The following is a 144,179-nucleotide window of genomic DNA, read 5'->3' as shown; positions in this document are numbered from 1 at the left end:
ACTAGCCGAGCTTGAGTCGAGAAGGGTGCGGTTCTTGTAGTTGCTATTTTTTATTGTGGCGTTATATATTTCTTTGCTATTTGAAGAGGACCTACAATTTGAATTTTTTTGTCAAAAATAGAACATGAACTTTGATTCAATATGCAATATGCAATATGCAATGTTATATACGGACTTTAATTTTGAACAATTTTACATATGACATTATGATTTAACTCAAATTTCACAAATCATTAACATCATTATTGATATAACGTTATTTAATGTGTACATATTACATACTCAAATAATTATACTTATCTAAAATATAAAAATCTAATATAAAAGAATTGATTTATTCATTTATTTAAATGTATACAGTTGAATTAAATCGAATTATATGTACATATTTGAGTCAAAATCAAAATTTAATGTATATATTTGTACAAAATCAAAGTTCATGTATCAAATTGTACATTGAATTAAAATTTATGAATGGTTTTGATATTTATCCCTATTATTAATCATTATAATGATTTAATTTAATGATGACAATTTAGCTTGTGGATTCGGATATTCATGGATATTGAATGTTAAAATTATTATTTATTGAGATTTAGAATGAATACATATAAACTCCCTCAAATATCTATTATCCAAATATGTAATTTTAATACATATTCGGGTTCAGACAACTAATTAGAAAATAATTTTTGTTCCTAACTGTTGACACCATTTTTTTGATAAAACGGGGTCGACTTGGATTTTGAAAAAAAGAATGAAAACGGGAGTCGCCACCAATCCTTTTTTGATGAGGTGTGATCGGGTCACCTCGAAAAGTGGTTGTTTTTAATAAATGATTTAATTTTTATTAAAACAACGATTTTGGTCTACGAAATTTAGAAAACGGGTTCGGGAGTCAGTTACGCACGAGGAAGGATTAGCACCCTCGATAAGCCCAAAATTGGTACCTAGTTGATTAATTAGTGTCTTAGTGTCGAAAATTGAAAACCTTGAAGAGTTTTAAAAATACGATCCTTAAAAGAAACTCTGATAACGTGAATTGAAATATAAGATTCTCTTGTTCCGAAGGAATATCACATCCAGCACGTTAGGACATGATACTCTAAACCATCGAAACCAAGATCACCTTATAGTTTAATGAAACCATACTTTGAAGCTTTAAGAGGATATTTGGCTATTTAGTCGAACGAGAAATCGAAACCCAGCACGTTAGGGCACGTTTCCTCGATTTTCCAAACGCGAAGTATTGCCATATTTTAAAAGTTTAAAAGAATATTTGGCTATTTGGTCAAATGAGAAGTCGAAACCCAACACGTTAGGGCACGTTTCCTCGATTTTCCAAATGCGAAATATTGCCTTATTTTAAAAGTTTAAAAAGGATATTTGGCTATTTGGTCAAGCGAGAAATCGAAACCCAGCACGTTAGGGCACGTTTTCTTGATTTTCCAAACGCGAAATATTGCCTTATTTAGAAAAACTTTCCTTTTGATGTTTGGTGTTAATGCATGACAAAACAATAACGAATACGACAAGGTAAGCAAAGTAATGTGAGTAGCAACAATACAATAGGCAAAATGAAATGACGAGACGATTACATAAACAACGCAAACGAATAAATAAATAGAACTAACATTTTAGAAAAGTAAAAGTATACATGAATAAATAAACAAACACCAAATAACAATGATGACAATAAACACAATTATGTAACAATGTGTATGCATGTATAATTTTAAGCCATGAAAATAAGAAATGCATATAAATTATAGAGTATGAAAACATATATAAATATATACACATATAAAAAAATCATAAGTATTATAAAATAAAATGTAAGTATGTGTATATTTAAATCAAATAATACAAATAATAAGAAAGATATTAGGTAAATAATAAATATATATATATATACATATATATAACTTAAAATAAATAATAGAGGAACTCCCATTTTCTTTAAAAAAAATTAATTAAATGAACTAAAGGATGAAATTAAAATCAAACCAAAATCCGGGGGCCAAACTGTAAATAAATAAAACAGGTGACTAGGGGGCTGAAATAAAATGCGCTGAGGACACGGGGGACCGATTGTGCAATACTCCCCGTCTCATATACACATTGCTTTGCGCGGGACCGAATTGGAAAAGGGGCGAAATTCTATGGCCGAAATTAAAAGAAATAAAAGGCTGCATTAAATGGCGCTGCAAAATTGGAGAGACCAAAGGCGCAAATTACCCATTAGGGCAAGAATGCGCTGGTCACTCTCCTTCAAACGACGCCGTTTTACTTAGTGCATTTAAGCAGAGTTTTCATTCTAGCCTCTGTTTCTTTTTCCTTTTTTAGTTTCAAAACATTTCCCCTCTTCTTCCAAACGTCCCATCCTTGGGTTCAGTGGCCTCCGGCGTGCCACCATCGCGGCCACAGAGACCCGTGGCCGGCGATGGAGAAGAGACCTCTAACCTCGGCTTTGGAACACCCCCGAAGGCTAAGCCCTCAATCCCGAAAAAGAAAAAAAAAGAATAACCTCGGCGCCACTTTGGATCTGGCGGCCGCGACGAAGGAGAACCCTTCGCGGGCACGATTACGGCGCTTCCCCGGTAAGTCCCCTCTTCCCTTTTTTATTTTCTTTTACCAAAAGTTTTTTTTAGAACAGATTTGTAAAAACGAAAAAAATAAATATAATAAAATAAATGAATGAATCGAAGAAACAAAAAAGGAGAAAACAACAACCTTTTTTCTTTTTTATTTCTAACCTCTGTTAGGCGTTTTTTACAAAGAAAATCGAAGAAGAATACAAGGATGATATTCTAGGCCTTTATAGCCGAGATTACAACTCTCCATCTCTATTGTTTTTGTTTTTTTGCGATTTGTTTTCTTCTATCTGCTGTGTGTTTATTGCTCTTTGCAGGTGGTGTCAGAGCATGCGGATGAGGCGATAGGCGAGCCGCAGCAGTGGCCAAGGGCGTGCGGGGAGGCTGAGCGGTGCACATGGGCAGTAGGGGTTGCTAGGTTTTCTCTGCTGAAATGTTTTAGGTTGCTTGGGCTAGGTTTTTGTAATTTTTGGGCCTGCTAGGTTTGGGCTTGTAGTTTTTGGGTTTAAATTTGCTGAGAATGGACTGCTTTTGTTTTTATTATGTGGGCAATTTTGTTGGTATGGGCCCGGGGAAAAATGACCTATTACAGCTGCCCCTCTTTGCTCATTGTCGTGTAACGAGAATAAAGCAAAGACTTCAAAATGACCAATTTTGACCGGTCTTGCCTAGTCTTGACTTCTTCGGTGCTTCTCTTCAAGTAGCCTCATTTCAATCTACTGTGTCTTGTCGCTTTGATCCACTTCACAGCATCTTCAGAGAGATATGACTTCAATCTACTCTGCTGCAACTCCATGGGGATGAGATTTGTGGTTTTAGTCTGCTCTTCAATCTATTCCACTGTTGTCCAGGGAAGTAGAACTACTAGCTTCAATGTACTCTACTGTAATCTCCGAGAGGTAAAATCCGCCATCTTCGATCTGCTCCACTATTGCTTAGGGAGATAATATCTGTAATCTTCAATCTATTCCACTGTTGCCCAGGGAAGTAGAATTTCTGGCTTCAATGTACTCTATTGTAATCTTAGAGAGGTAAAATCCGCCATCTTCGATCTGCTCCACTATTGCTTAGGGAGATAATATCTATAATCTTCAATCTATTCCACTGTTGCCCAGGGAAGTAGAATTTCTGGCTTCAATGTACTCCACTGTAACCACAGGGAGGTAAAATCTGCCATCTTTAATCTTCAATCTATTCCACTGCCAACCAGGGAGATAGAATTATTGGCTTCAATGTACTCCACTGTAGTCACAGGGAGGTAAAATCTGCCATCTTCAATATTCAATCTATTCCACTGCCAACCAGGGAGATAGAATTATTGGCTTCAATGTACTCCACTGTAGTCACAGGGAGGTAAAATCTGTCATATTCAATCTTCAATCTATTCCACTGCCAACCAGGGAGATAGAATTATCGGCTTCAATGTACTCCACTGTAGTCACAGGGAGGTAAAATCTGCCATATTCAATATTCAATCTATTCCACTGCCAACCAGGGAGATAGAATTATTGGCTTCAATGTACTCCACTGTAGTCACAGGGAGGTAAAATCCGCCATCTTCAATATTCAATCTATTCCACTACCAACCAGGGAGATAGAATTATCGGCTTCAATGTACTCCACTGTAGTCACAGGGAGGTAAAATCTGCCATCTTCGATCTGCTTCGCCGTCAGTATAGGAAGGCAAGATCTGCTATCTTTAGTCTGCTCCACTGTCAGTACAGGAAGGCAAGACTGGTGTCTTCGATCCGCTTCACTGCCAGTGTAAGAAGGCAAGATCTGTAGCTTCATTGATCTGTTCTCTAGGGAACATGACCTGTATGTTCTATTTTATGAACCTAATTATGCCTAGTGATTAGGATGACATGATCAGAATGAATCAAATACTCATAACTAGACGCGTATGAACGACATTTGAATGAATGCAAAATGTCATGAAAATGATTCCTTAATGCTTAGGTTATCATCACGCAAAAGCTTATTAAGGTTATATCACTGACGTGCTATAACCCCTTCTTGCTCGACTGGCATATCCAAAGCAACACTTAATTTGATTGCCCCCCTTACTGTGAACGTCAAAGTTCAATCCATTGGAACATAAAATTCGAGCCATCTTCTCCCAGCCGAGTATAAGACCTGGCTCTTTCTCAATCCTCTCACACTGCCATTTAGGGATACAGGATCTGAATCTCTTTGGTCTCCTACACCATTCGCAGGGTGTCATACCAAATGCTCACGCACAAAATGAGGAATTTCTTTTCTGAGGAAACCTCTTCCTATTGCCTAGTGGTTATTGCTTTTATTGAAGCCTTATTACCTATACGACATCTTGTCATTTTGCTCAATCAATGTTTTTGACAACAAAATCCAAAAGGAAAATCTTAATTTAGACTCTTCCTTCTTAGTTTTCCATCCTTTAAATTTGGTGCGTTCTAAACAATAGTCCTGTTTCAGGTTTCTGTATTATTTAGAAACTTTTTAGAGTAATATGCAAAACTTCCCTTGTAAAAGATTTATTAGTCCATTAATCACTATTCCAATGCAACATGCTTGCAAAAAGATCATAACAATGGATAAAAGTAAAATTGATTTGGAAGCATAGCTCGAAATGAATAAATTATCAAGGATAGTAAGAATAAAAGGGGGAATTAATTGGGAACACGTATCTTCAAAAAGAATGAAGTATTCCAAGAATCAATAAAAAAAATCAATACAAATAGTATGAAGGTTAGGTGCCCCAGATATAGCAGCTTGAACTTCTCCGTACAAACTTTCTGAAGACCTTTCTGAGTTTGACATGTGTTTAGGATACAAGACTTTGTCGATGCCCCAAGATGTTGCCTACCCTTTCCTGTTGATTCAGGTATAGCAAGATCATCACATGCCCCGATCTAATTAAAATTTGAGCTGCTCTGATCACCTCATGCCCCAATTTGATCCAAAATTTGAGTCGCCCTTTTCGGGTTTTCAATTCAAACCCTTTTGGTCTCAAGGCGCCTCTTGCGAGTTTTCACCTTGGCCTCTCCTTTTTCTTTTTCACTCATTTTCTTTTCTTTTCTTTTCATTAATAATTTTTTTCAAGTGAAGTATTTGTTCCTTGAATCAAGATTCTCAAGATTAGGCAAGTTCTTGCCATCCATCTTGGTCAATACCAACGCTCTCCCAGATAAGGCCTTCCACATAAGGTCCTTCAGGCTTGGCATCCACTTTCTTCTGAAGTCCCCTTTGTATGGGAAGGATCTTCTTTGATATCAGGTCCCCCTCGTGGAATTCTCTGAGCAAACCTTGTTTTGGTGAACTCATATCATTCGTTTTTGGTACATTTGATCATGATGGATACTTTAAACATTCATTTTCAATTAGGATTGGATCCAAAAACTCAAAGAGAAGGAAATCTCGACCTTAATAGGTGAAATCGTGATAAGCCCAGATAGAGGGCGTTGCCCCGACAGAGTTTTTTTTTTGCCATCATCTTTTTTGGCGATATTGTGTTAATCTTGAACAGACTGCAAACTTCTGATATCGTGCTCTTGTTCAAATTTAGTGCATTGCCAGATATGATCCTTTTCGTGATTTTTCTAAAAATTTGCTGTCGACTTTGTGACATTGGCATATGAAGCAGCTTCTTCCCGTGAAGATAAACTGATGACCGCCAGACTCTTTTGGCGAGATCGACCCAACAACCTTCATGCCCCACATAGGGAGAAGTCATGGATTTCATTAATTCTTTGTAAGGTAGGATCTGTTTTCCATATGGTTCTACCATCCTCAATAAGTCTGAAAATAGGCTACAATCCATGTCATCTTCGAAGTCATGAGATCCCCCTAGACACATATCTCACTCAAAAGGAGATTCTGAGTCTATAGCAGCGTCACTCATGTCATTGATATATGGGAACCTATTGTAGGTACAAGAGAATATACAAAGAATGTTTGAATTTAAGAATAATCATCTGCATAGTATGATTATGAATGAATGATTTGGAAGAAAGAATGAAAGATTAAAAATAATTATTCATAAAGAAATAAAGAATATTGGCTCAAAAATGATCGCAAAGGTGCATTTCAATAAAATAACGACATTCAGACATGAGCCTATTTCACAAAAGAGTTCTTATTGCTTTAGGCTAAAAGCAACAAGTTTGTTCTGAATATTACTCTAAATAGGCTCTAAATACTACAGAGACTTCTTTTACAGTCTGATTTATTTAGAACACTTCCAAATTTATAAGGGCAGACATCTAACAATGTCCCTTCTTCAGTTGTGTCTTCATGCATGTCATTGATGTGAACACTTCCCAACATCTCTTCATACATCGCATTCACCTTATTGTCAATCATGATTGGGTAGCAGATTTTCTGTAGTAGATGAGTCACCCAACTTGACAATACCCATGTTGATGAGTTTTTCAACTAGCTTTTTGAAGGTGATGCAATTCTCTATTGAGTGCCTCGTAATTCCTGCATGGTAGTCACATTGTGTGTTCGCATCATACCACTTTGGATACGGAGGTTGTGGGGGTTTTGAGTAGGAAGGGGAAACAACATGCACATCGAATAAATTTTGATACAGCTCTTTATATGACATCGGAATTGGTGTGAACTGGAGCTTCTCAGTACCTGGTTTCACTCCAGGTTCTTGTCTCAATGAGCCTTGTTGGTTAGCGACCATTTTTCTTGGCTGATTCACTGTAATTAGTTTTGAATAACCCTTGTTATATGTACTCGTGTTGTTCACCTCATTGTCTTTGTGCTTTGGGGTTGATCTCTTGATACATTCTCCCGCATCTATCTTCCCACTTCTTATTGTATTTTCAATCATTTCACCAGACATCACTACATCTGAGAAGCTCATGGTAGCACTTCCTAACATGTGGTTGATGAATGGGGCCTTCAACGTATTGATAAAAAGCATGGTGACCTCTTTTTCCAAAAGGGGTGGCTGGACTTGCGTTGCCACCTCCCTCCATCGTTGGGCGTATTGCCTGAAACTCTCGTTTTGTTTCTTTTCCATGTTCTGTAACGTAATTCGATCAGGTGTTATGTCTGTCACATGACTATATTGCTTCATAAAAGCCTGCGCCAAGTCTCTCCATGAACTAACTTTAGCACGACTCAGCTGGTTGTACCACTTGGCTGCAGATCCAATCAAACTGTCCTGGAAGCAGTGGATTAATAGTTGATCATTGTTGACGTATCCTGTCATTCTTCGACAGAACATAGTTATATGAGCTTCAGGACAACTAGTCCCGTTGTACTTTTCAAACTCCGGCATCTTGAATTTTGGAGGGAGCACTAAATCAGGAACCAAACTTAAATCTTTGGCGTCAACTCCACATTGGTAGTCGGTGTTCTCCATAGCTCTAAATTTTTCTTCTAGCCATCTACACCGATCCTCGAGTTGTTTTGGCAAGTCCATTCTTACTTTTTCCATTTCTGCCATGTCATCGAGATCAGGGACCACAGGGTTGGTAGGGTTGTTCCCAGGATTAGAACCCGAGCCTACTTGGAAGTGCATTGGTGCCGAGGCGCCGACCCGATATTGAGGTCCAATATTCGCAGGTGCTATTTGGGGCACATATCTAGCTGTGCCTGAGTGCTTGTTGGGGTAAAACCTGGAGGATAAACAGGGTCCTCCTGATCAACTCCCGAATTAATTGCAGGGCTCTTTCCTTTATCGGCCAATAATTGTGCTAGTTGGTTCATAATTCTTTGGGATTCCAGCGCGTCTTGTTGGATTTTGTCCAATTGTTCTTGCATCTTGTCTTACATATCTTTTTGCATTTGTTCTAACCTTTCTAACCTCTGATCCATTGCTTTTGTTTGACGTCGGGTACCGTAGTGATATTTGGTTGGATTTTTGTTGGTTTCCAGGGTAACTGAAATAATTTTACAAAATTAGGGTCACTTCGTGAAAATCTAACGCATATGATGCAATGCAATGCAAATGAATGAAATGAATGCAAAAAGAGACGTTGATTCTTGGTTCAATTCTATTAGAACAACTTGACTAGAAAACAAATCTCTTTACATAAAGCGGATATATATACGGCTTTGCCGTCATAGGCGGGGACATTCGATCCTCTTTTATCTCTTTTTTCTTCATCCGGGCCGCGACTCGTTACTCACTCATCTTCGTGATTCTCGTTGGCTTCTCTTTACGAAAGTTCAGCGGCTCTCGAATAATCTTTGTCATATTTGGACAACTGTATTATTATCCACTTTATCAAGGAACCCATTTCCTTATGACAAGCTCTCTATTTAACAACCGAACGTGAATCAACACCTATTTCTTATGATGAAAATGCAATTCGATTATAACCAAAACAAAAGAAAATAGGTTAGTACAAAGCAACAGCAAGCAAGAATAAATAGAACACCTATTCAGGTGACCACTAGGGGTTTGAAGTGATTCTACCTAGGGTAGGCTCTTAGGGCTCACTATATGCCGTTTGGTTCTAAAGTAAGGGTACCCGAACCAGCAGATTCCTCGATCCTCGCCCATTATAGGCTCATACGGACCGAGTTCGGTTCAGGGGAATATATTTCCCTATGGCCATGCGGAGATGAAAATCTCACGAAGACATAGGTACGGATGTATCCCGAAAGTGATCCACTATCCCATGCGGAGGTGAAAACCTCACGAAGGCGTAGTTTCTCACTCCCACTTAAGAGGGTGTGACCAACGGTCATGCAAATGCAATGTGTAAAGATATAAAAAAATGTAAAATATCAGACATGATAAAAGCTCAAACTCAAAAACAGATGAAATGTAATGAAATGATCATATATTAAAAATCAAAATTTCAATTTTCGACAAAAAAGATAAAAATTAATCAATTTAAGGCTTGACTCTCTTATGTGTCCCCAGCGGAGTCGCCAAGCTGTTGATACCATTTTTTTGATAAAACGGGGTCGACTTGGATTTTGAAAAAAAGAATGAAAACGGGAGTCGCCACCAATCCTTTTTTGATGAGGTGTGATCGGGTCACCTCGAAAAGTGGTTGTTTTTAATAAATGATTTAATTTTTATTAAAACAACGATTTTGGTCTACGAAATTCAGAAAACGAGTTCGGGAGTCGGTTACGCACGAGGAAGGATTAGCACCCTCGATACGCCCAAAATTGGTACCTAGTTGATTAATTAGTGTCTTAGTGTCAAAAATTGAAAACCTTGAAGAGTTTTAAAAATACGATCCTTAAAAGAAACTATGATAACGTGAATTGAAATATAAGATTCTCTTGTTCCGAAGGAATATCACATCTAGCACGTTAGGACACGATACTCTAAACCATCGAAACCAAGATCACCTTATAGTTTAATGAAACCATACTTTGAAGTTTTAAGAGGATATTTGGCTATTTAGTCGAACGAGAAATCGAAACCCAGCACGCTAGGGAACGTTTCCTCGATTTTCCAAACGCGAAGTATTGCCATATTTTAAAATTTTAAAAAGAATATTTGGCTATTTGGTCAAACGAGAAGTCGAAACCCAACACGTTAGGGCACGTTTCCTCAATTTTTCGAACGCGAAATATTGCCTTATTTTAAAAGTTTAAAAAGGATATTTGGCTATTTGGTCAAGCGAGAAATCGAAACCCAGCATGTTAGGGCACGTTTTCTTGATTTTCCAAATGCGAAATATTGCCTTATTTAGAAAAAAAACTTTCCTTTTGATGTTTGGTGTTAATGCATGACAAAACAATAACGAATACGACAAGGTAAGCAAAGTAATGTGAGTAACAACAATACAATAGGCAAAATGAAATGACGAGGCGATTACATAAACAGCGCAAACGAATAAATAAATAGAACTAACATTTTAGAAAAGTAAAAGTGTACATGAATAAATAAACAAACACCAAATAACAATGATGACAATAAACACAATTATGTAACAATGTGTATGCATGTATAATTTTAAGCCATGAAAATAAGAAATGCATATAAATTATAGAGTATGAAAACATATATAAATATATACACATATAAAAAAAATCATAAGTATTATAAAATAAAATGTAAGTATGTGTATATTTAAATCAAATAATACAAATAATAAGAAATATATTAGGTAAATAATAAATATATATATATACATATATATAACTTAAAATAAATAATAGTGGAACTCCCCTTTTCTTTAAAAAAAATTAATTAAATGAACTAAAGGATGAAATTAAAATCAAACCAAAATCCGAGGGCCAAACTGTGAATAAATAAAACAGGTGACTAGGGGGCTGAAATAAAATGCGCTGAGGACATGGGGGACCGATTATGCAATACTCCCCGTCCCATATACACATTGCTTTGCGCGGGACCGAATTGGAAAAGGGGCGAAATTCTATGGCCGAAATTAAAAGAAATAAAAGGCTGCATTAAATGGCGCTGCAAAATTGGAGGGACCAAAGGCGCAAATTACCCATTAGGGCAAGAATGCGCTGGTCACTCTCCTTCAAACGACGCCGTTTTACTTAGTGCATTTAAGCAGAGTTTTCATTCTAGCCTCTGTTTCTTTTTCCTTTTTTACTTTCAAAACCTTTCCCCTCTTCTTCCAAACGTCCCACCCTTGGGTTCAGTGGCCTCTGGCGCGCCACCGTCGCGGCCACAGAGACCCGTGGCCGGCGATGGAGAAGAGACCTCTAACCTCGGCTTTGGAACACCCCCGAAGGCTAAGCCCTCAATCCCGAAAAAGAAAAAAAATAATAACCTCGGCGCCCTTTGGATCTGGCGGCCGCGACGAAGGAGAACCCTTCGCGGGCACGATTACGGCGCTTCCCCGGTAAGTCCCCTCTTCCCTTTTTTATTTTCTTTTACTAAAAGTTTTTTTTTTAGAACAGATTTGTAAAAAATAAAAAAATAAATATAATAAAATAAATGAATGAATCGAAGAAACAAAAAAGGAGAAAACAACAACCTTTTTTCTTTTTTATTTCTAATCTCTGTTAGGCGTTTTTTACAAAGAAAATCGAAGAAGAATACAAGGATGATATTCTAGGCCTTCATAGCCGAGATTACAACTCTCCATCTCTATTGTTTTTGTTTTTTTGCGATTTGTTTTCTTCTATCTGCTGTGTGTTTATTGCTCTTTGCAGGTGGTGTCAGAGCATGCGGATGAGGCGATAAGCGAGCAGCGTTGGCTAAGGGCGTCTTGGGGGGTGAAGCGCACATGGGCGATGAAATTGCTAGGTTTTCTCTGCTGAAATGTTTTAGGTTGCTTGGGCTAGGTTTTTGTAATTTTTGGGCCTGCTAGGTTTGGGCATGTAGTTTTTGGGTTTAAATTTGCTGAGAATGGACTGCTTTTGTTTTTATTATGTGGGTAATTTTGTTGGTATGGGCCCGGGCAAAAATGGCCTATTACACGAAAAATTATATATAAATTAATGTTTTTTATTTTCCAGAAAGAAAAGAAAACTTCACTCAACACCAATGCAGTATTACAACAAAATCGAAACAAGAAATAAAAGAACATACACAAAATTACGAAGAACAAAACAAAGAAAGAGAGAACAAAGTAGAAACTTAATAACTCCAAAAATATGAAAAAATAACAAGAAAACAAATCTAAGGAGGTACAAGAAAATCATCTCTGCTGAGAATATTCACAAAAGATGGCAGCTTAATAATTTAGTTTTCAGTACACATCCTCTTTTTTGATTGGTTAGCAACCTAATCTGTCGCGCTTGTCTTCTAATCCACTACATCTTAACCTATGGAAATTTTTAATGAAACCTCACATCCGATTTAATCGTCGAATTCAAATATATGATGTCACATTATGTCATATTCAAATCAGTCATCAAAATAATTCATATGTATGCATTTATACACTCATTGATTTCATTTCATCAATTTTACAGGGTTATATGAGTTAATTTCAGAGTTAAGACTTGAATCCAAACTCAAATGTCAAATTTTAAGTTTATGTCTTGAGATAAGTCATAATTTATTTTAGAATTTTTAGCTTTGAAGTTAGCATGTCTCGAGACAATACATGTTGTGTCTCGAGGCAATGTCTTTTATGTAGTCTTGAGACCAACCTCTCCTGTTTTCCTAATTTTGCTTCGATATTTGAATGTCTCGAGACAAGGGGTTCATGTTGTCTCGAGACCTGGAGCAAGGAAAAATCTATTTAGCTTCAATATTCTTTTGTCTCAAGACCTCTAGCTCTTGAATGCAAACATTAAATGAAATTTATTCTAGCGGTCTTGAAACATGTTCTTTTCACCTCGAGATGCAATCACCAAATGGTCAAAATCTTACACTTTTAAGTGTCCAAAACCTTAACCAAATGAACCTAAACATACCTAAAATGTACCATAAAACATATTCATCCAGTTAACTTATCTAAACATGTTCAAACATTTCCAAATCATAGCCTTCAATACATCATTACTAAACCAACCAATTTGCACATTTAAACTCATATAATCAAGCATAATAAACTAGTAATCAAAAGATAAAATTCAACCAATATAACATTATAGGTCACTTACCAAAAGTGTTAAAACTAACTTAGGTAACTAGCCAACCAACCTAGGTACATGCCATATGACTTCAAAACATATATATACATACAAAATAGGATCGTAATGGCTTCCGAGCTGAGCTTGAGAGTTGGGTACTTGACCGCAAAACCTTTATACCTTTTATTTGAACTTGTACATAGAAACAAGCAAATCCATACGCTGAGTAAAGTATACTTAGTGGTGCTAACATAACTCAAATTCAATTATGAACATAACTAAATTTAAATAACATAAGTAACATAATAACTCAAGTTAACCATCTAACCAATTCACGTTAATATCAAAGATATGTATATATTGATAGTTTATTTAACATTAGTATCTTATTTCCATTAAATAAACGTTCAATATATAATTTTTATGATATAATCCCTATTAACCAAATCGGATGCAAGAATTAGTACTTGGATCAATCCACCATCACGCCAAATATGCACCGAAATGCTAGTTAGGTATAAATGTATCGATCTCACCCACCACACTAGACTATGCTCATACTCCCATGGTATTTAAGTTGGTGATACATTCTCGACCCCCTATGTACGCGCATATGTCATGGGTCGCACAAATAATCCCACAAACAAGGCACACTCTGATGTTCCCTCTTGTTCATTGGGGGTCATTCGACCGACAGGACTGGCCCATTGCTTGGAAGAGACTCAAGGCCCATCTACTTGGGTCCTGGCTAAATTTGTAAACATTATATTTTACTAGGGTAATTATTGTAAATCCTAAAGGATAAACATGTATAGAATTTGAATCCCTTAGGACTCTCTTATTGTAGATGAGAATTAATGTAACAGTCCGTTTTTCGGTGGTGCCAGAAATGGTGATTTTGGAACCCCATATTTCGATGATTGAGTCAATAAATATTACTTACTAATATTTATGAGTCTATTATAGTGATATATTGAGTTTTGGTTCGGTAATTTTATTGAATGATTAGTAATTAAGGTACAAGGACTAAATCGTAAAAACTATAAAAGTTGATCACTATGGAATTTTAGTTGATAAAAGGCTTAATGAATGATTCACTAAGGATTTGTATGGAAAATAAGCCATTACAAATCATAGTGGACGGTAGGTGACCTTAAAATGGGTGAAAAATGTTTAATTTTATATTTTATTTAGTTAGAATAATAATGAAAAAAATATTAAAACATAAAGTAAAAGAAAGAAAACAGTTCATTCATCTTATTCACCCCAAAAGTCGAGGATGAAAGAGACCTAGCTTCCGTCCAAACTTTGCTTTTCAATTGATCGAGATTTACTACAATCGGAAGATATACGTGGAAAAAAAATTTGTTGAATAGTCCCTAATGCTTTATCCATTGTTGTTTTGCCAGGTAAGTTTATATGATATTTATGATTTTATGTTTCGGTTAAATTGTATCCAAATGCGTAAATAAGTTCAATTGAAGGTTTGGATTATTTATAAATTGGTACTTAAGTTATAATTGGACTAAATTGTGAGAGGATATTATTGAACTTAAATGTTGAGATAGTCCCAATGAACTTAGTAAAAATTTCGTACATATGGTTACAGGTTAATTTCCAATGATTCTGAGATCCAACATTTGTTGCGGACTCAAAGATACATGTGACACGAGTTTAGGTCGGATGAGTAACCTGATGTCTATTTATGGGTTTAGCTCGGACGGGTGACCTTACATGCATATACAACTCTAGCCAGACTATTTATTGTACCGGTAAATGTTTAACCTAGATGGGTAACCTGACACTAATGTATGTGATTAGCTCGGAAGAGCATCATATGTGATTTGCACTTGTGGATTGAGTTTTTTTACGATGTTTCATCGGGTAATATAAAAGATATGAAATGTGAAAATTAAAATATCGATATTGGCAAGTGATGAATTGAAAACAGGGGCCACACAGCCGTGTGACAAATCCCAGGCCGTATGGCCAACCGTGTGATAGGTCGTGTTGTAACGACCCAATAGTTAAGGTGTCGAAAAATAAAGTTTGGGATCCCATTTTCGTAAAATAAACCCGTAAATATTTTTATCTAATATTTACGAGGTTAGTTTAGTAGTGAATTAGATTTTGGTTAAGTGAATTTGTATGAATTGGAAGTTGTTAAGGCGTAGGGATCAAATTGCATAGGTATTAAGAATTGAATTATAGATTAAAAATTAATTGAGGGACTAAAGTAGTAATTATACAATTACTTAAGTATAGTGGACAAAATTAATATGTATGTTATATATATGTTATAATAATAAAAACAAAATAAAAGAAATAAGAAAAATAGTGGAAAGGAATGAAATGTTAACATGCAAACAAATTAGAAAAGAAAGAAAAGAAATGAAAGAGAGAAAGGAGAGACCGACGACACCCTAGGGACTTATAAGTTTCAACTTCAATTGGTTAGTTAATTTAGTCTTTTTTCTTGTAAAATTTATGTTTTAGAATCTCGATACTTAGAGCTTCTGGACCCATATTGTAATTTTTAGTATTGCTTAATATTTTAAATGTTATTATTTTTGAATAGTTTAAATACTAGAGGTTAAATTGAAAGATTTTAAATGTTATTTTTGAATAGTTTAAATACTTGAAGTCTGAACAATTTCCTTTTCAAGCTTTTCCGGGCAATCTCTGAGATAGTGTTCAAGGGAACCACATCTAAATCAGACTCCACTTCTCATACGACACTCCCCGAAATGCAATTTATTACAATGTTTGCATCTGAGTTTGGGATTTCTGATATTCCCTACACTTGCTATAGGTGGGGTCGGAGATCTCGGATTAGAACGTTGCATACTTCGGTCTCTTCCAGAGTACCCCACAGATGTGGTAGAACGATCATGATATTTCTTTGATTTCTTTGAAGCGGACGATTGTGACTTTCCCATAAATCTTTTATTGGAAATCTGAGCTTCCATATCTACTTGTCTCTTTTCTTTACTTAATTCTTTGGCTTTCTGTTCCTGATCAATCAGTACCACAAATTCTTTTAGTTTCAAAATCCAACCAATAGCTTGATATCTTCATTAAATCTCTCTTCAAAATGTTTACACATAGCAACTTCAGTCGGGATACATTCTCTGGCGTATTTGCTTAATCTGACAAATTTTCGCTTGTACTTAGATACAGTCATATTCTCCTGTTTGAGTTCTAAAATTTTTTTCCTTTTTTGATCAAGGAATCTCTAGATAATATATTTCTTTTTGAATTCTATTTGGAAAAATTCCCATGTAACTCTCTCCCTCGGTACAACAGAAACCAGAGTATTCCACCACTAATAAGCCGAATCTTTTAGCAAAGATACAACACATTTCAAACATTCGGCAGGTGTGTAAGATAATTCATCTAGAACCCTGATAGTATTTTCTAACCAAAATTCAGCCCTTTTTGGATCATCTTCGGTAATAGCTCTAAAATCTTTTGCCCTATATTTCTGAATTTTATCTACTAGAGGCTTACCAGTTCTAATAGATTCAGCACCTTGTGGCATATCAGGAACCGATTGAGAAATAGGAGGGGGAGGATATTTTACAACAAGATTTGTTCTTAGAGTGAACCATTCATTTATCATTTGAAAGAAGGCTTCTTTAGCCTCCTCACCTCGACCCTCAGATACAGGCCTTCTACTACTAGATGCTACTCTTTATACTGAAGCTTGAGCATTACTCTCAGCTTCCTCAGATTCAGCTCGGTTGGACGACATTACCATATGAAAAACATGTTTAAAATAGTCAGGAGATATCACACTATCACAAATTATATAATGGCATGTATAGCTAAACTCGTATTTGATACGTTAGTCTGAGAATCGACTAAACTGTCGCTCTGATACATATAAATGTAACACCCCTAACCCATATTCATCGCCAGAACAGGGTTACGGAGCATTACCGGAGTTTATACATCAAATATAATTAAATCATATTATTTACTATTTATATCCAAAATCTAACCTATTCAATCATAATGTCCCTTATACGGCCCATCAAGACCCAATTTATGCATTAGAAACAAGTCGGGACTAGATTCGGGAACACAGAGAATTTTTCACAAAATTTTAAAAATTTTCTTAGGTGTAGGGGACACATTCCCGTGTGGCCAGCCACACGGCCAAGTGACACTCTTGTGACCCAGGCCGTGTGGGCATTTGATGTGAGGCACACGGCCATGTCTCAGCCCGTGTAACTCTCTGACTTGGGTCACACAGCCAGCCACACGCCTGTGTGCTAGGCCGTGTGTCACACACGGCTGAGACACACGCCTGTGTCTCTGCCCATGTGGACAAAAAATAGGTCATTTTCAGGCCACTTTTCTCACCCAATTTGCCTTTCACCTACAACACCATTTAAAGACGTTCACAAGCCAATTCATAACCCTCTAATCAGTCCAATACCAAGTTTTATGCATGACATATTATCTCATATGTGCAAGTGTTTAAACTTACCAAAAATACATTTATGCTTATAAGCATACTTTATCAATTATGCTAATTCAAAACCATTCATCAATAGGTTTGTATACTTCCCATCATCTCACCATTTTATCACACATCAAACTTGATAAGGCTTTATATAATTACATCAAAATATGCCTTACACTAGCCATTCCAATGGCTAGTTACAACCAAAATATTTCATCATTATGCCTAACTTAGCTTATACATGCCATTATACCAAAACTTAGCTTGTTTTATATACTGAGGAGTCCGAGGGATAGTGTGATGTGTCTCCGACCAAATTCCAACATTCACAAACTTCCGAGTACTATAAAACAGATAAAATAAAACAAAGTAAGCATTTAATGCTTAGTAAGTTCGTATAACTAGAAATTTAACCTACCATTCATTTTCATTAAAGTAAACATACAAAATGCATCCAAGAAATTCGACTAATAGCCTAAACAACCAACTTCATCAAACATGTTAGTCATTGTAATTCACACAATTGTCAAGAAAAGTGAATGAACTCATCATATAATAACTTTTATATTCATATACTTTTCTTATCATATTTACATACAACATGTACATTTTCGTAACAAATCATCTTAAGTTCAGTTTGGCCCATGTCGGACCTTTGCCCGTTGAATTTATTTGAAATATCGATGGACACACATGTAGTACACTTAAAGGGTACAAAACTGCCATCCGTCAATTCATATTCAGTGATACTCATTAGAGTACATAATCAGGAAGCACTCACTCGAGCCATATAACAAGAAGCTCATGTGAGCCATGTAACAGAAAGCTTATCCGGGATATAACAGGAAACTCATAAGAGTTTGAAACAAAAAGCTCATGTGAGCTTAACAGGTAACTCCGAAGAGCTATTATCAAGAAGCTCCAGATAGCCATATATCAGGAAGTTCAACCGAGCCATATCAGGAAGCTCATTAAGAGCCATATATCGGGACACTCATAAAGAGCTGCGGTATGTCCGCAATATATGCAGGATCCATATCGATCATATAACAAGACTCTCACAAAGAGCTGCGGTATGTCTGCAACATATGCATGATCAATACCGATCAAGATGCTCGCAAAAACCATATACCGGGAAGCTCAAGAGGGCTTATAATAGGATGCTCTTTCGAGCTATGGTGTGTCCGCAGCATATGCAGGACCACAACCAATACGGAAAATCATGTATCCATCGAATTTCATTTATTCAAATGGGACTTATTACTTCTCGGGCATTATTGAACATATGATCAATTTCATACATAAGACATTTATACAGTTCATATATACAACATTCAATTCAAATATATTAATATACATAATTTAGTTACACGAACTTACCTCCTCACTTGCTCGTATATGATTTTCTACTAATCCGACACTTTTTCTTTTTCTCGATCTAACTCCTTATTTGATCTTTCCGGATCTATATAAATGAATTTAACACATTTTATAATCAATTCAATCCAACTTACATCTTAGGAAAAATTACCATTTTACCCCTATACTTTTAATTAATTCTAATTTCGTCCCTGGGCTCGGAAATGAAATTCATGCAATTTAATCCTTATTCCAAGCCTAGCCAATTTTTTCATATAAAAATAACAGTCCATGTATTTCACAAAAATCAAAAATTATCCATGAATTTTGCATATTTTCAATTTAGTCCCTAAATCACAATTTCATAAAATTTCCTTTACAAAAGTTGTTTATCTATCAACAACCTTTCATTTTCTATCATAAATTTCAAAATTTCAGCATACTCATCCATGAAAAAATTTTAATACTTTGGTAACTTTGCAAATTGATCCCCAAAATAAATAGATTAGGTTATTACGATATCGAAATGTAAAAATTACTAAAAACGAAACATGATTACTTACCTAATTAAGCTTGCTTGAAGTTCTCTCTCTTTGATAGGGTTTCCATAGAAAATTTTGAGAAAGATGATGATATAAAGATATTTTGTCTTTTAATTTAATTATCATCTTTTATTTTTTCACTTTCTAATTTAGTCATTTTCTTTTCTTACATTTCCATGGGTGAATCATCATAAATATCTACTAACTTCTCTTAATGGTCTATCTTATAAGGACCTCAAAATTTGAATTCCATAGCTATTTACTCCTCTAGCTACTAGAATTCAACTTTTGCATTTCATGTAATTTGGTCCTTTTATCAATTAAACATGTAATCGGTAAAATTTTCTTAACAAAATTTTCATACGCCATTCCTATCATAATGCACACCATGTAATACTATTAAAATAATTTTTCTTTCTGAATCAGATTTATGGTCCCGAAACCACTGTTTTGACTTTACTGAAAACGAGTTGTTACATGGTAAGCATTTGAGGTGAGTACTTTGGTAATTTGAGATTGAATTGAAGTCATAATTGATTGAAGTGGATTGAATTGGTATATTATGATGCATTGATTTATGAATATTGAATTGAATATATGTTTATGTGTGCATATTTGAGAATTGGACATTTGATGTAATTTAAAGTGAAATGGAACCCTATTAACTATTTTGGGCTAAACCGGATAAAGATAGCATGCCATACGATAGGAAGAGTTCTAGGATTTCTTCGACCTCGAGTCGATGAGGCATCGGGTGCCAATTTGCTTTGGTTTACTCGATGAGACACTAGGTGTCAATTTATATAGTGCTGGGCATAGTTATTACTTCGGATTTATCCGATGAGGCACTGGGTGCCAAACTGGTGTGTTGTTTGGATCCGTGTATCCGTCCGAGTCTGGGTCGTGTTAATAGGGGTAATTAAATAATAAAGCTATGTAATTGATATTGAGATGGAAACGTATGTGAAATGGAAATGAAAAAGAGGATTGGAAAATGAATGTGAATTATGTTGTGATCATAAATGAAATATATGAGTAATGCACTCATGAATTGAAAATGGGGTTGGATTGTGCCATTATATAAGTGAATTGTTAAGTGATCTATGAAAAGCTATTTATATTGCAAGTGATGTGAATTGGAAATATATGTTAAGAACAAATTAAGTATGAATACTTGTAAAAGTTGAACATATCAAGAAATAATGTGGTAATATACATGAAATAGAAATGGTGATATCTTGTGATTGCATATTTATATAGTAGCACGATTGTATAATTTAAATTGAGTATTCATGTATTATATTCTGTCTTTAAATGTTTGGATTATAAAAAAATCACCGAGTTTTACTTAGCGTGCGGTTTTGTTTTCCGTGCGTAGGTTAGGTACTTCATTTTGTATCGTTAACTCATCATCCAACAACAATCCTGAGCTTAAATGTGGCGGTGTTTATTTTTGTAATGGCATGTACCTAGGAAGTCTTTGGTTGTTAATGGATTTGTTAGTGTAATGTTGTTTGGCTTAATGTGAAATGTTGGCCACTTGTATATATAGTTATAGTTTATGTAACACCCCAAACCCGACCTAGACATTATGGCTGAATCTGGGAGTGTTACGAAGAAGGGTTTTAAATCACATTTTTTAAGTTAAAACGTATCGTATTATTTGTTCACCAAACGGAGTCTTAATATTCGAAAAAAATTTGTGTTTATAACCTTATTTGAAACCATTTTAAGTTATCAAGAATTTGCAGCGGAAGTTTGAAAATCGCTTTATTCGAAAACCAAGCTCGTGTTTCCAAAAACCATTTGTTTGCATAAAGTGTTTTTGTCAACGTTGTGGAAAAGAAAAAAAAGCAAAATTTAAATCCAAAAGTTAAAACCAAACAGTCCAGAGAGTCCCAAAAGTTACAAACTCTCAAGAAAATTCAGAATTTAAAATAAAATCATTATTACTAATAAAAACTGTTTTCCGATGAGTGGTCACCGCTAAGTTTCCATTGTACTGACCCGCCTATGCTTGAGGATTACTTGAACAGAACAAACAAACAGATGTGAGTTTTCGTAAACTCAGTGTGTTACCCAACAGAGATAGTTATGCAATTATACACAGAATTCTCATATGCTGAACAGATTCAAATACGGACTTAAGTCCTTAACATAAACAAATGCCAGAATCAGATAATCAAATCAGAGATACAGAATCCTACCCCCATCCTCTACACACCATCTCTATTATCCCATCACACCATGTGGGGTATAAAACACCCACCCAACCCTACACACCATATAGTGTCTATATAACACATAACAGAATAATATGTAGCCAAGCTACTAGAATATAGACGAAAGGTCACCGTACATATCACTTCCTCCACATATACAAATCCCACCCCAAATTCAGATACTGAATACAAATCATATATATAGCAGAATTAACATGTCTCGCATGCTCATCTACAAATATCATACATGCTTATACAATCAATCAAACATACATATCAATTATAACTCAAATCAGTCTATCAGAGTAACAGATCTCATACAACAGGGTTTGGTTACCCTTTACCCTACGGAAGACCCACAGTCGATTGGAACGACGCATGCGACCCTAGGGAAAATTTCAGAATTTTGGGCTCACATGCTCGTGTGGCCCACACGACCTAGCCCAAAACCTACACGCCCACATGGAATGCTTGTGCGGCCTACATGCCCAATTCGGCCTAGCCCCGTGTGGCCTACACGGCCACACTCTTGCCATCACACGATCGTGTCTCGCACACGGCCAGCCACACGGTTGGGGCACACTCCCGTGTGGCGTCGATAGGCCACTATTTTGGCTTTCACCGAACATCATTTTCTCGTGTTTTCGTTACACACTTGGTTCTTTTTTGATGCTACAGCAATCCTGAGACCACCAGAACCACCGATAAGAACAACCCAAATTGCGATTTATGCTGTTGGAGCAAAATCCGTAGGTTCATCGACTACTCCTAATTACATGTAAAACATAAAAATTATGGATTGCAACGGGGAGAATACAAAAGAGATGAACAAATTTGAAGGAGAAACGACAAAAATGAAAAATGTAGAGAAGGGGAAAAGAGGAAAACATCAGACAAATGAGGAAAGCAGAATTGACGTCAGAAAATATTTGAGAAGAGAGAGAAATTAAAATTAAAAAAATAAAATTTTTTAAATCCCCACTCCATCCACTAACAACCTTATCCCCAAAAAATCCTACCCACTAACCACAACCAACCACCACAGACTTCTAACTCCACCCAAACTCTCTCAGACAACCGAAACAAAAATATCATCCGCGCTCACAAGGATTTGAACACGAGACCACAGGGTAAGCTAACACCTTACCACTCAAACTAGCAGGCTCATTTTGATATAAGTTTACTAAAATTAAAATATAACCCAACCCACCAAATATAAGACTAGAATCAAAATGACAGAATTTTCCAAAAAGTGGGACTTGAACCCAAAACCTCAAACACACACCCATATCACTTAACCACTGAAGCAGATACTCATTTATGTCAGAACTCACAAAAAAAAGTTAAATTATTCAGGGCATTACAGTTTAGGCAATGTTGGTATGGTAACTTAGTCTCATGTTTTGGTATATTCATAGTTTAAAAAGTTTGGTAACTTAAAGAGATGAACGTTAGTTTAATTGTGGAAAATATGGTATGATTTGAAGTTTGAATGGTTGATTTCTTTTCTTGCATAATTGATGATGTAAAATGTGGTACCAATGAGGTTACATTGGTTAGGCACCTCAAATGGTTGTTTTGTCATGTTTTCAGTATGTTTAATCATGTTTTGGATAGGTTAAATGGTTGGTATTTGAGTTGTTTAATGCCCAAGCCAGTAAGAAATGGTAAACTTGAGTTTTAAGGTACATTTAGGTGTACACAGCCTGAGACACGGTCTATCATACGGCCGTGTGTCACACACGGGCGTGTTCCATGGACGTGTGGAATAATTGCATAAAAGTAGTGCTATACATAGAATGACACACAACCAGGGACACGACTGTGTTGTCCAATTTAGAAAGTTACACGGGTAGAGACACGGGCTAGGTCATGGCCGTGTGTCTCCATTTCGAAAGTCACACGGCCTGGCCACATGATTGTGTGTCCCCTATTTTTCGGCATTTTGAATTTTACCTTAAACTTCTAAAATTGTTTCAAATTAGCTCCTATTAGTTCTAAAATAATTTTTAGGGACTTGTAAACTCGTATTTAGTACTGTCTGCATAATTTTGACTGTGACTTGAATGAAATAACTTGAATTTAAATTATGATTGATTCAGTTGTAATGCTCATAACCCTAATCCATTGATGAAGAGGGTTAACGGTGTTACACGTGTAGGTTTCGAAATAATTTCACACAGCCGAGTCGCAAGCCATGTGTCAGACCGTGTAACAATCAAAATACCCTCACATGATCGTGTCGCAAGCCGTGTGCCAGACCGTGTACATATTCAAATTAAAAACACACGGCCATGTGGCTATTCCACATGCTCGTGTGGCTACTCTACACGCCTGTGCTACCAAACCGTGTAACCTACTGATGCTATGTGATTTAGGGTCACACAGCTGTGTGACAGACCATGTAGAAACTGCACCTAAAAACAAAAAAGATACACGATTGTGTGGGTAGGCTGTGTGCAACACACGACCAAGTGACAGCCCGTGTCCCAGGCCATGTGTGCCTTAAATAGCTTCAAAAACAAGTAAAAACATAAACAATTTCTTAGGGACCAAGACAAACCAAATACACATGTTTACAAGCCTCCAAAACACATTCAAATATACCCAAAACATACCAAATCATTCAACTTAGGTGCCTAACCAATGTGCCCTCATTGACACCACTATTCAAATATCCAATCAAGTTACATTTCAAGGTTTACATGATCACATTTTATCACATGCAAAATTTACCATTCATCCACAACATTCAAATCCATTTCACTATAGGATAGTCCTTCACTACTAGCACAGAGCTATCTGACCAAAATCACGTACTTATGAACCTTTTACAAACTAAACATTAAAAACCTATTCACATGTATTAAAATCCATCCAAAGACAAAGATCATTCAAGTTTAACAAACTCCAAAAGTAACTAGTAACCAACCTATTTACAAATCACTTATTACATGCTATATAACCAAAAGTGAACATTCAAAAACTACCAAAAGATTTCTGGATAGTGTGATTTCTTTGAGTTGATCTGATCGCTCGATTTCCATGAAATGCTGTCTATAAGGAAATAAGATAAATAACACGAGTAAGCTTTTATAGAGATTAGTAAATTCGACAGTTAAAAATAATAAAGCTTACTGAAATAGCATAAAAATTTAATAACAAGATTAATAGTTAATGTTTTCTATCAACCATAATCCATAACATGTGAGTTTATACACAAATTAGTACGAGATACATTTGAATATAATTATACGAAATCATTTAATATCAAGTCACAAGGCTATCAGGAATTCAAGAATAATTTTTCGACAAATTCAATAATAAGTTATTTAACACTAGAAACGCTGCCCGATGAATGATATACGAATATGAGTACACAATTATCCATCCAAAACATGCCAAATGCTCAAACGAGCTAATCCAACCGAAGATACGCCTTGGCACCAAGTGCCTAGCCCTTAGGCTAACATCCCTCCGAAAACACGCCTGAGCACTGAGTGCGAGGCCCGAAGGCTTTACATCCACCTCGATAACATGCCAGAATCACTATAATATATCATGATAGTTCTCAACAAATGTTGAACCTCAGTATACTCAGTGTATAAACAAAAGTCAGGTATCAAGTGTATAAAAAAAAGTCAGGTATCATCACCTCATCACACATCAATCCCGTACAGTGCACATTATAAACTATTGGCATACCAATCATACTTTATCCTACGTTCATCTGGCTCAAGTGATATCATTGCTAAACAATTCTCCAACAATTTACTTCTTTAATTCACTCTAATTTAACATCAAACATTCAACTAAACATTCAACAACCAGTTTCTCATTCAATTACATTTTAAAATAAAATAAATAAATTAAACCAAACGAACTTACCAGGGCTAAAATGCAGTAATGGAAAAAGTTCAGGGACTATTCCGTAACTTTCCCTTTTCCTTAGGTATCTACTTGTTCTTGATCTATAATATAATTTATTTCAATTATTAGCCTCAATTTCATATACTATTCAATTTAATACATATAACTTCTTATTTACAATTTTGCACATTTTCCCCAAACATTTACATTTTATTAAATTTAATTTCTAAACCTGAAAATTACGAAATTAACCTTATTTAAACACACCCCATGCCAGTCGAATTTCTAGGGTCTGAAAACAATCCTCTGCTTAACATAATTTTACAATAATATCTTGAGATTTTATCATTTAAACAATTTAATCCTTTAAAATTAAAATCAACAAAAACTACTTTACAAAATAGTTCTATTTAACAATCAAGTTTAACAATCTATCATAAAGTTCCACAAACTCATACTCATCCATGGCATAATCCAAAATATTTAACAATTTTACAAATTAACCCCCGGGTTAGTTAGATTAAGCTAAAGCGATTACAAAAACATAAAAATTACTAAAAATAAAACTAAAAATCACTTACATGCATAGACAACTAGTGTCGAATATTCAAGCTACAACCATGGCTTTTCTCATCCCCAAATTTTGGCAAAGAAAAAAAGAAAGATGATGATTTGTTTGTTTCTTTTAAGTTTTTTAATGTTTAATTGTCTAATTACTAATTTAGCCTTTAATTAAACATCCATATTAGCTAAAAATCTAGCCTTAACCGTCCACTACAATTAGAATAGGTATATTTACCATTTCAAAATATTTATTTTTACCCAAAAATTATTTAAAACCATAAATTAATTTTTCTAAAAATATTTTTATTTTTCGGAATATGATTTAACAATTTTTTAGATGAAATTAATCTAACTAATTAAGAATACAAATCACTAATTAGCCCGATTAATTCCCAATTTTCAATCGAATCCCGGTAAACTTACCTGAAACTACTAGATCTATTTTCGGGGCCTTACAAAGAAAGATTAGGAGAAGGGAACTAGAAAAATAAATTTTGGTGATTTTTCGAAGCGAGACTAGTGCACTCATTTTCTTCTCTGCTTGTTCTGTTGATCCAAGGCCTTCATGAACACTTGATTGTTGCTACTCCAAGAGGCGTGCAAACTCTTTTTCAGGAGGGGAAATCGGCAAGGGAAGAAAGAATTTGGAAAGCAACTAGAAGGGGAAAGAAAAAGAAAGATGAGAGAAAAGATGTGAGAGAGAGATGTGTGAAATGAGGGATGAAAAATGAGAAAGTGAAGGGGGATTTTTATATTGGGACATGACAACTAGAATTAGCTAAAAGTCGTAGCCAATCCCCCTTCCCATGGCCGGCCATGGTAGATGGAAGGAATGGTTGACTGAAATTTGCTATTTTAGCTTATGGCTAAAAATAGAATGCATAAAAAGGGAAAGGGTTTGAATGGCATTTAGGAGAAGCTCAAGGGATGATTTGCAAGTGTAAAAATAAGTTTATTGGGTCAACTATATGGTACGGTTTGGGTTGCTCTTTTGGGCTTGTCCATCCTCCCTCTTTACTTGCTCAATTCAGGTATTTTGTTCGGATTTGTGGTCCTGAAACCACTCTGTCCGATTAGGGTCAAAATTGGGCTGTTTCACTTTATGTTAAAATATATGTATGTTATATTGTGATTAAGGAATAATATGTTTAAGTTGTTATTTAAGTGGATATTAAATAAGGGATAATAAGATTATATTGTGATGTGAATGTTAAATAATCTTATAATGTTTGTATTTGTACCGAAATGTCTGGTAATGATCTGTAATCTCCGGTAATGCTCTGTAACCCGGTTCTGGCAAGGGATACGGGTTGGGGGTGTTACAACCGAAGTTCATTGTTAAGTTGGTCTAATGATGGTGGGGCTAGTATGCAATTTTTAATGCTTTGATTGAGGCAATGCATCTTTGGTTTGTTTTTGAATTTTTCTAATGTTGTAGTTCCTTTTAGTTTGTCTTTCACCTTTTTTGAGATTATTCTACCAATATGATATTTGTGCATCATTTTCTAGTGTCTTATTTATTATTTATAATATGTGTCTTGTCTTTGTATTTTTTTATGGTTTAGGATAGCATTTTTTAGTACATGATAGTACTTTCCTAACAAAAATATATTAGTACACCACTCACTTTAATAATATGATTTGAAGTAAGAAAAATTGAGAGATTTTTTTAAATAAATTGATTTTGAATTATTATTTAATGAATAAAATAGTTTTATTTAAATTTAATTAAAATATATGAATAAAAATATTTTTTAAAATAATTTAATATTTCTTAAAGAGTAAAAAGAATTCTAAAATGAAATTTAAACAAATAAAATATTGAGATAAACATTAAAACTACATATGTACTTTGATTTAATGTGCAATTGTCACGGGCCACGGTTCAAAGCCCGTGAACAAAGCACAAGGAGCGTCCCATAAAAGTCTACATATTAAATGGGGCTCATTTGACCTACTTGAACTGACTCGATTCGAAGAACAAGTGGCGAAACTCACCTACTTGAAGCCTTTGTGGCCGAACGAAGCACTTATGGTAAATTAGGACTACCTTGGTAAATAGAGAAAGTAATCTTAGAAGATTTGCAATCGGATAAGATTTGATTTTGTAATCTTGGGGATTATATAAATCCCTTAATTGTAAATAGGTTTCGATCTCGTCTGTTGATGTAACTCAATCTATATCGTTAGTTTTGAGGGAGTTCAACTATAAATAGAGAGTCTCCTCCTCATTTGTAATCATCCATTGTATTTTATTCTTTGAGCTAAATAATATATTGAAAGTATTTACTCAAACACCTTGTGTGAATTAATTTTTTGTGGCTATTTTACTCTTTCAAGCTTCTTTTGCCTTTGAAATTGCTTTCGCTATATTTTGGTGCCTTAAAGAAATTCTGCAAGAATCCTCACTTTGCGAGAGTTAGGTTGATTTAGGCGCATTTGAAGCGAAGGAATCGCCAAAGGCCATACAGATTGAGAGATAAAAGGTTTAGCCCTGTGAAAGTTGGTATCTCAGCTAAGGTTGTGAAGGCACCGTTCGAGATGTCGAAAGAATTTGTTGATCAAATAAAGCCAATGGAAACCCGTAAAAGGGCTAGGAAAATAAGTCGATCGAGGGGCATGCTATTGGCTTTTGAAAGTCAAGTGGTCAATATCGAGGACCCTATGGGGGACATGAGGGAGATGCTCAAGTTTGTTAAGGGGCGCACGGATGAGTTCGAATCAATAAGGAAGCAACTCAAGGACTTTGTGTTGGAGTCTCTTGATTCCAATGTGGAAAATATGTAAACGGTGCTTAGTTCCACTATGGGTAAGCTGACAGAAACGAAAGATGTAAGGAGGAAATAATGGATATGACAAGGGCTTTGAGCACAAGAATTAAGGAGCTCAAGGGAGAGCTCACTGTGTGTCGAGCTGCCGTGAGTAGATGAATATTGGGTGCAACACTTAACCACGAGATAGATGTCTCGAAGCCGAAAGAGTTTATAAGGACAAGTTTCACAAGTGATATGGACAACTTTTGTGGGGAATGGAGTAATATTTTCGTGTCAAGGGCATCATGGATGATGCTACTAAGGTAAACATTGTTGTTATATATTTCACTAATGTTGCTTTATTATGATGGCGTTGTAGGTCCATGGATGAGAGACGTGGTGGAATCGCCATTGGAACTTGGGTAGAGTTCCAAAAGGAATTGAAGGCACAAATTTACCTAGAGTATGCCGAGGATGAGGCTCGAGCAAAGTTGCTGATTATGCCTCGATGTGCGTGCACCAGAATTGAGAATCAACACTACAACAATCAATAATATAGTGGTATCTGTAAGTGTGACAGGTCATTTGTAATATTGAACATTCAAGTATTCCAATGATCGAACCCACAAGAGTCAATCGTCAAGTAAATTTCTAGACTAATGACATGCGAATAAAGGAATCTAATTAACTACTCGCTAAATACTATAGTACGACAGGTCATTCAAGAGTTTGATTATACTAATTAATTACCTAAAACTAGCAAATAACTAAATTGTAAAGGAAATAAACTACACAACTATCAAGTACAAGCAAATACGATAACAAAGAGTGATTGGTTGATTTCCATGTGGTTGGTTAACTTTTGAATTAGGGATCTAAATTGTTATTACTCCTAAATTGACTTTGTTTTACCTCTCAGCCTCAACTTTACAAATTTTGACAAACTAGTCTAATTTATCTCTTGACCTCACCAACTAACCTGGGACTTATCAAATCGATGCCCGATAAGATCTCCTCTCAGTCTCACTTATCTTGATTTTCCCTTAGGGTATCAATCTTAAGTTTTTAAGTCTATTTGATTTAGTCCAGTTTTTCAATTTAGTCTCTAAACCCAAAAATCAATTACTTAATATTTCCATCAATGAACCCTTAAATATTTAACTACTCATGCTTGTATTAAAACCCATTAACAACAAGAAATTAAGCAAAAACTTTATTAACTTAAACCCTAAGAAAATTGATAAAAATCCAAGCTTTCTTACCAAAGCTTGGATTGTACAACAATGGAAGCAAGAATAATAAGCAAGAACATAAAAGAGATGATTTTTAACAGAAGAAAGTAAAGAAAGCTGAAAAGTAAGATTAAAATGTAACCACAAGAAAGTTTGAAGGTCTACTAAGCAATTAAAACCTCTCTACAGTAATAACTAACTTAACTACTAGCTATGAACTAAGAAACACTAGAAAAATAAACTAGAAAAATAAAATCCTATGTTATGGAGAAAACTAAACCCTAAAAGATGAAGAGAGAATGAAAAGACTAGCTAAAAACTAATAAAAAATGTCCAAGTCTTTATGAGGTGTTTTCTCTAAGCTAAATTTGGCTTCTTTTAGTGGTGTTTCTAACCCATCTTTTATATCCTAAATGCCCCTAAACGTGTTTCTTTGATTGGTGTAGGAGTTGGACAAGGTCTGGCCCTACGGTAATTTTTTGTCTGGCTTGTTAGGGATATTGTGATGCCTATGCTCTGGTATTATGATATCCTCGTCAGTTTTGACTTGGGGGACCCCTTGGGAGTTGGATATCACAGTACTCATGCTTGGATATCGCGATATCACTATTAAGAGCCTCAATCATCTTTAATTCAGCACTGGTCTAGGTATCATGACTTTCATGCTTCGATATTGTGATACCCTTTTTATAGGTGATGTTTTCGCTCATGTTCGGGCATCTGATGACTCTCTACAACACTCAACCACCATTAGCTACTTGATGGTACATTTTTCCATTTTGGGTATCAAAAGGAATTGAAAACAAATATATTCACTTATTAACACCAACAAAAATTAAGTAGAAACATAACAGAAACACGTAAATTGCTTAAAAACAAGCTCTTTAAATGTAATGGGGAGCCTAATTTGACATATCAAATTACAACAGATCAGATGCACCGGCTTACGCAATGAGGCACAGTTAGGGAGTTTATGCTAGAGTTTAATGAAATCATGCTCCATATTTTTTATTTAAGCGAGAATGAGGCATTTTTCTCTTTCATGAATGGGTTGAAGCCATGGGCAAAGCAAGAGTTGCAATGCTGAGGACTCCAAAAACTTACAAAAGCCATGATAGTAGTGGAGTCCTTAATTGAAATTGTTTCAAGTAAAGACATGTTTGAGTCTTCCAAGCCCAATAAGACGGATAATGGTAGGAAAGATGAAGAAAGACATTGCGAGTATGGCAACGGTGGCAGTGGTAAACCATAAAATGGTGTAACACCCTCTACCCGACTCAAATCACCGAGTTCGAATGTTGGATGTTACAACATACAAACACTTAGCATAATTTTTAAACAATCTGCGTATAATCCTTTTTCAACATACTTTATATTATTTTAATAAAGGTTTTTTGAAGAACAGAAATATAAAAAAAAACATTCAATGAATACAACAAACTCTTAAATAATATATGACATTACAACACAAAAATTTGTTAAAGACAAACTTTTCAAGGCGTGTTATATTATACGCCCAACTCCTAAGATGTCATATGTATGCATAATAATCTAGCTTGTCGTTTCCCTGGTGCATCCCTGGCTTGGTCTCTCTTAGCGTACTTATTCTCACAACAGGGCTTGAAACATAAACAAACACTTTGTAAGTTCACTCAAACTTAGTAAGTTTTAATATAGAATACCTCGAACCCTTTTCAGTTAAACTCCTCATCTTAAAAATTTTAAACTACATCTTTGTCTTTGGTGGATTCTTCATAACAGCAGATATATACCTATACGCTAACATCTATACTTTCACTCATTGGCTAACTCCAAATCTTACCAGATGATACATATATTATTCCTTCTTAAGATAACAAAAGTATCTCTAAGAAAAATATCTATAGAAGGCCTACCATTGACAAAATCTCCTTCAAACAGACATAGAATACTTTTTCCCAGGATGCGTACTCACAAACACTTCTCTTGGCGGTAAAAAGAACTAACGTATCTCTTAAGGTGAATTCCATACTGATCTTAATTCTGGAGGATTCTCATACTAATTCTGGTAGTTATCAGATCACCAATCAAATTATATCTTGAATCAACCCCAAATCATAACTTATATTGGTAATGAAATGTTCCAAATCATCTAGAAGAATCCCAAATGGCTACGTAACATGACATGAGAACGCCCAACTTAGTAAATGGCTTAGGTTTTGGATAGCCTCTGAGCGAGACATAAAAATCATTTAGATATGGCAGATACCAGATAACTCAGATTTCTTTCTTACATAGCGTAGACAAACTCAGTCCAATGCACACTTAGACTTTTCATAATTACGAATACGCCAATTTTCGATACTAACGAATTACTATGGTGGATACATCTTTCAGATAATACTACTAAAGGCTCGTTCATAAGTTTAATTAGATCATATTCAAATTCCAGATCACAACACTGAAGCATTCTACTAGACATTGCCACTAGGACGTTACAAAATAACTAACATAAAAATCACAAAATAAGCCACACAGGCTTCATCGAATATGCCATAAAGGCCTTACAGAACATGCTACTAAGGCATCACAAAGAATTAAGTGTTTACTGTCCCATCAGACTTCATTAAAAGGTGACATGGGATTTCTCTCACATGGTCTTATACTTAACTTCATGTCGTGATTTTCCATCTAATCCATATTTTACACGAGTCATCACCATAAATATTCTCATTATCATATTATGCCATAGGTCTTAGCCACATTGACTTACACATCCTCATGTCATGATCAGTCAGTCCAGTCTTTATCTTACTAGAAGCATCACTATGAGTGTTTCCGTTGCTATATAATGTCATGAGTCTCTACCATATAAACTAACACATATCTTCATATCCTGATCTGCTAGCCTGGTTAGCAATATAACTACCCTATAAAAGGCGTTAGAAAGAGATGTTTAACTTACCTAGATTTTTTCACATACCTAACTAATCCTTACTTTCTCATATTGGATTTCATATGTTTACTTACCATTTAACTTATAATTCAAACAATACCTCACACATATCATCCTTACAGATGCAAAATCTTTACAATACTTCACATTCACACTTACCAGTTATCCAAGATGTTATCATCATATATATCTATACTCGAACAGTTCACATGTAGGAGCCAAGATAGAGACTCACCTCATACTCACCTATATTGTAGCTTGAAGTTCTAAATTCGAACACCCTTCTCGAACCAGTAGTAGCAACTGCTTAAAGAACTTGAAACCATCATTAAAACCTATTTACAGACAAATTGCTAACATCTCAATTACAGACGAACCCCATGTAGGGCATCTTATTCATAGTTCACTCTTTCAAAAATTTAACATGTAGAGCTATCAGACTTACTAGGAGGTGGAACATCCATTAATTAACTCAAAAACCTTAGCTTCCAGCTTAATAAATAAGAGAGTACATTTAAGTATAAGAAAAAGAACCAGAGAGTAATATTAAAGGAAGAAAAACCATCCGGACGAACCCTTCTCACCATATATATATACCCAGGTCCCCTTAGTGGAACTTGACAACTGTCGATTGTATCCAGAATTTTTCCTAATAAATGGCCTACAAAATGTGGAAGAAATATAAATGAGAATCTTGTACAAGTGCTACTCGACCAGTCAATTTTAGTTGGCTCCTAACCAGATTATGTTAAAAAACCCAATTAGCATAGTGCTCAGGCAAACTGCGCGTATTTGACGATAATTCTCACCAAGCTTACTTCTTCACTCATCATATTCTTTTCATAAATAGTAGAATAACCTAATATAAAATCTTTAATCACTTCTACAATAGATACTTTACGCCAAACTCTAATCCGCCAGAAGTGCAACCCCTTAAACCTGGCCTAAACGTTATGGCCGAATCTCGAAAATCACATTTTCCATATTGATGGCACAAAAAAATCATTTATCTATTTTCTCTTAAAAATCGTCATTGCTAAAAACTTCCTTGTTGAGAAAACTGAATTTTGTTTGAAATTGTTTAGCTTTAGAAAACTCAAGTTTTGATTTTTTTTTCAGAAAGTTTCATACTTCAATTAAAACATCACAGTGGATAATTTGCATATCTAAAACTTGCTAGTCATTTTCATAACGTATATTTAATCTATATCACATAAAATATCAATTTTGTAAACAAATAGTGTTGAGTTTTGAAAACAAAGTATTGAATTTTGAAAACAACCTTGTTGGGCCTTGTTTGACGTAGTTATGAAAAATCCATCATAAATTGTCAATTTCACAATCTTTTAAATGATAATTTTAAAACCAAAATCATGCAGAAAAATCCAAAATCAAAATAATCCAAAGTCCAAAAGAAAATCCCAAGCAAAACTCTACAGTAATAAAAACACATTCCTAAAATATCGAGTTCCACAAGAATATATTTTTCTGAAAATGATCGAGAGCACCTCCGTAAGCCGAGCTCGTCCTAACCTCGATTATTGTCTGAAATGTCAGAAATAAGAAGGGGTGAGCTTTAAAAGCCTAGTGCGAGATCAATACAAATATAATCACATACATATTAAAATATCAATATCATCATATCAATATTATAATTATCACAAGTTCTAATACTGATACTTATGCATGAACATGTCGATGCATACTTTAAAAATGATGCAAATTTTATAAAATTTCCTACCCATCTCCACTACACATCGATAAGAGTTCCCTAGAATTCGTTCATCCAATATCACACCAATAATTGTGGACTAGCCACCAGATAATGCAATCGTGCCGCCAGAATCAGAATAGTGTGGTCGAACCACCAAATATTGCAGGTATACTTCCAGATACAGAATAATATAGGCATGCCACCAGAAAATGCAGATTTACTACCAGATATTTCCTCCATGCATTTTTTCCACCCCATGCATGTGATATGGCATGTAGATCAGATTTTTCAGTAGCATGTTTTACATGCGAACCAGATTATCAAAATATGGCATGCTTAACATGTGAATCAGATCCTATATATTTTCATAATGGCATGCTTATCATGCAAATCAAAATTTGAAAATAGGGCATGCTCAACATGCAAATCCATAGATCAGAATGATAACACAATATTTTTCACACATATCAGAATATCGATAGTCATATTATATTAGCCATAAATCACATGACATGAGAAATGGAAATAACATATTAACACCTATTACAGAATCACTCAATCAACAGATCAACACCACAGATCTTGGAGTTTCGGGATTAACTTACTTGTTATCCTAATTTATCAATTTTTTACCGATCTTTATGAGTACGTTCTTATTCACACATACTTATATTTCAGGAATCATATAACAAAAAATATCACATTTAAAATATCACTATTATTTATTATTTAATCAATATTATTAATTATTATCAAGAATGAGTCCCCACACCTTAAACCGTAGATCCGATTTCCGCAATCCTATTATAGGAGATTTCACTTGGATCTAAGCTGGTAGTTTAATCCTTAAATCAAGACTTTGATTAGTTGTCTTCGTTATCAAACTAAGAATCTCTTTGATCGACGTCTTTTGGTCCTTCAAGTTGATACAAAATCACATTAATTCTTATGTTAAACCAATAATAAAATAACTTGATGATATTATCACCCTATACCATTCGGCTAAACCATGATACTTCTAAAATGAAGAGTTTTACAAATCAAACAACCTTACTTACACTTTAATTAATATGAGATGATCGAACAATCGAGAATGGAATGAGATCAATGTTTGGGTGGTCAGCGATGACGGTAGTTTGACGACGGCGACTCGACGGTGGTCTGGCTATGGAGGAACGACTATTCGACAGTGGTGAAAAAATATTAAAAGGAGGAGGTTTTGGTCACTATAATTGGAAGAAAGGATAAATACGAAAAAGAAGAGAAAATAGGTGGAGGAGGAGGAAACTAGCGGTGGTTCGCGGCGGCTCACGACGGTGGAAGGGAGGAAGAGTGAAAAGGAGAGGTGTCTACGGTGGTTAGGAGGTATTTAATGGTGGTGGAAGGCTCAATTGTGGTGTTTGGAGAAGAAAAGTTAAAAAGAGGTGGTGGTGGTGGTTCTGTGTTGATTTGAGAGAAAAAAAAGATGAAAAAAATTTAAAAAAATGGAGATTAGGGTGCAAATGAGGGTGGTGAATGACATAAAGGGTGTTTGTAGCTTGGTCAACCATGACCAGGTTCATTGTATGATAATCTTATGGCAAGAGAGGAGGTTTTGGCAAGGGAATGAAATAATGAGTGAAAAAGGGGATGTGTTTCACAACATAAGGCAAGTTTAACTTGCTTTTGAAGGAAAGGAATCCTCCACATAAGTTAACAAGGGGGTAGACGGTTGGCATTTATTGTGCACATGGAAGTTATGCCAAAAATAGAAAATTGAAACAATGGAGCAAGAGGATTCGAATTAGGAACCTCTAGAATAGTTAAGAATCTTCTTACCACTAAGCCACAACACTTCCTTATTCTTAAACTTGTGCAAATAAAAAAATAAAAAAATATGGGATGAAAATTGTTAAGATTTTGAAACAAATTTGCGCCAAATAGAAATTAACGAGACCAAAGGGATTCAAACTCAGATCTTCAAGGACAACTCCATCACTACTCAATCACTATAATTGATATTTATTTATTAACAAATGAACAAAAGATTATCTAAATAAAAATTCGGTCGTGACCGCTCTCGATTCATCAACCCAATTTCTACTAACCCAATTTTTGAGATGTGACAAAAAGACTATTAATTGGTAGACTACACTACGCCAAAGCAGATAGCTTCACATCTACACGCCTTCTAATCGGATTCGCCAGATTTGAGGTGTGACAAATGAGAAGTGGAGAACCAATAACAACCCAAAGGAGAAAGAGGGCGAGATAAAATGCTTCATTTGTGACGATTCATATATAGTGAGGAACTGTCCGAAGAGATTTGTGCTTTCTACTATCAAAGGGGATGATGAGCTGGAAGAAGAGGCCATGAGTCTTGGTTCGACCGTGAGGGTTGTTGAAGCCAAAAAGGCTAAGGAGAGTGAGAAGAAGCCAGTGAAGTGATTCTTATGTTGTGGGTTGCATATGATGTAAGACTGTCCAATACAATCCAACATATTCGAGATTAATAAATAGAATAAAGTGGAGCCTAAGGAGGAAAGGATATGTGAGCTTGGAACAATGATACTCAATTTTGCTAAAGCGATAAGGGAGCACAGGCAGAAAATATTGATGTTTGTGGACATTTACATCACAGGCCGAAGAAGGAGTTCTCTTGTTTAGATAGGGGCATCAAACCTATTCATATCAGAGAAAACAATGGGTAAATTTAGTCTCCAAGTTAGCAAATTGTCCAAGACGATCAAGATGGTAAATTCTAAAGAGGTTCCAATTGTGGGAATAGCACAAAGAGTTGAGTTACAAATCAACAAGTGGAAGGGCAAGTAAGATTTCAAGGTAATTCATCTAAATGACTACGATTTTGTGCTTAGCTTGAACTTCCTTGAACTAATGCATGTTGTCTTGGTTCCTTTTGCCGACTACATTTATATCCTAGATAATCAACATCAATGTTGTGTTATGTCAATAAATTGAGACATAAGGGTTGAGAACAATGTGTTGTCGACAATCTAGCTAGCCGAAGATGTTTCGTATGGGAGGAATATTGACTCTGTATATCGGAATATTAAGGAAGCCCCTATGGAAATGCTTATTGGGCAAAAAACTGATATGAAGCCTATTGAGTCATCCACGAAGCTACCATCTATGAGAGAGGTGGGTTGTGCATCAGACTTTGGGGGTAAATTGGTGATACAAACTAGGTAGCTGCGACGAATAAATGCTACAAGAGAGGTACGTATCAAACACTTTGATATTGTTTTTCATTCTGACTTGTTGGCTTTGCAAAGACATAAGGGACCTTTCAAATTTCTGAAGCATGTAAGCTGAGGGGCTTACAAACCAGAGTTAGCAAGAATACTCAAGGCTAACCCGATGTTCAATGTGGGTATGTGGAAGCCTGTTAGTTTGGATTAAGAGGATCCCGATCGAGGTAAGTCAGAATGGGGTGAGTAAGAGACGGGCTCTTGCGAATGAGATATACCAAAGAGGAGAGAAACGTTTCGAGTTAGGTGAATATGGAAGTTGAGGCAAAAGTTCTGAGGGGTGAAACTACCTAATAGTGAAACTAGTCTGGAAAGGACCAAGACATCGAGAAAGTTTGAAGGTGAGACAAACTAGTGTTAGTCTGGGGACGCACTGAGGGCGCTGCAAGAATTGGTGGGGGAGAATGTCATAAGCCGCAGTTAAAAGCCCGTGACCAAAGCATAAAGCACGTCCCATAACATATTAAATAAGGCTTATTTAACCCACTTGAATTGGCCCGATTCGAAAAACAAGTGACAGAGTCCATCTACTTGAAACCTTTGTGGCCCAATGAAGCACTTATTATAAATTAGGACCTTGGTAAATAGGGAAAATAATTTTAGAAGATTTGTAATATGATAAGATTTGATTTTATAATATTGGGGATTATGTAAACCCCTTAATTGTAGATACTTTTCGATCTCGTCCATCAACGTAACTTAATCTATAGCGCCGATTTTGAGAGAGAGAGCTTCCCCCTCATTTGTAATCATCCATTGTATTATATTCTTTGAGTTAAAGGAGATATTGAGAGCATTTAGTCAAACACCTTGTGTGCATTACTTTTTTTTTGGTTATTCTACTCTTTCGAGTTTCTTTTGTCTTTGAAATTGCTTCCGTTATATTGTGCCTTAGCGAAATTCTGCGATAATCCTCACTTTACGAGAGTTAGGCTGACTTGGGCGCATTTGAAGTGAAAGAATCGCCTAAGGACGTAGGAATTGCGAGATGAAAGGTCTAGCCCTGTGACACAATGCTATACATGTAAAATATTACATATACAAATAATTATATTGATCTAATATGCAAATAAATATATATTTATTTCTTTAAATGTGTACAATTGAATAAAAATCAAATTTTAATATATACATTTAAATTACAACTAAAATTTTATGTACAGAATTATACTAAATCAAAATTCATTATCAAATTTTACATTAAAACAAAATTTATGTATTACTAAAATATTTTATTAAGCAAACCTATAAACACTTTTCTTTTTCTTCCCGTATAAAAATTGCTAAGCAAACCTATGAACATTTTTCTTTTTCTTCCCGTGTAAAAATTGCACCTTAAAGAAAGTAAGCAGGAAAGAAAAACGCATTTCCTTAGGTGTAATGTACGAGACCGGTCAACGAGCATTCAAAGCCAGATGCTTTCTCTTCCCTGGACATGTTTTTCTTGCATGCATTCATTATAAATGACGACAGATACCCTTTCCTTATCCAACTTTTTCATCACCAAATTTTCAACTATTTCTTCTTCTCTATGTATTTTATTAATTTTCTATCCTAACCGATTTTTTTCCAAAGAAATCAAAGAGTGATTTTCTTTTTCTTTTTTTTTAATGACTTCCAGTTTGGCTAATGAAGTGATTGATGATCCTGGCCCTGATTTGATCAGCAAGCTTCCTGACTCACTCTTGAGAGAGATTATATCACATTTACCAGTGGATGATGTTGTAAGAACAAGCGTTTTATCAAGGCGGTGGAGCGGTTTATGGAGGTATGTTCCTCGTCTCGATTTTGATCCCAAAAGAATGATGAAACCGAGCAAACAACTGCTCTATCAACAACAACTCATCTCTCAGCGACTTGGAATCGATACCTCGGATGCTGATTTGAAGAAGGAGATTTTCCATGCTGTTTTGATGATTGACAAGGTATTGTCTTCTCACAAAAGCTACTTGGTTGGCTGCAAAATCGTTCATTTCCCTGATAGCTGCAGATATGGTCAGCTTCAGAGATGGATTGAGCATCTTATATCACAGAAAAAGGTTCAAGAACTGTCTTTCACTTGTGAAGATTCTCTTGATCCCCATCAAAATCTTGTGGGAAGATCTAATGATTTGAAACTGATGAGTTTACCGTCTGGGATTTTCTCTTGTGCTTCTTTGCATGCGCTTGAGTTGTGTCATTACAAGCTTGAAACTGATGTCCCTTTTCACCATTGCCATAACCTGAAAACCGTGAAACTCAAATGGCTGTACCTTTCAACCCAAACCCTTGATGGAATCGTTTCCAGTTGTGTCTTTTTGGAGCATTTCAGCCTTCGTTTCAGCGGCGGGTTCGACCGGGTTCGGCTTGTTAGTGACAAGGTCAAAGCCGTGGAGCTGCAGTCCTTGAGGGTGAAAGAGATTCACTTATCAACCAAATCCCTCGAGGTTTTGGTCCTGGAAACTATAAAATGTCGACCCAAAAATTTGCTTATCAATGCCTCAAAGCTTAGAGTGTTTCGTGCATACCGCAATCCCATACTTGAGAATCCAGACAAATTGCTCAGATATAAAGACGATATGGCTTTGAAAGTTGCAGAAATTCTAGAACATTGCAGTGGTCTATTGGTAACAATTTTCATCTCTCTCTGTGTATTTGTATGTATATGCTTGGATCATATGATAAACTGTTTGGTTGTGTTCAGAGACCTGAAAATGATGAAGGTGATGACCATGCAATGGACAACTCAAGTTTGTTCAATCAGTACTTATGGAAGCTATTACTTGATTTGGACTTGAACAGCATAAGGGAAGTTTTGATACTTTCTTTCATTTTACGAGTATGCACTAATCTAAAGCATCTTGAAATCAATATACAGGTAAGTGAATGTATGTATATATGTTTATATATATGCCATTGCCAAAGCACTACAACAGTGAATAATGTTTTATCCTTCATTTGTTTGTATTTTTCTAGTGATCATATGAAATTTGCAACTAAATATACTATGATTGGATGCGAATATTTCATGAAATACTGTGATAATTCAAATGTTAAATGTCATTGATTTTTGAATAAAAGTAACAGAATTTAATGTTTCATAAAATGTTCATAATTTTTTTAAATTGTTATTTTATGTCCAAACATCAATAAAATTCAAGAAATTGAAATATTATTGTTTTCTTCATAATATCTGTGACATTTTTAACAACAATTATATAGCTGCATCAGATATATATATAATTTGGACAGTATCTAGAATGAAATTAAACTATATAAAGGTTGCATACATTAGCGATGACTATATCTCATCCATTGTTGTTAAAGATAGTCCCATTTTCTAACTTTTTTCCCGCATCAAATAAGTGTAGGATACAACTCTAGATCAAAGCTTATGCAAATTCAGTGGAATATTGCATTCCAAATCAGAAGAGAATGCCACTCGGACTTGCTCATTGCCGTATCCGGAATCGATGCTGTGGGATAAAAGGGAGCTTTGCGACTGTATAACGCGCACCATAACCGAAGTAACGGTAAAGGGATTCAAAGGGAAGGAGAGAGAGATGGAATTTGTGAGGCATCTCATAACAAAGGCCACTGTGATGGAGAGAATCAACATATGGTGCAGTGATAGGTGTTCAAGACAAGGAGCTGAGGCAGCCTATGGGTTACTGTCATTGCCAAGGTCATCCATTCATGTTTCAATTGTCCTAAAGCCAGGGCCTGAGTTTCAATTGGCTGTCGGCAACGCAAGTTTCCAGACATGGCTCTTAACCCTCAACTAGTTTCATGTTTTTCGTTCTTATTAGGATCTGCAGTTATATTTCCCCTTAAGTGTGCTGTTAGACCTTAAGAGCATGTTTGAAATATATATATGTTTTATTTCATCAAATATGTTGCTTCTAGAGAAGATTAAAAGTGTTTTCAATTTTTTTTTTAGGTATTTTTATCTACCTTTTATTGTATATGTTGAGGTTCGTGATTGTCTTTCTTAACAATGTTGTCTTAAAGGTTTAAACTTAGTGTTTCCTCTTGGGAATGCAATGTGCTTTACTATATAGTCAACCATTTTTATATCAATCACCTTCTATTAGAGGTGGCATACAGGCGAGCTTGGATCGAGCTTTCTTCGAATTCGGATTTTCTCAGATTTGAATTAGCTCGGGTTCAAATTTTCCCAGGCTCAGATTTTTTCGAGCTTAAGTTTTTTTGGACTTGAATTTTTTCAGGCTTGAGCATTTTCGAAATTAGACTTTTTTTAGATTCGAGTTCGAATAAAGGCAAGTGAGAATGATAAATTCAAATAATTTTGAAATTTTAAAGTTATAAATATTTTAATTTTGAATGTAATAATTCATTTTATTTTTAAATCATGACAACGCAATTCAGGTTTACCTTATAAAAAATATAAATTATATATATTTAATAAAAAATTATATAAAATAATTAAATTACTAATTGCATCTAATTTTATCATTAATATGATATGTATATAAATTGAGAGAAAATATGTTTTATTGTTTATTATTATATTATATTGACAATTGAGTAGTTATATTTCTTATTAAATTTATAAATCTAATACTCACATTCTAAAATACTTAATCCAAAACTCGATATATTATACTAAGTTCAAACTCAAATAATATACCTATTATTATCCAAAGTCAAAATAAAATAATTATAACCTAAACTCATGTTAAAAAAGAATTAAAATTTTAATAATATTTTATGTATTACTAGTTATAGGGATGTGTTGTAATATACTAAATTACACATAACAATTGACACTATATCTTTTATTATAATCTATAACACAATAAAAGTTAAATATATATATATATGTATGTATTGATAGTTTTAGTAATAGTTATATACTATAGGAGGATCCATTTACACATGTGTAAATCTAAAATAGTTTTGCACCCTTTCATATATGTTTGTACGATTAATATTTTAACGATCCAACCGTCATATTTTATATTTCATTCATATAGATCATGCATGTCAAATTTGATATAAATTAAAATTTTCTATTTATATTAATATATATAGAGAGAATTTTAAATCAATATGATAGAGATATCGGATCGGTTCGAAAATTTACATGCATGACAAGAAAAATATATCGATAAATTCAACGGTTGAATTGTTAAAATATTAATGGTACAAATAGATACTAAAGGGTGTAAAACTACTTTAGTTTTAAGCTAGGATAAGTGGATCCTCTCCATAAACTATATTATTATGTTATGTAATAGTACATCATCTATTATAGTTAACAATTAAAATTGACTTAACTGATCAAATTGAGTCAATTCAAACAATTTGGTTCATAAATTGATTGTGATTTTAGACCAATTAATAGTTATATATATATATATATATTATTAATAGTTTTAAAATATATTACTATGTAACACAATATCACATTTTGTAATAGTAATACATAATATATTACGGAGAGAGATTCATTTACAAAGTGTAAAAATTAATGTAGTTTTACACACTTCCGTAACTATTTATATGATTAATATTTTAACGATCCAACATTTTAATTTAATTATGGATGAATAATAATAAAAATTTAACCTAAATTTATTTGATTTCCCTTAAACGAGTGGAAGCATTGATAATAAGAATTTATGTTAATTTGAGAGAATTAATTAATGTTGATGTGTCAATAAGATAAATGTGACACTTGTTAAAAAATTAATTCATCTAGAACTCAAACTTACCTTATTTGGTTAAAACTTAATTATAGAATATATATTAGTTTGCATATCGTGCAATCCACGGATCAATTGTAAACATCTATTAAAATATATAAAACTATATCTTTAAAGCATTTACATAAAATTGTAACATTTGTTTAAAAACTAAAACATATTAAATTAAATAATATGTTTAAATAAATTTTAAATAGAATCCTATGTGATGGCCTAATGGTTAAGAGTGTTCACCACCCTAGGTGTGGCCTGGGTTTGAATCGTGCTAATCGCATTTGTTATTCGGTCTTTGCCCAGTTATTATAATTCATCAAAAAAAATTTAAGGGAAAATGATTGCACGTGGTTGTTAAGTCATGAATTAATTGCAAATATTTCAGTTGTTTAAAATAATTTGCAAATATTTTAAGAGAATTTAATAGATATTTGCAAACTCTAGGAAATTGTAATGGGTGTTTGGCAAACAGAGTTTTAGGTTTTTTAAATTGATTTGGATATAAATGGAGGATTGAATAATCAAACCATCTAATTGTAGTATTTGGTGAGCTTGTTGAGCTAAAACCTCAAAAAAAAAAAAGTTGACATAGCTGATTAGGAATGAGATATGTGAAATGACATATCTGACCATACTTGCTCAAAAATTATTTCCTTTGGCACATGTATTTATTTCTTAAATATTTATGTACTCTTAATTTATTTTCAATTTACTTGTGTAAAATGATTTCTTATACAACTTTATATTAATTGAAATATGCTACTTGACAAATTTGTTCAGAGTGTGACATAATTATCACTAAGAATATAGTTTACAATTATATCGATACACTATTAATATTTATCAATTTCCACAATGTTAATATTTGTAAATAAGGAACTTATGAAATTTGTTTATTTAAATTTTCAAAATATTCACTAATTAATTTCTATAATGGATGTTTAATTATTTGGTAATAGTGTTTTATTTCAATAATTTTACCTAATAAAAACTAAAGTATTTAACAAATAAATACTTAGCAATAAAATGTGTCATGATCTTATTTGTGATTTTACACATATCATTTTCAGTTATCAGCTTTAAAGAAACAGTTAATAGAATTAGTTGGTCAAACCAGCCACTGCAATTAGCAATTAGCAATTAGCAATCAACTATCAACTATCAACCAATTGTCAAACAGGACCAATATCCAAATACGTAAAATTTCAAATGCTGCACTATGTTTATACGTTTAATAAGTAAATTTGATACTAACAAAAAAATTCATTATTGTATATGATGTATAAAAGATGAAATAAAGTATTATTTTAAATTATTTTTTTTCGATACAATATTAAAAGTAGGGGATGAGATAACACGATTTAGGACCAGTTCTTTATTGCTTTTGAGAAGTGCTTTTGAGAAATTTGAGTGTTTGTCATTGCTGTCAAAAAGTACTTTTGATGAATAAAATGTCCATTTTAGACATGAGATTATAAAGTAACAAATATGTATTTAAATAATGTTCAAATTAGTTAATATTATGATATTTTAGCAAAAATATAAAAAATAATTTATTATAACTTATTGTTAGTATTTTAATATATAATATTAATTTTAAATATTTCTAAGTAATTAATATTAATTATTTATAAAATTTAATTATAATATATAAAATATATTTAAATATTTAAATATAAAAATTAAATATTTGTAATTAGATATTGACACGATTGTATTATTATAAAATTATTTTTATTTTTAATTAATGCTTTTAAGACATTTGTATTATTTTATTTTAAAATGTATTTGAATATATAACTCATATTATATACTAACATAACATAGAAAACATAAACCTAAAGAATTAAAATATTACATATATTTGGATTAAAGTTTTAAAAGGGATAATATTTATATACCAAATATAAATACTAAAATTTGTCAATAGCATTTACAATTTATAATGAATTCATTAAACTAGATGCTACATTTGATAAGCATATGAAAATTATTTGGTTATATTCAATAAATGATTTGGTTAATACAATACTTATATTTGATAAGCATATGAAAATGATTTGGTTAATACAATACTTATATTTGATAAGCATATGAAAATGAAAGTCGAGACTGTCTGATGAAGAACGCAAAAAAGAATATTTCATGGAAAGAAGATTGTTACGATAAATTCTTCAATTCCAATCATTTAAATAACGGGTCTCAGGAACCAAGCAATATGCCAAATTAGTGGACAGTCCACATCATTAACATTGCATACTGTTTTAAGATGAACAAGAATGGAACTAAAGTGTCTACCGAGGAGTAACATACTGCTATTTTTGTAAATAAAGTACAGAAAGTGTATAAATAGATGGTTGAATAATACACATCCAGAAAAGATCATTGCCAATAAGCCACTAACAAAGTAGCCTCATAAACAAAGAAATAGTTCTTAGGTTCTGCCTAAATTTCATGATAATGACATAAAACTACATCAAAGATCAGAGTCGAACTTTGTTCATAAGAACATAAAATAAATCATTGGCAAGAAACAATTTTGCAGCATGTCATATGTGTTGAGCATCCAAAGGAAATAAGAAATTGTCAGTCAGTGGCTCTCATCTTAGTCACCAGCATAGTAGTGTCGCCTCACTATGGCATCCTTAACCCCCATATGACATGTATACAAACAGCCACCCCTAGAAAGGCAATTCCACTTCATATGCAGCGAAATAAAACTACCCTGCTTCATACTTTTTCCTCATTTAGCAAGAAAGTTTCTTTATGGATTATGACCAAACATAACTCCAAAGGAATAGACAGTTTACAAGATCATGCTTCAGCACAAGATAAGAAAAAAGAAAAAAGAAGCACAAAATAAAAACAAGAAAACACACGTACAAACATGCACATACCAACATAACGTAAAGAGTCACTCCACAAGACCATACATCTGCCATCTGAAAAGAAATCCAATCCTAAATACAGTCAAAAACTGCAAGTGTGAAAACCTCTCTGCTTTGGAAAGACTTGATAAAACTCTGGCTGCAGTTTATCTTTACTGTGATAAAATATTCCACATGGTACTGCTTCTATGGTCACTATAATGAAAACATCACCATAAAGCAAAACTAGCTGTAACAATGACTGTTGCGGATTTCCAACTATTGTTAAAGATGATTGATCATTTACAAATCATATAATCACTCATAACATGTGCCAAGAAACATCAGGTAATCTTTAGAACAGCATGTAAAGCCATCAATTACTCTAGCACACAAGATCTTTTATCATACATTTTCAGGATTAATGTAAAAGTATCGTGTCTACTAGTTTGAGGAATTGAGATGCGCACTGAGGGAATCAGTTGATAAGTGGAAGATAGTGATCGGGCATCATCCCATCAGAAGCATCGGGCACCATGGTCAAACCAAGGAGCTCATCACCCTCATTCTACCTATACTTGAGGTGAACTACCTCTACCTAATTAAGGTATAATTTGTTGTCAAAGCTAGGTTCTAGATCACTCCGCTCTATATATTATCCACACAAAATATGACCAGTTATTTCCTGCACTTGTGATTGTTCCAATGCCCAAGGAAAATAAAACAGAGGTTATGCAAAAGTTAACTTCCCTTTTTTTTTCACGTAGAGCAGGTTTTCCCTCAATGTAGAGGCCTTATAAGTTGCCTAGGTACTCCCCAGATCGCGAGTACTGATAGATATTGGGTCTATCCATCGGCCTTCTCTAATAGGGCACTCAACCATCCCATGGTCAAGTGCGCAAGAAAAAAACTAAAGCAAAAACTAAAGCTGATATACTTGAATGCTTTTCATATAAATTTAAAAAAAAAAAACAAGATGAAACAAAAAACAGATCACATCGAATCCATTAAAGAATTTCCTATAAAATTTAAGCTTGCCAAAGCTATAAAATATCTAACAAAGAAAATTAAAGTAAAGAATCAGAAAACAAGATGCCATGTTCAACCGATTCAACTCAACCGCAATTAAAAACCGCTAAAGCAATAGATTACCATGACAAGTATATGCAAACGATCTTCTCTCTACAACTCATCCGAGCCACAATCGAGTCGATGAAAGTCTGACTCGATAAGTCAGATTGGAACCAAAAACAACTGAACTGGAAACTCAATAGTTGTAATGAGAAAATTTTTGAATTGAAGAAACTAAAAACACAAAATTATGACGATAAACAATAAGAAAACAAAGCTTTCTTCTCACGATTTTTCCCTTTTTTATTTAACTAATCAAATGAAAAATAAAAATTCAGAACATTTCTACCCTCTAAGAACATTTTGAGGCTATTATTTTCTAGTCTCAAGAACCAATACAGAGAAAATACTAAACAAAAAATGGACAGGTGGCAAAAACCGTAGATCAAACCGCAAATGAAGAAATCTGAAACAGATCAGTTACGTTGGGGGAAGAAAATATATGTACCTCCTGCTCCGATAAAGTGCAAGTCAGCTGCAATATCCGTTCGTCCAGGTTCCAATACGAGTTCGAACCCACAGAAAACCACGGCGATAATCGACAGAGAGAAATGAAGGAATGAAGGAGGAGAGTGGGGGATTACTGGAAAATCGACAATCTCAGGGAAATTTTCTAACAGAAATGAAGGAATGAAGGAGGAGAGACTGGGCGTGAAAGTGCAAAGGAGAAAGTTTGTGGGAGAAGACGACAAGTTAATTTGGTCAATTTTCAGCCAAAAGAGGAGAAATTTTTAGCTTCTCATCTGGAGAGAAGTGCTTTTCTGATGGTGAAATAATCTGGAGAGAAGGAGGCTGTTCTTCATTCCTTTTAAGGGAAAAGGACTTTTTCAATGAAAAGTCCTTCTAAAACGGGCAGAAGAACGAGGCCTTAAACAAATGCCAAAAAGGTATCTAATAAAAGCTTTAATTATGGCTTCATTTGAATCAATAATATTTTAAATAATGTTATAATTTTGTACTATTGTTTGTATATTAAATAATAAACTCAATATGCAATAGATTAGAAAAAGGTATTTAGAATTTGTAAAACGTATTAGGTGATGAGTAAAGTATTTAATTAAAAGTGTAATGGTAGGTCTGTGAAAAGTATTTAAATAACATGCAGGATATAATAATATTCTATCTAGTTAAAATAGAATTATACAATATTGTAATAAGACCTAAGTTCTAAGTTGAGTAAAATATCGTCAGCTTTATACCTAATTTGTACTTTTGATCAATAATATGATAGATGTGTTTAAGATAGTTAAAACATGAGAGATTTATTTTGTTAAATTTCTGAACATGTTTAAAATTTGGAATTAATTATGAGGTAAATCATGTGGCATAACGAGGACTGTAAAGGGAAAGAGGAAGCCTAGAATATCTACCATACCAATGTTGGTTCAAATGAGCAATTGTCATGGCAAGTTGTATCCATTAACACATAACGGTTACTTCAATTACTTGGCTCATACTATCCCCAAAGATTGATTGCGTTCTTTCTATTCTACCCTTAAACTTATTAGCTCTTTCAAAACTAGTCAACCATTTCCTTGGTCCATTGGGTTGGACTTGTAGCCTTCCCATCCTACCTTAAACATTCTGTCCGCTGATCTCATAACCCATCCAAGGATTATCTCGCTACATTAGCACAAGGGCTCTCACCTCCAGATCCCACTCCCATCATACTGCTTTTGCAAAGGGGCAGCTGAGAAAAAGACGCTTAAGAATTTCCAAGTCATTCTACCATACCTAGCAACCTATGTCAATATTAGTTGCACATCCGAATCGAAATGTTTAAATAATTTATACTATTTTTTATTTAATACATAATTAATTTTAATCTTTTATGATATAATAAATATTTTATATTTAAAATGGTGAAAATAATTTAAAAAGTTTTGAAAATTTATTTTTTAGTAATATTTATGAAAAAAACCTTTAAAATATCATGAAATAATATTCAAAAGATATAAAACAACACATTTTGTCAGAATATGTCTAAATATCCAAAACAAAAATTAATATGAAAAAAATCAAAAACTGAATCAATTATGATAAACAATTAAAAAAATTTAAAAATCTAATCGCAAGGACAAAGTCAAAATAAATTTTAAGGAATCGAAATTAAATTGTAATTTTACGATAGTAAAAATAGAATTTTATCATTTTAATTTTCTATATCTCTATAATTTTAAAGGATTAAATCAATTTTTATTAATTTTGAGAGCAAAATATAATTTTACCTTTACTAAATGAAAATTTTTCTATTTTAGAGGAGTCGGGACCTACTAACCTGAACCGAATCAAAATGCTTCCTCCATTCCCTTAGTTCCACAATATTATTACTAATCTCGTCTTTCTCTAGAGCAACTTGATAACCCAATTTTATCGTGTATTCTCCTATGTTTCCATCGTTCAATCTTTCCTCCCTAATAAGAAAAAAGTCTATCCCAAAACTCATAATCTTGTGCTTGCAAATCCTCTCTATTTTTCATGATTGTCACACCCATGAATTCCTTAACCTTAACCAAATTACACCCACCTTCCTCAGCCCCAATGTTCCTTCCTCCTACCTGTAAAAGTGTATCCTCACCACCCTAAATTTGTCTCTCAGACTCTTTCTTAGAAGATTTTTAGGGTTTTTTTACAAAAATATTATAAAAAAATAAAAATTTACCAAAACATTATCCCTTTTTTTTATTTACCAAAATATTTTTTTTTTAAATTACCAAAATATACCAAAAAAAACAAAAAAAAAGCTGAAAAAGCCTGCAAAAGGCTGCACCAAACCAGGGTCAGGCCAATGGCATTGGCGGCACCAAATGTGCCAAAGCCATTGGCGGCACCAATGCCTTATTTAGGCAGTCGACCGGTGCTGGGGGGGAGAAGGAGAGGGAAAGAAAGAAAGAAAGAAAGGAAGGAGAGGAAAGAAAGAAAAAGAAGGAAAGAAAAGGAAAGGAGGAAAAAGAAAGAAAGAAGAAGAAGAGGAAAGGAGAAGAAAAAAGAAAGAAAAAGAAGGAAAGAAAAGGAAAGGAGAAGAGAAAAAAAAAAAGGAAGAAAAAGAGAGAAGGAAGGAAAAAAAAGGAAAAAAATGTAATTTTTTTTTATAAATTTAATTTTTTTGTAATATTTATTTGTTAAAAATTTATGTTATGTAAATTATACGTATTTTAATATTTTATTTAGCATATATATTTTGATGTTATGTACATTATACGTATTTATGTTGATTAGGATTTTTTTATGAATTTTACTTAGGAAGTTGAAATTAGTTATTTTAGGAAAATAGCATTAAAAGTAAAATGATAAAGAAATATATTTAAGAAAACATTAAATACTAAAAAGAAAAAACGGAATTCTATATTCATCGAAAATAATAAAATGCAAAAAAATTATATATGTAATAAATCTCAAACATAATGCATTGAAATAATGTAAAATGAAAAATTAAAATGACGATATTTTTAAAATAATAAAATGCGGATAAAAAATACGAACAAATGGTCAAGTAAGAGTGTATTAGTAAATTTTAAAAAATTCAGAAATAATCAATACAAATAATTGAAACAAAATGTACAGAAATAATATAAAAAATAAAAACGAAAATAATATATTTTTATTCAAAGTAATAAAATGGGGAAAATAATAATACGAGCAAAGGCGAGAAAAATGTTTTTTTGGGGTTTTACCAAAATATTACAAAAAATAAAAAATACCGAAATATTATAAACTTTTTTTATTTACCAAAAATACGAACAAATGGCGGAAGTAAGAGTGTAGTAATACTAACTTTTTAAAAAATTAAGAAATAATTAATATAAAATATTTCAAAAAAAGTATGAAATAATATAAAATAATAAAATACGAAAATAATATATCTTTTATTGAAAGTAATAAAATCGAGAAAATAATATGAGCAAATGGCAGGGGTAAGGGTTATTTTCTTACACAAAATTAATTTAAATAACACACAAATTTAATAAATTTCAAACATTATGCACTGAAATAATGTAAAATTATAAAATTAGAAATTATGATATTTTTTAAAGGAATAAAATGCGGAGAAAAAATACGAATAAATGGCTCGATTTTTTTACTAACTTTTTTTTCAACTTGCAGGCATCGCAATGGCTCGATTGATTGGAAACGATGAACACATATCTGCTGCGGCTAATAACGCGGTATGATTTATTATTTGTTAATCACGAGTTCCATTTATTTAAAAATGATATACGCAGTATATACAAATAAATTATGTTATCGTAATAATTTTTCTGTAATTTAACACTATCAGGACTCGTTCCGAGTATTAAGGGGCCGTGTGAGTGTTTTAAAGAAAGCTCCGTATGCACGATTGATGCCGTACTTGGAGCTAGCAGATTTGGGTCAGTAGCATTGATCCGGTCCTCTGACTTGCGCTTTGATATATTATCTGCGCTAGTGGAACGGTGGCGCCCGGAGACCCACACTTTTCATTTTTCGTGCGGGGAGTGCACGATGACCTTGGAGGATGTTGTATTGCAGCTTGGGCTTCCAATTGACGGAAGTCCCGTAACGGGAGTATCTGCATTTACGGATCCGGCTGCACTTTGTTATCAGCTCCTAGGAGACTCGCCAGAGGACGGTGAGTCGTATTTTTCCGGCATAAAATTTACATGGCTGAAAGCTAAAATTGGACAATTATCAGCGGATGCCAGTGAAAGTGAGTTGATGTGCACTGCTCGAGCGTACATCATGCATATGATAGGGGTAGTACTCATGCCTGATGCAAACGGCGATAGTGTGCATTTGATGTACTTGCCCCTACTAGCTGATTTGTCCACTACTAGATTGTATAGCTGGGGTTCCGCCGTTCTAGCAATGCTGTACCGGGAGCTTTGTCGGGCGACAAAGCCGAAAGTCCACGACATCGGCAAATGCCTCATACTGCTGCAGTCCTAGGCGCTTTATCGGCTGCCGTTTTTGGCATCCGTTAGTCACCAACCGTATGTGTATCCACTACCACTCAGGTGATAAAATATAAATGTCATTATTTTGTAGTCATAATATATTGACTAATGTTACCAACCCTAAACCCTATATTATTTTTTGTAGGTGGACTGTTCGTCCAGGCATCGGGAAGTCGTATGATGTCCTGATATACCGCATTACGATTGAACAGCATGCCCGGGAAGGGGTAAGCTGCTATTCTAATATTCATTACATCTATTCTATTTTTATATCTTACTCATACGTTATGGCTCTAACTCGGTACAATGTTATCATGCAGTTTATATGGATGCCATACCGTGGGCCGGAAATCACAAACGTTGTACCCTCGTCCTCATACGTTGATTCCCACATATGGTGCACTAACGCACCAATTATCAATTTCAACGTAGTCGAGTGGTATCACGGAGATAGGGTGCTATGACAGTTTGGCTGCATCCAACCTATCCCGGATCCGCCGTGCCAGCTGGGGGAAGTTCACGGCATGCGTAAAAGAGGAAAATTTCAATTGGATTGGGGAATTAAGCACCAGAAATTTGTGGCACTGTGGAACCATCAATCACGCCGAATACCTCAGATGGTTGTGGCTACCGACCCGCAACCATCATTAGAGTATATACGATGGTACTATAGTTGCGGGAAGCCATATTTACTTGGAGGCCAGTCGACTATAATCCCCCCGTACGTGCAGCAACTTGGGGGATCGGACGCAGCGGACCTAATGGATCTGGATCTGGTGGCGATGTACGCTCCGCAACCAGCAGAGCCTGAGCAGGAGCCCCAGCCAGATCCCGAACAATCCACAGATTCACATGGCTATCGTTCAGATTTGGCGGGTGAATTTGCCTATGACTTTGAACTGTTCGGATCCCACCCGCCGCAGTACGGCATGTCTGGCCCGTCCAACCCGTATCCACAGCATCATGGCACTTATTCCGAATCAAGTTCATCGGCGGCGAATGATGATTTTTCCTCTATGTTTGCCACACCCCCAATGATGATTTTTCCTCTATATTTGTCACACCCCCACCTGCGCCGAATGATGATATTGGTCGTCGCTAAGAACGTGATCCTCGACCTCCAAATAGGTATACCCCTAGGACAACACCATCCAACCATCAATTTTAGAGGTTTAATGCACTTTTTGTATAAATTTAATTTTTCTAATTTAATATTTGCTTACTTTTGAAATTTTTTGTATAAATTTAATTATTCTATTTTTTCATTATATTAAAATTGAATCCAATTATAAATGCATCTACTGTCGATATTAAAGTTGAATTCCAAAAGCGCACATGGTATTTTATAACTTAATTTGGATACAATTTGGATACAATTTAAGCATAAGCATAAGCATAAGCATAAGCCAAATAATGAAAATTATATCAAATGAATTATACTTTTTATAACAATATATATAAAAATTTGTCAGCATTAGGTCAATTCCAACCCGATCTGGACGACTGTCCAACATTAAAGTTTCGGTTAGGGCATTTATTCCGACTATGACCACTTAACCTACATATTCCACAACGCTTTCTGTCAGATTTCTCCCTAATGTCCATCTCATTATGGATTCTGCTTGACTGCGGACGACCCATTGGATTCCTCCGTAACCCTCTGTCTGGGAGAAGCTCGAAAGTCATCGGCGGCACCTCCCACGTAGATAGGTCAGGCAGGACGGGGAACTCATTCTCCCAGACACGCAATATGTGCTCCAGCGCGTACACATCATCGACATATTATTCAGCATCAAAGTTCACTTTAGCACACGCTGCCACGACATGCGCGCAGGGATAATGATGTGTTTTGAACCTCCTGCACTCGCACCGTCTGTTTCGGAGATCAACTTCGTAGGACCTAATTGGTATACCAGGTCGACGATTAATGGTCTTAGTAACTCGAAACGTTTCCAGTCGTCGTGAATATATTTCCACGTTCATTGACCTCGCCAACTGACGGTTTGCGACCATTGCATCCCTGACATGTTCGACAAACACGTGTCCCGCCTCCATCTGGTCGACTTGCTGCTGACCAATCCTTGGCATCAAAGTAGCCAGCCTGTAGAAAGTAGCAGAAAATACCGATGCAATCGGAAGATGACGTGTTTTTAACAAGACAGCGTTGATCCCCTCGACTAAGTTTGTGGTCATATGGCCATAACGAAAGCCCTCGTCAAAACTTTGAGCCCACTACCACGGCTCCATTGTGCCCAACCATTGTCGGAAAGATGTGTTTGTCTGCCCCTCCATGTCACTTTCAAGTCGGATCATTCTTTGCCGAAAAATATGTGGCTCTAACTCGTACGCTGCATACGTATTAAGGAAAAATAAGTCGATAACATCAAACATTACAACTTATATTGAAATTATAAGGTTATCATATACCCATTGGCACGACTTGTCACTTTCACTCTGCATTCTTATAATCTTTGTGAAAGTTAGCTGCAATGTGACGGATACAGTAAACGGATCTCCATGGCACACCGGAACGCCTAATAGCTGCAATTAAACCCTTCCCTCTATCGGAGATGATGCAAATGTTATCGTTCCTAATAACATACCTCTGCAGATTTGTGAAGAAGAATTCCCAAGACTCCATGTTCTCTTTATCTACGATAGCAAATACTATCGGGAGCACGTTTCTGTTACCGTCTTGAGTAACTGTAATAAGTAGGATCTGTGTATATTTTCCATACAGCTAGGTCCCATCCACCTGCACAAGTGGCTTGCAGTGGGGAAATGCCAGCACACATGGATCGAACGTCCAGAACATCCGATGGAAAATCTTTTTTGTCGGCTGTAACTGGTCATCCAGGCCGTAATATGGCCTTGTATGCAACTCAATCACAGTCCTCGGTATGTACTCCCGCATAGTAGCTATCCAACCTTGAAGCTCGTTATACAACGAATCGTAATCCCCATACAGTTGCTTCATCGCCATCTGTTTAGCTATCCATGTCTTCCGATATGAGAGTTGATACTGGAATCGTGCTTGCATTTCATCAATCAGTACCGAAACTTTAATGGTCGGCATGTCCTTAACCATTGGCATGATACACGTACAGATAGTTTTCGAATCAAGTTTTCCATGATCTTCTGTCATACGTGTTGATGTGCATGTATGAAGACTAACAAATTTTCGTATCTCCCACATCTGAGAACTTCTAATGAATGCAGCTCGTACTCACCAATTACAGCCTTCCGCTGCCTTCCAACACTCCCCAACATATATTGTCGGAGTAAACACAGAGACTTTATAATCCACCGATATCTTCATGCTGTACCGTTTAATGGCATATATGCACTCTTCTTTACACCTGAATCTCTGGCCTATAAATAACTCCTCATCATTAGATGTTACGGCCAGCCCGTGAGAATGAACTATTTCAAGGTACTCCGGAAACTCAGCTACATGCGCTGCGTCGGGGTCTATGAGCGACATGTGTGGCCCAGGATTATTGTGTACCAAAATATGTCGCATTTGCTCCCCGACCGAAGAAGCGTTAATGCCTTCATCGTTGTTGACATCTTCATCGTCAATATCATCAGGTACATCGTCCACATCGGAATCACCGTCACTATCGACCTCTTCATCCCAATGATCGCCACCACATTCTTCTTCACCAGCACATTCTTCTTCACCACCAACCATATCAACATCGGGTGTAAAATTCAGGTCAATACCCATCCCACCCATAGTCGATTCACTATCAATGTATGATATTGGAGCCACCATCCACGGTTCTTCAGCTCCGTGTCCTTCATCAGATGCATTGACATCTTCATTTTGCTCCATACCGACTAACTCAGCAAATAAGTGAATCGGTGCATTCTTCTCACTCTCATTCCCACAGTACAGATCGACCATTGTCTCCATGTCTTCGTCGTCTACAAGTTCCATTTCGACGAATTTGACCGGATTTGTCGAAACTGGAAATTTGTAGAAAAATTTTGATATCTTTCTCCCACAACGTCTAAGAATTTTTGCATTAATCCTTGCATTCATTTCATCGAAAAATACATTTCTATTAAATTTCATTGCTACTTGTTGCCGACGTTCAAATACACATCCAACACTTGTTGTCAAGATGACTCCATCGAAATAAACGCATACAAGAAACTTAGCATCCATCTTCAATATTTAATCTGTCAAAAAATAAACAAAATCTCATCAAAATTCTCGAACGGTAAATAAATTACTTTAAAAAATTTAATGTTTCAATATGCAATTTTGTACATGAAAACAGTTTAACCACTAATCCTAATAACTAACACAATAATAATATTAATAATTTTATACTCAAAATAATACACACTAAAATTAATAATTAAGGTTTTACTAAAATAGAATAATAATACTAGTTTTTACTAACTAGTTTATTTTGGTAAATAAAAATAATAACTAACCATAATAATACTAGTTTTTACTAACAATAATACTACTAAGTTACATCTTAATACATTAATAACATCTTAATACTAACAACAACAACAACAACAACAACAACAACAACAACAATAATAATAATAATACTAACTAAAACTATCAATTTGAGTTTTATTAATCTTAATAACTAAACTAAAACAAAAAATATTACAAAATATACAAAACAATAACAACAATATAATCAATTATTTTTAAAAAAAATACCTTCTTTTTCTCTCTTTTTCTCTTCTTTTCCACAGCACCTCTTCTTCTTCTTCTTTTTCTTCTGATTTTTCTCCCTTCAGCTGGATAGAGCTCGTATTTATAATACGAGTAGTGCCGCCAATCAGTATGGCACCATTGGTGCCGCCAATGGCATTGGCCTGACCTAGTTTTTTCAGCTTTTTGCAGGCTTTTGTAGGTTTTTTTTTTGTTATATTTTCGTAAATAAAAAAAAGTAATATTTTGGTAAATAAAAAAAAGTTATAATATTTTGGTAAATTTTTATTTTTTTATAATATTTTTGTAAAAAACCCAGATTTTTACCAGTCAACGTGTTTTTTCATACCCAAGAGTCAGTATTTCCCGCCTCGGTCTTCAGGAGGCATTCCATATTATAGTAAAATCCAACTCTTTCATAGTGATGCGCCACGCCTGTTTTGCCAAGAGACCATGTTGAAATGACCCATTTTCCTAAGTTCAAATTAAAGCCCGCACAAAAAGCTTCATAAAAGTCAACTTATGAGATGAGATTTATTTGATCTGTTTGAAGTGATTCGATGTATGATCTTCATAAAAAAAAATTTATCTTCTTGAAATTTTAGTAATTCAGTAAAATATTATAGTAAAATTAAAATTACCGAAATAAATAATATAAATCCTAAAAGAATAAAATTGTATATAATTTAAATAGTGATATAACTCTATTAGTTTTGAAAGAACTCAACGATAAATAAAAATATGTGTCATTTATATTCACTCAATTGTAATTTTTCATAATAATTGAAAATATTTGATGTAAATGAATTTTATTCTATCGTAATTTCTTTTGTCTTTTAAATTTACTCCTCTTTGTTTCAGTGCTTTCAAAATTTTCCATAAAAATACTAACTTAAACAAGAAAAGATTTGAACCTAATAAAACCAGTTGACTAAGCTTTTGAAGAAATTTCTAACGTTACGACCAATTGCAATTTCAAAAAAAAAAATCATTTTTCTGAGACACTGTTAATACCAAATTCAAAACATTTGAAGTGCCACGATTTTCCTTTCTTCAATTAAAATCTTACCATCAACTGCAGACAGAAGGGGATACCAGTTTTATCTTATTTTAAAATTGAATTAATGCATGTAGAGTGTCGAAATCTTTATCTGATCAACCAAAAAGAACCATCTTTGAATCTCTGTCGTCCCACACACCCCCATCAATGAATTAAAACAAATTTAGGGCAGTTAACCTGAATTTGAACATGAGAAAAATAACGCATGCAAAATCCTTGAGGCTGCCCCACAAAACTAAATCTAGGCCGGGTGAAATTGAGCTCTCTCATGTTTAATTTATTTAGCAAAGCAAGAACTCATTTGGAACGGCCTCGTTTTGGAAAAGGGAATGTTTGAGGAATGTATGATAATTACCATTTGAGTTAAAATTTGCAAAGATCACAAAACGAGCTTCCAAAATATGAAATGAATAGGAAGGAATTAGGGTTTACTTGATGCCTGCAACGCAACGAGAGAGCCACTTCAACTTGAAAAACCCTACTCCCTTCCTTCTTTGTGATTTATAGGCATGTCGCTTCCCAATTTTGCCCTTTATTGCAACCCCATGTTCAGGCCCGGTCCTATAATACAAAACCCCATGGATTCTTTATAAATTTAAACTTGTGTTTCAAGAATTTATTTAACATTTACTATTAAATTTGCTGTTGAATTAATATAACATTTTCACTTCATAATTATATAACGAAAATTAAAACTATTATAAATTTAATTTTATGTGATCTAAAATTAAATAATATATAAAGATAAATATAATATAAATATTAAAAATGGGTTTGACTAAAAAACAAATAATACATAAACATATGATTAGTTACCATCAATCAAATTATTATAATTTCGTCTCTTTTTAAAATGGATAAATTAACCCTTATACATTAGAACAAAAGAAAATTAATCTTTTCTCGTTAAAAATTTCATAAAACTGATAATAACCAATAGAAATGAATGAAAATTTTAACAAAATGATTAATTTGCTCTTTGATCTAAGATATATAGATTAAATAAAGATAATAAAACACAATCCAACTTTTAGTACAAAAACCCTATGATATTTTACTGTTACTGCATTGTATTTATTAAATAAATAAGTTCTGTATTTATTAAAGATATCACATTTTGTATTCTGTCCAAATTAGGTCTGTGATATAGTAATCAAATCAATTGAGGTGTTCAAAGATATTGAATCTTTTATTTGGTAGATAAAATTGAAGGTCCTTCAACATGGTTGTAGGTTTTTATGTGATCCCCGTCTAAAAAGAAAGCAATGAAAAAGAATGTTGTATGTCAAATGTTGATCCATTTATGGATATTTTGTTTGGGATGATCTTTGGTATTCATCAATAAACCCCAATAACTAGGACCAATACCATAAGCCTCCATAAGTAGGAAGTAGCCAAATTTTGGCTTTCAATGGTCTTTTTCTTTTCTTTTGGAACAGAGGGGTAACTTCATTAAGATTAAAAAGTGATACAGGCACTACAGCCCCAATAAAGCCACCCAACAAGAGCCGCAAACAGACCCATGCCAAAGCAGAGCCCCAGGCAGCTCTATGTAAACAAGCAAGGCTGCCACCATCCCTTCAAATGCGAGAACAGGAGAGGAATCAAGCCCGGAGCAAGGGCACCAGCTATGAGGGCAAAGGCCCTGCAGCATTGATTCCCGTTTTTCTGTAGACCTCTGCTCTCGCTAGACAGGAGCCAAAAACTTGCAACAAAACCAGGGCAGGGCAGGGCAGGGCAATGCAACCACAAAGCAGAAAATCAAAAGGCAAAGAAAACCGAGACCACAGCTCTCCAGCAACCACAGCCCAAAGCGCAGAAAGACAAACCTGGAGACCTAACCATCGGAAACCAACTAACCTAGCAGCAACCTTCAGCCCCTGAGTGCAACCACAGTGGCATCAAACATCAGAGGGAAGATGATCTCTCCCTTCGTGCGGATTTGGCAAGAGAATAAAAACCACTCCCACAAGTGGAAGGTAGAAAAATGTCCCCATCAAGCAGAATCAGCCAAGACTGATGGCAAAAGTCCAACCAAGGCCAAACATGCAGGAAAGCAGGGGGGACGGGGGTTCATATTATTCCAAGAAAAGCAAGGAAAAACAGAGGGAAAATGGAAAAAGGAACCGGAACAAAAAAGATTAAGGGTGAGGATGTTAGGCTGAGGAGAGCCGGTCGCACAAGGCAAAGGCCTAGGGTTTTCTTGAGTTTTAGAGAGAGGCAGAAGATATTTTTTTTCTTGAGTTTCCGAAAACATAAGTGGACTGGCTTTCAACACTTCTGAAAAAGGGGAAAAACTTTGCATCAATACTATGCAGTTCCCCTAGCTAAGGAAGAAAACCACAGTACGATATTCATTCTTTGGTACAAAACAAACCACAGTTGGGAATAGGGGAAGGGTTAAGAATTAAAAAACAAAAACAAAAAAAATTGTACATCATTTAAAACTAGCACCAGAAAAGACCATTCTCGAACATTATCACAAGTCTTAAAAGCACTAATAGCGAACTATATACCTTGAATGTATTGTCTCATTAACCCAATAAACCAAAGCTGTTAGGCGGCCATACCTAACAAATAGAAAGATACAAAACAAATAGAAAGATTAGGTAAGTACTGCAAATCATAATCCATTTGAGCGGAAACTTTAAGTGAAGACATGTCAAATATACCAAAATTCATGTCTGTGTTCAAAGATCATGCAAGTTGATCCAACATAACCTTAATATATTGCTTACATACCCAGTTTCTAAACCCCTACACATACAAGACCATCAAGTCTTACTTATAAATGACAAGCATGCACCTTACTTTTATTTCTTTCTTTCAGTAATTTGGTAAAGTTTATAAGTGAAAGGTCTAACATCATGTGAATCAAATGATGTTTCTATGGAGACAAGTTGTGCCCTGATATCTAAAGATAGACGAAGCTTAACAGCATCTTTTCAAACCAAAACTACCAAGAAAGCCCACTTTTTTACTATTTTAATTGGAACCTAATTTGCTTGTTTGAGACATTAACACCAAAAGGTTGCATCATGATCCGCCAAACTAGTTCAAGCCCCAACCACAAAAATCTTAAATCATTAAAAACCGGTTAAGCACATAAATAAGACAAGTGAAACTAATTTAGTTGAGCCAGATAAGCATAGTCTTGGCTTTTTAAGCACTAAATTCACTGAAATAATGGTTTTATGACATGCAAGAACTAAAACAGGGTCAAAAGGGATTACCGGCAAAAGGATAAATGAAAAATGCCAAAGAACCCATACACCAAATCACTCTATGTTTAACATGTCCCATATTATTAATTCCAACAAATATACTTCAATTCATTCTTGTGAACAAATCCAAAGGCAATAGAGTTAGCAGTGCTTACCCTCATAAACACTTTCCCTTCAATAAGCCCATAAGGAAGAGGACCAAAATGCCGTGAATCACGTGAAACATACAAGTTATCCCCTTGAATCCAAACATGCCCCTTTGGAACCTATCCATTTAAACCAAAAGCAAAATAACAGAAAAATGATCATTCAAGAATCTAATGCTATGTTATGTGTCACAACTCGACCCAGCCCACAGGCCATGAGCATATTATGAGAGCATAAGCCGGAATTGTCTTCTTTGGGCTTAGAGGTTCCTCAAAGTTGTGCCACCCTAGGTGCACCTCCAGAGATTTGAACCTACGCCACAACACAGACAAACATGAGTGCACTATTCCATTCTGATAAAAGTGCACTCATATGAGTGCTGTGATGAGGGTTTGAATCTCTAGAAGCACACATGAGGAGAGCAAAACCTTGAGGGACCTGTGCGACTCAAAAAGGGGGATTCTAGCTTATGCTCTCACGACAAGGCACATGCTCAGCGGGTTGGGTCTGGTGGTGACTATATGTTTCTGCAAAGACCCAAGCTTTTACTTTTCTTTTTCCAATCTACCGAAACCTCCATGCAATTGTTGCTTTTACTACTTTCTTTTTGTTAACTATTTTAGCTTCACAAAATAACAAATTTCAACATACGTGTTCCATATCAAAAGAAATTCGAATTTTGTTCCTAGTTGTAAAATTATAAAAATCCAATCGCAAAAACAACCCAGAGCTTACATGTTCATTATTTAGCTATATCTAAGCTATTAAAACTACAATACTCAACAAGATGAAAAAACATAAATGAATACTTCTTTTCAGAACACGGAAGACCCAATTAAAAGGAGAAGGGTACCACAAGAGAACGGGAGCTGAAGCTCCGAGTGGGGTCTAACGATAAAGTAACTCTATCACCTTCCATGGCTACAATGCGCTTAGTTAGGGTCCTATTAGGGTCGAGCGGCGACCGAACCAAGACCAAATCACCCGAACCCAGTTTGCCTATCCGATGAGACAAGTGTTCCACAAGTACGACGTCGCCGGTTATGTTTAACGTTGGGAGCATACTAGGACCCAGAACCTGCATCAATTCAATTAATTCCTCAAAAAAAAAAAAGAAAAAGAAAGAAAGAAAGAAAGAAAGAAAGAAGAGGGAAAGTTTGATTAAGTTACAGACATGGTTGGATGATACTACGTAGGCGTCGGTGACGTGTAGCAAGCAAAGGAATTTAACGATAATGGAAGCTCGATCTATGGCTTCTTTCGCTATGCTTCTCCATTGTCTCATTTTTTTTTTTTTTCCCTCTTCTTTTAGGGGTTTGTTGGGTTTAAGCTCGTTCGGTAAATTAATATAACATCAGTATTTAGAACTTATTTACATGTTTGACTCAAAAGTTTTGGTTTTTCCCCAAATTAATGGTTTTTATTCACACTTTTTCAAATAAACGTCAAACACAAATACTTTAAGAAGAAAAAGAGAAACCCCTGTAGTATAGGTTTTCCTTGTATACATAATGGAAGTTTATTAGCTTAATATTGATGACCACAAAAACTTTATTGTTCATCAATTTAATTTAACAGAGAAATTATTTTTTCTCAGACAAATGTATAATTTGAAGACATTGATACTAGGAGCTCAAGTCAAAGCTCAAAGCCTTGTATGAATATACAACCAGTGACAAGGAACCAATTAATATCCTAAGAAAGCTGTTCTATATGGGTACAGGCTTCAACTTCATGCCATGTTTATCTGTCATGTATCATGCTGTTTGTTTTGGATTAGTTAAACTAATCAATCCTTTCTAGATTAAACATCACCATATCTTCAAGCCCTAACCGAAAATCACTTTGAGGAAGACATTGGAGACTCTTGATTGCAATATCAGCTTTCTCTTTTGCCAACTCTTGTGCCCTTTCGATTCCCCCGCATTGCTTTACTAGTTCGATTGCTTCGTCAAGGGAACCAGTCTCACAGAACTCAGATTCAATGATCTCTCTAAGTTTTGGCTCCTTTTCAAGTGCGAAAATTACAGGTGCTGTGAGGTTGCCTTTTGCTAGATCACTACCAGCTGGTTTTCCCAGCTGCTCTGCTGATTGTGTAAAATCCAATATGTCATCAACAACTTGGAATGATAGGCCAAGATTCTTTCCATATTCATACATTTGCTCTGTTACACTACGATCAGCTCCACTGAAAATGGCGGCTCCCTTGGTACTAGCTGCAATCAATGAAGCTGTTTTGTAATAACTCTTTAGCAAATAGTCCTCAAGTTTGACATCACAGTCAAACAAACTCGATGCCTGCTTAATCTCACCACTCGCAAAATCCTTAATAACCTGCAATATCATTAATGAGGATACACTTTGAGACTAGTTAAAGTGAAATATCAATAGTTTGAGAACTATCTCCATAGCCACAGCACGTTTCGAATCTCCACAGGTGGTACTTTTTAGTCAATACTTGGGTTTACATCCAAACGAGATGGTAAATGTTAGGCCTAGGTCCTACATACCTGGCTAATGAGCTTAATGACTTCAAGGTTTTCAAGATTTGCAAGGTACCATGATGACTGAGCAAACATGAAGTCCCCAGCCAGTATGGCTACTCTTGTGCCGTACAGTTGGTGAACCGTCTCTCTTCCTGCAATTAAATTAACATACGGTTCCAAATTAGCAGTCTCCCAAATCACGAAAGACTAGGAGAAAAAAAGATATCGAAGAAATTCAAGCTCTTCCCATGAGATCAAAGCTTCTATTATTACTATTACCATTACTATTGAATGTTAAAACCGAGCAGTCAGAATCATTCGATGGAATGGTAGGTGCAGTGGTTCCTGTCCCTAACATGCACAGGCTAGAAATTTGGCTACAGTTTCACTCTTAAACACTACCACAACTACCAATTTGCTATATATGTACAAAGAACATGGACGCCCCACATTTACACATGCACTTATTGTATATACTGAAATAGAAACCGTGTCTAGTGCCCTTATACATGTGTATAGAAGGCTGCAACCATAACCTCAATTATCCCTATCCCAAAGAAAATGTACTTCTTGCCGACTATTTAACGGTTAATAATTAATAAAGAATCTCCCGCTCGTAAACTACTGCAAAAGCATAGTATTTTCCTTTTTAAGAAAGCCGGAGATTTCCATTCTTAAAACTTCTCTTTTCCCTTTTTCTGTTGTAGAAGCTTACCCTCAACAATGGTATAGAGTTGGCCTAGAGTAACTGGCACACCAAGATGATCCATTGACCAGAACGATCAGTGCGGTGATTAGACCAAAAGCATAGACTACCTATTTCTTAATGCACTTGAATGGAAGAACTATTATCTCTTTAGATTTGAGATGGTTTCTTCTTAAGAACAACACATCGAACACATGAAAAAAGATGTTAATTTACGGGCTAACCTCTTCGCAGATCACTTTCATCTAATACATCATCATGTATCAAGCTTGCAGTATGAATCATCTCAATGATCTCCGCTAAACGCCGATGCTTTGTAGTAAGGTCCCTGGAAAAAAAAGATATACAAAATGGAGATTAGTCTAACACTATAACGAAAATGTGTTTAATATGTTAAGAGAGTTCTGAATCGTTACTTCAATCCGACTAACTCTAACGTAGCTCTTGAAACTAAGAACACCAGGGCCGGTCTCATTCTCTTACCACCAGCACCAAAGATCTGCTCAGCTGCAGACATTAGAACAGGGTTCTCTGCACCAACAATCTAGCAGATCATCATCATCAGATACATAACTAACATCAAGATCTTCAAAGAACTAAACAAATCAAAAAGTCAAATCTTCCAAGTTAAGCAGACAAATTGAAACAGCTATGCATAATCCATCAAGCAAACCTAAGATTTCAATAAGCAAAGAAGCAACATATCTATTAGTTAATTCATCTGGCCTCATTAGATGAACCAAAACGTGCAAAACCTTATTAGTGACCATAGAACTTGAACAAAATCATCCCCAACATGCAGAAAACCCGATATATGACAACAGAACTATAAGGGACATGTAAGAATTAAAGTTTCAATGAGCACTTACTGACTGGAGATTTTGATTTAGAGTCTGGAGGTCATCGGCTACAACTTCGAACAAGTTTGCCAGTGAAATGGGACTTTTAGCCTCTTTCTTCAAATCCAACACAGGCGCAGTACGTTGACCAACTCCTACATTGATGTCAAAGTGGACAAAAATCTATTATTCCAATTACTGAACTCAAATCTGTAATAACAAAATCTAATAACCAAAACATAAGATGAAAATTAAACTATTCTTTCCTATTAAACATGGCACCAATAACCAAAAGAATAATTTCAAGTATATGAATTCCAATAGTAACAATAAAATAGTATAGAACCTCAACCAAGTAATGAGATACAGACAGATTAAAGATACTATGCCAAAGCAATTTTTAAAAACTAACAACAAATATACAGTGTGATAAATTTGATAGAACCGAGTATAAAATTGAATTTGAATAACTTACCACCAAAAACAATATTAAAACTTGAAAGATGTTTAGGTAGCAAAAATATTACCATTAAGAAGAGCCTCTGAAGTATTTGTGGAGAACACACGAGTTCTACTAATGTTTTGCCTGCAACAAACCATTCTTCTAGCTCCATAGACTTTAGTGGCAAATGTTTTTCCATGATTCTTCACTGCGTACCTTTCAATTGAAGAATTAGAAGAGGAGCCAACAGCAACCAAATCAAGCACTCTTGTTCCAAAATCAAGATTGTGGCATGTCATTGACATCATTCTTAATACGAACACCCAACCAAGAACCAAAAAAAAAAAAAAAAGAAGAAGAGCAAAAATGCCAAGTTTTACTCTTTTTAACAAAAACCCAGAAATAAAAATTCAATCTTTAGTCAATTTCCCATAAAAGAATCACTAAACTGAAGAAAACAGGCTGAAAGAAAAACTGGGTATTCGACAAGAAACTGTAAAAACGACTTCAAAAGAGCGCAAAAGGATGTCTTCAAACTTAAAAAGCTTCCATTTCTATTACAAGAAAAAAAGAAAACAATGTCCTCCCAAGTTTAAGAAGGTTCAGAAATTTTGGGTGGATGAAAAGATCCCACATAGGACTTGTTGTAGTTTTGTCCTGAGCTGCTTATCAGTTCAATGAAAGAGTTTGAGAGGCTATTGACGTTTTTTCGCTACAAAATGAAAAAAGCGAGATTTGTTCAAATACATGTAAGAAGGAAATTTTATGGAAATTAAAGAAGGGCCGTAGGATATATTATCTTTGGGTCAGAATCAATCAAGAGGCCCTTGCAAATTGGCAGTTTTTGATCGAAACATGAGCCATGTAATACCTTCTTTATATCTTCTTACAATTGAGTGATCAATATAGAATGGCACGTGTTTGATTCTTTCTCATCCAAATAATTAGTTGATGATTTTATCATTAAACTCTCATTATCCATTAACATTAGATTAATCATCTGTTCACCGCCCTAGATGTAGCCTGTATTCGAATGCGCTAATTGTGTTTATTATTTAAATTTTATTTTATTAATATAATTCAAAAAAAATGAAGTTTTAACTTTTAAGTTCTTAAATACAATTAATTATAGTTATTCACACCTAGTATTTTCTGGTTTAAATATTAAAAAACCTCTTATAAACTCTATTTAAAAATTGTAATCCCTAGCAATCAATTCAACCTTTGAAATATAGTTTTTTTTGGTTGAAATTCTTAAGAGCTCGTTAAAAGATGATGTGGAGGCTAATATGACAGTTGACGTGAAAAAAATAATAGTGTGATGGATGGCGCAACATTTGATTTGGAAGATTTAATTGATTTTTTAATTATTTTAAGAGGGGTTAATTTATTTATAGAACTTATATAAAATATTTTTAAAAAATTATAGAAAATTATATTATGTTTATTAAAATGATAAAATTTATAAAAGACAGAGCAACATCCTAAAATGGAGTTTTTTATTCCACTAATAAATAATTATGTGTAATATTTGACACCAATTTAATTGAATCTCTTTCATTATTTATCTATAATTTTGATATCACAAGTTTTAAGAAGGTTGAATCAAAATGTTGTTGCCCTCAATTAAATTCTCTATATTTTTTAAAAATAATTTATTAAATATTTATTTTATTTTTATCTGTACCTATATAAAATAAGTGTGCTTATCTATTATATGAGTTATATTACAATAAAACATAAATACGTAATATTATAAAATTATTAAAATTTTAAATATTGATAAAGAAATAAAAAGTGCCATATGTTTATATTTCAATACATTATCTAGGATAGTTTATAGATTCAATTAATTGCAATGTTTTATTCTTGATCTATATAAATTATACACATTTAATTTTAAATAAATTATGAATATTAGAAAAAGACAACATCGGAATTGAAATAATAAAAGCTATTGGAATAATTAAAAAATAAGATATTATATCTGGTCAGATTTGGATCTCAGGAAATAATCATATCTATAAAAAGACAACCACATGTGAGAGAGAAATAAATATTTGATTATTTTAACTTTAATTTTGTAAATCAATATGTTACGTGTAGACTTTGTTTGATTTAAAAGGTACATATATAATTTTATTTATGAAGAATATAATTTTTAATAAATTTTAACATAGAAAATGAATTATACTTTTAACAATTATAAATTTTAACATCTCTTTTAATTATATTCTTTATAAGTTAATAGTGCAGTTTCTGTTTGCATCGTAAAACACCTGCATGAATAAAAATTTCAAAAAAAAAAAACAATATGCATCCAAACCAACAACAATATAGAACACAATTAAACTAACTTAAAATTAATACATAATATTAGCTTCATCATCTAGTTCCAAGCTACAACATTTAACTTTAGCAGCATATCTATTGTTAGTTCCATAACCTATCTATCCATCAAAAGATCATTACATATTAGTTATTTATAGGAGTCCAATTACCAAAATACAACACAAATTGTTATTTAACTTACTTGAAATTTTAGACCATTAATTTCCCTCTTATACTAAGATTTTATTATTATGGGATATTATCTTTTAGAAATATATAATATATTGCATATTATTGTATATCTTTTAGGCATATATTTAGGAATATATTATATATCTTTTCAATTTCTACGTGACTACTGTTGTATAAATATATTATTTCTATCAATAAGATTGAAAATGATTACCCTATTCCTCTCATGGTATTTGAGCTTGGTATTTAATACAAGTTTTTTCATTGTTCTCAATTGTTGGCGACAATTCTATTCTCCACCACCACCACCTAAAATTGAACCTGATTCTTCATTTTTCTTGGGTCCTCAAGATCAACCTGGTGATTTTATTACTCCTTTTCAATTAAAGCTCAACCATTTCGATGATTGGGCTTCTGTTATTCGCATTGCTCTATCTTTTCGGCGCAAATTTGGATTTCTTAATAGTACTATTACAAATCTTGTTCCCCCTTGTTCAAAGGATGATTAGGTTACCATTCATTGTATGCTTGTGTTCTGGATTCTCAATATTATTGATCCAGAGGTAAGATCGATGCTTCCCAATTATGATAATGCGAAAATTTTGTAGGATGATTTACATGAACGTTTTTCTGTTGTCAATGACCTATGTATTCAACAATTAAAAGCATATATTAATCATTGTAAGCAAACCAAGACCATGTGTGCTGCTATTTATTTCAGTAAATTAAAGGTTTTGTGGGATGAGTTGGATATTGCAAGTGTGGAAAGTGTTTATGTAACTTAGGGAAGGCGTATGAACAACATTGTAAGCATGGTCAACTTCATCAATTTCTTCTTGGTCTCTATTTTGATTCTTATGCTTAGATTAGGTCTACATTACTTTTCCAAGATCCTTTGCCTTCTTTGAATCGACATTCCAACAGATTACATAAGAGGAATGCGTTCGCGGCATTACACAGGTCAAGGAAGAGAAGCCCAAAATTTTGGGCTATACAGTACGCACGGAGGGACGTGATAATGGTTAGGTTGATTGTGTTGATAAGTCGACCTTGTTGTACACTCATTTCCATCACAAAAAGCATGAGGTTGCTACCTGTTTTGAATTACATGGCTGCCCGAAATGGTGGCTAGAGAAATATGGGAAGCTAGAGATGTAAAGTGTTGGTCGTGGTGGCAAGATAGGTGTTGTATCTTCCACGCAACAAGTTTCTCATGGTAAAGGCAGCGTGTGAGCCAATGTTACTGCCGTAGATAAAAACTATGGACCAACGCTAGATCAGAACACAGTAAGGGCAGCATAATCATTAGGGGGCGACACTTCTTGCTTTTACCACTAAGTAATGGCAATCTCTTCTGGCGGTGTTCAATAATACACAACCCACTACCAATCAGTTGAATGGTAAGTCCAAGAATAATTGAATCATTGATATGGGGTGTTCAAATCATGTTATGTATGATCTTATGTGTTTGATGAATGTTAGAGAAGTTGTAGCATGTTCCGTAGGACTCCTTGATGGCCAAACAGTGGTGACTACCCAAGAAGGAATGGTTAGATTGACAAGAAAAATTCACTTAAAACATGTTCTTTATGTTCTTAAATTAAACTACAATTTAATTTCGATTTTAAAGTTGAATGATGATATGAATTATTTTGAAATTGTATAATTCATCTTACTTGACTGCCTTTGATCTATTATGAGCAACTTGAAAACAAAAGATTTCGTAATCGACTATACAAAGCCTTACACATAAATATCTCCTACTTATGAGACATCACAGATGTAACATCAGAATGTAGTTAAACATTCAACCTCTTGGCGAATTATCCCTGTGAACTCTATCATCATTAGCTGCCTATGCAGTATTATGTAAAGTTATCTTATTGAGAGGAAATCTTTGTGTATTCTTACTTGCAGACCTATGAGAGAAAACCCTTAGATGATTCTCATATCAGCCTTTGCTTCAATTAAATATAGATAATTCAAATAAGGTTAATCTTGGTGGATAGTTTCAGTTACGGATAAATAAGGAAAACTCTTTTTTAGATTAATAAGAAGATCAACTCATCTTAATCAAATCGACAACTCTAGCAGATCATTGTATCTTGTCTCTGTTTCACATCAACAGATATCCCACTCATAATGGTCCACTTTTAGCAACAGATATCAAGTTGGCGAATTCATAAAAATGAATCCCCTATTTGTGGAATTATACATATGAAAAAGTCATGTCAGACTGTCATATCTTTCACTTATGGATTCACATAAATAGAAACCTCGCTCATAAAGTTATATTACAATAGAACGATCTCTTTCTTGGTGGACTCATGCAAGCGAATCCCTTCGTTGCAAAATTCTATTTATAAGATAGTCCTGACGGACTTCCACTTATTTCATAACTTTCATATGTCATGGCCATGGACTTCCATTTCACATATGAGGCTTAAAGCCTTAAACTCCTAGAGCCTCATAAATTGAATTGATAGAACCCACATTGGGTTATCATATTCATTTGCGCATATATCTCCATACAAACCAATCGAACTTTCGCAAAGCCGAAAACCATGCATAAACAGTTTCTGTACTACCTGCCTAAACCTTCGCAAAGCTAGATAACACGTGTCACTAAATGCACAACATGGCATTTCTTTATCTTTCATCCGCCGAAATAACTCTCCACATTCCGTATACCATATACATGCATTTCATACACAGACATTCAACCCTACTGTTCATGCACGACACACATTACGCCAACATTTCATACATTTTCAAAACAACACAATAGACTTCACGATACATCAACATTCAATTACAAAATAATTCATCCAACATAACCAGCAAATACCATGCCAAACATCTCATTTATACCATATAGATAAACTTACAACCAACCATATACTTTCATATCTACACACAACATGCATCTCAATGTATCATCATTCAGCCACAAAATTCATCATCTTAAGATAGAAGTTACAAAAACAACAAACAATGAAAAAACATAAATATCCATTTAAGGCTTGATTTTTGGAACTCACCTAGAGGTTAACACTAAAACCATCAACTTAGCTTCCTTTGTTATCCGAGCCTCCAACTAATAAAACATAACAATCATTTTAGAATTTTCAACGAAGATATTTCATTATCATAACAACCACAACTTGTTGCATGCAAAGACCATTTAAAAGGTTATTTGTAATCCTTTACGGACGAATCTTAATATTTCATTCCTTCAACTAGACCAATGAAGAAGATGAAGAAAGAACAGAGAAAATGAAGAAAGTGCACCGAAGAATAACATCTCTCCCTTACATACTACTCATGCATTTCTTACACTGATTCCAAACTCAACAACCAAGTGTACATGTCCATAATAATTATGTCTCCCACTAACATTATTTCTAGTTTAAACTCAACGAAACCAAGGTTGAAATCCAACCTTTTACCAACCACTTTGCCAATTTATCTTAATTTCACTAAAGATCGCTTAATTTGTAAGCTTTTCAAATTAGTCCCAGAATTCACCTTTCCAACTTAACTTTGACATTTCGGGTTGTGACAAAAATGCCTAGTCGATTTAGATTTTTGAAATTTTGTCTTACGGCATATAAGTTGTACTAACTTATAGCAATTTCAGTTGTGGTGGACGATAGGGTAATTAAACGAAATTTGGAGTTGCTGGTTGTAGAATATTTAGAACATGTAATCATATACTAGGAATGGAATTATATAGTTAGATAGTGGATGAAAGAATGATGAAAACTTAAAATTTTATATTGAAAATTTTGAAGATAGTGGGAGAATGGAATGAAGGGTATAAAAAGAGAGAACCGACTGGGGAGGTGAATGCATTCATTTTCATCTTTCATTTTTCTTCTGGGTTTACTTTTAAATAAAAAGGAAGGGAAGGAGGAGAACGGTTACATGTTGGTGAAACCTATAGATTTAACCTGTTTCAAGGATAAATTCTTAAGCCGAAAAAGAGGACAAAGGACCTAGTGGCAAAAAGAAGCACAAACTGGTGTAATCAGCTTCGGCTTGAGGAAACTTTTCTGGTGAGTTCCTAAATCCAAACTCTTAGTTGTTATCCATCGTGTTGCTCTATTATGATGTTTGAATACAACATTGGTGATGCATGTTGTGCATTGTTGTGAGAACTTGGGGTATGAATGCAAATTTTAGTTGCGTACTAAAAAGTGCGAGTTCGATTAGTTGTGTGCGGTGAAATTTTTTTGAAAGTTATGTTTCTTGTTGAATAGTACTTCTAATGAGTGAATTGAATGTTCAATTGCATGCAAACTATTTTAGACGTAGAATTAATTATAAGTTACTCTTCTGTTGGTAAACTAGAGTTATTAATGAATGCTTGTGAGTGTTTGAAATTGACATGTCTTTCTATGTTATGAAATATTGGTGTTGTGGCAGGATGTTAAATGAACGAGGTATTGGTGTTGTAACAGAATGTTAAATGAATGAAGTGTTGGCATTGTGGTGGGATGTTAAATGAATAAGGTATTGGTGTTGTCGCGGGATGTTAAATTAATGAGGTATTGGTATTGTGTCGAGATGTTAAATGTACGAGGTATTGGCCTTGTGGCGGAATGTTAAATGAATGAGGTATTGGTGTTGTGGCGAGATGTTAATTGAATGAGGTGTGTGGAATGTGATATGTGTGAGTAATATATATATGTGAAATGTTGATATAAACGAGCTACTTGCACGTGTGGAATGTTGATATGTATGAGCTGACTATAAGAGTGAGGCATTAAACGCGCAAGCGGTGAATACGCTATCAGTATGTACTAGCTAAGATGGAAGGTCAGTCAGACTATCCGTCGAGTGATTGAATGGGGGATCGTCCGCAAAATGTCTGACCATTGGGACTAATTGCCATGATAATGTTTCCCAGGACTTCTAACAAGATTTCCATTCGCTTTCTGTGCAAGGCTTTACGAGTTTTAATGAGAAACAAGCAGTATTAAGGTATGAGCCGTATTAACAACAAGTTGTTCACACTGTGGGTTCAAAATGTGGGGTATACAATGGAAGTTTTGTATTACGAGATGTAATTTGCCATCACTTGTTTGAACGATTAACTTCCCGAGAGCATGACGCATTATTTGGGGCTGCATAGAGCTTCTACGAGGCAGTTTCTTTGCTTCCTTATCCTCGTGCTAATGGAAGAACTATGATTATGATGTAGTAATTTATCGTAATGCAATAAATTTATAAGTCAGGCATAGAACTCACTAAGTTCATATTGAACTTACCTAATTTCTTTTTCTAGCATTGTAGGTTTGTCACGAAATATTAGAAGGGATGGAGCTAGATTGCGGCCTTAGTTGTAAGCCTCTTATTTGTATTTTGTAACATGTACATATTGGGGTAGTCCATAGGCTAGTAAACTAAGAGACTGGTTTTGCTATATTTAGCCAAAAACTCTTTTAAACTCAAGAAAATATGTATGGTTGGATTAAATATACATTTTGTAAACTTTTAAGTACGTGCTAAAAACGAAATAAGTTTCCAACTCACTCTATTGCACATTCTAGTAAGTTGAATGTTTCAAAATTGTTTAAGTAATCAGTGGTAACATCATCTTGTACAGGTCCGCGACCGGACTAGGTAATGGGTGTTACAGGCACAATTTTGGCTTTGGGGGATCTTGGTGTCGCAACATCCCCTGGTCGGTATTGTGACATCACTAGTATGGCTCCAATTTCCTCACTTTAACACATTTAGGGCTATTATGAACTTGGAGGTTTGGCATCGCGACATCACACCCTTAGTGTCGCGACTCTCTCAACAGTCATGCAACACCCTATACTTGGCCCAGCTTGAGTAACAGGACGCTACATCAAACATCAAACTCATACCTATTCACATAGTCTCCAAGACATGCAACCATCTTCACTTTCAAATATTTAGAGAAGTAATGAGTCTTAAACACCTTAGACAACACTTAAAACAACTTAACATACCTTAATCAACATTAGAAATAATTTAAAAACATGCTTAGGGGCCATTTGATAAAATTATAAAGAACCCAGGTAGGTATCGATACACCATCATAGGTATCGATATTTTGGAAGATAAGTATAGATACTAGTAAGAAAATCGATACCAAACTAGCATACTGTCAAATTTTAAACGAAAGCATTTTATCGATACATGGGCAAAGGTATCGATATTTTCACCCCAACTATCGATACTTGTGATTGGGTATCGATACCAATTTAAGTTAACTGACTTCACAAAGATACAATTCAACTCCGAGGAATCGATATTTATGTCCCGAGCATTGATACCTCTTCTCATATTTGCAAAAACACAAAAAAACAGAGTATTATACATGCTCAACATATCTCTATTCTAACATGCATTAATTATCACAGAATCAAGCATCAAATTTACCCAAACCACACTCCAATGCAACATCTTTACCTTGTCAATCCAAATAATGTTGATAATAATTAAAAATAATAATAATTACTAAGCAAAAATTTTAGAAGTTCATAATCATACTAAACCAACAAGAACATAATAATAACTAGCCAAAGATCTAACCACATTACCTTTATTTCCACAATTCAGCGATGAATAATAATATCACCTACATAAATACTAAAGCCTAACTTGGATCACTTCCTTGGAACCGCACTGCTCACACTACAAACGCTAAATATCTGCAATGGCTAAAAAGAGTTAGTAAGCTTAAACAAGCTGAGTGAATGTCGAAATTGTTGGAAAAACAAGTTTGGAAAACGCAACGGAAAATTATTCTAGGGAAAAACCAGATTTTTTTATTTCTTTTCAAAAACATGATCTTGGTTGTGATATCTAAAGTAATAAACACTTAATCAAAATTGTACCTTTTCAATTCATTTAGGATGGACACTTCGACTAAGTAGTCTTCTCCGCTATCCTCAAGGTCACATCTACTGAGTGTGGGCTCGCTTCGAATCAAAAATATTTTCACAAAAATTACCAGTGGGCTAATTTTGCAATTTCTCAAAACTTTTGGGTCAAATTGTAAATCAGAATAATATCTCTAGAAATTTTCTAGAATAGTCTCTTCAGAGAAATTTCTCTTTACAATTTTCTCTTGAATTTAAGTGTGTATAAATAATGACCCAAGACTCTCTTTATATAGGGAGAGTTTAGAGAGTTTAACTATGATTAAACTTAATCACTTTAATATTAAATTAATATAATATTTATCAAGATAAATATTATATTAAATTTAATATTAAATCTTATTAAAATAATAGAATGTTTATCTATAAGATAAACATTAAATTTAATTTAATACTAAGATAATCACTTTAATATTAAATTAATAAATTACTATTTAGATAAGTATTAAATTTAATTTAATACTAAATTATTAAAATAATATTATTTTTGGAATAATTAATCTAAAATAAATTTCTCTGGTGAAATTCTAGTAGAAATGTAACTCTAACACTGCTCAACCACCAACGACCAACTGCTGCAGGTCACCGGGACAACGTCGTAACCACTAGCATCGTAGTGTCCGGTGCTGCAGGTGCGACACCCTTATGGCACCCTGAGTCGATTAGGCTACTGCCGGTTTGGTCTGGGTTAGTGACGACCCGGTCGGTCTGGTCTAGCCACCGGTTGAACCGTCGACCTGGTTTCACATACCGAATCTGATTCGACCAGTTTTTGGGTCTTGGTTTAGGTTTTGGGCTCCTAGGCCCAATTTATGATCTGAGGTCCAGTTTTCAAGTTCAATTACCCATTGGGCCAATTGTCTGACTTGAAAATTAACTTCCAAAAATATCATATTAATTTTAATTGAGTTGATTAATTTAATTTTACTAAAAATTAATTTTTTAAGAAAATTCTTTAATCAAATTCTCTAGTTGAACAATTTTTACGACCACTTAATTTAATTCCACATTGAATAAATCGACATAATAAATTATTCCCAAAGTCGTGGAATTTTCTTTTGATTCAAATGTAGTCCAATCGAGCTTTTCTTGAGCTAGCAGAGGGACCAATCAGACATATACAATTAGGCTCTAGTGATTGCGTTTATGTCCAGAAGCATCGTTCCGATAATTCGCAATTACTTAATCATGGAGTCAGTCTACAAAAAGTACCATGATTGAAAACTCATTATTGTATACTCTTTATGAAAGTAATTCATCCAACTGCTTTGTCCAATGACCTCGTCATGTGTGTGTTATCCTCATATGATATCCTTGATTCATTTGAGTTAAATTCGTTCACTCAATACAATCCTATTTTATCTCATTGTCACCATTGTGTCTTCTTAATGATTAATATGATCACTGTCAACAAATGATTGTGATAAATTGCTCATTCGAGAACAAGCAACCTGTGATCACGTTCAATATTTATCAATCCACACAATGTCAATGAGAGAATATCATTAACTCTTTAATTGAGCTATGAATTCTATTGTTGCTAGTAAAGCCATGTCATACACACGTCATGTACCCAACATACCGGCTATGGGCTCAATCATCTTTACAGCATAAGTATCCACTTATATCAAAGCACATAAGTTGCATATGCATGGTCAATGACTAACTCAGGATTTAGGTAAATCACACCATGAACGTCACAAGTGAATTAATTTACAAACGGATTTATAATTAATTCATCTTGGGTCTAGTCCAATGTATCATTCTACCAATGAATACATCTATATCTCTACTCGTAAAGTCAATTGCTTCTATAGTCAAGACTAGCTATCTCCCCAATTGGAATTGTAGACGACATAATAATCCTTCTCAATATTTGAATCAAATGTTCACTTTGATTCTTTTACGGGATTACAGACTCATTTAGATTATTAAATTAAGTAAGTCATCTTTCTCGCAATGTAAACGTTCTTTACAATACCACTTATCTTCAGTTTGAACTTTAGACAATCAATGAACTAATATTTGATTTTCACAATTTCACTATGCATGCAAAATATAAAAGGAAAAAACACAAAAGATATAATAGTGAAATGTGAAATTAACTTTATTTATTTATTCATCATTCAAATAAATAGAAAAAAGTTACATGTCTACTACAATATGGGCACATTTCACAATAGGAATAACCACAAAGTATACACAACATCAAAGGTTAAACAAGAGCATACTACAACACATTCACAACCATATTCTAACCAAGTCAAAATAATATATTCACGCTTAATCATAAAACTAGCATATACTCTCACATGTAATTACACTCAACTCGTATATATAATTCATTTAACGATAATTCGTCCAGACAAAACAACATATTCATGCTTTAATGACCCACAAGTCTAGCTTATATATTCACATGTATTTACACATAAAATTTTCATGTATTAATCAATTAATGATAATTTGGCAACTTGAAAACATGAAACATAAAATTGGGCTCTATCACCACACATTAGATACACGGATCTCCATCACACAAATGACTCAAAGAGTCTAGCATATCTCATAAGTGTAGCATAAAGCTAAACATTCTCCAACATACCAACATATCCCAGTGAATGGAGCTTGGCTCAACATTCCCTTATCCCTCCAATCTGTCCCAAGGCCTCAATGCCCAAATCACAAAAACACAAGGGTGAGTGTTCATAATCGTATGGCATACCAACTATATCCAACGGTTTCACGAGATCACAAGGCTAAAGTATCCGCAAATACACACATTTAATTACTATTCTAATGCACTTAATCTTCGTTCATAAACATCAATTCACATCACAATTTGTACACATAGCATAATTATCAGATTCACATTTAATTGAACTTTAAGTGCCACAATTATGCTCATTAAGCCATCACATATCCTCGTTCACATATGAATGCATTAAAAATCAATTTATCACATACCACATACCAATATTCACTTACTTTACCTGTCACATCAGCATCATATTCCACAATTCAACACATATGTACTTACCGTTTTCTGCACATTTTCACTGTACATTTATTTCGCTAACACAACATCATCACTGTCAATCGGTATGTTTAATATGCCTACAACTAACACATTCACAAGAGCTATCACAATATATATCACATGTCATATTATCACAACTTAATACTCTATCCACTTCATACAATTACATACTTTACAAATTAAATGAGGGGTATAAGAAAGCTTACACTCAAAACTTAGGATAGGGGTTTAAGCTATTTCTAAGCTCTTGATTAACACTATGAATCGTGTCTACAAGCAACAATTCCAAACACTCACCGTTCGCGCTTTCGCCTAGTTGCCAAAAGCCTAAACTAGTTTTTCCTTACTTTTCGTCTTACTTGAAGAAGGTATTAACAATTCCAGAGCTTCACCAAAGTAAATCACACAATAATCACAATTAAATTACAACTATAAACACACCCTAGCAATAAAAAATACAGGTCTAAGGTTTCTTCCTCTTGGAACTGAAATTTTTTATTAGCAACCTCGAAAATCAAATACCTTAATCTCTACTCATTCACATTGCCTAAAATAAATTCCAATCATCTAATTACTTATCTAAGAATGATTCTCAATCTTCAAACTACACAAAACCACATAGATTCATGGTTCTAAAATTTTAACGTACAATGACCATTTTTCATGAAAACTCAATGAAACTTTAGAACTTTTTAATGAAACTTTAAGGAAAGTTTAGAAACCTTCTAATCATATAAAAACAAGTTGAAAAATACTTTAAAATATCATTTTCATTCAAAATCCTGAATTCCACCATTAACGACCCAAATTTTGACATCAATTCAAAAATTTTGATTCAATAGATTAAAACTAAATTTAAAAGGCTAGATATCATCATAAAATAATAAGAAAACAAAACATTACCTTAGTTGGAAGAAAAACGAACGTTTGGTGCAAATCCAAGAAAACCTACAAGTTGAACAATGGTAAAATCAATGGTGCTTTTTATGCTTTCATTGAAATTCTAGGGAGGTTTTAATGCTAGCAACATGATACAAAACAAGGGATTAGAGATTTTGAAGATCGATATTAGAGGATGAAAGTTTGGGATTTTTCCTTCCTAATAAGTGGCATAAGAAAAAGATGAAGAATGTTTCTTTCTTTTTTTAAACATCAAAAGTATAGTAAAAAGGGGGGGGGGAAATATGTTGATTTTAAAACTTGGTATATTTGCTTTAAAACTACTCCTAAACTAACCCTTTTTACAAAACAACTCTCTTTTCAAAATTGAAGGTCTTTTCTACATTATTTTCATAAATTGATTTAATTTCCTAAAAGCTATAGTCAAATATATTTTCGGGTTGCCATACTTCAAAATTTTAAAACTCATTTTTAGCTATTATTTCAAAATTACCCTCGAAACTTCTAGACCCAATTTTGGGATGTGACAAGTCAACTCCTGGTAGATTTCTCGTTGAAGTTTTGTACCCTCGAGGTAAAGGGACTTGGTGCCATGACTTCCTTAACATCATTATTGCGACACCCATGTTTAATGTTGTTTTCCTCAAGGTCAAGCCATTGTCATCTTCTTATACCAACTCAAACATCTTGTTAGGTTCCCCATGACACCATTTTTCCAATTTGAGTCTCAAAAGGAGTATAACCAAGCAAAAACATTTATTAATAGTGAAAACTAAAAATATAAAAAATATAAAAAAAAAGACACCTAAATTGCTTGTACATAAGCTCCTAAAGTGTTTTGGAGAGCCTAATTTGACATATCAAATTACAGCAAATCAGTAACCAAATTTAGTAAAATTTGTACAAATCACTTGCAAATAGACAATTCATTCGTAAAGAACAAGATATAGTAATAATAGTGAAGAGAACTCAAATGCATGATACAAACATAACTCATGTTTTCACTTCAAAACTTAAATCAAGATTTGAAAGCTAAAACCTAAAATCAAGCACTTTTTAAGAACTCATCTTTTCATTTCATGATACAAACCAGTATCACAACAACAACAAACTTGAAGAATCACATCATCCATTCTTTTCTCTTTCTTTCTCCACAATCCTAATTTTCTTTAACAAACCTACAACAACTTTCCTTGCAGGAGGTGACATTGAAGGATCAAACTAAGAGAATAAACGAGATGAAGTTCGAAAACCATACGAATACTCTTAAATTTTGCATCCAAAAAATATTCTCTCAGAATTCTCATTTGATCATGACTGTTTCGTTTCTTCTCTTCGTCAATACCCAACTTCTTGATTAGGGTTTAATGTATGGAAAAAAAAAAGAAGACAATAAAAAAGATATCTCAAATGTCAGGTTTCTAGGTGTTTTCTTAAAAAAAAAAAACTTAATTAGATTTCTTAAAATACACATTAAATTATCAAAATATATACTTTGTGACATGAAATGAAATTCCTTTTTGACATGGAAAATAATGAGTGTGCCTATTTTATCGTATCAAAGTTCCATATGGTGTTTTATCAAAAAGAAAAAGAGTTCCATTTGGTGACTAAAGTAATTTAATGGAGTCACTAAATATTAAATTTGATTTGATGAATGTGATTAAAATAATAATTGCCTAAAATTTGGATGAATATTGGGGTGATTTACCCTTTTTTAGGAAAGTTTATCCTAATTTTAATATCTCAACTTTTAACATTATAAACTAAAATATTTCAATTTTAGCATTTTAACTAAAGCTTTATTTGTTTTTACATTAATTTTTATAAATATATTTGTTATATAAATTTTTTCACCTTATATCATAATCTAATATCATTAGATATCTAAACTTGACAATTCTCTTATCCTTGAAGTGAAAAGATATTTAAATTTACGCATCAAATTGTTATAACAACAATAATGTTAAACTAAAATCAAGACTCGTCAACATAAGACTCGAATCTTAACATTTATAAATTTTTTAACTTTTATGATTTTTTAAGAAAAGGAGTTTGGGATTTGGAAATAACAAAACAACACCATGGTAGTAAAAAGGTTTTTCTTTTGCCTTTTCAAATCTAAAATTTGCTTAGTTGAATAGTTTTCTTTTAAAAAAAGAAGTCATAAGAAAAGAAAAAGCAATAAATATTATAAGGAAAGAAAAAAAAAACAGCAGGATTTTCTATACATTTGGTTCTCAAAGATTTACAAGCTGGCGAGTTGTAGATAAGCTTGCAATCAGATTAATGTTTTTTTAACCCCATTTGATAACAGCAGTTAATATTAAATAAACCAGATTAATGAAAGGAGTTTTGAAAGACCTTCGGTTTATAGTTGGTTTGTGAAACAACATGTTTGTTAATATAGTTTGGATTTTTCAATCCTATACCTGCAGAACCTCGTTTAGAGAATAATTTTATTCATCAATTGTCCGGATCACTATTAACTTAAACCTAATCTATCTTGAAATAAGGAAGTAATTACAGCCCAGTGCTAACCCCAATTGTACAAATTACTCTCCTTACAATATCTTGCATTACATAATATCTCTTCATAACAAATCCCTAAACGAGAAATGTCTAAAACAACTCCGCCTGGCTCACCAAAAATGTTGATTAATAGTTTATTTATAGACTTTTTCAAGTGCTTTGATAGATCATTAATTATCTTTAATATTTATCTTATAAAAATCTTCCTAATATAAATTCCTAATACTGCAAAATACTCCAAAATACAACTCAATCATTATCTAAAAAACTCATGACCTCATCACAAAGATGGATTGAAACATTTAAGGGAACTAATCAAACCAATATGCCACAATTTTGTAGAACATAAACATCCAACGTCAAAAAGGTCGAAATCTTCCACACGACTCAAGCAAAAACCTCGTTCTCGTCCTAATACAACATGGAAGGAGCAGGTCAAACCCCACAAGTTACATTCCAATATTTCAGGTACTTAAAAAAAAATTAAAATGTTATAATTAATTAATAATTTAAAGCTGCAAGATTCCTTTTCCCAAAGGAATTAACCATATTCATACAGTTGCTTGAATCAGCAGTTGCACACACATCAAAACACCTTAGATTTTAGAACATTTAACGTATCCACATGGAAATCCACTAAACCCTTAAGTGACCTTCAAGTTTTGTATTCTGTTTTTACTATATCTAATACTTATTTAATCTAAAAAAGATGAACTGACTGAATCGTATTCATTGGCTTATGATTTATCTTTTCACTGGTACTGTGATTGGACATAGGGTCAGTTATGACAGGACCAGAGCCTCTGAAATCGTAAAAGGTATAAAGGTTCAAGCTTTTTTTCAATTTGTTAAAATAGTAAAAACCCAGATAGAATTCAACTGCATTCATGAAAACTGTGCAAAGAAAGTAGAGAGGAGTGGAACTGTGGAAGTTGAAAAAAGCAACTTTGTTTACTTTGTAATGTGAATTGAGAACGAGACTGAAGTAGCTGAAATGAAGGACAAGAGCAGGAAATTGAAAGAGAGAGCTGCAACTTTAGCCATTGAAATCTTTACTTAAATGGGTATGAAATAATGGCTTTTTGTGAAATGAAAAGCTAAACTATGAACATTAGCAGTTTGGGTGTGGTTTGATAGAGGAAAGCAAAGAAAAGCTGAGGCCTTATAAGGGAGGGGTTACTTTGTTTGAATGAAGATATCTTAATTTGCTTAGATTAGTTTAATTCATATATAATCTTTTTTAAGTGATGATATTAGATAAATTTAATATTCCAGTCCTAACATGATTTCCTTTATAGTAAAGAAGTTAGAAAATCCAACAAGGATCTATTGCGGAAAGTGGATGAAGAAAAGGACGAATTGTGAGGGCCTACTGCTTTCATGGTTTTTTTAATTCTAATTCGTTCCTTCTTAAATGCAATTTTCATTTGAATTTTTTTTCCTTAGGTGGAGTTTTCATTATTGTAATTTTTTCTTTGAGTAAATTAAAGATAAAGACCAAATTTTACCCTTTTTTTTTAACTTGTTAACAATCTGCTTTCAATCTAAGGTTAATTTTATTTAGTAAATAATCTTCTATTCATGTTAAGATTCAAGCTTAGAGTTGATAATTGATCGGATCCAGTTTTAGTTAAGTAAACAAGTAAAAGCCTAAAGACAAACAACCATAGACTTCAGTTCCCTTCAACATTCTCCCTTTTTCTCATCGTCCTGAAACTACAGATTTCAGCTTGCAAAATAAAATTAAAAGTTCAGAAAATGGTTGGATTGGGATCCATTTCCACACCAATGTGCACCACTTCACCATTACCTTCTAAACCCAATCCCAGAAATAATTTTCCAGGAAAACTTTCACACCCACTTCTTGGATTTCACAAAGTTCATTCTTTGTCTCTGTCAACTCATTTCTCCCCTCAGAAGAACAAATTAACTCAAACCCATTTCACTTTGAAAGCTTCTTCAGGTAATTTCTCAATATCTGTTTTCCCCCCTTTTAATTATAGCTGCATGTTGTTTGTTGTTATTTTTATGTTTACTGAGTGTGAAAGTTTTCAATTTTCTGATTGAGACAAAATGGAGTAGAAATTTGCATCCAAACATGCAGATGGCTAAAATGGACTGATTATGGGTTAAGATGTAATTGCATGGTTAATATGGAATTGGAATTTGCATCCAAACACAAGTGATATTGAATATAACAGGCATAAATGGAATGGAGGGCATATATGATGAGCACGATGCTACAGTGGCTGTATATGAATTATTACTTTGTATATCTAATTTTGTAATTTGTTGATATGCTTGTTAGATAAACTACAATGACTGGTTTCTCCATGTAACTCTAGAATATATGATAACATATATTATTTCAAAATAAGGTCTCTCATTTTATCAATGTGCAAACAGTAGGAACTGCAGATTACACTGAGGAACCCGCAACCAAAGTGAAATTTCGGACATCCTTAAGTGTGCCTGATTGCTCAACCTCATTGTCTTTGCTTGGAACAGGTCAGTTGCTACAATATCTGTGAATAAGTACTAGTCTTACAAACATAGTATTACTCCTTTGTGTGCTATTAATATGGAGTTCCTTATAAATCGCTTAGTTGCCTAATGATTTCAGGGTACAGGGAGAAAGTTTTTGCCATCATTGGTGTTAAGGTTTATGCAGCGGGACTATATGTCAATCCATCCATCTTAAGTAAATTGGATGCCTGGAAGGGACGGTCGGCTGCTCAGATTCAAGATGACATGCCCTTGTTTAAGTCCTTTTTTGAGGGTAATAATGATATGTTATTTGAGTCTTTAATATTTAGTCTATGTTACTTGAACAGAGGTGAATTGCCAGTTGACATTCTTTTTAAGTGCAGATCCTATGGAGAAATCGTTGCAGATTGTCCTGGTGAGAGATGTTGACGGTAAAACATTCTGGGATGCTTTGGATGAAGCCATCTCCCCTAGAATCAAGGCACCAACTCCGGTTGATGAATCTGCCCTTTCCACATTTCGTGGTATTTTCCAAGGACGACCACTTAATAAAGGAACTTCCATCTTTTTGACTTGGCCCCATCCTTCCAAAATGCTTGTGAGTGTTGACTTAAATAGACATTGAACATTCATTCTTCACATGGTTTTAATCCATTTATCGTTCTCTTTGTGTTTCAGGTTGCTGTCTCATCAGATGGATTGCCAACTAGTAATGATGCTACAATTGAGTCACCAAACGTAGGTTCTGCACTTTTTGATGTATTTTTTGGAGATGCTCCAGTTTCTCCTTCGTTAAAAACATCAGTTGCCACTGGGCTGGCTACCATTCTCAAGTAAATACAATGAATTAGTTTCCTCAAGTTTCCTACTTTAATGAATAAAAGTCAGATTTTGTTTAGTTCCACTGAACTTGTAAACACACATATACATTTTTCATGGTTATTGAATAAACAAAGAGTATCATGATGAACATGTTGCCTGTACAGCAGTTTATCTTGATGATTAGACCAAGAGCAACATTAAGAATCAGTTACAGCTTGTCTGACTTTATCTGCTCCAACATCTTAACAACCTCGGCCATTGTAGGCCTCTTGGAGGGATCTGTTTCAAGACACATCAATGCTATATTGAATGTTTTGTTAACCTCATCCACAGGACATGAAACTAAGCTATTGTCAACTACATATTCTTCCCTCCTTTCTTCAACAACTCCCTTTACCTGTTCAAATATTAGCACAATGATTGTAAAGTGATGGATAGCTAAAATTGAAATATGTTGATGTAACCTTACCCATGTAACAAGCTTTGTTCCCTCTTCAAGAAATGCTTCATCCGTTGCTTTCTTTCCTGTTAAAAGCTCCAGCAAAACAACTCCAAAGCTGTAAACATCGCCCTTTGCTGTTGCTCTTCCTGTATCGAAATATTCTACAGACGAGCACCGAGTTTAATCATCCATCTGTTTCACAGAAGAGGAGAAGAATGACTGCAATTTTGTTCATTATACCTGGGGCCAAATATCCGAAGGTCCCTGCAACAAGTGTTGAAACATGAGTCTTGTCTGGTTCCATCAATGTTGCGAGCCCGAAATCTGAGACTCGTGGCTCCATGTTCTGGTCGAGTAATATATTGCTCGACTTGATATCTCTATGGATTATATGAGGGATACAATCATGGTGAAGGTATGCCACTCCTCTTGCAGCACCTACTGCTATTTTATATCTTGTTGGCCAATCCAAAATCTTGCTTTCCCTTGCTTTTCCTACATCACAGTTTAATCTATCATCCAATAACCCTTGAAAATAGCTGGAGCAAAGTTAATTTAGATATGAATGCTGAAAACTTGAAGAAACAATGTGGTGCATACCATGAAGAAAAGCATCTAAGCTTCCATTAGGCATTAGCTCATATAGAAGAAGATTGTAGTAAGGGGTGGTGCAGTATCCAAGAAGGTTTACTATGTTGCGGTGCTTGATATCCCCCATTGCTTCCAATTCTCTCTCAAATCCTGTGTCTCTATCTGGAGGTCCTCTATTTAGCTTTTTCACAGCGAAGGCCATGGTTTCATTTATTGTTAACCTGTAAACCGTACCATATCCTCCAGCACCAATTATGTCTTTGTTGCTCAATTTCAATGTCTTCTTTAAGAAAACATCAGATGTTAGAGACTGCAGTAATGGAGACCTGAACATCACCATTTTCCCACCTGCATTAAGGATTTGATATTTAAACCCCGTGATGTTGTTTCTTCAGAAGAAGTAAAATTATAAGAAGATTCAAATTTTAATTAGAAAGTTAAATACGTGAGAAACCATCCTCATAGATCATATTCTTTCTTTTCCATCGCTTATAAAGGAGAACTGTCAGAATTATCTTTGAAATGATAAAGGCAATGGAGCCTATGGTGATGTAAAATGCTAAGCCAAGATCATTTGCCATTTTTATGGCTGCAAAAGCAAGGTGAAAAATTAGTCAAAACTTGAAAATTATACTTTGGCTTGGAATGCCAACGTGTAGAAAAAAGCTAAGAAACAGGAAAAAGAAAAAGAAGAAATGGAAAAATGGAAATATACCAATTAGCTAGGATGGACAGACTTTTTGAAGCTCACAACTTTGATTTTAAAACCGGCATGGATACCCAAAAGCAGCTGCTGGGAGAAGAACAGAACTCTTTACAAGATTCTAGAAAGAACAGAACTCTTTACAAGATTCTAGAAAAGAAAAAATGGAGAATCAATGGAAAACTCGGAGGAGTTTTTAAGACTGAAAATTTCAGTTCAACTCTAACATCTCCCAATTATTAGGACCTACAACCTAGCTCAAGCTGGCTATCAACTTTCTAACAAAAAATCTTACACAGTAGCTTTCAAGTATTGTTCCCAAAGCTCTATCTATCTTCAGTCTCAACCTATCTTTTCAAAGACAATAAAAAACTTGCTAAAAGAACAGGACATCCGAACATTTGGGCATTAAAAGTGTCAATAAGCCAAGCATATAGACTATTAATAACAGGGGTAAAGGAGGAATTTTCTCGGACATAATTAAATTGCATATTTTTATGATATTTTACTAAATTTTGAGGGTTAAAAGTACATTTTTATCATAATATATTTTTAAAAGAAATATTAGTAGTAAAAATCAGCATGAGTTGAAATGACAGAGTATTTCCTAGTAACTGATTATTACTGATATATTTAAATCCTTTTGAAGCTTGAAAACACTCTCACTGAAAATAAGTTGGACCTGGAAACGAAAGCAACTATTAAGTAAACAGCCAGCATGGATCGAAAACCAAAATGGAGTGGTGTTTTGTTGATTCTACGTTTTCACACGTATTGTTGACTGGAATCTTTATACAATTCCTAATAATATATGATGTAGATAGAGTTTACATGAGAAACCCACCAAATCATTTTAAATTTTGGTGCATGTCAACAACTCCTTCAGTTAAGACTGTTTTCTTCTGAAGTTTGAGGAGCCACGTCATATGTATATCGGAGACATGAACGTTCCTATATCCATGCATGCATGATTCATGTGTTTAAAGAGATATTTTGCCTAGTTTCGTTTCCACGTACAAAATTTTGAATCATTACAATCTTCCCTTTGGAAAAAGTGAAAGTCGATTTTGTCTTTCTTGAGCATTTAAACTAAGTTAAATTCTCACTCATGATCAAAATGTGTTTTCTTAGAAAGTATCTAAGAGTTGTGCAATAGGGTTTGATATATCCATATCAACATCTGGAATCATAGTTACTGGGGGTTATTAGGTCTTAAAATATTTTAGATGTATAAATCAAATATATTAATACAAAACATAGATTTGATGTTGTTTCCCTGATTGCGGGAAGCTGATGATTAAGTAAAATACTTTATATTGTGGACTGAAATTGAAAGAATGGTTAAGTTGATCATGTGAAAGGAGTATCCAGCTGGGGTTGGGGATTTCCTAAATTAAGCCTAAGCCAATCGGAGTTTGGATAAATCAAAAGTATATAGATGTACAGCTGTGAGCACAAATACTGGGCACTTTTTGTTGAATCTTGTGATATCCATGAAAATCCTCCATTCACATTTCACAAGGATTACCTCATTACTATATTAGAAGCTAAATCAATTTAAATTTTTAAAGATAATTTCTTTTTCTAAATTTAATTAGTGAGAAAAACTTATTGTGTTTGATATGTTTTTTAAAATGGAAATTCATTCGTTCATTTCATGAATGAGATGGTACAATTTGGAGAAAAAAACTACAAATATCCATCATAAGTAGTGAAGAACAAACTCCATCAACACCACAAAGGTTTTAACCTCAGCATCAATAAAATATTATAACACGTTGACAATTGGCTCTGTCATATCTCAAGCACGATATATCTGGAATGACTGTAAGTACTTAAAACGATAAGAAAATCAACCCCAAATGATCTAAAGCGGTGAGCAAAAATGGGCTAAAGAATTGAGCATCTACCAAATTAGAGAAGAAACAAGATTACATGCATAAGCAAGACTAAAAAAATGCTTCAAGAGCAAACAATATAGAAAAGACTTATTAAAGAATAAAAAACAAACAGAAAGACATATATGTGTCTTAAAGGTTCAAACTTGTGCCCCATTAAAAATACAATATGCATTACCATTGCATCAAACACATAATTGTTGATAATTTGTATTCTAATTAAATACATATTAAATATTTAAAATTTATTTTAAATTTAATATATAACTTTTATTTAAAATAAATAGGATAAAGTATGTGTATGTTAACAACAATATAATTTGTATTAATCCTTAACAAATATCACTAAAAATTGTGTTCCTTAATTTCAAAATTTACAATCACATTCCAATTACAGTATAGAATGAGTCAACCTAATGATTTTGGAATTAGATGACCATCAATTTCGGCAATTAATTCGAGGGTGAATGACTCAATGTTGTCTGTACTGCTCGTGGGGTTTTATAAAGAAAGCAGGTGGCAATCAATCTTTGGAGATCATCACTGTTTGTGTCTATGATATGGTACTCCATGGGATGAATTGTTGTAGTGTGAACTTCAGTGGTTTGGTTTTATGGAATCAGCAAAATAAGAAGACAAATATAGCATACTTACTTTTTTTAACAAATTTCACATTTAATTGGATGATATACAGAATGACTGAATTTCTTTTTACTAAGATTTTGCTTCCTCCATATATTTTCATTAACCTAATTATTGCACTGATTACTAATTAGTCAATGATTCCTACATTATATTACATTTACTAAACAATGTTTTTATGGAGAAAACATGTTTTAATATTTAAATATGTTAATTTTACGTGAAAAAATTTGAAACTTAGGTTTAAAAGTCTATTTTCGATTACATTAACTAAATTAAAATAAATTATAGTGAAAACTATTTTATATATACATATATCAAATCAAAACTATTTTAATGAAATGTGATATATATATATGTATGTATGTATGTAACATATGTATATAGTACATGGTAATATTAGCAAGTCCACATGTAAATTGTAATATTAACAAGTTTCCAAAAATTAAGAAAAAATAAAATATGTTTTTAAAGATGTTTATATGGAGGAGTAAATTGAAAATAAAATATCAAGCATTGATTACATCAAACTTTAATATATAATATTTTAAGTCTTTATTGTAACAACATTAACTTATATAGAAAAATAAGATTTTAATTATTTTTTATAAAAATTTAAATCATTTTTAAATCAAGGATTTAACTAAAAATTATACGAAGTGAAGAAAAACGAAGACTTGGAAAAACATGGCTCAAGTTTCATCCAGCTCAGCAGACTTGTTCAATCTACCAAAAAGACAAATTATACGATGAATTTATTAGCTAAACATCTAAGCTAATTATCAAGGAAACAATGTCACAAGTAGTAAAATCTACTCACAGCTGTGACATTGATGACATGGTTTACAGCTAGCTTGTTATTTTGTTCAGCTGGCTGGTCCGGTCCACTTAGGAGGAAGCCGATCAGATGCCGTGGGAGGCACGCTACACACATTGATGTTAATTGGATATAACCGGTATTCGATATCCAAGTCGTTGAAAATCTTAACCATCTCTTCGATCAAGAGGGCTCTTCTTGTGAACCTCTCTCCCATGTCTTGATGATTCATTCGGTGTGTGAGCCATATTGCTATCCTCACTCTGTTTAACTCTTCAAGTTCCTTGAAAATAATCATTGGATCAGGGTACCAGTGGTCACTCTTGTGCTCGATGTAACTGCAGCAAGAAGTGATCAAGTCAATCAGACATGTTCCAAGTATTGTCATGACCAGAAAACTATATATTGCCATAAATCAACAACAAAAACTCTTGTAAATGAAGGCAAAGCAGGGAAGGACAGTTGTATCATTTTCAACTCACCTCATTATTCTCTGCTTCATTAGACCAATCTTTTCTGCAGGAGTTTTCACATGGATGCAAAATTCAACGGCATCACCCATATCTGGGCTACGGTGGTAGTTATGGATGGCCTTGGTAGCCAGGACACTGTTCGGGATTATGACCTTCTGGTTGTCATATCTTAGGAAAACAGTAGTCAAGATGTTCATTTCCTCCACTACCATCTGAAATTCATTGAATCCAATGATTTAAAAAGGAATTTACAAACAGGGTCTACATTATCTTAAAGATGAAAAGAAAAGGCCAAACCCTGTGCTTATAGAGGTACCTGAACTCCATCAATTTCACACCTGTCACCCACATCGAATGGGTGCATAACAAATAAGAATATAATAGCTTCAAATACAGTCTTGCAGGTGTTCCCAAATACGAATGCAACTAGAAGCAGTTGAGAGCTAATAAAAACAAGAACTTTGCTGGAGGCAATTTCAAGTATGAGAAGCCAAATAACCACTATGATGATGCCAACCAAAATGTCCACCATCCGATGAAGTCTGTTCACAGCTGTTTTGGTATCATTCAGTGTAAAGGCAAGTGCCCTTCGTTCTCTAAAAGCATTGACCTAAGAGATTGAAGTACAACACACAATAGCAAGTGTTAAACTTGTAAACGCAACTTCTATTTTAGTGATGTAGTTAGAAAGAAAAAAGGGGGATGGGTGCCTTGCTTTAGCCTGTAATAAAAAAAATACTAACAAAGGATTTTAAAACTATAAGGTTTTTTTTCCTGGGATTTAAATGCAATAAATCCAGCACAGCAAGTTCTGGTTCCACAAAAAGAATTAGTTAAATCCATAGAAGATTGCACTACTTTTTAAACAGCAATCCGATACGAACATTCACTCAATAGAAGCTCAACCCAGATACCATGTGAGATAATTGACCACACATCTTATTATCTTCTTAAATTTAGTACACTAAGTTTCTTCACATGTTTCGTTACTACAAGGATAAATATGTGACAATAACCTAATATTGGTTAAATATTTAAAGAGCAATGAACTTCAATAAGGTTTGGACCTAATCAGACGTCTTCCGTGTTGTTTAAAATATAACATTGAGAATATGCTGTCAACGGACTATATATGCAAAAGAGAATATACTAGAAGTAAATTATGCAGCAATGCATGGGTTGCCAATGCTTACCACCCAATTCTTGAGGGCTTTCTTGCTAATTCTCCTGCTTTCAGATGCTCCTTCAAAGAGACTCATAGTCTTCAAAGCCTCATCTTCTGGGAGAAACCGTTCAATGTCCTCCAAGTATATGTACCTGAGAACAATTATTAGCAATAAGAAAACAAAAGCTTCAAAACAAAAACAATCAACCAGCCGATAAAGAAAAATGAAATTTAACATTGACAAAGAATTTAAATGCACAAATACACATATAACATATTGCATAGCAATAGGACTGATGGCATACTTGGAACCTGGCTTGGCAACATTCTGGAAGATTTTCCTTGCCGCAACTTTAGCCTCATATTCACTTCTAATCTGTGTTGCAGACTCATCTTCTTGAGTTGAATCTTGTATCTGCTCATCTAAAGTGGAAAGAGCTCCATGGCGGATGATATTCATCAACCTTTTCATATTCCAAGCAGAGACATTTTTAGGATTCAATTTGTGCAAGTGCTCAATAGTTATCCCCTTATCATCCTTCTCTCCCTTCTCAACAGAAAGCACTCGTGATATCATAGGGCTTTTTGCTCGAGGACTTTTCTGAATCGGTCCACTCCCTATTGGCCTCTTATATTGAGGTGATGAAAGGGTTGATGTCTTGAGGCCAGGAGGAATTTTAGCACCAGCTTTCTGTAGGTTTGCAACTTCGTTTGCAAGTCTCTCTTCCTCTTCCTCAGCCCTTCGAATCTCAACCAAAGGTGGACCGGAAAGAGTCTCGATTACATATTGATTGAACAATGACTCCTGGATTCTATCAAAATAAGTACTGACATGGAAAGAAGATGCCAGTACCTTCACCAAGAGGGTCTTCACTAGCCACAACATCACACCCACAACAAGGCAAATCATAATTTTAGTTACAAACCTAAGGACATCACTCTTAGTCTCCCTCTGAACCTTCTTACCAAATAAGTAATGCCAAGCAATCAAAACCAACCCCAGCCACAAACAATTCTGAACAGCTTTCCTCACTCCATATACAAAATACAATACCCTTTTCCTCAAAAGAAAATTCCTCTCTATAAAAAACACTATTATCCTTATAATCCACCCTGAAACCAATCTACCACATATTAAAACTAAAACCAAAACTTCCCATGTCCACAGCATAAGATCCCACAAACGTTTCTTTCTTAAATAAGGAATTGTAAGACTACAAACTAAAGCAGCAATTATCAAAATCAAACTTAACCATTGAAGCAAAACCAAAAAACTCAACTTATCTATCTTATACTCATCAGGCAAATCCTCATCAAGCAATGAGTCATCCTCTTCTTCCTCCATGCTTTTCCCAAGAATCCCAGATCGCATTACTTGTCCAGACTTCCCAACTCCGGTTTTCCCGGACTTCGGTTCCCCCCTTTCCGATGTAGGGGGGTCCATCAACCTGGATTTTGTCTTGTTTGCTAACAAACTTGACTTCCTTTGGGTAGAACCACCTTCACTCCTTTTGAATGAAGAATTTGAACTACACTTTACAACCCCATCAGTCTCTTCTTTCCCTGTCGACGCTGGCCCTTTGCTTTGTCTTCTTCTTACAGGGCTGTTCTCAAAGGACACTCTGGAAAGAGCAGCTGCTGAAGGTGAAGGTGTTTCAGCAACTGTAGGGAGTAAAATGCCGTCATGGGTTTGCTTTTGCTGAAGTTCATCCATTTCCAAATCCATATCCAACGAAATCTCTCCTGAAGCTTTTTGTTTATGCAAAAACTGACCGATCAGCTTTGATGGTGGATCATCCATGGGGACTTGTTCGCTTTGCATGAATTCAAAATCTTCACTTTCCTTATTACTAACACCTCCACTACTGCCAGCATCATTCGAGTTGGCATTCTCTTTTTTCCAGTTAATGTTGATTTTCTCACCATCTTTCCAAAAATCATAGCTTGGCTCACCCCAAATCTTACCTCCATCGCCGGCAGTTGCTCCACCGGAAGGAGTAGAAATACTACCGTCGTGGCTTCTGTCATCAATTTTCAAAATGAATTCTTTCCTGTCAGAGGAATCAACTGCCATGATTTTGCTAATCTTAGACCAATATAACCAGACAAAGAGTCATACAATGTGAACCAAGGAATTTTTTAATTTAAAAGAAAAAGGTTTAGGAGGAATTTCAATGATGAAGATAGTTAAGAGTAAAAAAGATGCTTACTTTTTCTTGGGGTGGTGGAAAAGATGAGAGGAAGGCAACGTTTGGTTGGCTCCTAAGGAAAGTGCAAGAAAATCAATTTAGTACTTGCTGACGCGTGTAATGAGGATGTGGACGAGTGGCAAAGGTTAGAAATTGTTTAAAGCTTTGAACACAGAGACACGAATGAAAGAAAAAGAGAGTTGACAGAGGAAGACCAGACCAGACCAGGTGGCACAGCCAAAGGTTTCGTTTACATGCTCTTAATAATACTTTAATATGTTTTCAGGGTTTAAACTATTCACTCAAATTACCCCTAATTTTTATCTAATTTTAATTAATTAATTACTATATCCCCGTTGCTTCATTTGTTTCTTCTACACGAAGCATCTAGATTTCTTGAGAAAAAAAACGGAAGTATCTAGATTTTGGAGTTGGTAGCTAAAGTCTTCGCTTTTCCTTTTTCTATTTTGGGAATGAAATGGTTTTCACATCATTTTGTCGTCATAAATAATGATGGATTCTTTCTACCAAACTTCTGGTAATGTACTTATCAATGGAACATTGGAAATGAGAAGCTTTTCAATATGGGAAAGCTAAGTAGAGTTCATCATGGAGAATTGACAAAGCTGGGGTGATCCTACTTGGATGCATCAGCAATTTGGAATGGAAGCCTCAAACTTCTGCTATAGCCCACTACCAATAGGTTTTTCCTCTTGGTTTGAAATGGTGGAGCATTGTTTCGGAGAGGACAAAACCTTCATCTCAAACTCATCGCCTGGAGTTGCTGGGAGTGCTTCTGTTTTCAAAGGATTGGATGCTGGGACAGCTTTGGGAACAAGCTAGGCCTAAACACCAATGAATTCAGGGCCCAAGATGGCTCTGTCAACTTGCGATCTGATGACAATCAAACAAAGCATAGAATGGAGCAACTTACTCGTTAATACGGATGTGACAACCAGAGCTACGAGCAAGAAAGTAAAGCATTGTGGGCATAGTTAGAGCCTCTTAAGGGAACTTCATCAATGGAGCCAATGCACCCATCTGCATCAGTGGCCGAAGTGCAAGATTTGAGGCTTGGTTCCAAAATTATAGAGTCAAGGTAAGCAAGCAGTGATTGTTGAATTTGATAATTTAAATCTAATTAATGTACTTAATGAAAGTGTGTAGCCCTTTGGAGGTTGGTGCAATCATTTTCTCCCATGTAAAAATTCGATTCGTTTCGAAATAATAAAAAAAAATTTAAATTTTAAATTATTCGAATAAAATTAATGAATTAATCAAATCAACTCGATTTCTTTTTTTAAATTTTTCAAATTTGAATAAACCAAATAATAAACCCTCTACTTCTCTTCCCAAACTTCCCCTTAAACCCTTTTACTTTCCCTTAACAATCTTACTTCTCCAAACTCAACCTTTTTCCCAAAAAAATTTACTTTTCCAAACTCTTATAACTTTTTTCCTTCTATTTTTTCTCGAAAACTTTTACTTCCTCGAAACCTCCAAAAATTTTCCTTTTGCTTTCCGAGAAACTTTTACTTCCCAAACCTCAATTTTTTTTTAAATTTATGTCTACTATTTATATTATTAAATTAAATTTTACATTTTATATTGAATTGTTTAATTATGTTGAATCTTTATCAATTTATGTTAAAATTAAATTATTGATAATGCCATAAAATATTTGTGTTAAAATTTTCAATTAGTATCAATTTCATATTTTATTTTTAAAATAATTTTATTAAAAATCACATTTTTACATTTAATGTATAATTTTAATTTCAAAATACAAGTTGATAAGAATCAAAAGATAATTGAAGCAACTAAGCAAGGAAAGAAGCTAACCCGTATATAAAATATTACTAAATAAATTATGAGGTGATGAAAGTTAATAACAAATTTGATTACGATGGGTAAATTTGGTTATGGTGGGTGACAATGGCTATAAGGAACCAAAGTCATTTTTTTAATTTAACTTAAACAAATATATTTGATTCGATTTGAATTCCATCTCACTCGACTTGATTCGAGAAAATTTTAAATCGATTTAGAATGATAAAATAAAGTTCGTCAACTCGATTAACTCAAAATTTTTTATTCGATTCGATCGAACGTCCACCCCTACCATCTTCTATATCTACTTGTACCAATGTCAATTTTCAAAGAATGGTATGAAGTTGGCCAAAACAACATTGAATTTGCGTAAATGAAATAACTTTTATGCATGTTTTATGGTTTATGAAGATTAATCATTTCGAGATTCAAGACTTCAACAATTTTATTTTTAAAATTAAAATTTATTCACTTTATAAAAGTACACCAAATACTTTAAAAGTTGTATTTTAAATTGGCTTGTTTCAAATCCTTTATATAATTCTCATCGTGAGGCTTGATATACTTATAGTTCCTCTCAAACTCTTACATAGGAGAATAACACGGTTTAGTGCACTTGAATCCAAATCCTCTTATATTACTAATAATACCGATGCCAATCAAACTAAAAATCACTCAGGTGTATATTTCATCTTTTAAACATTTGTAGTTTAATAAATCATTTATCTAAAAACTAGTTTGCAATGAAAGGGCATTAATATCCATTAGAATAAACTGAATAATAAAATACAAAATCTCACACTTCCGTCACAATCTAACTGGATTACGGCCAGTCCAACCCCGCGTAAATTTAAAGCATACCCGTTATATCGTATATTCTCAAAAATATAATAATAATAAAAGCATATCGTTAATATACGACGAAAGTATTGTCCTAAACTCTTACGTGGTGTCATATTAGTGGCTGTGACATTCCTAACTGATGTCAAGCAATGTCCAACTTTGATAGCTCCCGTTCATACGGCAGGTTATTTAAAATTTTCAATTAATTGGGTTTTTTTCTCTTTTAAATGGCATTAAATATTTGAGGGAAATGTGAGGTGATAGTTGAAAATTTTATAAGATTTTTGGTGTAACCACAGATGACATTGGTTGGAAAATTGTCAATACTAATAAAAGAACCCCAACTTCTGGCTATACCAAGACACCGGGCATGACATTAACATGATACCCATTCCCTTCCACTTTCAACCTTGACCTAGACTATGTAGAAAACCACTTAGCGCCCCATGATGGAATCATGTTTCTGAGCTACATAATCTCATAATAGAGAAACAGCTGAGGCCTAAATCATTCTTCGCTTTCACTAGGTCTGCTATTTTTGCAAAATCTTTACGGTGTGCAATTATTACGTATATCCAAAGGACCAAAACTCATCCAGTAATCTTCTTTTACCCTTCGGTTCCCCCAGATAAGGCAATGCATCCATTGCTCAATTGTTCCAAGACCCAACATTCATTCTTTCTTTGATAGTTCTCCTGTGGTTCAAGATGACCCTTTACTCTCTTTTTTCTCCAAAACATACTTCTGGTTCTAAACTTCGCCAATGCCACCTTCAATTTACTCCCTAAGTTTCAGAAACCATCAAACTTATTTAAAGCTCTCCTACCATCTTTCATGGACGCAAATCTCACTAACCCAAATCTATTACCAGTCCTACTTTGTTTAGCTGGGATAAAAGTGTCAACGACATAATCATGAAAACTAAAAATAGAAAAAAGTCACTTCCACTGCATTCCCTCTCTAGTAGGTTCTGGACCAACAATGTAACACATTGTGTTGGACGAGAGTTCCTCTTCAATATTATTACTTAATTATTTTAATTTAATTACTGATAATATACATTTTTATTATTTATTCCTTAATTAATTAAATAAATTAAAAATAATAATTATGGTATGATGTCATCATTTTAGTCTATAATAATTTTGACTTGACACATGACATTTTATAATTTTATCTGAAATTTTTTTGTCTTCAAACTTTTTTAAGCCTTATTTCTTTTTTCAAGGGTCAATAGCTCTACATTATTGGAAGAGTAGATGAAGCTAATCTAGGTTGGTTTAAACTCAAGACATTTAAAGTTGGTTCGAGATAAACTGTTGGGAGTTAAGAAAGAGTAAATTAATCATTTTGGTTCAAATCAATTTTTCTTTAAACGAAATATTATTTAGATAAAATAAAATTAAAATTAATTTAATTTTTATAAGAAAAATAAAATTTGTCTAATTAAATCACACTATTTTTAAACTAGATTATTAGATCCAAATATCTGGACGGATATTCTTATGTAAAAATTTGAATTGGTAATATTTTTCAAAACTTTATCTTTCAAATAAAAAATATGAATATCTTAAAAATCAAGTCACTCATAGAACACTAAAATATATAGAATTAAGTTGATCTTCAAAAAAGATTTGAGGCTGAAACTGTTAAGCTCGCATTATCACCCATAAATGCTATATCACCGTCCATACTCTTTACCTCTTTCTTCTTTAAAACCATGTATTTTTGTGCACAATGTGCATGTGTCTCAAGTACTCTTCCAAATCCACGTACTTGTGGATAGAGTAAAAATTCCCCATAGATGATTTAACAAGGTAGGCTCGATCCCAACAATCCTCTACCTTTTGATCTTTCGCCATGAGTAAGTTCGGTGACTTTGAACTTCCATAATCTTCAAACGCCATTAATATCGAATGACGTACTATTGTTCCCTTGTCCGGTAGCATAAACCCAACTTTTATAAAAAAACAATATCAGTGAAAAGTGTTTGATTTTTGTCAATGTATATCCAATCCTTTTCCCAAGATTTGTACAAGGCTAATTTACGATAAATACTATAGATTATTCCAACAAAAATATTTATTCGGATACAACAAGGGATCATCAGATAACACAACTCTCCGAATTTTATTTGGAATATCTAATTTTGCGATTTCAGGATCAAGCCGAGGAAGATCAATGCTACTGACCTTTTTAAAAGGGTTTGAAAGAGTTATAACCAAGTTGTGATCGACGGTAGCTAATCAACCATAATAAGAACCGGAGCATCTCCCTGTAGAAAGCTTGGGAAATTCAATCTCAGAGACCTTTGATTTGGCTTGTAGGCTATATAATTTTCGCTTTGTGGTGCTCGTTTTGGTCGGGATCATCAGCAATGGAACCGGATTTGTAGGTGATCGCCTTTTGATGTCGAGGAAAGTATTGAACACTGAATGCCAATATCTACTAACAGCACCAAATTGAACCAAGCTGATGGATTCATCTATTTTCTCCACAGAATTATACTGGTATGTATTCCCAGTCTAATTCAAAAATTTTCATTTTATAAGGACGAATGGAGATATAAAACCACTTCGTTTTTTTTTTTATTTTTTGGCCAAAAATGAAATTCATATCTCATTACTTCAAAAAACAAAAAACAGAATTCAAAACAGATACATCAAAACCACTGTCAACACAAAAACCATTACAAACAAAGCAAAAGAATGAGGAGCAGGCAAGCCATCCTTATCAAGAATCTGCACCAAAGAGGATGGGGGGAAGAACTAGCCATCCCAAACTGCACATCCCCTTCAAAACATGGGTAGCAACCCAATCAGCTGCCTTATTGGCTTTAAACGAATATAATGATCCAATTTCAATAGGGAATTTGACTTCGAGCGTTTTAATTCAACCCGTGTTAGAATTTCACCAACTTTTAAACTTTTGACCTTGAAATTACATAAAAGTTATTGTTATTATTATTAGGCTTAATTCATTATTTGACTCTTGAAGTATACTCGTTTTTCATTTTAGTACTTAAATCTTCTTCTTTTTAATCAAATTTAATATCTAAAGTACACTTCATTTCTAATCAAATTTAATATCTAAAGTACACTTCATTCCTAATTTGGTACCTAAAGTATGCATCCATTATATATCGTAGTCTATATTTTAGCAAACATTAAAAAGAATAACATGACCAATCACACCACATGGTATCTTTTTTTATAGAAAATAAGTAGATTTTTTAATCAAATGTATATAAACATTAAAAATTATAAAAATAAAATAAATATATAAAAATTCAGAAAATATATATAATCTAGGAAAACATATAAATTATAAAAATAAAATTACAAAAATACGATAAATGAAAATAAATTAGTTGAAATTAATAATAGTATTATAAAAATGTAAAAAATATTATAATTTTTTCAAATTTATTAAAATTATAAAAATATATATTTAATAATTTTTAAAATTATAAAAACTTGTAAGAATTATTTAATTATTTTTAAAATTTATTAAAAATATAAAATAGAAAGAAATTATAAAAATCATATATATAAACTCTTAATATATATATATATGTATATGAAATAATTAAACATTAAATAATACACTTTCTTTCTTCCATGCATAGATTTTGAGGAATTCATTTACATGCTGCTCTTCATCAGCAGACTTGTAAGCTCTAGCTTCATTGCTTCTTTCTTCATTGCAAATTCTAGTTCAAACCCATTCTTTTTCCTATTTTAAAGGGATAGTGCTTGGCAAAATAACTAGGATTAATACACGAGTACCTTGATTTGAAAAAGTTCCAACCTACCATCAGCATGCTACTGTCAGCTTTTTTTTTTTACTAAACTAACCCCTAAAAAATAAATATTTACAAGAATGATCTAATTTCAAAAACAATGACAAGAATGACTTGAAATAAATAGTGAAGGACAGTGCCGACACCCAATTCAATCATTCCCCCATCATTGGTTGTTGATTGTTGGGGGTTTAAAAAATATTAATTTTGGTGTCGGAACCGCAATTAGGGGTGAGCATTCGATCGAATCAAATGGAAAATTTTCGAATTAATCAAGTTTTCGAATCCTATTTCATCATCCTAACTCGATTTGAAATTTTTACGAATCGAGTTGAGCGAGATGAAATCCGAATTGAATATAGTTGTTCGAGTTAAATTTAAAAAAAATACTTTTGGTGTTGTTTATTTTTATGTAATTTAAAAAAAAAATATTTTTCTTTAAAGTTTTCTTCTTGGATTCATCATTATAAGAATTTTGATTTAGGGGGTTTGAATAACTGGTAAAGAAGAAGAAGAATGGAAGGTTTAATTTATGATTTTTTTTGAAGAAGAAGAATAAATTTGGTATTTGGGATTTGGGAGTTTCAAGTTTGAATTTGAATTTAAGAAGAAAATGAGATGGAATTTTACCGCCTATTTGGTTGGCTGTAATAGCATGTATGGTTGGCTGTAATAGCATGTATTACAGCCTAATTCAGTGGACCCATTACCAAACCACTGTTTGGTTGGCTGTAATAAGCTATTACAGCCATATTCCATTACAGGCTTATTCAGCCGAAAATGCATCATACGATTCAGGGCTCTCCCCACTGAACGGAGATTCAGGGTATGGGTTGTATAACAAATTAGCCAAGGTTTCCATTTTACCCTCACCCTTCTCATTCCTCTCTCACATTTTAAATTCCCGAATGATATTTTTCTCTCTCTTTCTTCCATGCTTCTTCCCCAACTTCATCTCTTCTACACTTAGGGTGAGTTTGGATCGGCGGTGCGTTTACTTGTGGTTAGTGTAAAAACAACGGTGGCGGTGAGATTAGATACTGTAGCGTGAGACAAAAAGTAAGCTAAACGCACCGCACCGCACCTAATCGCCCATCCAAACCCACCCTTAATTTAAACCTTTTCTTTTTAATCACATTTCCTCCCAACCTGCGCCGCACACCAAAACTCTTTTTCTCTTCAAAATTGGAAATTCCTGATTGCTTAATCCACTGAAAAAAAGAAGTGAAGCTTTTTTCGGGTTGTCTCACATGATCCAAGATCTGGTAAGTTTTAATTTGGACCCAAATTTCAAATCCCCTAGATCTGTACAGGTTTTTACAATGGGTTTTGGTTTATAGATCCAATCTCCTAATTCTTAGTTTGTTCAATACTCTTTTATCAAATTGTAAGCCTTTTGCATTAATATGAAGCTTTTATTTTTTGGTAGTTTCTGTTGAAATTGCTATTTTATGTTATTCATTGTTACTTTTATTATTATTATTATTGTGTATATATGGGTACTGCTTTTAAAGTTGATTTTCAATGGAATTATTGTATAATTGCACTTGTGGGTTTTTTTTCGGATTTTATTATTTCAATGTACCTATCTTAGATAATGGCTGAAAGAATTGCATACAACTTCGTTTTCAATATTTCATTTTCATTATCTTCTAATAGAATAGGTTTCATCTTTGTTTCTCTTAATTGGGTGTCAAAATATTGTTCCTTTATGTTCCTAAATATCTTGTCATTGTTGAAACAGGGGAAGAAACAAAGTTAAAGAATGAACTACAAAGAATGACGATGAAGATTCTTGAGGATGAGGATTGTGTATTTTGATATAAACATTTATGCATATCAAGGTATGAATTAATCAATTGAATTCGAATAAAATTCAAGGATTTATAAGTTGACAGATTAATGTTCAATTATAAACCATCTAATTCATCAGTAAAAAAAAAAAAGTATAGAAATGGAACCTAGTCCCTACTCACAATCAATGCTACATAACAGGCTTTCTATGCTTCAACCATTACTACAATTTCAATCATTTTATAGCTACAATGACAAGCCCAACATATATATCGCTCAACTCAATTGATGGACCTTTGATCGGAAATTGATCAAAAAATGCCTTTCGATTGATTACAACTTTGCAGTGAAGTCTTCATCTCTTAAGAAGGTACCTTCAATTTGTATGTAGGATCAAAGGAAGTATTATGGGCAAAATAGAAATCAGGACATTTAAGGAGCTAAGTAGAAAGGTGCATTGACTCTCATACTTAAATCTTGACTTTATTTGATTCGCTCTTTCTGTTTTTTGGATCATTTGTCAACCTTACATAAATGTTTTTGGATTTGATTAATGAGTTTCTTATTATTTTTTCATCAGATTTGATCACTTGGTTTGAGACTTGAACTCTCTCCAGAATTTGATTTTTTTTCGTTGTGTTGTGTTTTCAAGGTAAAATTCATTTTTCATGTCGAATGTAAATGTACCAGTCATTTGGTTTTCTCATGGGACTCTGTTTTAGTATTCAATTTGTTTTCCTTACACTTGTTCAACTCAATTTAATTCTCATGTTTAACACATAAAATTTTAGAAATTTCTACTCTTTATCGTCTCGAGAATAGATCAGATTCTTTGGAATAAAACCCATGCCTAGAATACCCGTTTCTTCACCCAGTGATGTTGACATTTTGGGCATGTCACAAGCCTACAGATTGTTTGTACAGCTCCATTTCTTCATTCTTGTATAAGCAAGTTTTTGGTAATGCTGGTAAAAAAGAAAAAAACAAGAAGAAAAAAGAAAAAAAAAAGGGTTATTGGGTACTTTTTAGTATTGCTATTTATTGAATTCTTTTCTTCTCATGTTCATAGACTTGTTCTAAGTACATTCTCATTATAAAATGTTTATTATCATTTGGTTTGAATTGATAGATAAAGAGATACTCAAAAGGTCATTTTGTTTGAATAAATTGGTTTTAGTCATTCGATTGGAGATAGTTTTTCCCTTTTATTATATACAAATATGCATTTATAACAAATTTATTCTTATATATTTGAAATATCATACATCATTTATATATTTCAATTGCAGCAGACAAATGAAAAAAACCGATCTCATCTACTCACAAAATATGTTCGTTATAAAAAGAATAAACTTGTTATGTGAATGTATGTTTGGCTAGGTTGACAACTAGAACCATCATAAGAAATTAAAACAAATGAGAATTATTTACACAATTTAGACTTAATTTGTGTTTGTGGATTCTTGCAATCGATAATCAATTCACTAAAATTATTTGTTTCGCTAATGATATTTTAGCACATTAAATATGCATTTCAGTTTGAAAATAATAAAGTAGGTTATATATTATTCTTCTAATATTATATATATTATGATTTTTATTAAATTGTATTAAGAATGTTATTAAATTATATATTATTTTTATTAAATTATATTTAATAATAATTATGTTAAAATATGATTAAATTATTTATTATTAAATATAATTTAATAATAATCTTACTAAAATTTAATAACAATACACTACACCAAAACAGGCTTTTAGCGGCGCTTTTTAGGCCTTTAGCGGCGCTTTTTAGCGCCGCAAATACTTTTAGCGGCGCTTTGAAAAGCGCCGCAACAGATGCCGCTAATGAATGTGCCGCTAACTTTAGCAGCGTTTTTAAAAAAAACGCCGCTAAAGACCCTGATCTTTAGCGACGCTTCTAGCACAAACGCCGCTGAAGACTAAGACCTTTAGCGGCGTTTTTGGGACAAGCACCGCTAAAGATCGAGGTCTTTAGCGGCGTTTTTCTCAAACGCCGCAATAGACCACGATCTATAGCGCACTTTGACCACAAAGCCATACGAAAGAACCTAATCTTTAGCGGCGCTTTCCCTCAAACGCCGCAATAGACCCTGATCTATAGCGACGCTTCGACAACAAAACGCCACTAAAGAACCTAATCTTTAGCGGCGCTTTCCCCACAAACGCCGCTAAAGACCCTTATCTTTAGCGGCGCTTTGACCAAAAACGCCACTAAAGGCCAACACCTTTAGTGGCGTTTTTTTTTAAAAACGCCACAAAATTTGGCGATTTGTAAAATAAATTTTTTTTATATTTTCACCCTCACAGTAAAAACAAATCAAGAAATCATATCTAAACCACCAAAAGTAATAAATCTATATAGTAAACAAATAAAATAATAAATATCAATAAATAAAATAAAATTCGTATTATTCTTACAAAAATGTTAAAAGTTAAAATGATAATTAAAAGTCAAAATCGAAGTATATTTACACGATAGTTTAAGGCGGTAATTTGTTGCATTCTTGAAACATCTTCATCATACTCTGAAGCTGCTGCTGGAGTTCATCAAACTTTTGACGCTGCTCGGCTTCCCTCGCTGCAGCCTCTGCTTCCCTCGTTTTAGCCTTTGCTTCCCTCGTTGCAGCCTGTACTTCTCTCATTGCCTCTTGCTTCTCTTCTTTGCCAGATTCGCTTTAAGTCTTCTTTGGAGTTCTTCATACTTTCGTTGAACCTCAGCTTCTCTCGCTACTGCATCTGCTTTCAGTTGTAGCTGGAGTTCTTCATATCTTTTTTGAACCTCAACTTCTCTCGATGTTGCCTCCTCTTTAAGTTGTGTAATTTGCTCAATTGTTGTCGCTTGCATCTGAGCCATCTGGTCTCTTAACCTCTGAACTTCAGCTTCGGCTCGACTCCTCGAAGGCATATATTGTTGCGAGCTAGATCCAAAATATTGGGATGGGTTAACAAAAGATCCTTGAAATCGAACCCGACCATACCTTTCAGGACCCAAAACTTCAGTGATAATCCGATTATCAATGTCGTCAATATGAACAGAACTATCACTGGAAGCAATCACTTCGTACTCCGCCTTTTTATCCTTTAATTTTTCCTAAAAAATAAATCAAATAGTTAGGAACTCAATATATATTAAAAAACCCAATGCAACATAACTTAACAATATTTGCATTACAATAAATAAAATAAATCATTAGAAAATAAACACTATAAATTATTAAAACAAGTGAAATTGTATTAATTAAGCAAACGTACCATAATTTCTGCAGCTTCAGGAGTCATAGGGTTTCCATCTTTCTTCCTATGTGTAATGTCAAAAAGTTGAAGGCGTCCAACTTTTTGACCGGACGACAGTTCCTACAATACAATAGTAAAAATATTAATGTAAGTAAGTAATAAATATCTGCCAATATTAAAAATTGAAAATACCTCTGGATGAGCTACACATAAAACTTTTCGACCCAATTTGTGAGTGAATTTTTGTTCTTTACCTACTTTTTTCCAACTTCTTCACGATCCTACATTATGAAATTATTAGTACGTTAATTAGGAAATACTATACACCAAAATAATTATAAAATTTTATAAGTTACACATACCTCTCCTTTCTTCGAAGTCCAAAATCTAACGACCTCTTCCCACTGGTACCTCAGCATTCCCGGTGGGACATTTTGTAATCTCTCGTCGAGTGTTGTTTTTGTCTTAAAATAGTCTTTCTTTAAAGTGCTCTTATGGTCTCTCCATCTTTTTCCCAATGCCTTCTTTACATAAGCATCGGAGACCTCTAGAGCAAATCTACCTACAAAAACACAACTTAAGAAAGTAAATGTAAACGAAACTTAAACCCAAGTATTATAAATGACATACACGTTTTGTTACCTTAATGTTATCGAGAGCTTGGTTCTTGTTACTCTCGGGCACTTTATGCCATGACTCGAAGTTAATTGGCAACATATTTGCATTCCGTGCTAGAATGCCCATGTATCCTGCTAAAAGCGAGCTTCGATCCAACAGTGACCAAAGCTATTCTGGATACTTGGACACGCTCGACTGGATCTAGGTCGTATAAATCGCTCAGTACTGTACGTCCGCGACCTCTCCGCGTCCCACCAGTTTCATCTGAAAAATAAAAGTATTGTAATATTTAACTAATTAAAAAAGAAGAAGTCAACACACATGTAAATTAAATGTTAAATTACTTTGAACTTCTATAGGTTCCTCAGGTGTAACCGGAACATTTGAAGATCCAATAGCAGTCTGTTGTTCATCTTTGTTTGTTTCACGAGTTTGGAGTACCTTGAACAATGCGGTGCGATCGCACTTTTCTTCTAGGCATTTTATCTGCAATACAAATAAATTAGTTGAAAACTTAGTATACAATTACAACAATAATATCACATATAAAATAGTTGAAATATCATCATTCGTAGATGTAATTAGATAATCGTAAAAGCTTACTACATTATAATTCGTAAATCTCTTCATCCGTATCTTGGCGGACCCATTGAAATTGTGTACTAGTAGTAGGGATGTTTTCGTTTAAGTTCTATTCTGGAAATGGCAAAGTTTGTGTTCTGTCGTCAATGTCATCTTTACTTCCACTGCCCATGTCAAAAAAGTCTCTAGGGATGTTACGGAGTACAACGTACCAACCCTCATCAGTTGGGTCTTTTGAGTAAAAAACTTGTTTGACTTGAGAAGAAAATACATACGGCTCATCAATCAATTGTTGTCCTGTGTGAATCAATCGAGCGAAGTTTACCATTGTGAAACCAAATTGATCTTGCTTGATTCCACGTGCAGTATTAACATCGGCCCAATCACCTCGAAATAAGACAATTTTCCATTTGCCGTAGTAATCCAACTCAATTATGTCAGTAAGAAGTCCAAAATATTCTACATTTCCCTCCACAGGATTATTGTCCCTAGCACTAGCATAACTTGTAATTGAGGAATTAACCACTATTCCACAATTTTGCGTTCTCCTCAATCTCTCGCGATATTTTGTATGAAATCTGAATCCGTTTATGAGGAACGCACTATATCTTTTAACCACCCGATTTGGACCTTGGGAAAGCCATTTAACTTCGTCGGTGACGTTCTTCCCACTCCAAACCTATTGAATGGAAAGTAAACTGAGTAATTAAAAATGTTTTGAGTAAATATTATTATTTCTAGAACTTAAAGCTCTAATTACATACCGTTTGGCTTAACCATTCATGAAAAGATTCTGTAAACAACTTATTGATATCTCGATGTTGTGTTCTTCGAGAGCGTGAACGAGATCTCAATATTTGTTTGTACTCACTATGTTAAAAATATGTTCAGTTTGTTAGACTATAAACAATTTTTAAATGATGAATATTTATCAAATTTCTAGAACTTACTTGCGTAAAGGTTCCATTGATTCGTGGTGAAATGAACATATCGATGTGCTTGAACCCACGATAAATCATCTAATTCGCAATTTCAACTTTACCGATTGGTTCTCCAAAACTTTTGAACAAATAAGTCTCGGCAAAGTTATGATCCGTGAGTCCAACATTTCTATTTGGTCAGTTCAACCTTGTTTCAACATCTTCCAAATATCTTGAACAGAAGGTCATATATTCCTCGCTAAGTAGCCTTCAAAGAATCGATCCTTCGGATAACGCTTGTTGCGGCAATAAGACTTTAATTTGGATAGGAACCTAAACACGGTATACAACATTATCAAAAGTTGTAACTAAAGGCATATAGGTGAATGAAGGAAAATTTTAAAAATTGAAATTAACACCTTTCTATGGGATACATCCATCGATAGAAAACGGGTCCGCCAAGAATTGCTTCATGCGGGAGATGGATTATCAAGTGAACCATAATAGTGAAGAAGGAAGGTGGGAAGATTTTCTCCATGTTGCATAAAGTTAAAGCGGCTCGATCCTGCACCTTCAAGTTCTTGAACATCCAAAACTTTGCCACAAATGGCTTTCATTATGTTGGATAGTTCAATGATACAAGACGTCACCTTCTTGGACATACAACATCGTGAAACAATCGGCATTAAATCTTGCATCAAGATGTGATAGTCATGTGATTTTAGCGAATATAATCTTCGATCTTTAACACTAACACATCGAGATATATTTGACGCATACGCATCCGGAACCTTTATATCCTTCAACACCATGCAAAACAGTTCTTTCTCCGTCTTTGACATTGAGAAAATTGAAGGCGGCAACCGATATTTCCCATTCGGAAGTGGATTAGGATGAAGATCAGGCCGAATTCCCATTTGGACTAAATCAAGTCGACTCTGAAGATTGTCTTTTAATTTTCCGTCGACGTTCAAAATTGTACCGACAATGTTCTCGCAGACATTTTTCTCAATGTGCATAACATCAAGATTGTGTCGTAAAAGGTGATCCTCCCAATAAGGCAACTCAAAAAAAATACTTCTTTTTTTCCACAAGTCCGCCTCATTAGGATCGTCCTCTTCGTCAGAGCTTTCATCGGCTTCATCATTTGATCTTCTATTTCTCTGCGTGTTTGGCGGTTGGTTCATCTTCCCATAAATGAAATTCATATCTTCCAACATGAATAAGATTTCAGAGCCACTGGTCTGGGAAGGAGCTTCTCTGAACTCTTCAGTGCCGTCAAATACAGAATTCTGAAATCTAAATCTATGATTTTTCGGCAACCACCGACGATGCCCCATGTAAGAGAACTTCTTCCCATTATACAATCATTGGGAGCATGTTTGTGCAGCACAACAAGGACACGATAACGACCCTTAGTACTCCAACCGGATAAATTGGCATAAGCGGAAAGTCATTAATGGTCCACATCAAAGTCGCACGTAAATTAAAGTTCTCCTTTCTCAAAGACATCGTATGTCTCGACACCAACCCATAATTGTTTTAACTCTTCAATAAGTGGCTGTAAATAAATGTCGATATCATTCCGGGCCCTTTCTCTCGGGGATAATCATAGATAAGATAAGGAAGATTGCTTCATGCAAATCCACGGAGGCGATTGTAAGGAACAAGAACTCGGCCAAATCGTAGGCAGTGCTCATGATCTTGAAAGGATTAAATCCATCAGATGCTAGCCCAAGCCTCACACTCCTAGGATTGCTTGCAAAGATTGGAAATTTATTGTCAAATGCTTTCCAAGCTAAAGAATCTGCCGGATGCCTTAGTAATCCATCATCGGTTCGTCCATCATGGTGCCACGTCATTGACTCCGCTGTCTTCGACGACATGAAAAGCCTTTGAAGCCTTGGTATCAACGGAAAATACCGTAAAATCTTAACTGGGTTCTTCCTCGACTGTGCATCATTTTCACCGTCGTTCCTATCTTCTGTGTTTCTATTTATCCAACGGGATTGGCCGCATACATGACAGCACTGTTGGTTTTTCCGATCGCCCCAATACAACATGCAGTCATTTGGGCAACTATGGATTTTGTTGTACCCAAGGCCTAAATCTTTTATCATTTTCTTCATATCTTTGCATGACTGAGGGATTTTTGCAAACGGAAACATTTCTCTCAAAAACTCTAGTAGCATTGTCAACGAGTTTCTGGTCCACCCTCCCAAACATTTTAACTGAAAAAGACGAACACAGAATGCCATTTTTGAAAATTTTGATCCCTCATACAGTTCTTCGTTCATGTCATTAAGTAGAGCGTAGAACTTTGCCGCTTCTCCATTTGGCTCTTCATGAGGTACACTACTTCCCGGTTCGGTAAAAGCAGTTCCACCGACGTTACAATCATTATATGCCATAAAATCCCCTGGGAACGATTGCACACCATGATTGTGCATATTAAATGCATCCCGCAACATACCTTCCATGTCATCCCCTCTATCAGACTGATGGTAAGCAGTCCCAGGATAAGATACATCCATCGTTAAAGAGGAAGTACTTCTAGGGCATTCTCCATGAAAAAGCCATTGCTTATAACCCTTAACAAACCCATCAACAATTAGATGCTCGTATACAACCTCACGATAATGCCAGTTTATGTTGACACACTTCATACACGGGCAAAGAATCATGTTCTCTTGGCTTGCATATTGAAACGCAATATTTATAAAACTCTGCACCCCATTTCGATAACCGTAAACACCCTTGACAAATTCATCCAAGACCGGTCCATTTCTTAATTCTTGAAGTCTGACGTTGACAATAAATTGCACGGTTTTAGGATTTGACAACAAGGTATACATTATGTAAGTTATGTAAGTTATGTAAGTTGTGTAAGTTACGTAAGATGTGTATTATGAAACTTATGTAAGTTATGTCTTATGTAAGTTATGTAAAATATGTATTATTTACACATGTAAGTTATGTCTTATGTAAGTTATGTAAGTTGTGTATTATGAAAGTTATGTCTTATGTAAGTTATGTAGGGTATGTATTATTATGTAACTTATTTAATTTATGTAACTTATTTAATTTATGTAGGGTATGTATTATTATGTAACTTATTTAATTTATGTAGGGTATGTAAGTTATGTAAGCTCGTATTATTTACGCATGTAAGTTGTGTATTATGTATTATTACGTAACTTATTTAAGTTATGCAAGTTATATATTAAGTAGATTATGTAAGTTATGTGTTACGTTAATGAATATATGTATAATATTAAAAAATAGTAATACTTATTTAAGTTATAAATTTATTATTAATAAAATTTAAATATAGCTTACATAATGTAAATGAATATATGTATAATATTAAAAAATAGTAATACTTATTTAAGTTATAAATTTATTATTAATAAAATTTAAATATAGCTTACATAATAAATGAATATATGTATAATATTAAAAAATAGTAATACTTATTTAAGTTATAAATTTATTATTAATAAAATTTAAATATAGCTTACATACGTAAATGAATATATGTATAATATTAAAAAATAGTAATACTTATTTAAGTTATAAATTTATTATTAATAAAATTTAAATATAGCTTACATAATGTAAATGAATATATGTATAATATTAAAAAATAGTAATACTTATTTAAGTTATAAATTTATTATTAATAAAATTTAAATATAGCTTACATAATAAATGAATATATGTATAATATTAAAAAATAGTAATACTTATTTAAGTTATAAATTTATTATTAATAAAATTTAAATATAGCTTACATAATAAATGAATATATGTATAATATTAAAAAATAGTAATACTTATTTAAGTTATAAATTTATTATTAATAAAATTTAAATATAGCTTACATAATAAATGAATATATGTATAATATTAAAAAATAGTAATACTTATTTAAGTTATAAATTTATTATTAATAAAATTTAAATATAGCTTACATAATGTAAATGAATATATGTATAATATTAAAAAATAGTAATACTTATTTAAGTTATAAATTTATTATTAATAAAATTTAAATATAGCTTACATACGTAAATGAATATATGTATAATATTAAAAATAGTAATACTTATTTAAGTTATAAATTTATTATTAATAAAATTTAAATATAGCTTACATACGTAAATGAATGCTTTTAAACTAATCTTCCACTTTGAATTATTAGTGGAGAGGTATATGTGTTACTAATTTGACAACAATATATGTTTAAATTTGATGCACCATTTTTACTTTGACTTACTTAAAGTATTAAAATAACAGTTTAAAGAATTTCTCCATACAACATTTTAAGTGACTTGACATTTTGAAAACGAGCATAACAACTTATGAATTCATGTTTTAAGTAAAGCAATTGTGAAGATTTATATAAATCATAAAAGGAGTATTTTGTAATATTTTTAAAAAAAGGTGAATCACATGAAGAAATATTAAACAGATGAAGACAATACTAATGCCATTTGTCAAAGTGCAATTCGCGTTTGATTTGGAAAATAGAAGCTAAAGGCGACTTGGTTTCACACTTAAGTTTTCTCCAAAGATTTCCAGCAAACTAGGTCAAAACAAGAAGACATTTGCACATCAAAATATCCTACATAAAAATTTGCACATCAAATCCTTTGCTAAAAGCAGAGTAGCAGATGATTCCACCGACAGCATTTTTGCGCAAAAAACAGAAATTTTCCTACATATATACATTTGCACATCAAATTTTCGTAAATATATATTTGTACCTTTAGAACCTTGCAGCAAACAGAAATGAAGGCAATGAAATTGAATGGACTGAAACCCTATAAAAAAGCAGTATTAACATCAGTTTGTAAGCAATGAAACCATTCCAATCACTTTCGAACCATTACACTACCTTCAGGACGGTCCAAAAAAAATGAAGCGGAAGACCGAATAAAATTTACAACAGAGGATACAATTTTTTTTAATTTCAGGATCAACAAACAAATACAAACCAAGAATAAAATTAACAAGAGAAAACCCAAATGAATACGGATTGATAATGGGGAAAGCGAACCTTGAATACTTATTACCCCGACGATCGATTCCGACGATGCTTTGCGACGTTCTCCGTCAACTATGTGTGTTGACTGAATGTACGAACCGGAGATTTTAATGTTTTGCAAGAAATGTAAACACTTTTAACAATGAAAAACGGAACAGATGAAGAATTGGGGATTTCGGTGACTTAGGGATTTCGGTGAAACACTTAGGGATTTCAGAAGTAAGAATTGGGGCTGGGGCTGGGTGAAAGCGGGGATATACCCCAAAACTGATCTAGTCAATGAAACGATGCCGTTTCACTAACTTAATTTGTGGCGCTTAATAAAAAACGCCACTAAAAATTAAATTCGTCAACGAAATGGCGCCGTTTTGTTTAAATTTTAATTGGATCCTTGCGGCGTTTTACGTAAACGCATACTAATAATTCACTTCTTATAATTTTTTATTTCTTTTTATTTATAATTTTAATTTGTAATATATTTCTGATTTAATACATTATTTTAAATGATAAAATTTATTAAATTTTTTTAATTTTATACCGTATGAATAATGTATATATTAGCAACATTAAAATTTATAAATAATTGAAATTATAAAAAAAATACATTTTCCAATTTTAAATTTTAATCAGAAAAACCTAAAATATAATTTATTTCCTTTGCGGTGTTTTTTTTAAAAACGCCGCTAATACCAATAAACAGTATAAAAACGATGTCGTATTGTCACACTTACAACCAAAAAATAAACGTAAACGACGTCGTATTACAGAAACATTTACGGCGTTTATGTAAAACTGCCGCTAAAGCCCCGAACCGTTGCGGCGTTTATTAAGAAGCGCCACTAAAGTTATTTCTCCCAATGAAAACGAAGTCGTTTTGGTTTAATTTTGCGCGGCGTTTATACAATAAATGCCGTAAATTCAACTCTATAGCGGCGTGTTACAAAAAAAACGCCGCTAATTATTCAGTTTTTAAAAATGTTTTATTTCTCTTTATTTATAAGTTTAATAATTTTTAATAGATTTTTTATTTTGATAATTGTTATGAAATTATTATAAATTGACACATTAATATGATTGTTATGTAACTAACACAATATTAATATATATATGTTTCATAATATATAATATATATCGTTGCATATATATCTTTTCTATAACCCTAATTATAATATTTAATTATAATCCTACTAATGACATATATAATAAAAGTAAAAACACAAAGAATTTACATTTTTTGGCTTTTGTTTTAGATGAGTAATTAAACCCTAAAACCCAAAGCTATTAATCCCTATAACCCGTAAATTTTAAAATTAAATTATAAACCCTAACTCGTATTCTTCATGCGAATCCAAACGCATAAAAACCATGCATTGCAACATTCAAATCATTAACGCTAAACCATAAACCATAAACAAGAAATTTGATCATTATCTTATAAGTCGTAAACACCGACCTCACATTAACACTAACATGTAAATGAAACTCTAAACCTTAAACCTCAATCCCCAAGCCATAATCTAAACGAAAACCACGAACTTAATATCAGTAAACCTAAAATAACAAACATTATGTAATGAACCCTAAAACCCCAAACCGTACACGACAAAACTTAAATATTAATCCCGAAACCCTAAAATATAATTTATTCAATTTGCGGCGTTTTCACAAAAAAACGCCGCTAATACCAATAAACAGTATAAAAACGATGTCGTTTTGTCTAACTTCCAACCAAATAATAAAAGTAAATGACGACGTATTAGGGAAATATTTGCGGCGTTTATGTAAAACCGCCGCTACTAAAGGTAAACATCATCAAAGCGACGTCGTTTACAATTTGGGCGCTATACCTACGACGAAACGTTGCGTTTCGGTTTCACATTTCCGGCGTTTCTCGGTTAAGCGCCGATAATATGCGGATATAGCGGCGTTTTCCTCAAGCGCCACTATTGGCTCTATGCCTCAATACGAAACGCTGCGTTTTGGTCCACATATTTTGCGGCGCTTTTGCTTTAGCGCCGCTATTGATGTGCTTCAGCGGCGTTTTTGCAGAAGCGCCACCAACTCTACTATACCTCAATATTGTACGCTGCGTTTTGTTTAACATTTTTTGCGGCGCTTAGAAAAAAACGCCGCTAATTATGTTCTATAATGGCGTTTCTATAATGCGCCGCTACTGCCAATATTCCTAAATATTAAACGATGCGTTTTGTCAGATTTATTACAGCGTTTTGTTTAAAAACGCCACTAATGATGCTCTTTTGCGGCGTTTTTGTATAAAACGCCACTATGTGTCTGACTATTTACGGCGTTTTTCCGGAAACGCCGCTATTTCCCAATTTTTACCGGCGTTTTAGTGTTAGCGCCGCTAATGCCTGATTTATAGCGGCGTTTTATCTAAAAACGCCGCAAGAAATATCGCTGAAGCCCCCTTTTGGTGTAGTGATAACAATAATCATTTATCTAACAAAATTTCTGCTTAGGGTATTTTGGTCATTTAAGCCTATTTCTTTATGCCATTACAACATCTATTCCATTCAACCAAACACAAGAATACTATTGCAGTTCTATTCCATTCCATTAAACCAAACAATTGAATTATTATTATAGCTCTATTCCATTCCAGTCCTATTTCATTCACCCTAACCAAATGTGCCCTTAACTTTTGGAGAAATTGGGATAGTTGGACTGGCTTGGGAAATTGGGAAAATGGCAGACAGGCTTTTGTTAGGGGGTGAATAGGGTGGGTTTGGGCTTTGGGCTTGGAGAGTGGGGAATATAAATTTAAAATTTAAAATTTAAAATTATATAGTTTGTATTCGATTTATTCGAATTCAAAAATTTAACTCGACTCGAACTCGAAACTCAAAATTTGAAAAACAAATTCGAGTTGATTCGATTAACTCAAATAATTCGATTTGGATAATTCAAAATTCAATTTTTTTTCAAATTTTTCGAGTCGAATTGTTCACCCCTAACCGCAATGGTCAGCACCCATATGTATTTTTTAAAAAATATGTATATTCCCTGATTTAAAAAAAAGAAAAAAAATATTTTAATAGGTGCCGGCATTGAAGTGGCCAACACCAGTTCAAAATTTAAAATTTTTTATTTTTTTGCCTGAGGAAATCAGGAACCTTAAGACTTTTAAATGTAAGTCCACACTTTTGATAACACTGCTCTCCTTCTCTGTTTTTCTCATCTTTCTTCTTGGCTAAGGGCGATAGGTTAGTGAGGAGTAGGGAATATAGGTTTTTATGGTCTTTGTAAAATATACCATATGTTAAAATCATAGGTGATATATCTTTTTTCTGCTTAAGGAGTTAATGCCTTTACTTGTTCTATGAAGTTTCAGTTTTAATTAATTTCATTTAAGTTTCTACATCCTGCAAAAACTTGTTTGGTTTCCCAGGCAATTTAGTAGAATTGTTTGTTTGCAAATTTCTTTGTTCTTTTGATGAATAAACTCTGCTGCTATTTTTAAAATTTTGAACTGGTGCTAGCCACTTCAACGCCAACACCTATTAAAATAATATTTTTTTCTTCTTTTTTAAAATCATGGAGTACCCATATTTTTTAAAGGTATTTCAAAAAATACATACGGGTGTCAGCCATTGCAGTGCTGTATTAAGGGATAGTCAGCCTAACTTTAACGGTTAGGTAGTTAGCAGTTAGTTTGTTAATAAGTAGTTAGTAGGTTAATAACAGTTAGCAAAGTTGTTTAAATACGTGTGTATGGTTTCTTTTATTTTCATAATGGTTTAATAAAACTTTTGTGATATTTCTCTTCATGGTATCAGAGTTGTTCAAGGTTTTGTTGTTGATTTTTTTTTCTGCAAAATTGTTAATTGTCATGGTGTCTAAGGTGGTTGAAGAAAGTCACTCCAATGCTGGTGGTGAACATATAAATCTTCCTTGTCAAGATTCAGACTCAGTCGCTTCTATTGTTGGTAGACGTCTTCAACAGTTTCCTAAACACGATACAATAAAGCTTGATGAGCATAATTTTCTTTTATGGAAGCACCAAATTATGTTAATTCTTGAAGGATACGGTGTGTATGGGTTTGTTTTGGGTACTATTAGTGTACTAGCACAATTTTTTGTGGATAAAGATAGGAGATTGATAGAAAATTATAATTATGTTTTACATGTGCAACAAGATAAGCTATTGGCTTCTTGGTTGCTTTCAACTGTTAGTGATGAAATTCTAGTCTATCTTACTAGTGGTCGTACTAGTGATGAAACTCTCCAGTATGCAACATGCGTTGTATTCATAGAAAAAGGGTCATTTGTCTATTAAACAATATTTATCTAAAATCAAGTTTATGTGTGATATGTTGGTTGCAGCAGGTTGTTTGATTTTAGATCAAGAAATGGTTAGCATCATTCTTGCAAGGTTGCTAATTGAGTATGAATCAGCACGGCTAGTAGCTTTAGCTACTGGTGTCTCGCTTGATTTGTTGACTAAGATGTTTCTTGATTGTGAAGCTTGACAACTTGAGTTCTTGAATAGTGTTCTCGTACAAGCTAACGTAGCTAGTAAGCAAGATCATGATGATGGTGATTGGACCAAGGGTTCTGATTATAAAAATGGCTATTAAGGGAACAAACAGACATATAGAAGGGCTTTTGTTATGAACCAGAATTTGAAAGTAGAAAAGAGAGTAATCGGAGAAGAGAGAAAGAAAAATAGAGAGAAGATTGAGAATACTGGATTTTCTTCTGTTTTCATTCATGAAGAATACCTCATGCATTACATGCAGTTTTAAAGGAAAACTAACAAAGTGACGTGGACAATTTCTGTTGTGATTAAACGCACCGTATAACTAATCTTCTAAACTCCCTGTTTCAATTAAACTAACAGACCCCCTTCCCAAAACTCACCGTTTTACTTAATCTTCACAAATATCTCCTGCTAACTTTTCTGCTCATAACAATATTCCTTTCCCAGAAAACAGCCTTGTCCTCAAGGCTGAAAATGAGGAAATTTGACTTGGAATGCATGTTTCTACCATGGTAGCCGGCCTTGATGTAAAAATATGAGCGTATAAGCAAGAGACTCAGGATCATCTCTTCTGCTAACAGTGCTTCCCAAATGCGCATGGACACTTGCATATCGAACAGTTCCTCTAAACATATCAGGTCGTTGATCATAATCAACATGCAGTCCACTTCTGCTATCTTTCCATTTTGTTGCTAATCCACGGTCAAGAAGAAACAACTTCTTCTCTTGTGGCGTGGATGGTTGACCAAGTAAAAAGTTCTCAGGTTTAACATCCCCATGCACATAACCTTTGGAGTGCATCTTCTCTAGTAAAGATAGGGACTCAACAGCTATACAAGCTACCATTTTTGCAGACATCGTTTGACCTGAAGGATTCCAAACATCCCATAAACTGGGCCCTAATATGTCCATAACCCTCACATAATAGTCTCCTTGTTTTCCTTTGTAGTGCACTTTTGGAACTCCGTGACTACCACCTAGAGCATTGTAAACTTGCCATTCGTAAAGAGGACCATAACTAAAACCTTTGCTGTTTCTATGCTCAAATTTCAGAGCTACCTCCATGGCTGTAGAACCAGTTGCACGTTCATTTCCATCACTAACACGTCTTCCAACAAACACCTGACCAAATCCACCTTTACCAAGCTTTCTTTCTATCCTGTACATAGGAGATCCCCCAACTTGAAAACTCCTCTCCGATCGACGTTTGTCAGCAGATTTATCATATTGATTCTTTGAGAAATCTAATAAAACTGCATGTAATAGTGACTTCTTTGAAAGCTTGTCAATAAGCATCAACCAAGTTGTTCTCCTAGATCCCCAATTATTCTGGCCACCTCCATTACTTTGATTCCCCCAACCAGATGCAAGATAATTCCCAAAATTTTGGAGACCAGAATGCTTATTTTTCTTCCCTCGGTTAAAAGGTTCACGTTTCTGACCTCTAGCAACATCCTGAACTTGCTGTTTCATAAGTTCAGATGAATGAGATCCTCCTAACCACATAAAGCACCTCTCTGTAGGTGTTTTCCACATACCAGATAGCATGTGAAATACATCTGCCTTGGCATCGAATGTTGCGCCCTTCTGGTACATGAACTGCCCCGTATCCAGACACCTCGTTCCACTTGAAACGATCGCTGTTGCACCAATGCTCGTGTTTAAAGCGCCTTTCCCCGAAGCTCCCAAAATAATTGGTTGCTCTCTCAAATGCACACTGCCCCCTGCAGTAATGGATGGATCCATCTGCTCCTGAGGTGGATCAGAATCTTTTGGTAGGAACCCAAGAGGAGCCCCCAAAACCCCCTTATCCTTATCAGCTGCAGCAGTTACCGGTAAACCAGTTGGCGGTGGCCCGAAATACTGAACGAACAACGACTGGAAATCACCTCGTAACTCCGTTCGAAGCTCCTTTAGACGGGATTCCATCTTGACCTCCAGATGCACGAATTTCTCTTGGAATTTGGAGATTTCCTGCTGCATATTGCTCACCTCTTTTTGCAACCTCGTCGATACGCCTTCGCCAGCCATCGAAAGGGATCGTGATAGCTCTGATACCTTTATTACGAACCAGAATTTGAAAGTAGAAAAGAGAGTAATCGGAGAAGAGAGAAAGAAAAATAGAGAGAAGATTGAGAATACTGGATTTTCTTCTGTTTTCATTCATGAAGAATACCTCATGCATTACATGCAGTTTTAAAGGAAAACTAACAAAGTGACGTGGATAATTTCTGTTGTGATTAAACGCACCGTATAACTAATCTTCTAAACTCCCCGTTTCAATTAAACTAACAGACCCCCTTCCCAAAACTCTCCGTTTTACTTAATCTTCACAAATATCTCCTGCTAACTTTTCTGCTCATAACAGCTTTCAACATAACAGAGGTTTCCATCGAGGTAGAGGCTGTGGGGGTCATTTTTCAAACAATTGGCTCTAATGCCAGTTGTGTGGTAAAGTTGGACACATTGTCCAAAAGTGTTATTACCGTTTTGATGAAAGTTTTGCAAGTGTTTTTGATGAAAATCGTTCAATGACAGTGAATCATCATCAACTTGTTGCTCCAAGACAGATCACGACTAGTTGTGAGGCACATTATTGTTGTAATGTATGTCCTAGCTCTCAAAGAGGTAACAACCACTCAAGGGGTAATGTTTTGATGCCTTCAACCAGTAGTGATGAGCAGATGTGGTATCTTGAGTTCGGAGCTACGAACCATTTTACTAAAGATCTTTCTACTCTTAGTCATTCCACTGAATATACAGGTACAAGTCAACTCTTGATGGGTAATGGGGTTCCTATTCCTATAACTCACGTAGAAATGTCCTCAATTGCAAAAATTTGATTTATGTAGCTGAGCTTGCAAAGGATAACCAGGTATATTTTGAATTTCATCCTTATCATTATTTTGTGAAGGACATCAAGACAGGGAAGGTTTTGTTGGTGGGATATGTTCATAAAGGGTTGTATCGTTTTGCTCCGCCAACACATCATGGAGGTCTTTTAGGTTCGTTTGGTTCTCAACTTGGACAACCGCTCGTGCATTCGGCTATGATTGACACTCTTGGTTTTAACTTGTGGCACAAAATGCTAGGTCATCCATGTAGTATAACACTTACTCAAGTATTTAAAAGTTGTAATGTTGCATTGAATAAATATGTTCTGTAAATGGTCTATTGATTGTGTCAGTATAGGAAGTCTCATAAGCTAGTTTTTCTTTTTTCTCAAACTGTGTACTCGTTCCCTTTTGATCTCGTTCTTTCTGATCTATGGGGGTCGACTCTATTGCAATTAGAAGGTTGTCTTTATTATCATTCTTTTATTGATGCATATATTCGTTTTATATGGATTTACCTGTTGAAGAAAAAAGTTGAGGCGGTTGACAAATTTATTTAGTTTCATAAGTTTGTAGGTGTTCAATTTGGTTGCAAGATTAAAAAGTTTCAATGTGACTGGGGTGGTGAGTATAGATCGCTGACTAAGGTGCTTTATCAGCTGGGTATACAACACCGGCTCACTTGCCCACATATGTTTGAACATAATGGTATTATCGAGAGAAAACACAGTCATTTGGTAGAGATAGGTCTCATACTGCTTGTACAAGCCTCATTGCCTATGCATTTTTGGAGCCATGCATTCTTGCATGCTGCTTACATAATAAATAGGCTTCTACCACCAATTTTTCAAGGCAAGTCTCCTTATAAGAAGTTGTATCATTTAACACTAGATTAAATGCAACTTAAGGTTTTTGGTTGTTGCTGTTATTCATACCTGCGACCTTACAATAAGCATAAGTTGAAATTTCATTCTTGACCTTGCACTCATATTGGGTTTAGTCCTATTTATAAGGGTTACAAATGTCTAGATGAGAATGACCGAATTTTTGTGTCTCGACATGTAGTTTTTTTATGAAGATTGTTATTTATTTAACAAGATAGAGTTGTTTTGTATCAAGGACACCTTATTGATGGAGCATCAAAGGTCAGATGTTCCAATCTTATCTCGACAAGTATCTGTTCAGTCCTCAATTAGTTCAGATAAAAGTGCTACGGGGTGTTTGTCTAGTTCTGGTGGAGGTGTTTATGCTAGTGTGGAAACACTTGTTGATCAAACTCGGATGTCTTCTAACAGGTCCATTTCTCGTGCAGAGTCAAATCCCAATAATATGGTTATAGAGTAGGATGGTGGTGCTTCACTTGGTTCGCATGAGGATTTACTTCCTCCTATGGTACCTGTGTATTTGCTTCCTCCTTTTCCTGCACCTGTCAACTTACATCCCATGCAAACGAGATCGAAACGTGAGATTTTTAAACTAAAGATTTATGCTGCTGAATTGGTTGATTGTGAACCATTGTCAATTGATGAAGCAGTTTTATGCCAAAAATGGATGAATAATGCTCAATAGGAGTATCAGGCACTCATGAAAAATCAGACATGGGAGCTTGTACTTTTACCTCCTAACGGAAGGCTCGTGGGATGTAAGTGGATTTTTAAAATTAAAAGGCATGTCGATGGGTCAGTAGCTCGTTACAAAGTATGCTTAGTTGTAAAAGGGTATCTACAAGAAGCGGGGATTAACTTTAGTGAAACATTTAGTCCAGTTGTGAAGCCTATAACAATTTGGGTGGTTCTGTCTCTTGTTGTTACATTTGGCTGGAAGTTAAGGCAAGTCGACATAAACAATGCATTTTACGATGGTGACTTAGTTGAAGAGATTTACATGACTTAACCTCTAGGGTTTAAACAACAAAGCGAAGGTGTGTCATTGGTGTGTAAACCCAGTAAAGTATTATATGGTCTCAAATAGGCTCCTCAGGCTTGGTTCAACAAACTAAGAGATTATTTGGTTACAGTTGGGTTTACTCTGGCGAAGTCTGATGCTTCACTTTTTATAAAGCATACTGGTGAGGTTCTTCTTATGTACTTGTCTATGTGGATAACATTATAATTACAAGCAACTATCAACCAAGCATTGATGAGTTTGTGGATTCTTTAGATTCGAGGTTTTCTCTTAAAGATTTGGGATAGTTGAGTTATTTTTTGGGTATAGAGGTAACCTATAACTCTTCAGGGTTGCTTCTCAGCTAACATAAGTATACCCTTAACTTGTTGCATAAGAGTTGCGTGAAGAGTTCCAAAGGCACACCAACTCCTATGGTTTTCTCTTGTGTATTATCTGCTCACGTTGGAAGTCCTATTGAAAACGAGTCTGAGTATAAGAGCATAGTGAACTGGGAGCTCAAGTTGCAATCCGGCATCTTCCAAGGTGATGGTGCACTCCCCACATAGGAAATGAGATGTGTGGGTCTCCAAGCGGCACCACATTACCGTTAACTCAAACATACCTTAAAACTATCACAATTTCTCCCTGAAACACAAACACAAATAAAACACAAGGTACCGATAATTTCACACTTACCTATTAATGAGACAAGTAAATTCATTCCCTCAAATATAGCTAATTGCAACAATCCGTATATGTAATTTAAATTTAACTCATGAAAGCACAAACCAAAATAGGTACTCGTCTTCGTCCCTCATATTTATTTTATCTTGAGACGGCCCGACGTCGTCTTTAGCCTAAAAATTTTAAGACTAAATTATAAAAGTACAACCGCTATTAAGTTTTAATTTAAAAAATGCTTGGAAATCCAATTAACAATTGCGCAAAGACCTTAATGGTTATTTAACCATTAAAGTTTTATGAATAAGTGGAATTTGATGTCATCCACTTACCTTTTATTAAGTAAGCTTAATTAATAAATTAAACATATTTAATAGTTAAAAATTAAGTTAATTAAATTTAAATTACAATGTATAAATAGCAGTGTGAGTGGAGAGATGAAACATTCACCTTCTCTTCACCAATTTGTTGTACCATTTATTTGCAAGTGCATAATAATCATGCAACATTTACTGGGTTCAAATTTGGATTTAAATTTTCATCAGGGATGTGTTTCCGATGCTGTAAATATCAATGATGGAGAAAATTAAACTAGATCACAAAATAACCATTATCTCCAATATTTAAATCATGATTTCAATAGGCAAAAAAGCTGTTGCACATACCAAGAAAAAAAAGAACAGAAAGGGGAAAGGCATTTTCGAACAAGGTGCATTTGTCTTCATTTTACTTTTGCATAGAAGAATTTAGAGGCAATATATATATATATATATTGTATTAGAGGCTATGTTTTTCGTTTCCACTTTTGCTGCTACTAGGACCTTTCTTGGCTTCCTTGAGAATGAGCTCCAGCAACCTTTCATACGCTGAAATTGCAGACTCAAGCATATCAATGGCTCTGCTTCGGTCTTTTGTAGCCACCCTCAACACATCTTCTATGTCCAAAGTGTCCTTTAGTGACCTGCTCAGCTCCACCCTGCATAATCCACTATATCCATCATAAAAGTTGTCAGCCTTTTTACCAAAATTTAAGCCTCGCTCCATACCATTAGCTACCACCATATCACTAATGCTCCCTACATCATTATCAAGTCCCATAATGGCCTCACCTGTTTCAATCTCCCATATATAAACCTTCCCATCTTCTGAAGCAGATACCAAATTGTTTGTCTCACTCACCATAACTAAAGATACAATCCCACTGTCATGCTTTTGAGCCCATCTAATGAACTCCTGTGTTTGATTCACATGCTTTTTGCTTCCAGCATTTATTGATCCCTTGTAGATGAATCCATCAGAGCCTGCAGCAAAAAATTCTTTCCTTATTTGATCCAATGCTATCCCCATAATGGCACATGGAAATGTCACTGTTCTTAACTTTGTTCCATCCAATAATCCCCAAATCTTAATCGTGCAATCCAACGAGCTTGATATTATGGTAGAGTTGCACTGTGCCATAATAGAGTCTATTGCTGTCACTGAGCCATCATGTGCAACAAATCTCTGCAACATCAAGCTGGTGGAGCTCTTATCAGGTGATGCCTCGATGATTTGAAAGATTGGAACAAAAGAAATTGTACCATCATCACCACCAGATATCAAAAGTGACCCATCTTCACTTATTTTGAGGCAGGAAACAGGCTTGTTATGTGCTGAATATGATGCGAGTATCTCCCCTGAAGGAACTGAGAGAGCATGTATAGAACCTGAAAGGCCACCAGCAAACAAATACAAGCCATCAAGGGTAGCTGACAAGGGTGCAACAGGTTCTGGAACAAGAAAATTGTGTAGAGCTGTTGAAGACCACCAATTGTAGAGATGAATAGAGGCTGAAGAAGTCTCTGCAGATATATGAGAAGTAGCAATGAATGAGTTGCCAACAAGGGCAAGACCATGGTAAGGAGACCTGCTGCCAGAGAAGTGACAAAGAGGGACACCAGAGACAGCATCGAAGGCAGTAACGGGACCATTAAGGGAGCTGGTGAGGACAATAGGATGCGAAGGAGACGACATGTTTAATGAGAGATAATTAAAGGTGAGTTTGTGAGGCTGAATGAGTACTTGTTAAAGAGAGGATTCTGTGGTCTTGGGCGTTGAAAACGAGGTGGTTTTAATCATCAAATTTGGTTGTTTTCTCCATTAATGCTTAAGCAATCTTACTACGTGAAGGGCCTATGGTTTTAGTTTGGTAGAAGGCAATTTACAGCTGTAAGATTACATAAAGATACCTCCATCACTGCCATTGGTTGCTAATAGCTTTAATGGTTACTTAAAACTGCATTGCGATTTTATACAAGTGTAATAGTGTAATTGTTTAGTTGGATTAGTATGAATATTGCTGTCAAATATAGAAGAATGTGGATTCGAGTGCGTTGAAGCGCATCTTCCTCTTACATATAGATTAAAGAGGGACTATATAAGTAGTTGTAAGGAAATAGTTTAATATAATTTTTATTAAATTAACAAATATGTAAACCTTATTTTTGGACAAAAGGTAAAATGGTATGTCTAAAATAGTAGTAACGGATTCCTTAGTCATTATTCTTAGTATTTTAATAAAAAATTATGAAAATAAATACAAATTGTTATCTCATTAGTGAGAATTTTAAACAAAAATATTTGTTTAGGGATTAAAATTGAAACTATTATTAACTACAAATTTAAATGCTAATGCTTTTATCACTCCATCTATAATTTAGTTGATTTTAAATGTCAATAAAAGGTTTGAACTCTTTTTTATTTGATATTGTTGAATCATATATAGACTTATGTGGCAGCATATTAGTGGTATTCCCAGCTGATTAGCATGTGTCCATATTAATTAATATATGTTACTATATATTTATCATATATCTAAAATCAATTAATATATTTTGCCATACATATCACCTATATGCTTTCATATATGGTAACATATATGAAATTAATTTATACATTTTACCAGGTAAACTATAAAAATAATCACTAAATTATTTATTTCATTTTATTTTGTCTATTGAATTGTTAATTTTTTTCAATTTAGTCACTAAACTTTTGAAATTAAATATTTTGGTCTAGGATTTTTATCGGTCTAATAAAAATTTAGTCTTCCAATGTTTACACATTATATTAATTTGATCCTAAATATAAAATATTCAACAAATTTAGCATTCAATGTTTACAAAATTTGTCATTTTAGTTTGAATTTTAAAAATTCAATAAATTTAGCCTCAAAATTTACAAAATTTATGAATTTAGTTCTAATTCTAAAAACTCAATAAATTAGTTTATACTCCTTTAAAAAATTAATAATTTAAGCTTCTTAACCCAAAAATCTTAGCCTTAGGTTTCAAAATTTTATAATTTTATCCTACTCCAATATAAAATTTTTAACATCGTCTTTGGCATAAACTGTTTTTGTACACCCTGTATACCAACCCAACACATGAAAAAGGGAAAAAAAAAGAATGAAAAGAACACCATATAGTAGTGATATTGAAAACGTTACAATTGATGAAGCAAAGTTGATTACAAATCTTAAACAGAGGCTACAACCAACAAGCTTATAATTAAAAAAAAAAATCATCAAACAACAAAATTCAATACCCTAAATAGAAAACAATGAGCTCAAGTTGTCATCTCCAGCTTCAAAACAGAAGATAAAAGTTAAAAAAGAAGATTTTTTTAAATGCATGGGTTCGCAGCCATCATTCTTATGTTACAGTTAAAAAAGAAGATTTTTTTGGAAAATTTAATGACAATTTTGGATAAAAAAATGGAGATGGAGAGGATCAAGAATTGCCTTAAGGAAGTCCGGTTTATTCTTTTTCTCCACAATAATATTAATTAAATATTGTTATTAGCAGTAATATGGAAATGATTGATTTTGTACACATAACTTAAAATTTTATTTGTATGCGAACTGAGTTAAATTTTAAAAAAAAATTAAGTATTAAATTAAATTAAATAGAAGTTAAATACAGACAAGGAGCGTCATATTGGTTGCCACAAACCAAATATAGGGCATTTGATAAAATATGAGAGCACAAACCAAAATTTTACTGTTCTTCCAACGCTTTTATCTTCCTTTGAACTTTCGGTCACTTTTTTCACTTCGCAAACACAATCAAAACAAAAATTTTAATAAAATTAATAATAATTTAACACTAAAAATGTAAATGCATTTGATATAACGAAACTCACCTATCAAAAACCCAATCCAAACTTCACAAATCCGAGTTGTAATGATTTGATATCAATTTACAACTAATATCAATAAATCCCACTCTTCCTACCAACCTACCTTGAGTTTGAGGTGAAAAGGGATGAAAATTTTGATTGACGCAGAAAGCAAGTAGAATCTCACTTACTTATCATTGGTTGTTTAAATTTGATGGAAATTTGAGAGAGACTTTGTGGATGTTCTTACCTGAAAATGAGTCGGAAACAACTGCTCCCTCCTATCAATTCAATTAATGGGCATTTAGCTAAAATACCCTTGGAAAAAATCACCCTCCTTTTGGCCCTAAATCCTAAATTACAGAACTCTTCTAACACTAACTAATTTAATGAAATTTATTAATGGAAATTCACTTACACCGAATTATATAAATATCTCAATATTCATTCTCCAAAAAAACTTTACAACTTGGTAAATGCAGTTAACATATCTGGGAATTTAGTGGAGATTTTTTTCTTATAACTCAAGTTCTATAATTTTTCACTCATACCAAGCAATCCGTTTATTTCTTCTTCATCAAACACACGTTTCTGACCATGGTGTCTCAATTACAGTGACCAAGTTGAATAGAGATTGGTATGAAGGACCTCTCTAACCAAATTTGGTGACTTAACCACCTTAAAAACTTTTATCAGTTTTAAAACAGTGTAAAATATTCAATTACCCTTTAATATACTATGTTAAAAATAAATATTTATTACTACTACAAAATCAGTATAAGACAATAATAAATATATGTTGGACCAACTGCAATGTAGAACTTAATTAGTATAATGCACGATGACAGATCCACACATCTCGATTGCAAATGGTGGCACTCGAACCTGAATTTTTAACCTTCTAAACATAATGTTAAATTTAACTTTAAAAGAATATAAATTCTAAATTTAAAAAAAAATTGCAAACGTTAACATTAATTTTTATTATATATATCAACTAAAAATGCTTTAAGAAAAATAGTCTTCTACCAACATAATTCAATTACATTTTAAGAGTAATATTAGCTTTTAAAATCCGGTTTTTAACTGTTATTTAAACACTTATGTACAAACTACATTAGTAAAAATTACTATTTTTAAAAAGGAAAAATAAATACTTTGAATTATGCATAAAAATAATTGAAATTATAAAATCAATTTTTATATTCTAATATTTAGAAAAAAACTTAATATCAATCCATCCATAACATTTAAGTTAATTTAAAAACAATAAATTAATATTTTTTACAAAATAAATTATTAAAAACTAATTATTGCTCCCCTATGTTGTGATTAGGCTAATATACTAAACAAGCCCTTAAACTATTATACTTTGTTTAAACAAGTCTTTATACAATTTTATAGTTAAATAAGCCCTAACCTATGATTTTTACTTATGAAAGTCCTTGATTTTTATGTTAAATTAAAAATGTTTTAAAATTTTAAACTAACTTTCATTTTATGCTGATGTGAATTGATGAGTATTAATATTAATATTAATATTTTTAAAATTTCTTGAAAGTTCCTATATATAAAACATAATTCATCATTCTTTTGAAAAGTTTGATTACTCTTTTAAATTTTATGTTGATGTTAAAGTGTATATAATTTTATCAAATTAAGAGCTTGAAATTCAAAATATTTTTACATTAATATTAAAATCAAGGACTTTTATGAATAAAAATCATAGGTTAGGGATGTAACAAAAAATAATTTAATAGCTTATAATTTAAATAAAGTGTAGTTTTAGTACATTAGCCTTATGATTTATATACCAATATATTTTATATATTACATTTGACCCCAAAAATATTATTTATTGGTTTTAATGGTTTTTATTCCAGAAATATTATATTTAAATTAATTTGTTATAAAAAAATTATAATATTATTTTAATTAATACATGCATAGAAAAATTAGTTAAATTCAATTTTGAAGGTTTGGGCTTTACTTCGTTGAAGACAGATAACATGCGGCCCGAACCTACTCTGGTCCAGTTCAACCTAAATAACGATAACGAAGAGATTTTACAGTTTACTTTTGCTGCTGAAAAAGAAAAATGGAGGAAAAACTTCGGAAAATAAAGGCCATCTTATCCAATTTGAGCAAGTAGTTAACTGAAAACAGCAAGAGTGAGTGAACCAGAGGAAGAGAACCCAAAGAAAATGGCACTCCTTTGTGCTTCAACCTCAGTCATCTTCTCTTCTTCTTCTTCCGAGAGGCCTTCCTTTGCTTCATTGAAAAGGACTATTCCCAGTAACCAAAGCTCATTTCTTGGGTTCTTCCCTGTAGTAGCATTGTCCAAACCTTCTTCTGCTCGGACAACAACCTTGTCTTTCTCCAAACGGGATTTCAGGGTTTGCTGCCAGGACCTCTCTCTTGTCCCTGAAAACCAACGTTGGATGTTCGAGGAATCCGAGGCTGATGGCCCTGTAATGCCTCTCTGTCTCTGTCTCTTTTTCTATTTCATTTCCTTTCTTAAAGTTTTTTCTTTTTCAAGGTTCTTTTGGTGAAATTTGGTGTTTTCCCCCTTCAATTTTGATCTTAAAATTGGGATTGTTGTTGGTTTGAACTTTGAATTTTTAACAAGATATGGTAAAACTTTATGCTTTTTGTAAAATTGGGTATTGTTTTATTTTAATTAAATAGTTATGTTCTGAGTATGCGATGTGATTTCTCTTTACATTGCATCTTTTTCCTTTTCTTCACAAATATTAATGTGAGATTGCATTCAGATTCTGAAACATTGTGGATAATTTATCTGCTTCTTACTATGTTCATGATGATATTTCTGCTTTTCTCCCTTGTTGCCTACTTAATTTGAATCATGTTCTTTTCTGTATGCAGGACATTTGGAACAACACATGGTATCCCAAAGCTAAAGACCACATTAATACTGAAAAAACATGGTATATTGTCGATGCAGCTGACAAAATTCTGGGAAGACTGGCATCGACAATTGCTGTGCATATTCGCGGAAAGAATTTGCCCACTTATACTCCTAGTGTCGATATGGGTGCTTTTGTGATAGTGGTATGTAGTCTTTGTGGTCATTAGGTTTCTTGTTTAAGACTATTTTTAGCTGTTTTCTTTATGAACACTTGTTTATGTTATTGTTTGCCATTGGTTAGATGTTGGAAAGAGGTTTAATCATGTCGAAAATGCTGTTTTCTTTTTACATGTTACAATATCTTTTTAAAATGCTTTTTTCTTTTCATTTTGGATATGATTGTTCCTTTACAATGTCGAAGCTCTTTGGCCTGATTGCATTTGCTAATAGTAATGCAAGTCTATAGATCTTACTTAGGGGTTTTTATGTTGTATGCTATTACATGATATAAGTTGTTGATTTGATTGAAACATGATACAAGTTGTTTCCACTCCATGACCTCTCGATATTTCTTCAGTTGTGAAACCGATATCGTTGCTAAAAACTTTACTAATTTGGCCATTTAGGGGAGGGAGCTTTAATGATACTGCCTGGTTTATCATAATATGTTTATCATTTGATCTAAAAATCCTAAAGAAAGATTTGTGTTGGATATCAACTCAATAGGTAAATGCTGAAAAAGTTGCTGTATCTGGGAAGAAAAGGACCCAGAAGCTCTACAGAAGGCATTCAGGAAGACCAGGTGGCATGAAAGTGGAAACGTTCAACCAGCTGCAGCAGAGAATTCCTGAAAGAATCATTGAGCATGCTGTTCGTGGTATGCTTCCTAAAGGACGGGTGAGTTCGTTGGTTTAAAACTCATGACTACTAATATGTAAATATGGGTTCAATATGAATCAGAATAAAGTTTCCAGCTAGCCCATATATCAATAATTCAGCTGCTAAATAAAAAGGATAGTAAAGCCTCGTAATTTATTTAATTGGTGATCAATATGAAGACTAATGACTAGTTTTTCTTGTTTGTATGTGGCGTAGTCATTCTGCTGCTAAACTTTCCACTTAGCTCAGACTAATTAGTAATTTTCCATAAGTGACTCTAGCCAGGTTGTCAGAAATGAGAAAAAACTGATCCTGGACTTCATATGTGCACACAGTGCTAAGCTAGTTTAAGTAGTCTCCTGTAATAGCTTTACCTGGGATGCTTCGTATATGCACTTTGTCTTAGAACAATCAATTGAACTTGGCGGTTGAGGCTCTTTGCAAATAAGCATTACTTTGATAATAAGTATTGCAAATAAAGCAGGTTAATCATAGGCACATTCTGAGAGAAAATGAAACAATATATCAAGTTATTAAGTATCCATGAATTATGTCAGCTTTTGCTTTCAATCCATTGGCTTCATTCTCTTCAAGAGGTGTTTACTTATTCAGTCAAGAATTTTGGTGTTTGTTCAAAAAAGGTGCATGGTTTTTGTTAATTATTGCTAAGCTCTACACTAAACTGTCATTTTTTTCAGCTTGGTAGAGCATTGTTTAACCACCTGAAGGTTTATAAGGGCGCTGATCATCCACATGAGGCTCAGAAGCCTATTGAGCTGCCTATACGGGACAAAAGGGTGCAGAAGCAGAGATAAACGAACTTAAAGCAGGGTCAGGATATTGGGAGCGAGAGGGAAGAGAGCAAGCAATGTTGGTTTCCATTTTCTCGTGTTTTTGGGGTATAAGTTTCATTATGTTGTTAAGTGGAATGCTAAACTCATGGGAATTTAATGCTTTAGGTTTCAGTTGCTTTAATCTGTAATCTTGTAGCTGGTTGATGTTTGAACCAACTTTGATATGTTAATCAAATGATTCACACTAATATTCTTCTTTCTTAAATTTAATGGTTGGACATTGAAACTCTTATCACGGACTCATATGAAAGAATTTAAAAGCTTATTTTTCGTCTAAAAGTTGAAGATTACAATAAGCAGCAGGCATGTCGATTGAAACAAAAAATCCAGCATGCAGCCCCATCCCCAAGCACTACTCCATTCAACCTATAATTCTAATTGCCATATTCACTCTCTTTTATAAAGCTTATACCACATATACCAAATAAGTTCCAGTCATACATATATACCACACCAACACATATTTACATCTATCCTAAAAGAACTAACTAAAGGCAAACACCATTTAAGTTTAACTTCACAAATAACCAACATAAAATCAATTCACCTATTATATACCAAATAACCCAAGTTAAACATTCAAAAACTACTAAAAGATTTCTGGATAGTGTGATTTTTGAGTCAATCCGATCGTCCCTTTCTACAATAAAGTATCTACAAGAAAACAATAGAAAAGACACAAGTAAGCTTACTTGTTTTGTACAAAGATAAAAATAGATATTAAGGTTTTGTAATAGACAGTTTCAAAGACTTATTTCTCCTATTCCTTAACCCAATTTAGATTAACTTACAATTGATTAATCCTTTACTCACTAAAAATAGAAGTTGAAGATTGTAATTCAGTGAAATAACAACACGAAAATAAAAAAAAAATATGTAAATTAAGGAATATTTTAATAAGGAATAGCAAATAACTATTATAGAAACCTAATTTAAATAAACTTACAATTGATTTCAACTTTTAAAAGTGGAAGACTATTAACATCCTAATTTAAGTGGAAAAATAACACTCGAAGTCCATATAAGTGCACGCTCTAAATTTAAAAATCTAATATTTGCACGCTCTAAATACCCATATATAAGTGCTGAAAATACATAGTTTCGTCACCCTCTTATTTTATTTCCTGACTTGAATTATTTGCAGGGACCAAGCTGCTACTGGTTTTCTGAAGGAACAAGTATGGGGAATTCTGTGCCCGATTGGGAATATCTACCAGAACTCTGTCTTCTTACTGTTCTTGAGAAAATAGATGAACCCATCAGTCGGGTTCAATTTGGTGCTGTTAGCAAATATTGGCATTCACTGTTCAATACTTTTCTCGACATCAAGAGGCGATCATCCACAACTCTAGTTCCAATGCTGATGATTCCATCCAAAAAGAGCGCCACAAAGCGAAAACTATACAGCCTACAATCCAAATCAAAAATCGCGGAGATTGAATTTCCCAAGCCTTATACATGGAGATACTGTGGTTCTTGTTATGGTTGGTTAGCCACAGTGGATGAGAGCTTCAATATAACTCTTTCAAATCCTTTTAAAAATCTTAGCATTCATCTTCCTCAGTTTGACAGCATGGCATATGATAGTGGGCACTACACATAAAATTTTAAAGGTTATCAGACGATCCCTTGTTGCATCCGAATAATTTTGTAGTTGTCGTAATTTATAGTGTTTATCGCAGATTAGCCTTCTACAGACCTTGCCTGTTAAAGAATAACAAGGAAAAAAACTCATATTTATTCAACAATTAATCAAGCCTTTATATAAGCTGAAGTATAACTGAAAATCACAAGAAAATAGCAACTAAGCTGATACTAAATCCCTAGAAAATAGGAACTAATCAGATACTCCTAAACAACATTTGACTATACTCAAATTATTCAAAATAACATCTAACATGCCCTCCCTTAAACTGATATTGCTACCGATCAGTTTAAACAAGAAAAAAGGTGAAAACACTAAGCTGAGGCATCCATCGAACAAACACCAAGGAGCTCCCTTAACTTCTGAAATGTTGCAATTTTGAGTGGCTTAGTGAATAAGTCAGCAACTTGATCTTCACTTCTGCAGAAAACAAGATCAATCACACCATCTTTAGAAAGATCCCTCAAAAAATGATACTTCACATCTATATGCTTGCTCCTCCCATGTAAAACCAGATTTTTTGATAATTTAATGGCTGAATTATTGTCACAAAAGATTGTTGTTGCCTGTTGCAGTACGAACTGAATTTGTCCAAGAATCTTCCTCAACCAAATAGCTTGACAGGCACTTGATGTGGCTGCTACAAATTCGACTTCTGTTGTTGAAAGAGTGACTATGGGTTGCTTCTTTGAAGACCATGAAATAGTTGTTGATCCAAGCCTAAATACATAGCCTGAAGTACTTTTTCGATCCTCAATATCCCCTGCATAATCGCTATCTATGAAACCAAACAAATTTGAATTTTCTCCTTTCTTGTAAAGCAGTCCGAAAGATGCAGTCCCTTTTAAATAGCGCAGAATAAACTTAGCGACTGAAGATGTTTTTCGATGGGACTCTCCATTAGAGGTGCTCATGGGGGGCGGCCTGACCTGACGGCCCACCAAATATGGGAGGGTTTGGGTAAAAATATAGGCCGAAATATGGGCTTGGGCAAAAACGAGGCCCGATTAAAAAGCGGGCAGACCTCGGGCACAACTTTTTGGCCGGGCCCGCCCAAATATAATAAATATTTTATTATTTTTATTTTTTAATTTTAAAATACTTTTAAAATACTTTTATTAAATTTTTAAATTTTAAAATTTTTTAAAATACTTTTTAATTTTTTAATTTTAAAATATTTTTAAAATACTTTTTTAATTTTATTTTAATTCTTAAAATAATTTTTTGGTATTTATTTAAAAATGGGCGGGTAGTGGGCTTGCTTATGAATATTTTCTGCTGCCTGGGCAAAATTCTAGGCCCATATTTGGTAGGTGAAATTTTTCTAGGCTACCCCACCATGAGCACCTCTACTCTCCATGTATCTACTAATGAGACTAACACCATACATGATGTTTGGCCTTGTTGCCGTTAAGTACATCAGACTCCCCAAAATTTGCTTGTACATGGTGCAGTCTACTTTCTTTCCATCAGGCTCTTTGGTGAGCTTTAATCCAACTTCAGTTGGTGTGGTAACTGGATTGCAGCCCTTCAACTGAAACTTTTCTAAAATCTCTTGCACATATTTCTATTGACAAATAAAAGTACCAGCAGCAAATTGATGTACTTTAATACCTAAGAAATAGTTCATCAAGCCGAGATCTATCATCTCAAATTCATTCATCATGGATTGCTTAAATCTCCCCATCAAGGCACCATCATTCCCTATGTAAATGAGATCGTCTACATACAAGCATATTAAAAGTAATTTTCCATCATGACCAGCCTTAATAAACAAAGTATGTTCATAAGGACACATGGTAAAACCTTCCTTCAAAAAATAAGCTTCAATTCTATTGTAACAAGCACAAGGAGCTTGTCGTAATCCATATAAAGCCTTCTTTAGTTTGTATACCTTATGCTCACAACCAGACTTCACATATCCAGGTGGTTGGTTGATAAATACCTGTTTGTGAATATCACCATGTAAAAAGGAAGATTTCACATCTAATTGATGAATCGGCCAAGATTTTTGAGTTGCTAATGCAATCACCAACCGAATTGCGTCAAGTCTCGCAACCGGTACGAACACCTCTTTGCAGTCCACTCTAAATTCTTGCTTGTAACCTTTTGCCACTAGGCGCGCTTTGTATTTGTCAACGCCGCCATCTTTGTTCAGCTTAGTCTTTAGATCCATTTGACACCAATAATGTTTTGGCCTTTGGGAAGATTTGTTAATTCCCAAGTGTTATTTTTCTCAATTGCTTCAATTTCATCATTCATTGCTTCTCTCCACCTTTTATGTTTTACTGCCTCATCAAAAGTAATTGGATCACTATCCACGAACAAGGCAAAATGAATTAATGGATCTTCACTTCGATTGATTTTGAACACCTGATAATCTTGCATCCAAGTTGGCCTTTGTGGATGGCGATGAGGGCATCCACCAGGTGTTGTAGCTATTTTGAAATCAGGCTGATGCATCACCGCTTCAACAGGATCAGTTTTGTTATTGATTAAATTCTGATCTTGGTGTTTCTCCTCAATTTCTTCAAAATCAACTGCTATTGGTGCTGCACCCTGAGCTTGATCATTCCAAGGCTAAAACCTTTTTTCATCGAATACTACATCACGACTAATTATAATTTTCTTGGTTACGGGATCATAGAGTTTGTAAGCTTTTGTTTGATCACTTACTCCAAAAAAAACACACTTTTCCCCTTTGTCTTCAAGTTTTTTCCTTTTTTGATCTGGAACATGGGCATATGCTATACACCCAAAAATTTTGAAGTAATCAATCATTGGCCTCTGTCCACTCCAAGCTTCTTCAGGAGTCATATTCAAAACAGCTAGTGTGGGGCTTCTATTCAAGAGATGGATACTTTAATTTACTGCCTCTGGCCAAAAAATCTTTGGAATGGCGCTTCTTCACAGTAGACTACGAACCATGTTGAGAATAGTTCAATTTTTCCTCTCACATACACCATTTTGTTGTGGTGTATAAGCTGCTGTAAGTTGCCTACGAATTTCATGCTTCGTGCAAAAATCATTAAATTCAAGAAACATGTACTCACCTCTACGATCAGGATGAAGAACTTTGATAAGATTGCCACTCTCCCTTTCAACAAGACTATTAAAATTCTTAAATGTTTCGAAAGCTTCAGCCTTTTCTTTTAAGAAGTATACCCACACCTTTCTACTAAAATCATCAATGAATGTGATCAGATATCCTTTACCTCCATTTGAAATCGGTGTGATTGGACCGCAAATATTTGAATGGACCAGCTCAAGTTGCTTATTTGCTCTCCATACTTTACCTTGTGGAAATTGAGCTCGGTGTTGTTTGCTAACAACATAATTTTCACAAACTCTTGATGAGATTACAATTGGAGGAAGCCTTTCCACCATCTTCTTTTTGTGTAGTGTCCGCAAGCCACCGAAATTAAGATGCCCATATCTGAACTGCCAAATCCATGCTTCCTCCTCTAATTTTGCTATGTAGCAAGTATGAACAGAATCATGAAGAAAGAGAGGAAACATTCTATTCGATGTCATACAAACTTGAACAAGAAAATTCTACTGCTGATCATAAATCTTGCAAGCTCCACTTTTAAATATAATTGCATACCCCTTCTCAAGTAATTGGCCGGCACTCAAGAGGTTTGATTTCAATTTAGGAACATAAAAAACATTGTTAATGGTCCGCGTTTTACCCTCCGAAGAAACTTGGATAGTTCCTTTTCCCATGACTGTAAGGGTAGAGGCATCTCCAAGCTTCATTTGGGTACAGTGGGATTCATCGATTAAAGAAAATGCTTCATTGTTGCCACACATATAGTTGCTACAACCAGTGTCAAGGTACCATAAAGTTGGCGAAGATCCCTCTTTCTCTTGACATGCCATTAGGAGTATCTCTCATTTTTCTTTTTCTACAGCAAAATTTGTTATCTCTACATGTCGTCCGAGATTGATTCTACACTCAGATTTGTAGTGCCCATACTTGTGACATCTAAAACATTCAACTTTAGGCTTGTCGGTTGGCCTGAAACCTGTTGAACGTCGTCCTCGGCCTCTACTTCTCGCATAATCAGAGGAAGAGCCTTCTATTTTCTGATCGTTGGAGTTGCTGCGTTGGTGGAATCCTCGTCCTTTCCCTCTACCACGTTCATGGTTTTTTGGATTGGTTGCTACTATCAATGCTTGTTCCTCTTGGTTTTAACGTTGGAGTTTCTGCTCATGAACCAATAACGAACCTTGCAGCTCATCAATTGAGAGTTCTTCAATGTCATTAGCTTCTTCTATAGCGTAAACAACATAATTAAATTTCGGCATCAAGGATTGAAGAATTTTTTCAACAATGACATTGTCCTCTATCTTGTCACCATGGATCCGCATCTTATTGATGATTGTCATCATTCTTGAAAAATAATTTGTGACTGACTCCCCTGAATTCATTCGTAGCGTTTCGAATTTTGGTACTGTAAGGGTAGAGCCATCTCCAAGCTTCACTTGGGTACAGTGGGATTCATCGATTGATGAAAATTCCTTCTTGTTGCCACATATATGGTTGCTACAACCTGTGTCAAGGTACCATAAAGTTGGTGAAGGTGTCTCTTTCTCTTGACATGCCATTAGGAGTATCTCTCCTTCTTCCTTTTCTACAACAAAATTTATTGTCTCCACATGTCATTCGAGATTGGTTCTACACTCAGATTTATAGTTCCCATACTTGTGATATCTAAAACATTCAATTTTAGACTTGTTGGTTGGCCTGAAACTTGTTGAACGTCGTCCTCAGCCTCTACTTCTCGCATAATCAGAAGAGCCTTCTATTTTTCGATCTTTGGAGTTGCTGCGTTGGTGGAATCCTCGTCCTTTCCCTCTACCACGTTCATGGTTTTTTGGATTGGTTGCTACCTTCAATGCTTGTTCCTCTTGGTCTTGACGTTGGAGTTTCTGCTCATGAACCAATAACGAACCTTGCAGCTCATCAATTGAGAGTTCTTCAACGTCATTAGCTTCTTCTATGGCGCAGACAACATAATTGAATTTTGGCGTCAAGGATCGAAGAATTTTTTCGACAATGGCGGTGTTCTCCATCTTGTCACCATAAATCTGCATCTTATTGACGATTGCCATCATTTTTGAAAAATAATTTGTGACTGAATCCTTTGAATTCATTCGTAGCATTTTGAGTTCCGTACGAAGAGCTTGTAGCTGCTGCCACTTTGCTCTTGTAGACCCTTGAGACTTCCTCTCTATAGAATCCTAATTTTGTTTGGAAGTGTCCTTGCAAAGGATTGTCTCCATGATAGACATGTCTATTGCTTGAAACAGGTAGTTCTTTGCTTTAAGATCCTTCAGCTTTGCTGCTTCATGAGCTGGTCGTTGCACTGGTGTTAGAGTTGCTCCTTCTGGTTCAATAATGCCGGAAGAAACAACATCCTAATATTCTTTGGACCTTAGGAAGTTCTCCATCAACATGCTCCAATGATCGTAATGACCATCAAAGCGTGGGATTGCTGGTTGAACAAAATTATCCATGACCATTGCTGCTGCTGCAAACTTGCTATTTTAAACTCTCAACTTTTGCTTTCACTCACACTCATAGTTTTACTAACCAGGCTCTTGATACCACTGTTGAAGAATAAAAAGGAAAAAAACTCATGTTTATTCAACAATTAATCAAGCCTTTATATAAGCTGAAGTACAACTGAAAATCACAAGAAAATAGCAACTAAGCTAATGCTAAATCCCTAAAAAATAGGAACTAATCAGATACTCCGAAACAACATTTGACTATACTCAAATTATTCAAAATAACTTCTAACATTGCTAATAAAATTGGATATACATGGATGTCGATGAAGATTAATCTCTTTTCCTTGATATTCTTTTCCATGAAGCTTTGGTTTATGCTATAGGGCACTACAACAATCTTGTATCTTTCGATGTTAATGGTGTAGAAGATGATGAAAGTTCAAACCCACCAAAATTGAACACACTCATGCCAAAAATTCAAAGGCTTGAGAATTATTCACATAGAGCATTTCTTGTTAGGTCATCTATGGGAAATTTATACTCCATTCACAAACATTTAAAATTTGAAGAGGGTGGTGAAAGAAGTGTTCGTTCTACAAAAAAATTCACAATTTTCAAGCTGATTTTAGACGATGAAAACAGTAGATATATAGAAAAGAAAGAGGTAGAGAGTATAGATGGAGATATAGTCTTTGTGGGAGATAATAGGACATTAGCAGTTTTAGCTTGGGATTTTCCTAAAAGCCAGCCTAATTCTATATATTTCATGGATGGTTTTATTGAAAACGGATACATATGAGCCATTTGGTCCTTGAGATATTGGTATTTTTCATTTGAAAGATGGAAACTTGGAAAAATATTATCAGTTCAAGTCCTCAAATAAAGATCTTCCTCCTTACATTTGGATCTCACCATCAAAAGAGTATACTTGTTGGTGTTAAGAAGAAAATGCAAGCAATATTAGCTGAAACTTGAGCAACAAGGCTTGAGACTTGCAGAAAAAACAAATAGAATTCAAGACAAAATAAGCTTCTAAGAATTGAAAAATGAAAGCTAAAGAGAAAGAGTATTGGATGAACAACACTTGAATGAATTTTCATTGAGATTGAACAATGGCTTAAAGCCAATACAAATACCAAACATGAGCTGGTCAGCATAAACAAATCAGCACCTAAAACACTACCTAACTCTACTAATTACATTCTAACTTACAAAACCTTACTTGCACACATAGTCAAGCTGATTTTTCATCTTATCAGCACCTAAACAACAAGTACAACTTGTTTTTGTTTTCAACTAAGTTACAAAATATCAATTCAAAAGTAACAAAACAAAAACAGTTGCTCGATCTTCTGCTGCAACTTCACTGGCTTGAACTGTTTTTAGTGCAACTAGACAATATGCTGGCCAACTTCAACACTCCTCCTTGGCTTGCATGCTGCAAACTCCCAAACTCATTCTCAAGTGCTCAAACTTTGATACACTAAGGGGCTTAGTCAAAATGTCAGTAAGTTGATCTGTAAACCATGTCTTCTTTACCAGCCACTTTGAAACGTTGAGGTTGTTCAACATAGATCTCTTCTTTAAGAAATCCATTGAGGAAGGCTAAATTCACATCGAGTTGGTGAATTTTCCACGGCATTTGTACTGCTAAGGCAACTAGCAGCCTGATGGTGTCAAGCCTGGCCACTGGTGCAAAGGTCTCTAGATAGTCTATGCCATACTTTTGGCTAAACCCCTTCACAACTAGCCTTGCTTTCAACTTTTTCAAACTTCCATCAGCATTATGTTTGACTTGATAGACCCATTTGGCCTTCCTGTTGGCTGGTCTTTCAACTAGTTCCCAAGTCTGATTCTTCACAATCATACTGATTTCATCAGCCATTGCCTGTTTTCACCCTTGCTGAGCTTCAGCCTCTTCAAAGCAGCTTGGTTCCACTATGGCTACTTGAGCTCTTTCATAAATCTCAGCCAATGGACTTGTGCCCCTGACTGGTTCATCATCAATGTCTATTTCAGGACCATTCTGATCGGATACAGTCTGATCTACACAAGGTCTTCAGAAACTACCTCTGGTTCTTTCTTCTCCTAGTTCCACCTTGACATCTCATCAAATACCATATCTCTACTCACAATCACCTTGTTTGTTGAAGGATCCAAGATCCTATACCCCTTTTTGATTGTGTTATAGCCCACCAGTATGCCAAGTTAAGCCCTTTTTGACAGTTTGTCCCTTTTCACTGCTAGGACATGTGCATAGCATATGCAACCAAAGATCCTTAAGTGAGCCAGTGATGGTTTGAAACCAAACCGGGCCTCAAATGGATTTTTGTGAGCCAAACCCTTGGTTGGAAGTCTATTTTGGATATACACATGAGTGTTAACTGCCTCTGACCACAAGGTTTTGGGAAAATTCTTCTCAAACATCAAACACTTGGCCATATCCATCAAGCTTCTATTCTTTCTTTCATTAACACCATTCTGTTGAGGAGTATAGGTGTTGGTGAGCTAGTGTTTGATGCCTGCTTAATCATAAAAGGCTTGAAACTGAGCCGAGGTGTACTCAGTTCCATTATCAAACCTTAGGGTCTTGAGCTTGCAGCCTGTTTCAGTTTCTACAGCAGCCTTGAACTTTCAGAACACTGAGGCCACCTCTAAGTTGTGCTTCAAAAAATAAATCCAGCAAAATTTTGAGTGATCATCAATAAACAGAATGAAATACCTACTGCCATTCAGTGCCTAAGTCTTCATGGGGCCATACACATCAGTGTGCACAAGCTACAGCCTTTCTGAGGCTCTCCAGGCCTTGTTTGAAGGAAATGGACGAAGTTGGCATGACCAAGCCTGGAGTTGGCATGAACAAGCTACAGCCTTTCTGAGGCTCTCCAGACCTTTGGTATCAAAGCTTGGATTCATCTAATGAGGCTATGTAGGTTGAGTCTGGGCCATTTGTCCAGTCAACAACAAAGCTTTTATCAGCCATGGTGACTGACATGAGCTTAGATCTTCTTGGATCACTGATTTGGCACTCATTGCCTTTGAACACAACATAATAGACTTTCCTCTGTAGCTGAGCTATGCTGAGCAGATTTCTGTCAATCTCAGGCACCAACAACACATTTGAAACAAGCCTGTTACCCGTGGGAGTGCTTATCAGCACATCCTTTTTCTTTCTGCCTTGATGAAGTGACCATTACCTACTTTCACATTTGTTTTGAAGCTTCTATCAATTGACTTGAAGATGGCAGCATCTGGTGTCATATTGTTGGTGCAACCACTGTCTATGAGCCATCCCTTTATGGCCTTTTCTTTGGTGGACGAGCATGAAACTGTAAAAACTTGCTCTTCATGGTCACTGCCTTCTTCTGCTACTCAAGCTTCAGCCTTTGGCTGTTGTGGTTGATTCTTCCTTGGTCTACCTTTACTTCTGTAAACATTTTCAACATGACCCATCCTTTTGTACTGTTGGCACTGCACATCTGGTCTAAACCAGCAATTGACTTCTGAATGACCAGGTCTTTTGCAATGCCTGCAGAGTTGATCCATTCTTCTTGCAGCATCTGACTTTGGCTTGTCTCTCCAAGTCCTTTTTCCTTTGTAGGCAGAGGTGCTCAAGGAAAGTTTGATTTTTTCTTGGAAGACACCTTATTGGTGCTCCTCGAGCCTGCTGGCTTTTCTTTGCTCCTGTGCATAAAGAGCATTGATCAGCTCTGTCAATGAGATGCTGGTTAGGTCCCTTGAGTCTTCGAGGGATGATATTTCTGCCTCATAGCTCTCAGGTAAGGTAGAAATCACCTTCTCCACTATTCTTGCTTCACTAAATTATTCTCCAAGAAGCCTTATGTTGTTCACCACAGCCATAATCCTATATGAATACTGCTTGACTGTTTCCTCCTCATTCATCTTCAAGTTCTCGAAATATCTTCTCAAATTCAGAAGCTGTTGCTGCTTTATTCTGTCAATTCCTTGGAACTCCTCTTTTAGTTTGTCCCAGGCTTGCTTTGGTGTCTCATAGGCCAGGATTCTTGTAAAGATCACATCTGACACACAGTTTTGAATGCAGGACATGGTCTTGTGCCTCTTGGTCCTTTCATCAGCATGCTGCCTGATCTAAGCCACAGTTGGTTGGCTCTAAGTGGTGCAGGTTCAACATTTGAGTTGACCACCTCCCATAGATCAAATGCCTGCAGATAGGTCTTTATTTTGACTACCCATATGTGATAAACCTCTCTATTGAAGACTGATGGTGTAGCTGGTGTGAAGCCTGATGAAGCCATGGTTTTAAGTGTTGAACTATAACAGGTCCACTGAGATTATAGCTCTAATACCAATTATTGGTGTTAAGAACAAAATGCAAGCAAGATCAGCTGAAACTTAAGCAACAAGGCTCGAGACTTGCAGAAGAAACAATCAGAATTCAAGACAAAGTTAAGCTTCTAAGAACTGAAAAATGAAAGCTAAAGAGAGAGTATTGGATGAACAACACTTGAATGAATTTTCATTGAGATTGAACAATGGCTTAAAGCCAATACAAATACCAGACATGAGTTGGTTAGCATAAACAAATCAGCACCTAAAACACTACCTAACTCCACTAATTACATTCTAACTTACAAAACCTTACTTGCACACATAGTGAAGCTGATTTTTCATCTTATCAGCACCTAAACATCAAGTACAACTTGTTTTTGTTTTCAACTAAATTACAAAATATCAATTCAAAAGTAACAAAACAAAAACAATAGCTTGATCTTCTGCTGCGACTTCACTGGCTTGAATTGTTTCTGGTGTAACTAGGCAGCATGCTGGCCAACTTCAATAATAATTAGAGTTTAGGATTGATGTTTTACTTTATTGTTATCATCCTCTTTACAAATTTTTTCATTTTTAAATTTTACTCAATTATTATACAATTGTTTTATGTATTTGCTAATATTAAGTTTAATCAATTTGTTTTATTTATAAAAATATTAATTAGAATGAGAATAACTGTTACAAAAGCAAATAACTATTATAGAACTTACAATTGATTTCAACTTCTAAAGTTGGAAGACTATTAACATCCTAATTTAAGTGGAATTATAACACTTGAACTATTTCGAAGAAGGAAGACTATTGACATCATCTCATGATTTCTCTTTGTGAGGCTTTTTGCTCTTCAGAAGTTATTAAAAATCCTGGAATCAAGAATAGAGCCTAACTTTGTCGAGTTTCTGACTATTAATTGTTTTGAGTATCTCAAAGAAAACTGCCCATCACTACAGTCAGAGCTACTTAAGACCGTTGGAGGATGTGAGGAAGAATTTAATGG

The 144,179-nt window shown here is 34.1% G+C and overlaps 11 protein-coding genes and 1 long non-coding RNA gene across 16 annotated transcripts; 4 read left to right on the top strand and 8 right to left on the bottom strand.

Annotated features, from left to right (window-relative positions):
• The first annotated feature begins 39,467 nt into the window (after positions 1–39,467).
• Positions 39,468–41,948, top strand: LOC105782626 (putative F-box protein At1g67390). The gene is made up of 3 exons (XM_012607487.2): positions 39,468–40,577; positions 40,655–40,828; positions 41,322–41,948. Exons 1-3 carry the CDS (start codon positions 39,582–39,584, stop codon positions 41,733–41,735), a joined length of 1,584 nt encoding a protein of 527 aa, XP_012462941.1. The 5' UTR covers positions 39,468–39,581; the 3' UTR covers positions 41,736–41,948.
• A 4,007-nt stretch (positions 41,949–45,955) lies between these two features.
• LOC105782630 (uncharacterized) lies at positions 45,956–48,548 on the bottom strand. Of its 2 annotated transcripts, none has more exons than XR_008192682.1 (2): positions 48,120–48,548; positions 45,956–46,756 (listed from the first exon to the last, which is right to left on the bottom strand). It is a non-coding gene; the product is annotated as an uncharacterized LOC105782630 (long non-coding RNA). The 2 variants fall into 2 exon arrangements; XR_001129864.2 differs by having other exon boundaries at positions 45,956–46,615.
• A 5,541-nt stretch (positions 48,549–54,089) lies between these two features.
• LOC128035886 (uncharacterized) lies at positions 54,090–56,307 on the bottom strand. Its single transcript, XM_052625899.1, has 2 exons — positions 55,033–56,307; positions 54,090–54,953 (listed from the first exon to the last, which is right to left on the bottom strand). The coding sequence occupies exon 1, from the start codon at positions 56,297–56,299 to the stop codon at positions 55,832–55,834; it is 468 nt and encodes a 155-aa protein (XP_052481859.1). The 5' UTR covers positions 56,300–56,307; the 3' UTR covers positions 54,090–54,953; positions 55,033–55,831.
• A 3,372-nt stretch (positions 56,308–59,679) lies between these two features.
• On the bottom strand, positions 59,680–63,113 carry LOC105782628 (uncharacterized). 2 transcript variants are annotated; one of them, XM_012607492.2, is made up of 5 exons: positions 62,898–63,113; positions 62,577–62,801; positions 61,732–61,842; positions 60,869–60,922; positions 59,680–60,232 (listed from the first exon to the last, which is right to left on the bottom strand). In XM_012607492.2, exons 1-4 carry the CDS (start codon positions 63,006–63,008, stop codon positions 60,887–60,889), a joined length of 483 nt encoding a protein of 160 aa, XP_012462946.1. In that variant the 5' UTR covers positions 63,009–63,113; the 3' UTR covers positions 59,680–60,232; positions 60,869–60,886. The 2 variants fall into 2 exon arrangements, with proteins under 2 accessions (XP_012462946.1, XP_012462945.1); XM_012607491.2 differs by having other exon boundaries at positions 59,680–60,632; positions 62,898–63,050.
• A 69-nt stretch (positions 63,114–63,182) lies between these two features.
• Positions 63,183–66,922, bottom strand: LOC105782627 (solanesyl diphosphate synthase 1, chloroplastic). The gene is made up of 6 exons (XM_012607488.2): positions 66,282–66,922; positions 65,785–65,909; positions 65,332–65,459; positions 65,140–65,243; positions 64,234–64,361; positions 63,183–64,057 (listed from the first exon to the last, which is right to left on the bottom strand). Exons 1-6 carry the CDS (start codon positions 66,502–66,504, stop codon positions 63,509–63,511), a joined length of 1,257 nt encoding a protein of 418 aa, XP_012462942.1. The 5' UTR covers positions 66,505–66,922; the 3' UTR covers positions 63,183–63,508.
• Positions 66,923–83,712: 16,790 nt separating this feature from the next.
• LOC105782821 (fatty-acid-binding protein 3, chloroplastic) lies at positions 83,713–85,609 on the top strand. Of its 2 annotated transcripts, none has more exons than XM_012607829.2 (5): positions 83,713–84,074; positions 84,521–84,619; positions 84,735–84,890; positions 84,982–85,196; positions 85,277–85,609. In XM_012607829.2, exons 1-5 carry the CDS (start codon positions 83,870–83,872, stop codon positions 85,433–85,435), a joined length of 834 nt encoding a protein of 277 aa, XP_012463283.1. In that variant the 5' UTR covers positions 83,713–83,869; the 3' UTR covers positions 85,436–85,609. The 2 variants fall into 2 exon arrangements, with proteins under 2 accessions (XP_012463283.1, XP_012463282.1); XM_012607828.2 differs by having other exon boundaries at positions 83,716–84,074; positions 84,518–84,619.
• Positions 85,488–87,034, bottom strand: LOC105782820 (receptor-like serine/threonine-protein kinase At1g78530). Its single transcript, XM_012607827.2, has 5 exons — positions 86,899–87,034; positions 86,463–86,801; positions 86,103–86,357; positions 85,890–86,023; positions 85,488–85,817 (listed from the first exon to the last, which is right to left on the bottom strand). Exons 1-5 carry the CDS (start codon positions 87,032–87,034, stop codon positions 85,629–85,631), a joined length of 1,053 nt encoding a protein of 350 aa, XP_012463281.1. The 3' UTR covers positions 85,488–85,628.
• A 3,339-nt stretch (positions 87,035–90,373) lies between these two features.
• On the bottom strand, positions 90,374–94,571 carry LOC105782819 (mechanosensitive ion channel protein 6). Of its 2 annotated transcripts, XM_052625922.1 has the most exons (6): positions 92,457–94,571; positions 92,180–92,303; positions 91,303–91,596; positions 90,996–91,198; positions 90,517–90,851; positions 90,374–90,422 (listed from the first exon to the last, which is right to left on the bottom strand). In XM_052625922.1, the coding sequence occupies exons 1-5, from the start codon at positions 94,223–94,225 to the stop codon at positions 90,563–90,565; spliced, it is 2,679 nt and encodes an 892-aa protein (XP_052481882.1). In that variant the 5' UTR covers positions 94,226–94,571; the 3' UTR covers positions 90,374–90,422; positions 90,517–90,562. The 2 variants fall into 2 exon arrangements, with proteins under 2 accessions (XP_052481882.1, XP_012463280.1); XM_012607826.2 differs by having other exon boundaries at positions 90,374–90,851.
• A 29,006-nt stretch (positions 94,572–123,577) lies between these two features.
• LOC105784155 (protein ROOT INITIATION DEFECTIVE 3) lies at positions 123,578–125,247 on the bottom strand. Its single transcript, XM_012609955.2, has one exon. The coding sequence runs from the start codon at positions 124,954–124,956 to the stop codon at positions 123,721–123,723; it is 1,236 nt and encodes a 411-aa protein (XP_012465409.1). The 5' UTR covers positions 124,957–125,247; the 3' UTR covers positions 123,578–123,720.
• Positions 125,248–129,188: 3,941 nt separating this feature from the next.
• Positions 129,189–131,891, top strand: LOC105783275 (50S ribosomal protein L13, chloroplastic). The gene is made up of 4 exons (XM_012608632.2): positions 129,189–129,572; positions 129,988–130,173; positions 130,697–130,867; positions 131,548–131,891. Exons 1-4 carry the CDS (start codon positions 129,306–129,308, stop codon positions 131,662–131,664), a joined length of 741 nt encoding a protein of 246 aa, XP_012464086.1. The 5' UTR covers positions 129,189–129,305; the 3' UTR covers positions 131,665–131,891.
• Positions 131,892–132,883: 992 nt separating this feature from the next.
• Positions 132,884–133,306, top strand: LOC105781637 (uncharacterized). Its single transcript, XM_012606157.1, has one exon. The coding sequence runs from the start codon at positions 132,884–132,886 to the stop codon at positions 133,304–133,306; it is 423 nt and encodes a 140-aa protein (XP_012461611.1).
• Positions 133,307–141,767: 8,461 nt separating this feature from the next.
• Positions 141,768–143,145, bottom strand: LOC105781636 (uncharacterized). The gene is made up of 4 exons (XM_012606155.1): positions 143,095–143,145; positions 142,746–142,978; positions 142,381–142,629; positions 141,768–141,999 (listed from the first exon to the last, which is right to left on the bottom strand). The coding sequence occupies exons 1-4, from the start codon at positions 143,143–143,145 to the stop codon at positions 141,768–141,770; spliced, it is 765 nt and encodes a 254-aa protein (XP_012461609.1).
• Positions 143,146–144,179: the final 1,034 nt, after the last annotated feature.

The sequence above is a fragment of the Gossypium raimondii genome, chromosome 13 (genome assembly GCF_025698545.1).
Source record: "Gossypium raimondii isolate GPD5lz chromosome 13, ASM2569854v1, whole genome shotgun sequence".
Classification (NCBI taxonomy): Eukaryota; Viridiplantae; Streptophyta; class Magnoliopsida; order Malvales; family Malvaceae; genus Gossypium; species Gossypium raimondii.
The sequence above is the reverse complement of the archived record's forward strand: the minus strand, read 5'-3'. Positions and strand labels throughout refer to the sequence as shown.

What these genes read in the sequence shown, in the direction of transcription:
- LOC105784155 (XM_012609955.2), bottom strand. Translation starts at nt 124,956, where the DNA reads ATGTCGTCTCCTTCGCATCCTATTGTCCTCACCAGCTCCCTTAATGGT.
- LOC105781637 (XM_012606157.1), top strand. Translation starts at nt 132,884, where the DNA reads ATGGGGAATTCTGTGCCCGATTGGGAATATCTACCAGAACTCTGTCTT.
- LOC105782821 (XM_012607828.2), top strand. Translation starts at nt 83,870, where the DNA reads ATGGTTGGATTGGGATCCATTTCCACACCAATGTGCACCACTTCACCA. An exon ending in GTTTAAGTCCTTTTTTGAGG is followed by an intron (nt 84,891 to 84,981) that starts GTAATAATGATA and finishes TTTTAAGTGCAG; the next exon opens with ATCCTATGGAGAAATCGTTG. An exon ending in CCCATCCTTCCAAAATGCTT is followed by an intron (nt 85,197 to 85,276) that starts GTGAGTGTTGAC and finishes TTTGTGTTTCAG; the next exon opens with GTTGCTGTCTCATCAGATGG.
- LOC105782820 (XM_012607827.2), bottom strand. Translation starts at nt 87,034, where the DNA reads ATGGCAAATGATCTTGGCTTAGCATTTTACATCACCATAGGCTCCATT. An exon ending in CTTAGATGCTTTTCTTCATG is followed by an intron (nt 86,358 to 86,462) that starts GTATGCACCACA and finishes ACTGTGATGTAG; the next exon opens with GAAAAGCAAGGGAAAGCAAG. An exon ending in GAACAAAGCTTGTTACATGG is followed by an intron (nt 85,818 to 85,889) that starts GTAAGGTTACAT and finishes ATATTTGAACAG; the next exon opens with GTAAAGGGAGTTGTTGAAGA.
- LOC105782628 (XM_012607492.2), bottom strand. Translation starts at nt 63,008, where the DNA reads ATGAGACAATGGAGAAGCATAGCGAAAGAAGCCATAGATCGAGCTTCC. An exon ending in ACGTAGTATCATCCAACCAT is followed by an intron (nt 62,802 to 62,897) that starts GTCTGTAACTTA and finishes GAATTGATGCAG; the next exon opens with GTTCTGGGTCCTAGTATGCT. An exon ending in TCAGCTCCCGTTCTCTTGTG is followed by an intron (nt 61,843 to 62,576) that starts GTACCCTTCTCC and finishes TTAAATGGATAG; the next exon opens with GTTCCAAAGGGGCATGTTTG.
- LOC105783275 (XM_012608632.2), top strand. Translation starts at nt 129,306, where the DNA reads ATGGCACTCCTTTGTGCTTCAACCTCAGTCATCTTCTCTTCTTCTTCT. An exon ending in AATCCGAGGCTGATGGCCCT is followed by an intron (nt 129,573 to 129,987) that starts GTAATGCCTCTC and finishes TTCTGTATGCAG; the next exon opens with GACATTTGGAACAACACATG. An exon ending in TGGGTGCTTTTGTGATAGTG is followed by an intron (nt 130,174 to 130,696) that starts GTATGTAGTCTT and finishes TCAACTCAATAG; the next exon opens with GTAAATGCTGAAAAAGTTGC.
- LOC105782627 (XM_012607488.2), bottom strand. Translation starts at nt 66,504, where the DNA reads ATGATGTCAATGACATGCCACAATCTTGATTTTGGAACAAGAGTGCTT. An exon ending in TTAGAGTTAGTCGGATTGAA is followed by an intron (nt 65,244 to 65,331) that starts GTAACGATTCAG and finishes TTTTTTTTCCAG; the next exon opens with GGACCTTACTACAAAGCATC. An exon ending in TCATTAAGCTCATTAGCCAG is followed by an intron (nt 64,058 to 64,233) that starts GTATGTAGGACC and finishes ATGATATTGCAG; the next exon opens with GTTATTAAGGATTTTGCGAG.
- LOC105781636 (XM_012606155.1), bottom strand. Translation starts at nt 143,145, where the DNA reads ATGGCTTCATCAGGCTTCACACCAGCTACACCATCAGTCTTCAATAGA. An exon ending in GAGGAGGAAACAGTCAAGCA is followed by an intron (nt 142,630 to 142,745) that starts GTATTCATATAG and finishes GCTATGAGGCAG; the next exon opens with AAATATCATCCCTCGAAGAC. An exon ending in CAGGCATTGCAAAAGACCTG is followed by an intron (nt 142,000 to 142,380) that starts GTCATTCAGAAG and finishes CACGGGTAACAG; the next exon opens with GCTTGTTTCAAATGTGTTGT.
- LOC105782626 (XM_012607487.2), top strand. Translation starts at nt 39,582, where the DNA reads ATGACTTCCAGTTTGGCTAATGAAGTGATTGATGATCCTGGCCCTGAT. An exon ending in AACATTGCAGTGGTCTATTG is followed by an intron (nt 40,578 to 40,654) that starts GTAACAATTTTC and finishes GGTTGTGTTCAG; the next exon opens with AGACCTGAAAATGATGAAGG. An exon ending in ATCTTGAAATCAATATACAG is followed by an intron (nt 40,829 to 41,321) that starts GTAAGTGAATGT and finishes AAATAAGTGTAG; the next exon opens with GATACAACTCTAGATCAAAG.
- LOC105782819 (XM_012607826.2), bottom strand. Translation starts at nt 94,225, where the DNA reads ATGGCAGTTGATTCCTCTGACAGGAAAGAATTCATTTTGAAAATTGAT. An exon ending in GTTGCCAAGCCAGGTTCCAA is followed by an intron (nt 92,304 to 92,456) that starts GTATGCCATCAG and finishes AATTGTTCTCAG; the next exon opens with GTACATATACTTGGAGGACA. An exon ending in GTGAAATTGATGGAGTTCAG is followed by an intron (nt 91,199 to 91,302) that starts GTACCTCTATAA and finishes AATGAATTTCAG; the next exon opens with ATGGTAGTGGAGGAAATGAA.
- LOC128035886 (XM_052625899.1), bottom strand. Translation starts at nt 56,299, where the DNA reads ATGGTTGGTGGTGAAGAAGAATGTGCTGGTGAAGAAGAATGTGGTGGC.